At 41.5% G+C, this 144,179-nt stretch overlaps 2 protein-coding genes across 9 annotated transcripts; one reads left to right on the top strand and one right to left on the bottom strand.

The window, feature by feature from the left end:
- Positions 1 to 74,556: 74,556 nt before the first annotated feature.
- Positions 74,557 to 137,550, bottom strand: IFTAP (intraflagellar transport associated protein). 8 transcript variants are annotated; one of them, XM_077818553.1, is made up of 10 exons: positions 137,456 to 137,497; positions 131,987 to 132,052; positions 128,093 to 128,231; positions 121,229 to 121,382; positions 104,081 to 104,238; positions 102,997 to 103,068; positions 101,106 to 101,172; positions 88,883 to 89,013; positions 79,787 to 79,912; positions 74,557 to 76,954 (listed from the first exon to the last, which is right to left on the bottom strand). In XM_077818553.1, exons 4-10 carry the CDS (start codon positions 121,332 to 121,334, stop codon positions 76,865 to 76,867), a joined length of 750 nt encoding a protein of 249 aa, XP_077674679.1. In that variant the 5' UTR covers positions 121,335 to 121,382; positions 128,093 to 128,231; positions 131,987 to 132,052; positions 137,456 to 137,497; the 3' UTR covers positions 74,557 to 76,864. The 8 variants fall into 8 exon arrangements, with proteins under 8 accessions (XP_077674679.1, XP_077674678.1, XP_077674677.1 ...); XM_077818552.1 differs by having other exon boundaries at positions 131,987 to 132,057; positions 137,456 to 137,481; XM_077818551.1 differs by lacking the exon at positions 131,987 to 132,052 and having other exon boundaries at positions 137,456 to 137,550.
- Positions 137,551 to 139,016: 1,466 nt separating this feature from the next.
- RAG2 (recombination activating 2) lies at positions 139,017 to 140,618 on the top strand. The gene has a single exon (XM_077820190.1). It carries the CDS (start codon positions 139,017 to 139,019, stop codon positions 140,616 to 140,618), a length of 1,602 nt encoding a protein of 533 aa, XP_077676316.1.
- Positions 140,619 to 144,179: the final 3,561 nt, after the last annotated feature.

Raw genomic sequence — 144,179 nt, 5'->3', positions numbered from 1 at the left:
ACGGGCAGGGATTTAGCTGTGTGAATCCTATTACTGTTGTTAATGAGAACACATTACCACAGCCAAATGAATGCGTGCACCCTTTAATGTGTATTTGAATGCTCTCGGGCCCAGATCTTCAAAGGTATTTAGGTACCTAACTCTCATTGAAATCAATAGGAGTTAAGTGCCTAAATACTCCTGGGTATCTGGGCCACAATCTTCATCTATATCCTGGGTGTGATTCTGATTTATCCTACTGGTTTTACACTGATGTAATATCAGTGATGTCAGTGGAATTTTCCCTGAATTTCACTGGTGTGAGATCAGACTTATACCCTCTTCCCATCTTCCACAGATGCCACATGTGCCAAATCCTTCACCCATCATCTGCAATTGTCATGTCCATGTCCTAATGTCTTTTATTTAAAGGGACACTGCCAAGAAACTAGGGCCCAATTGTTAAAACAATAAATGAGACATTTGCAGAATGTACTGTGAAAAGAAATGTTTTCATGGCTTGTTATATAATGCAGTAAAACAAGGGATTTGTTTTCTTTTATTAAAAAAACACTCTTCCAGTAAATGAAACACAAATAAGTTAATAAATAAAATAAATGTTCAGTGTGTGAAAAGGAGAAGGTGACACAAACTATAAAGTGAAACTGACCACTTTAGTGTCATTGTCCATGCTGAGCAAATTGCAAAAAGCAAATGAATGACACAGATGCCAGTGAAAAGGAAATCAGATTTGTAAAGTGTTTGTAGTTATAATTTATGGCATTAGTAGTAAATAGCTAGTAGGAAAGATTTATTTGAACAGCTGATTTTTATGTTGACAATATTCCTCTTAAATGCTTCTAGATCTAATGCATTGAACTTTTACTTTGAGGTTGAGAAATACAAATTGGCCTAACTCTGCACCTGTTAGAGCCAATAAAAGCTTTACTATTGATTTCAGAAGACATAGAGTTAGGCCAGTGCTGAGTGCTTTTGAAAATCCCATGGATAGGCTCTCAACAGCAGTGGTTAATATAGATTGTAACAGGAGTGGGAGCTTACGTCACATCAACCAAGGGAGGAAGGGGTGCTCAGACTGAGAACTGTGCTCCAAAGCCTGGCAGCTTTCCCCTATGCTCTCCCTTACTTTAACACCTTATCAATGGCCTCATACCACCCCTGAAAGTGTGGGAGGTAGCATTATACCCATTCTGCAGAATGGGTAAGACAAAGAGAGAAAGAGAGGTTATATGAATCACAGAATGAGTCAGAATGAGATCCTGTGAGTTTAGATTCCTCCCCCCCACTTTTTTTTTAAACCATTAGCTATTATTGTTATTTACTATCTGAGCTGGTAGAAATTTTTAAAATTTTGATTTTTTTTCAGTGAAGAAAAAACAAAAAAGCTGATTTATTTTTGTGAATAATGTTTGTGGTTTTTGACCAGCTATAGGTAATATTTATTTGCATTTTGGTGGTGCTTATAAGTCCCAATCAAGCATCTGGGGCCCACTGTGCTATGCGCTGTACGCACATGTAACAAAAAGACAGTCTCTGCCCCAAAGAGCTTACAAAGTATAAGACAAGAGAGAACAAGTGAGTATGACAAACAAATGAGTGAGGCGGACCAGGTAACAGTAAGACAGTAATGGTTAGTGTAATAAGCAGCCACTGCAGCACAATAGCTCTTAACCACCACACTGCTGCACATAGGCAATGTTAAAAAATAGCTGGGAATGCAAGTACAAGTGAGACTAGCTCCCACGTGCCCTAACTTTAGGCAAAAGCACTTAATTGAGGTAGATAGGAATAATACTTATCTTCAAAGTGCTAATTAACTAATTAATTAGTCAATCACAAGATAACCCTCTAGTTGATACTTACAGAACATTGCAAGGACCACAGAGGGTTAGTTTTCACTCCAATGAACTGTTGTGAATGATTTCTGCAATTCATTAGGGACAGAAGGGTTTTCTTCCCATGCCAAGAGTGCTTTCAATTCCAACCCTTCTTTTGCAGGGACATTGTAAAAGGATATGCCATACAGCAATGAAAGGAAAAGTTTGCTTTCCAATTGTGTTGCCCACATCCCTCACTCATTACACCAAGGAACTGCTGGAGTTTTCTCTGACATTGAGGACATCTGTTTTTTACATCCAACCTTCAGCATCCAACACTAAAACAGCTATTGAGACCACTTAATTACCTTCTGCATTGGAGGGTCTCCTGCAAAGAGTAAAAATAGTGCATATATAATGGCTCAATTCCTGCTTACCTTACTCACATGAACATTTCCATTGACTTCAATGAGACCACTGGTGTGAGTAAGCTAGCAGGGTTGGGCCCAGTCAACCAGGATACATGCCAGTAAAAGACAGATATATTACACTGTATATTTCAAGTATTTATACTTCTCACTTAGAACAGAGAAGACAAAAATGACTAATATATGTGTTTTCCATGTTGTTGTAGCCATGTCGGTCCCCAGATATAAGACAGCCATGGTGGGTGAGGTAAAATCTTTTACTGGACCCAAGTCCTTTGGTTATATGTATATGAAATGGACAGCCCTGTAGGTGGCCATGCCTGTTTAACTATGTCAGTATATATGTCAGATTAACCAGGTAGTCCAGCAATCTTCTTGTGTTCACAGATGTTAGCTCCCAAATTCAGCTATGCATCATAGGAAATGAGGGATGTTCTTTTCAAGACGCTTAATTGTTTCTGCAAGCGTGTTTGCCACAGCGGAGAAATTCAGTAAGAAAGTACAACTTCTCTCACTCCCGCCCCTCCTCTCCCACCCCACCACCCTTCAAGTTGACTGCTTATGAGATAAATAATCAGGAGACATTTATTGCTTAAGGGACCTATTTGCCAGAGATAAACAGTTGATTGTATTATTCTAAAGAAATGATACATAGTATCTCAAAATAATTCCAACTTGTTGCTCTCAACTCACTTAATGCATTAGACTAGCACCAATCTGACAGTCCATTTTTCATTGACACTTTTTTCATTTACTCCAAAAAAGGGGAATTTGGGTTATTTTTTATTAAATAGGTTGGAAGTGTTGTTTTCTTATACAACATCTTTTTTAAAATTAAATTAATTTATTTTACTTCAATTTGTCTTATTAAATTTCAACACATAACAGTCATTCTGAGCATTTCATTTTCCTAGGCTAGCCTATGCATAACACAGCAGTTTCTGTGTTATAGTAAAAGAGGATACGCTAGATTTTTTTTTTTTTGAGCTGTCAGATTTAATCATACCTATTGATGCACTTATATGGAACCATGATTGCATTCTTTGAATACCTCCCGGGTTTTTATAGATTTGTTCTCCTACCGCCCCGTGAGGTAAGGAACATATTATCTCCATCTTATAACTGCAGAAACAAAGACATAGAGAGATGTAAGTGATTTATCCAAGGTCACAAAGGAAGTCTGGGGAAGGAGCTCTTGAGTCACAGACTAGTGCCTTAACAAGGACATCCTTCCGCCATTTCATACCATGCCAAATTAATTCATATCAGAGTAAATCCAAAGTAACTCTATTTACTTCAGGTTTCAGAGTAGCAGCCGTGTTAGTCTGTATCCGCAAAAAGAAAAGGAGTACTTGTGGCACCTTAGAGACTAACCAATTTATTTGAGTATAAGCTTTCGTGAGCTACAGCTCACTTCATCGCATGCATGCTGTGGAAAATACAGGAGGGAGATTTATATACACAGAGACCATGAAACAATGGGTGTTACCATACAGACTGTAACAAGAGTGATCAGGTAAGGTGAGCTATTACCAGCAGGAGAGCATGGGTAGGGGGGTAAACTATTTCCCCATGTTTATTCCCCCTCCCCCCTTTCCTCACTTGTTTTTGTCAACTGCAGGAAACGGCCCACCTTGATTATCACTATAAAAGGTTTTCCCCGCCCCCCTCTCCCCCCCACCCCCTCACCCCGCTCTCCTGCTGGTAATAGCTCACCTTACCTGATCTGTGTATATAAATCTCCCCACTGTATTTTCCACTGCATGCATCCGATGAAGTGAGTTCTATTTACTTCAGTGAAGTTACTCAGGTCTACATTAATGTAACTGAAAGCAAAATTACAGCCTTACTGAATCTGAGCTCTGTGTGATCAGATTTATGAAACAACAAAGTCACAAGAGCACTAAGACATTAGACTTTGGAGTGGGGGAGGCTGATATGTAAAGCATGTTGACTCATTGTTTCCTTTAAGACTCTATCCTATATAGCATGACTTGGATATCACATAAGTGTCAACTGCTAATATTATTATCTAGTATTAACACTCTATGATAAATTGTTGGATTAGATCTATTTTGACATTATAATGGCTTTAGCATGGAAGGGCAAATGCATGCAGAGTGAGGCAATGAAAATTACTTGTGATCATGATGGTAAACCTTATCCTCAACACACAACACATTTAATATGGAGTTTGTCTTTTTTCTTTTCTTTTCTTTTCTTTTCTTTTCTTTTCTTTTCTAGAAATCTACCATCTGCCCAAAGCAGTTTTTTGGAAAAGAGTGAAAATTAAAATAACAGAAATCTGATCTGAAACTTTCATGGATAATAAGCACAGCCAGTTCCCAGAGGAAGCAGTTAATTTTAATAACCCTACACAGCTCATTTTGAATGATAGTTCAATCCAATGAAGTGAGCTGTAGCCCACGAAAGCTTATGCTCTAATAAATTTGTTAGTCTCTAAGGTGCCACAGGTACTCCTTTTCTTTTTACTTATTACACATATCTAAATGGTATTGTATTGCTTTTAATGTTATTAAGACATTTGAACTCTTTTGTACCCTGAAACATTATCCTTTGAGAAGAAAAAAATAAATAAACTTGCTACTGACATGCCCCCTAGGTGCTTAAGGCCTTATCCTGTGAGGTGCTGAGCATTGTCAATCTCCTTGACTTTGCTGGGAGGTAGCTCAGCACCTTCCAGATGACATTCAGCACCTTATAGAATCAGGCCCTTATTCCCTTGAAACATAATGGATTTTCTCCCATTATTTCTAGTGATAGAAGCACTCACTGACTCCTGCCCAGCCCTGCCAACTCAGAAAAGAACCACCATTAACTTGAACAGAAAATATCACTGACATTGTGTGTGTGTGTGTGTGTGTGTGTGTGTGTGTGTGTGTGTGTGTGTGTGTTACTGGGGTGTTGGAATGGAAGGATGAAACTTTCATTCCTTTTCTTATGGGGCTCTGCACCCAACATCTCAACAATCCTAAAGCACTTGTTAAAGTACTGGATGAGAGAGAAAACCCAAACAGCTTGACTGCTTTAGGATCATTTCCAATCCCATGATACTTTTTACAAGGACTGAAGGTGTTAACCCCAGGGACCTGAGCAAGCTCCATCGCTGCCAAAACTGAAGGACAGGTCATTGAATTTCAAATGAGTTCCCAATAGTAAGAAAATTTTCTAGAAAATCTCCTACCATTTCTAACACCAGTTCACCCCAAGGGCGTTAGCAAAGCTGGCAGTCCTAGTAAGGATGGGCCGCCTGCTGTTCTCACCATTTTATGCTTCATGTAAACTAGACTTGTTTGGAGCAGGGTTAAATGATATGGTGCTTAGATGATCAGTAGGAACCAGAACCCTGTCTGCTCGCAGGGGAAGTTTTTAAAAATGATGTAATGTTGCTAACCCCAGTTCATTTCCATTGATCTAAACATGTCTAGGGGGCCTAGAGTAGATAGGCCACTGGCTACCATCAGTGGCTTAAGCACAGTGTTGATTAAACATGGGAAGAGCAGGTTTCTAGGATATGATGGTAAAAATGCCATGTCCTGTCTACACTAGGGCTCCTATCATCACCTCCCTTTGCTAGCACCAGTGGGACTGCTCAGGTGGTAGCACTGTTGTGGGAAATTTCCCCAAAATAACCACTGTACGCAAGGTCAGAAAGAATAATCAGAGCGGGAAAAAGAAGGATACAGAGACAGACAGCAGCTGCTACTGGCACATAGGTGTATTTTAGTAGAAATCCTTATGTGCTTGTGTAACTGTTTGTTGTTGCTTTTGCTATCTTTATACATGGTGAATAAGAAATTACATACATATAGTTTGTGATCTAGACTAGGAGGAATATCTTGAATCTCAGCATCATTCATTGCTCTCCCGTGGACAAATCAACCCACTTCAGAAGTCTCAGAGCCAGACCGTCATTTGGTGTAAATTCTCATAGCTCCACTGACTTCAATGGAGATATGACAATTTACACAAGCTGAGGATCTGCCTCCCTCCCCAGTCCCTCACCCCACCCCACCCCCGGCTCTACTCTGACTGCTCAGAAAATGGGAAAGCATTAAGTTTTTTAACTCCTGCAGGATCTGTTGGGGTGAAAGCTGCACACTATACATTCAAGATATTTAATTATATGAGTTTATAAAATGAAGACTGTTTGCTGGAAAGCCTATTTATTTATCAACCCTGAAGAGAGAGAGCGTTTCTGTCCACTCGTATGTGCATTTCAAACGCTGAGTGCCAGATCCTCACTTGGTGTAAATCAGAATAGCTCTAGTACTCTGACAGTGGGAATTGCCATGGCGGCCTTCAAATGAAGGCAGCAGCTCAGCAGTGGTGGGGGTGATGCACAGTTAAACATTTTGCTGTAAACTGGTACCAGTGCTACTCAGAATCTTTTAATAACCTTGTCAACTTGGACAAGCCAGTTTGCCCTACAGCAAGATTGCATTCCCAGCCTTATTGCTCTCCCTGGTGTTCCTGCCGGGCTCAAGAGACTAAGAAGCTAAGTTGCTTATATTTTTTAATCTCACTGAAACCAAGTGGGAATGTTTATTTTCTCACTTGCTTCAGCCATGTTCTCTGATGGGATTATATAGTTATTCTGTTTGTGAAGCAGACACTTCTCCAATTGTTGACAAGGGATACAGCACAGCTATTGCTTTCCTTCTTAGCTTTTGACCATTCCCATTCGGTGCATTCTCTCTCTCTCTCTGTGTATATATATATCAATCACTGGTTCTCAAACTGGGGTCGGGACCCCTCAGGGGGTCACCAGGTTATTATATGGGGGGTCGCGAGCTGTCAGCCTCCACCCCAAACCCTGCTTTGCCTCCAGCATTTATAATGGCGTTAAATATATTTTAAAGTGTTTTTAATTTATAAGGGGGGTCACACTCAGAGGCTTGCTATGTGAAAGGGGTCACCTGTACAGAAATTTGAGAACTCCTGTTATATATGAAGCCAGGAATCTTCACAATTGCAGGAGAAGGGGAAAAAATCAACAATCTCCTCTCTCTTTGGTTTGAAGAAATTATTTAAAATTGATTAAGTTCTAGGCCACTATTCATCATTCATTAATTTTTTCCATCAGTAAAAAAAAAAAAAAAAAACCATGAACACTCATCTACTGCATAAATGAAGTCATTTAGTACTGACTAGTAGGATGATCTGTACTACACAGCCCCAGGGATAATACATGGCCTGTGGGTGCCTCCATCTTCTGAGGCACCCACAGGCCATGTATCATCCCAGGCTTTTCTGAACAAAGTTATTTTGGGCATCTCATTAATTAATGCCTGGATTTCAGATAGCCTATTGTGGGAACAATGTTTTATTAAAAATTCTTAATGCACAGAGTGAAGAAGTCTAATTAAGTGGCATATATGGAGATTTATAGCTGCATTGAGATGGACGCAGATTTTATTACTACTCCCCAGTTCCAGGTACATAAGAATGGCCATACTGGGTGAGACCATCTAGCCCAGCATTCTGCCTTCCAACAATGGCCAACACCAGATGCTACAAAGAGAATGAACAGAATAGGGCAACTGTCAAGTGATCTATCCCCTGACTTCCAATCCCAGGTTCTAGCGGTCAGAGGCTTAGGGACAGCCAGAGCATGGGGTTGTATCCCTGATCATGTTGGCTAATAGCCATGGATGGACCTATTCTCCATGAACTTATCTAATTCTTTTTTTAACCCAGTTATAACCATCATACCATCCCCTGGCAATGAGTTTGATAGGTTGACTATGCACTGTGTGAAGAAGTACTTTTTTTGTTTATTTTAAACCTGCTGCCTATTAATTTCATCAGGTGACTACTGGTTATTATGTTATGTGAAGGGATAAACACTTCCTTATTCACTTTCTCCACACCATTCATGATTTTGTAGACCTCTATCATATTCCCATTTAGTCATCTCTTTTCCAAACTGCACACAGTATTCAAGGTGTGGATGTACCATGGATTTATATAGCGGCATTATGATATTTACTGTCTTATTATCTATCCCTTTGCTAATGGTTCTTAACATTCTGTTAGCTTTTTTGACTGCCATTGCACATTGAGCAGATTGTTTCAGAGAACTATCCACGATGACTCAAAGATATCTCTTTCAAGTGGTAACAGCTAATTTAGACCCCATCATTTTGTATGTATAGTTGGTATTATGTTTTCAAATATGCATTATTGTGCATTTATTGGCATTGAATTTCATCAGCCATTTTGTTGCCGAGTCACCCAGTTCTGTGAGACCCCTTTGTAACTCTTTGCCGTCAGCTTTGGAATGGTGTGCTGAGCAAGCAGCACGTCTGTTGCCCTAGAAGGAGAAAGTGCCTTGCATCTTTGTATAGCTCTCCCTCTAGCTGATTAAGGATCAAAATTGATAGGCTCCAGAGGTCCTCTCCAGAACTTCTGATCTAGTAAGGTAGCACTCACAACACAGGATATTCAGAAAGGACATGGAGAATCCCTAGGGAGATTAGGATTGGGAGACAGGTTGCAAATCTTAACAAGAAAATAGTGCGCTGATTATGTAATAGCAACATACATACCTTGTGGGTTCCATATGTCAGCGGAGCAACTTGCGATGTTCAAATTATTGATGATAACCTAATTAATAGTATTGTTCTAATCCCTTTAGTAAAGCCATTGACCAAACACTTTACTGGGTTTTGTCCATGTAAATCATACTGTACCACCATGTACGATCTGTTCAATATTACAGAGCACTAAGAAAATCCATAATTATATCTACAGAGCTATCGTGAATTCAGTTTAGCTTTTCAAAATCAGCTTCAGCTATTGGAGTAATTATTGACCCACAGTTCTCAAGTCTGCCCTGGGCTACCAACTTGAGTGAACAGATCTTTTTTACAAATAGAAAGCATTCATCTTTTAGATTTCAGAGTAATAGTGACTAGCTGTCACCTTCAGCCCCCAACTAAAACCCCTCCAACGCATTGTTAAGGATCTACAACCTATCCTGAAGGATGACCCAACACTCTCACAAATCTTGGGAGACAGGCCAGTCCTTGCCTACAGACAGCCCCCCAATCTGAAGCAAATACTCACCAGCAACCACATACCATACAACAGAACCACTAACCCAGGAACCTATCCTTGCAACAAAGCCCATTGCCAGCTGTGCCCACATATCTATTCAGAGGACACCATCACAGGGCCTAATAACATCAGCCACACTATCAGAGGCTCATTCACCTGCACATCCACCAATGTGATATATGCCATCATGTGCCAGCAATGCCCCTCTGCCATGTACATTGGTCAAACTGGACAGTCTCTACGTAAAAGAATAAATGGACACAAATCAGATGTCAAGAATTATAACATTCATAAACCAGTCGGAGAACACTTCAATCTCTCTGGTCACGTGATTACAGACATGAAAGTTGTGATATTACAAGAGAAAAACTTCAAATCCAGACTCCAGCGAGAGACTGTTGAATTGGAATTCATTTGCAAATTGGTTACAATTAACTTAGGCTTAAATAGAGACTGGAAGTGGCTAAGTCATTATGCAAGGTAACCTATTTCCCCTTGTTTTTTCCTACTCCCCCTCCCCCCCAGACGTTCTTGTTAAACCCTGGATTTGTGCTGGAAATGGCCCACCTTGATTATCATACACATTGTAAGGAGAGTGAGCACTTTAGATAAGCTATTACCAACAGGAGAGTGGGTTTGTGGGGGTGTGGGGCGGAAGAAAACCTGGATTTGTGCTGGAAATGGCCCAACTTGATTATCATACACATTGTAAGGAGAGTGATCACTTTAGATAAGCTATTACCAGCAGGAGAGTGGGGTGGCGGGAGAGAAAACCTTTAGTAGTGGTAAACACCAATTTTTTCATGGTTTGTGTATATAAAAAGATCTTCTGTAATTTCCACAGTATGCATCCGATGAAGTGAGCTGTAGCTCACGAAAGCTTATGCTCAAATAAATTGGTTAGTCTCTAAGGTGCCACAAGTACTCCTTTGCTTTTTGCATTCATCTTTTAGGGATTGTCGGCTTAGTCCTTTCAAATTATTAATACTCCAGCTGTTATCTTGAGCATTTTGACACATCTGCAATAGCACACGTTTAGCAAATATTTCCTTCTCTATCTCCCATGTTTAAACACAAGACAGAGAGAAAGAGTCGAGGAAAGCTAGCTCACTAGTATAATTAGGCTGTGTTCTGAAGCCTAGTCCTCTGGAATATTATGTTATCTCATGAAAGAGGTGAAAAAATGGAAGATTTCCATCTTCATAACATTGCCAACTTAGCCCAGAGAGTGTGAGACCTCATAAACAAATATTGCAACTACAGGAGGATTTCAGGTTTGGTTTGGCAGATTACAAGTTGTTGTCCAATTAGAGTCGGACTGTATATTTTCCTCTTGTTCTCTGTTTTATACTACATTTATAAAAGAGACAGTGGGCCAAAAACATCCTTGGGATAATTCCGCTTGAAGTTTGGCAACGAAGAAAATTATCTGGCTATTAGCAGGCACTACTAACACACACAAAGAGAAAACAAAACTTTGTAGTACATTTTAGAATATAAGCAGGTATGCTGTCTAATGCCTACAGGAGAAGAAGACTGAGAGTTAGAACTCCTGCGTTCTATTCCAGGGTGTGTCACTGACTCACTTAGTGACCACGAGCAGGTCATTTAACCTGTGTTTCTATTTCCCCACCTGTAAAATGTGTATAATGCACCTTGTTTGTTTTTCTCTACCTTTTGTCTCATGTCACAATTGTAAGCTCTTCAGGGCAGGTACTGTCTTTTTATGACATGTGTGTGCAGTGCCCATCACAATGAGGCCATAGTCTCCAGTCTGAGACTTGTCAGAGCTATTGCAATACAAACAAATAGTTTTCAGAGTAGTGAGCTGTAGCTCACGAAAGCTTATGCTCAAATAAATTTGTTAGTCTCTAAGGTGCCACAAGTATTCCTAAACAAATAGTTGTTATTAAAATAATAATTTGTTATTGTTATCTGAGTAATCAACAAAGGAAGTGGATAAGTTTGGGCTAAGTGTATCGGGCCAGAGTCTCTTCTGACAGCTGGTCCTTTTATGCCATACAGCTGATGTAAAGTGGCCAAACTCTAGCCACAGATCACTGGCAGAGAATTTCCCCTATCAAGGGGAACTCCTTGCTTTTTTATCTGTGCTGGATTTGGGCCCTGCACCTCTATATACCTGTTTACAGTGTAGGGACCATATCATGGGTGAAAGGTTAGGGGAAGGATGTGTGGCACTGCTATGTGATATCTATCCTCTATTGGCATAGGGTCTGGCCCTACATAAGTGAAGTAACTTAGACCTACTCTGCAGCAACTCCAAGCATTGTGGGAGCCTACACTTGAGAGTCACGGAGATTTAACCAGCTCACCCATGTGTGTAGGCTTGAGCAGCATGGGAACTCCACCAGCAAAATGAATATAATTATAATAATAATACTTAGACTTTATTAATTAATGCTGCAAAAAAGGTTCTGAAATTCTTGAATGAAAGGCAGTGAATAATTGCAAAATGTTATTACTAATCATGCTACTCAAAAAAATATTGTTATTATAAAAGCCAAAAATATTCCTCTCATTGCTCTCTCATGAGTAAGTGTAAAGCAGAATATAAAGTGATGCCTTATCTTGATCTAATGCTTGACAGAAGCATCATTCCTGTGAATAAAGGGGCATTCACGTGTGACTGTTATTCATTAATGACTCAAGTAATCTTATTTTGTGTAGGCACAAAGATTCCAAGATCTTAGCGTGGATCTGAGTACTGCCTTAGGATGCTCTGCGAGACAAGGTGGGTGAGTAATATCCTTTATTGGACCAACTTTCACCAATGGAAGTGCTTCCAATAAAAGATATTACCTCACCCACCTTGTCTCTTTAATTTCCTGGGACAAGCATGGCAACAAAAACACTACAAACAATTTAGGATGCTCTGTCATTCCATTGTATTGACAGAGTTGATTGATGAAGTTCCTGCCAGAGGATTTAAGCATTTTCATGCATGATAATCTCAGTTTGGATTCTTTTTCAAAGCCAGGCATGTAATATACTCAATTAGCATTATACTGTAGCATTTCCATTTTGATGGGTATTAGAAAGGAAGGTACTTCTAGGTACCCAGCATTCATCAGCTGTACCCAGATTTTTTTGTTAGCACTGCAGCCAAGTGTAATGTGCAATTATGCATTTCTACATATACTCAGTAAGGAGAGAAAAGTTTATAAAATAGACTCTGTAATAACAACAACATCATGTTTAAATTATAGTGACATGAATTACTTTGTAATACTTTAGACCCCTATAAGCCAGCAAGAGCTGAAAGGTCTATTATAGTTAATGAGGCTGGTAGATGTGGTATTATTACAGGAACAAATGAATAGATGTATGAATCACCAAAACAGAGTGCAATTTTAATAATTTTTTCTAATCTAAACCAAGACATTACCTATGTACTGAACATTTGTCTACATGAAACATGAAGTGCTACTTCAGGTATTAAATTATAGTGGTTAAGGACAAAAGTTGGACACAACAGGTATTGAAGGAAAGAATAAATAGATGGAATCCTCTGAGTGCAGTCTCAAACAGCTGCCACTCCTTGAAAAGATGCCAATAAAGCTGTTAATAATGACTTTCCTTCTGACTTCATTCTCACATGTGTCAGTTAAAAACCAACATCATTTCCACCCCTCTTAGTTTGGTAGGAGAAATGCAGAAAACAAAGACCACTTTGTGGCTGAAATCCATTTGACCCTACAGCTTTCACCTTACAATGCTCTGAAACCCGCTGTGCTGTACCCAGCACATCACCAAAGAAGATGTTCCATTTTGCCTTCACCTGGTGGAGATAATTTCAGTCAACCAGGGGTGGTTATCCCTCTTGTTCTCAAGAGAGTATCATTCACCACCTAAAGCATGATTCCTCTCTTCTTCCCATGATAAACCCGGCCTACACTGGAAAAGCAATCATGTTTGACACCTAAGCCAACAACCACTTCCCACTGCTCCTTTTGGTGGCTGGTGAACTAGACTGTGCTAAGCAAATGATGCAATTACAAAAAAGTGATCAGCCCTATTGAATGAGAGGTCATGCATGATTTTTTCAAAGAGCTATTTAATTTCTTCATATTTCTTTTCTCTTTTGTAATATTAAGCCAAAAATGAAAATATTATATTATTCTCTTCTGTTTCTTGTCCTCTTTAATTTAATGCTGGTGAAAGGTCTTGGAAATAAAGCACAGCCAGCAGCACCGTGATCTTTCCTCATGTTGGCCTGCCGTTGTGAACCAACCCTGCTACTTACAGTGGCGAGAGGATAGTTCAGTATTTGTTATCCATTCTGTCTGCTGTTTGTCTTCTGGGACTGCCAGCAAGGGGGTATGATGCTGTGTATAGGAAAGATGACCATTTATATCATTAATATTACCACAGTTATACTTTGTACAAGATTTGTTGCAATTGTATGTCATGTAAGGTGTCGATGGAAAAGTTACAATCTATCAAATATGATTATCCAGGTTGAATCCATGTATCATCTCTGTGTCTAAAGTAATGAATATTGGCCATGAGCTTGTATCTTATACCAGTGGTATTCCTGGGTAACACCCACCAGATAAGATTTACATCAAGGCTAGACAGCTATGTGTTGATGGCCCATTAAGGACACTTCACTCTAACAGTGGGCCATAGAAGAAACTCATTGCGCCTAATAAACCTCCTTGTAGGTGCCTCAGCAGGTATATGGGCAATGGCTACCCCCTGTGAGTTATCAAGCTATGTAAGAACATGTGATATGCTCATGTGACCGTGGAATCCATCCTGAGCCAGTAACTTTCCACAAATGGGGCTGTGAGCTTTGTTTGAGACAATATATGTCCAGGCACATGGCAGAGGATATTTAAAAAACAACAACAACAACAACAATCCTGAGATATCTCTATTTTGCCTCTTTCCTGCCCTGATTCTCTGGACTATGGATTTACAACTAAAAGGAGCATTTTGAACTACAGACTGAGGACTTTCCAATCTTTTGAAAGTTACCACAGAGACTTTGCAAGACAGCAATCTATTCCATCACTGCTACAAACCTGGTATAAGAACTTTGCAATTATTTGTATGTATATAATCTATTAACCATTATTAACTCTGTTCTTCTTTTCTTTTATTATTCAACCTTTAGTTTTTATTTACTAAAGTATTGGCATCAGCATGATTATTGGGTAAGATCTGGGTTATATATTGACCTGGCTAAGTGACTGATCTCTTGGGATTAGAAAGACCCTATATTTGGCCTATAATTGGTTTTCATTGGTCACTCATCATAAAGTCTAGTGCAGTGATGGGGTGCCGCTTGTTCAGGGAAAGCCCCTGGTGGGCCAGGCCAGTTTGTTTACAGTTTGCTGCGTCCACAGTTTGGTCGATCACAGCTCCAAGTGGCTGCAGTTCGCTGTTCTCAGCCAATGGGAGCTGCAGGAAGCAGCACAGGCCGAGGGATGTGCTGGCCGCCGCTTCCCGCAGCCCCCATTGGCCTGGAGCGGCAAACTGCTGGTCTTGTGTCTGGGTGCTTAGATAAGGGCTGGAATGACTAAAGAAACTGCATTTTTGGCTTCTTGTTAACCAATGTGGTGAGACAGAAGTTTACTTTTGTTACTGGCTTTGTATAGCCTAATGATAGAATAGCCATCAATTTGGAGCAAGTCTGCCCTAATTCTCAGCAGTCTGTCCTGAATTTGGCATTCTCAGCCAAATGACCCATGGAGGCACGGTGACGGGGTGTCAATTAGTCCCAGTTGGATTTGTAGTCTTTGAGATAAGGACCCTTCTCCGGAACTGGACTGAGGCCACCAAATCCTTTCCTTTTATTTTCTATACAAATGTTCATAGAATAACTTCTTATAGACTGTCCAGTTTCCAATCTGGATTCAGCACAACAAGCAATGAAAGCATGCCTCTTCCCTGCTCTTTGTGCAATCAAGAAAAAGAGGGCAGCAGATGGCACATATATATTCACATATGCCTGGGACGTTATATGCAGTTCTAACCTCCAACTTTAAAAAATGATATTGAAAACCAGAGAAAATACAAAGACGGGCAACAAGAGGATACTATAGAAAGATTATAGGCTAAGAGCTAGGAGGGTAAGAGAAAGAGAAAACAAAATTAATATGTGCTGTAAAAAAGGAAGACTCAGAGGGAACATGACCAAGGTCTATAAATATTTCCAAGAAGATCATATAAATTAAGGAAGGGGATTACTATCGTTATCACAAGAGGGTAGGATAAGGAGCAGTGGCCTAAAACTGGAGAGAGAAAGTCAGTAAATAAATATATACCTATAATAAGGGATAGGCAGACTTCACGGGTTTGCAAACCATTCCAATGATATCTTGGGTTCACAGGACTCATAAAACTAGTTTGAATTTATGAATATCCCTCCCCTTCTCTGTAATTTAAGCCAATGCCTTTGCCAAGGGAGATCTAGCTTAAAAGTTGTTTCTCTAACTAAAGGGAAGCCTGTGGCTTGTCCTAAGACTAGTACAATCCCCCAAAGCTAGGCTGACACAGCAGGTCCCCAACAACAGGACTAACCGCTATAGTTAGGGCAGCCCAAGTGTTAATGCTGCAAGACTGATCTTCTCCTGTCCCTCCTCTGGATCTGGTTAGGTACACAAGAAAGGAACTCATCTACTGCACAGCTTTTTGTCTAGTAGAGCACTGCTCTGCTCAAAACATCAGATTGGAGCTATTCATGTTCCAGTAAATCAGTGGTTCCCAAACTGTGTTCTGCAGACCACTGTTGGACAGTGGAAAGCTGGCTGGTCACATGATGCTGACTCCTTTTCCTTACTTACAGATATTACATCAGAACATTTCCCCCCATTTCTCAATCAGCTCAAATACACATAAACCGATGAGAAGGGAAGAGAGAAACATTCTTTTACAGCTTTTTTGAAGATGCTACACAGTATCTATTCCCATCTCCTTTAGAAAGGAGGTTCTAGTCCTGGAATCTTTCTCTCAAATCTGTTTACAATGATCTAGTGCCAATTTTGTACTCACCATCCTGAATCAGTCATCACTTCCTCCCAGGCTGACCAGTGAAACTGCCTATTAAGCATGCAGCATCAGTGTCGTGACATTTAATTTTATAGCAATACTTTTATGGTCATTAAATAAGTCAATCAGAGCAGATCTAACTCTGTATTGAAGTGGAAAGACTCCCACTCACTTCTCTGGAAGTTGTAGTCAGTAAGCGGCCTTGACGCAGAGTCCAAGGGTTTTTATCTGCAGTCCTATCTGGGATCTAATGATAATTTCATATAAAGAATAAGGAAAAGTTGAAGGGATGGGGATTTCAATGCTTTGTGAACAGTGGGTTAGATATGAGAGAGAAACACATTACAACTTTAAGTATATACTACAATGGAGTCAATTTTCAAGATATTGTATGGAGTGACTTTTCAATTAGATCATTGATTTAAAAAGAACCTAAAAACCTTTCTTCCTGAAGAAAACCGCATTTGGTGTGGTGCTTTTTGACATGTGTAAGATCTTTCAGGGAATGACTGGCTTTGGGTATTTTCATTTATTCTTTAATATGGTAGCCAGAGAAGTTCTGGCTCCCCACATGTTGTTACCACTGGCTCAGTGAAATTGGAATTAAGTTCTGTAGTGTCTATTTTAGTCTAGTCTATATAACTTCTTATACTTAATATTGCCACTGTACCCAAAGAGTAAAATGATAGTCCTTTGCTTCTTTATTCCTTAGCCTCACTGCTGAGACTTCCCTATTGTAATGGTTTTCTCCTGTCCACTGGAAACTGACCCACAAATGCTAAATCATATGACTAGGTAGTAATGAATTTTAGCTCTTATGGACCTGTTTCATTTGAACCAATGGACTGCAATTTGAACCATGTTAACTAACTATCTCTGTAGCTTATTCCCAATCCTTTGAGCCACCAAGTCCTCCCCTCAATATGTCATGATGAGAGGAACTGGAGCAAAGATCAGACTTAAGGATGGACTTACACTGGTGAAGGATCAGAGGCTCAGAAATGCAAGCAATGGGCTGGTTGCTAATGGGTAAACATCAGTACCTCCACATGCAGCATGTTTAATGAAGCTCTTTTTCTTATAACTCTGCTTGCTTGAGCCATTATTTAGTGCTGATGAAACAGAGAAGAGTCTCTTCCTTCAAGTCCTCTTTGTCAGCTATGTTTCATTTTAGAATTCCATCCCTTCATATCACCCAGACATAGACCTTCTGCTGTTCTCAGTTAGACAGGGTCCTGCTACCACTGTTGTCCTTTGAAGGCAACATATCAGAAATTAATTTTTAGACTCTCCATGGTTCTAAAAAAAGGTAAAATTCTCAAAAACCTGTAAGTGACTTAGGAGGTCACATCCCATATTAAAAGTGACTTAGGCTCCTAAATGCATAAGTCCCATTGACTTTCAGTAAGACTTTAGCTCTTCAATGTCTAACTCACTTCAGAAAAAGGGAATTAAGCTTCTCTCTAAGGGTACATCTACACTGGCAGAGTTACAGTGCTGGCAGTTAACAGTGCCACTCAGAGAGTGCTGAAGGGAAACCGCTGTTGTGTGGTCACACTGTCAGCTGCCTGTGCAGTGGCACGTTCACACTTGAGGCACTTGCATCGGTATTTGGAGCGGTGCACTCTGGGCAGCCATCCCACAGAGCATCTCTTCCTCTTCTGCCGCTAAGAGTTGTGGGAAGGCAGAGAGGGGTCATGGGGCATCCTGGGTCCTATCCCAATGCCCCATGATGCATTGCTTCCATCTGCATTTGGCACCATCTTTCAACTGTTTGTGTACTGGGTGCTCTGCTCTGCCTCTTTGGTCTGCAGGAATGGATCCCGCACTGTTGACCAATATCCTGCTTGCTCTCACTAACACGTCACAAGTGGCAGTGGAGTTAGTCCTTAAACTACAAAGGCAAGAGCAGTTTGATCTTGCCACACGTAGTAGCTACAACACGAGATGGCTGATGGCATTCATGAAGCTACTGACTACAGTGGAACGCTGCTTCTGGGCTCAGGAATCAAGCACTGAGTGGTGGGATCACATTGTCATGCACGTCTGGGATGATGAGCAGTGGCTGCAGAACTTTCGGATGAGGAAAGCCACATTCCTGGGAGTTTGTGACGAGCTCGCCCCAGCCCTACAATGCAAGAACTTGAGAATGAGAGCTGCCCTGTCGCTGGAGAAGTGCGTGGCGATTGCACTGCTACTGGCTACTCCAGACTGCTTCCGATTGGTTGCTAACGAGTTCAGAACCAGTTCAGAAAGTCAACCACTGGACTCATGTTGACGGATGTGTGCAGGGCCATTAATCACATCCTGCTCCGAAAGACTGTGACTCTGGGTAATGTGCGTGACATTGTGGATGGCTTTGCACAAATGGGCTTCCCTAACTGCGGAGGGGTGATAGATGGCATGAATATACCAATTCTGGCACCAGATTACCTATCCACCGAGTACATTAATCAGAAAGGGTATTTCTCAATGGTTTTGGATCACTGTGGGCATTTCATGGACATTAACACTGGCTGGTCCAGAAAGGTGAATGACGCATGCATCTTTCGGAACACTGGCCTGTTCAGGAAGCTGCAAGCAGGGACTTTCTTCCCAGACCAGAAGATCACCATCGGGGAAGTCAAAATGCCCATTGTGATCCTGGGACACTCTGCCTACCCCTTAATGCCATGGCTTATGAAGCCACACACGGGGCACCTTGACAGCAGCAAGGAGCGGTTCAACAACAGGCTGAGCAAGTGCAGAATGACTGTTGAGTGTGCTTTTGGTCGTTTACTGGCCCGCTGGCACTACTGATATGGGAGGCTGGACCTGGCCAATGACAATATTCCTGTGCGTATAGCCATGTGCTGTACGCTCCATAATATTTGTGAAGGGAAGGGTGAAAGCTTCACTCAGGGCTGGACTACTGAGGCTCAGTGCCTGGAGGCTGAATTTGATCAGCCAGAGACCAGGTCTATTAGAGGGGTGCAGTGTGGAACCCTAAGGATCAGGGATGCCTTGAGGCAGCAATTTGAAGCTGAAAGCCACTAATATTTATTGGTATGCTCAGGATTTCATTGCTTGTAATGCTAGGAGATTATTGTGATTGGTGCACACGACGCACTATGAAGGTTTAAGAAAATCGCCTGTTGCTTTGCAGAGCTCTGTTGGCTTTCAATTCATGGAATAAAGATTGCTTTTGAACCAAAACAATTATTTCATTAAAAAACAACAACCGGAGGAGAGAGACAAACAAAAAAATACATCAGCACTGTCGGGGATGGGAGAAGGGAGGGTCCCAGGAGGAGGTGGGGTCCTGGGATGGTTAAAGATTTATGTATGTGCAGGTATCCTATCCAACCAACTCCTTTGGAGTACAGTGCAGCGGGTACTGTACTTCAGCAGGGCTAAACTGAAGAGGGACGGGTGTTGAGTGCAGTGGGTACTGGGAGTCCGCAAGGCTGGACTGTGACGGGGCAGGAATGGAATGCAGCGAGTACAGACTGGAGCCAGGAGGTTGATAACAGTGTGTTGGTGGGGTCTGGGGGGCGCATGGGAAAGAGTTTTGTGACAGCTGCTGCAGGGGAGGGCGGGTGCGGAGCTGCTCATTTTGCAGTGGTAGTAGTGCCTCGAGTGTGTCCACTTGGCGCGCCATAATGTTTAAGAGCCGCTCCATGGCTTCATTCTGGCGTGCCGCGTTCTCCTTTCAGTCCCTCTTCTTGCTGTCCCGCCACTCCTTCAATTCCTGTTTTTCGGCTGCAGAGTGCATCATGACCTCACGCAAAAAGTCCTCTTTATTTCTTCATGGTTGTTTTCTAATTCTGCATAGCCGTTCAGCCAGCGATAACAAAGAGGGAGGCTGGGCTTCCAAGGTCATATCTGTGAAGCCAAAATGCAACATTTTACAGAAGCAGTATTGTTTTGCAACACACAGACCACTGATTTAAAACACAGCCACTATTCACATACTTGTCAGTGACTGGCTGACCCCCAGGGAAGTACACACGAGCCACAAGACCCCCAAAATGGTGAGTAACCACAGGGGCAGGGGAAATGAGTGTTCCAGGACCATACTGTCCACTGAGCATGTGGGTCTTGGCAAGAGCCAGCGCAGTAGCGAGGTGGCCTTATAATCATTCCTGTCCACACGTGTTCTACAGGCTGTGTTCATTATGGAAGATATCTCATTGCTGAGGGTGAGCAGGGAATCAAGGGAGGGTCTTCTTCAAGACTGCGGCTTCTGCCCTGGCCCTTATGTGGCTCACATGTGTGCAGCTATGGTTCTCCCCCTCCCCCTGCCCACCCCGTGATGGCAGAGTGGCATGGGAAAGTTACCTGTAATGGGACAAGAAACAAAGCAGCTCTGTCAAAGAACCTGCAGTAGTGAATTCCCCAGTGTCTCCATGAGAGTTTTGTGGAGATCTCTGAGGCAGATTCCCGTGAAGTGAGGGAGTCAATCAACACCCTGTTCCGCCACTCAGACTAGGCATGTAGTGGTACACGCATCATACAGACACAAGCCTTCTTTCTGCAACCCTCCTGCCCCCAACAACTCGCTTCAGCGATTCCCAATATCAAAGCCACTTACCAGGGACCTCCTCTCCTGTTTGCGCTTCACCAAGCTCCAACAGCTATGACTGGTTAGCCTCCTCCGGGGTAGAAAAGAGCTCCTGGCTGCATGCATCTCTGACCTCTGAGTCATCCTCTGCCTCTGGGTCCCCATCCCTCTCCACATCCTCGTCCAAGATTTCCTCCTCCTGGCTCGGTCCACTCTCGACTGGTATGTGTGCCACCCAAGTATCCACAGTGGCCGTTGCAGTGGAGGTGGGGTCACCACCGAATATCACATCCAGCTCTTTGTAGAACCAGCAGCTTGTGGGCGCAGCACCGGGGTGGGGGTTTGCCTCCCACACCTTGTGGTAGGCGTTCCGCAGTTCCTTCACTTTGACCCTGCACTGCAGTCTGTCCCGGTCATGGCCTGTCATAAATATAAAGGAAAGGGTAAACACCTTTAAGATCCCTCCTGGCCAGAGGAAAAACCCTTTCACCTGTAAAGGGTTAAGAAGCTAGGATAACCTCGCTGGCACCTGACCAAAATGACCAATGAGGAGACAAGATACTTTAAAAAGCTGGAGGGAGGGAGAGACAAAGAGTCTGTCTGTGTGATGCTTTTGCCGGGGACAGAACAGGAACGGAGTCTTAGAATTTAGTAAGTAATCTAGATAGATATGCATTAGATTATGATTTCTTTAAATGACTGAGAAATTAAGCTGTGCTGAATGGAATGGATATTCCTGTCTGTGTGTCTTTTTGTAACCTAAGGTTTTGCCTAGAGGGATTCTCTATGTTTTGAATCTAATTACCCTGTAAGGTATTTACCATCCTGATTTTACAGAGGTGATTCTTTTTTACTTTTTACTTCTATTAAAATCCTTCTTTTCAGAAACTGAATGCTTTTTCATTTTTCTTAAGATCCAAGGGTTTGGGTCTGTGTTCACCTATGCAAATTGGTGAGGATTTTTACCAAACCTTCCCCAGGAAGTGGGGTGCAAGGGTTGGGAGGATTTTGGGGGGAAAGAAGTTTCCAAACAACGCTTTCCTAATAAATAAACCCAGATAAATGTTTGGTGGTGGCAGTGGAAGTCCAAGGGCAAAGGGTAAAATAGTTTGTACCTTGGGGAAGTTTTAACCTAAGCTGGTAAAAGTAAGCTTAGGAGGTTTTCATGCGGGGCCCCACATCTGTACCCTAGAGTTCAGAGTGGGGAAGGAACCTTGACATGGCCTTTCTGTCATACATCAAGAAATCTGTCCATAGGTATCATAATTCCTATGGCTGGAGCACAGCTGGGACTGGACAGCTTCCTCTCCCGAAATGCTGATGAGGTCCAGCAGCTCGGCATTGCTCCAAGCGGGGGATTGCTTGGTGCATGGAGCAGGCAGGGTCACCTGGAAAGATGCGCTGATGCCACTGCATGCATCACTGAGAAAACAGGAAGGGGACTTTCAAAATTCCCAAGGAATTTAAGGGGTGGGGCTCATGGTTGGTCACATGAGGGCAGAGTAGTAGAGTTCAAATCAAGGACCAGAGAGGCGAGAACAGGCATTGTGGGATACCTCCCAGAGGCCAGTCGCAGCACTGTGATTGATCAGGGTGTCTACACTGGCACTGCGGCACTGTACCCCCAGTGCAGAAAACTATACGCCTCTCGTTGGGGTGGGTGTTTTTATAGCACTGCAACTGAGCATTTCTGCGCACTAAGTGTCTTGGCAGTGTGTACACCTCGGAAGTTACAATGTAGAAAGCTGCTTTACTATGCAGAAACTTGCCAGTATAGACAAGGCCTGATGTACTCCAGAACTACAGGCTGAAAACTTTCAGCACAAAAGATTCAAGAAGGCTCAAACTGAAAAGCCGCCTTACAGTATACAGACATTTTAGCAACAGCCAAAGAGGACTATTTCTACCAGTTGCCTGGAGCACAAGTGCATGCATCTCAGAATGTATGTTTTCATTTTTAATTGGAATTGTTATTCAATAAGTGTTTGTCTTAAAATAACAAAATAATTACAGGTATTTGAGAAGTGAAAGAAAAACTCCTCTATACACACAGCAAGCCTGTGGTGTAGCACTTTCTGTACTAAGATGGATTTCAAGTTGTACATTGTGATTTTTCTATTTTTATAATCAGTCTTGACTGTCAGAATAGCTAACTGTCCCAGCTCCGGGACACATGTTTCTCCTCACAATAAAATGAGAAACAAATAGTACAAAGAGCAAAGAAGAAACTTTATTTATTTTTTCCCCCATGCACTGGAAGCTTGGTCCCTGGAATTTTGTTGCTTTCTTTCTATGATGTGCCTTCACTGTACTTTGGGGAATGAAAATACTCACTGTCTCTATTTCTTTTAAATTAAATCTTTTAAAGAATGTCTTACATCCCCCTCACACACACAATAATAATAGCATCTTCATCAGTAATCATGTTGAAGGAGGAAAGGTTGCCAAAGGCAGAAGTTTAAAAATAGCAATATTATTGAGAGACATTTTTAAGTAGCATTTCTCTGATCCCAAGTTACTGTCTTTGCTTTCTGTCTATTTCACACCACTTACATAAATAAACAAGTTGATGTTTTATTGCTAGGAAGCATGGATCATGTGAAAAAATGGGTATTATTAATAGCATCAACTTATTGAACAAGAAATGTATTAAAGATATGATTAAATAATAATACCTTACCTTAATGAAATGCCTTCCATTCTGAAGGATCCCAAAGCTCTGTATAAACCTATCTATCTGCTATATAGGGAAAACATTATAGTGTGCTATTGTATGAAGGGTTTATTGGTATTTGTCTGAGATGGCTGTAACCCAAATGAGTTGCAATAAAACCATCATCCATGAGGTGGGAGGGTCCCAGAGCTCAGGCTTCAGCTTGAGCACAAATGTCTACACCACAATTAAACAGTCCTGTAGCCTTAGCCCCACAAGCCCAAGTCCGCTGACACAGGCCAGCTGTGGGAGTTTAATTGCAGTGTAAATATACCCTTTGGGTCCAACTTCAGAGGGCTCAACAGAAGTCATAAATTCCAAGGCCAGAAGGGACCATTGTCATCATCTGGTCTGACCTCCTGTATAGCACAGGCCACAGAACTTCTCCAAAATAATTCCTAGAGTATGGTGGGCTTTTTGTTTTTTTTGTGGGGTTTTTTTTTGGGGGGGAGGAGATTCAAAGTGATCTAAATTGGATCCTTGTAAAATCCTTTTAAAATAACCAAATAGCTTTCTATGCATAGCAGTGCCATGACTTTAAATCTGTTATTTCAGGCTCTTCCAGGGCTAGAAGCAAGGGCCAGAGGAGCTGGGAGTCTTCCCGTTCAAACTGAATAATGCTCCCACTTCTAGCCGTGCAGGGCCGTGAGATAATGGGCTTCAGATTTTGCCATTTTTACATGGACGAATCTTGACCACCTCAGGGTAATGTTGAGGGAAAATATCCCTTTGACTGAAGAAAAAGGAAACATTTCTCCAGCCAATTGATTTTAAAAGAAATGTTAAGTGTTTGGAGCTTCTCAGGGGATTAGAATTATTGCTTCATTCCCAGGATGGTGGACTAGTGTGCAGAGCATCAGTGTAGCATAATAATATACTTGAGCACGGTAAAAATACATAAAAGGAGCAATCATTTCACCCATCACTGAATTACAACCACGTGATCTGAGGTGGATTTGCTAATTATTTAACAGTGACAACCAGACTACATTACAGTTTAGACAGAGCAAGAAGTGAAGAATGGTATATCCAACTGAAACTAGAGAGGGAGAATTTAGGCCCTAATTCTGCAAAGCACTTAGCCTGTGCTTAAAATTAAGCACGTGAATAAGTCCCATTGACTTCAAGTAAAATTAAGCACATATTTTCATACTTTGCTGAATCAGGGATTCGCCTGGGTGGAAAGTAATTGCCAAGTTAGATTTTGTTCAGGCCTAGGGGTTAATATCCCTATTCTTAGAAAAATGTCATGTGATCTGTAATGATCATTAGCACTCAGGGATTCCTTGTGACATTTGCTCGGAAATACAGTAGGATATCTTCAGCAACACCACACATCGGCTTCTATGATGACTGAGCACTTAAATTCTCAGAGTATCTCTACAGAGTCACCTACACCACTCCCTGTAGCAATTAAATGTTCAGAGGCAGGGGGCTCCCTTCCAATTACTGGCCCAGCTGAACCCTTTTTAGACTCAGCATCATGCAACAGCTTTAGATCTGTCTGTTTGCAACTGAGATATTTAATATTCTGTAAGTGCTGTTTTGTGCATGGAAGTAATGCCCAGCCAGTGCACGGTTTCCCTCCAGTTCACTGATAATAATGTACTCTTCAGGCAGTGAATTTCTGTGGCAGTTGATTACTGCACATCTGAGGTGCTCAGTAAAGGTAATCAGACTTCCTGCTTTTCCTGTATAGTACCATCCAAGGCATGCAATAACCATTCAGAAACGGACTACCTGCTGAGCCTTATTGCTTAATTAAGTATTGTTTGAGTGTTAAATATTAAACAGCGTGTAATATTTAAGAGCTTTATTCATGTTCTAATGCTCACCATTCATAAAAACACAGAAAGTTAGCCATATAGCAGTGCACAGGACAATGATCAGCCATATCCAAGAAGCCATATGGTGACTTGGAATTTCCCAAGTAAGACACTTTGTAAAAGGGTGGCCGCTGCAAAAGGCTCAGACCCAAGAGATGCCTGATTTCCAAACTCTGGGAGCATAAATTAAATACTGTGAGTTAATTAAGAAAAACACCATTTAGAAGTCCAATCAAAAGGCCTGTAGAGCTATTAAAAACCTATATATTCCATGATCAGTATTTAAAGCCCATTTCCATAGGCGTATTTACACATAGCATCCCACAGAATGCTCCCAGTTGTGGCATTCTATAGCTGTAAGCTGTATTTATGTGCAGTTCTACTAATCCCTGGTCCCAGAGCTGCCTGCAGTCTGTAGAAACACTTTGTCTCTGTAGACAAGTCCTTGTAAATCTCTTCTTGTCGAAGGATTTAGTTCACTGATTGTCAGCCATGAGATACTTCATAAAACAACTCACAGAGGAATATAGCCTTCTGCTTTTGCCTTTTACTGGCTAGGTTGTTACACTAGATAACCTTTTAATGACTGTATTCCATTTTAACTTGACTCCAGAGAGAGAATAAAAAGAAAGGAAAGCTCCTTCCTTATTGCTATGCATTTTTCATATTGCATCTAGAGCAGCAGATTAGTAAAGATTGATCAGGGTGATTTTTTACTCTGAAATGCCAGTATCCTATATCATGGAAAGTGGCATGGTACTCCCAGAAGGGGTTTGGGGGATGTAGGAACTGTCAGGCACATCGCTCTAGTAGTTAGCGTTCTCTGTTTCTCCAAACACCTTCACTCCTTTAACTTGGGCACATCCATGCCTGGGAAAAGAATGTGTGTCAGGAAAATTAAATTTCCAATGCCAAGACTGTAATTTAGCATTTTCTTTAAAATAAATTAGAGATAGGCCTTGTAACAGTAGCTATCAAAAGCATGCAGAGCAGCAGCATCAACCAGGTTTCCCCTTATTTGGTGGGTGTCAATAAGGTGTGGCTCTCATCAGAACATCTTTGTACAGATAAACCTTCCCACAAGCTGGACCACCCATTGCTGTGTCCCTATCAAATCTAATGACAGATCAACCTAGTCACCTTTTGAGCTACACCTGCCTCAATCCCTCAGAATCCATCCTATTTTCCAGTTTCATTATTAAAACCATACACAGAAACCCCTACCCTCATTTGTGATCAATCACCTCCTCCACCAGTACGTCTGTGAAACCTTGAAGAGTACATCATCCATACTAGATTCCAAAATTAGGCGAGGCAAATTCTGGTACCTAATAGACTGGGAAGGATATGGCCCATAAAAGCATACATGGGAGCTTATAAAAACATTCACAGCCCTGCTCTGCTGAAGGTGTTCCACAAAAGCACCCTGAGAAACCTGGTCTGGCACTGCCCCAAAGACACCCCAAGGGGAGGGAATATGGCCATGACCCCACGGGTCTCAGATATGGGTTCCCCATTGTCTAATGCTTCCCTGCTCTCACCCAGTGACTCACTACCAACCAGCTGGGTGGAGAAGCCATAAAACCTGAAGCTACATCAGGGAAGCTCCCTTTGGTCCCTGTATGGAGGAACACAAGGACCTATTTAAACCCAAAGAAAGGCACAGGAAGTTGTCCGCACAACTGGCACTACCTGACTGCTGCTTGGACCCCTTGCCTGGCTGGCACTACAGACTCTGAGCTGCCTTGGTATCCTGACTTTGGCCTGAATCCTGGTGACCAAAATAGTGCCTGACCCCAGACGGTTTAGTCTGACTGGCTCCTGTCTGATTCCAGTATCCTGACCTTGACCTGACTTCATAGAATTGTAGGACTGGAAGGGACCTTGAGAGGTCATCTAGTCCAGTCCCCTGCATTCATGGCAGGACTAAGTATTATCTAGACCATCCCTGGCAGGTGTTTGTCTAACCTGCTCTTAAAAGTCTCCAAGGAGATTCCACAACCTCTTAGGCAATTTATTCCAGTGCTTAACCACCCTGACAGTTAGGAAGTTTTTCCTAATGTCCAACCTAAACCTCCCTTGCTGCAATTTAAGCTCATTGCTTCTTGTCCTAACCTCAGAGGTTAAGAACAATTTTTCTCCTTCCTTCTTGTAACAGCCTTTTATGTATTTGAAAACTGTTATCATGTCCCCTCTCAGTCTTCTCTTTTCCAGACTAACAAACGCAGTTTTTTCAATCTTCCCTCATAGGTCATGTTTTCTAGACCTTTAATCATTTTTGCGTCTAGTGGTCCGATAGCACCCGATCCCATTTGGATTAGTTTTACTGGCTCCTGCCTGATTCCCAATAACCTGAACATGACTCTTTTGAACTAGGTTGCTAACCACTCAAGCTGGCCACCTACATCCCAGTCCATACACTTGAGACCTGCTAGACACCCCTTATCCTTGTTTGCACTGCAAACCGGCATGGATACAAGCTAACATATGTACTTAACCACCCAGGCATGCTAGCTTCCTTACCCTCTGTACACCTTGTGATGTGTGCTTCAGGGATCTAAGTGTGGACAATATGGGGGTTATGAGACAAACCTACTCAAGGACACATGTCTAGTTGCTAATGGAGACGTACCCTTGGAAAACTCAAACACATTTCTGTGTCAATGGCTGTCCCTTGTGGTTAGCCATAAGAGCTGGAAGCTTAATATTCTTTTAAATGAAAGCTTCAGGTCTTCAGTAACTGGTGGCCAGCGCAGCGGGGGGGATCATCAAGAGGCTGCAGTAACATGTTGAGGGCCACAGGTGGCTGACAGGCCATGAGCTATGTATCATAGAGTTAGGCTGTCATTCAGGGTCTGCTTTTGCATGTTTTATTTATGGCAGCTGGTATCTTTGTGTATAGCAACTGCAGATGGGACTTGTAAAGAGTGATTTTGTCCTACTCAACAACTGAAAATGACATTATTAATGCAAAGATTGCATTATTATATTTTGTATAATGCTTCAGCTTTATTTGACTATTGGTAATATATTCTGATGAGGGCAGAACTAACAACGGTGGAGTTAAAAGGATGCTGGGCTCAGCCAAATCATCTCAACTTATACTAGCCAGCAAATGTTTTGTACTTTACAAGTCACTAAAAATGTACATGAAAAAAAGTTTCTCTATAAATCTACCACTCATGGTTGAAAATAGACTTTATTCTTGCTATGTGTATCTAATATTGAGAGACACGGTGGGTGAGGTAATATCTGTTATTGGATCAACTTCCGTTGGTGAAAGGGAGAAAATTCTAGCTAACGCAGAGCTCTTCTTCAGGTCTGGAGAAGGTAACCAGAGTTTCACAGATAAATACAAGTTGGAACAGGTTGCTAAGCATAAATAGTTAATGCATGTTGTAGGAGACGACTTAAGATGAAATGGGCACGTAATACCTCTGCAGTCATAAGTCAATGGAGAGTTAGTAGGAGTAGGGTTTGTTACAAATTGTTGTAGTGATTTATAAAACTACTCTAAGGGCAAGTCTATGCTACAAAATTAAGTTGACCTATGTTACGTGGACGTACAGCCACAGCAGTAATTAAATTGCTTTTGCATGTCCACACGCTCCTTGTGTTGGCAGTGCGCATCCTCACCAAGGGCACTTGCACCGATTTAACTGTCAGTGTGGTATATTGTGGGACGGCTTCTGAAAGGCGGAAACAGTCAACGTAAGCAATGAAGTGTCTACACTGACACGGCATCAACCTAAGTGCTACACCTCTCATGGAGGTGGAGTTATTATGTTGTGTAGGGGGTGAGTTACATCGGTGGGAGCTACATTGTAGACGCTTACATAATTAGGTTAATGTAAGCAGCCTTATGTCAACCTAACTCTGTAGTGTAGACCAGGCCCGAGCCCATGTTTTTTGGTGTCTAGCAGAGTTATGAATTTAAGTTCCCACGCATGTCTTTTGAAGGTGCTGTGCAGGTTTGCTTTGCATATTATAATATATATTATATATAATATTGACTATTCCTTATAATATTGTTGTTTGTTTTCTCCCCAGAACATTAGCTAGGAGCACAGCAATTGTTCCCCATAAGAAAGAGAGCTGGGTAGACAGAAGAAAAAAAGGATCTGTGACAATTTTTGTGAATAACACCCACTTTAGTGATATTCATGACCTCTTTCTTCATCTATCCATGAGCATTCAGGTAAGCAAGTTTTTGTATGCAAGAATGTTTGTGGATATTAATATCACAAGTACTAGTGTGTATAAAATATTCATCAGATTATTTGCATTAGAAATGCTCTCTCAGCCACTTTGAATATAACGTTTTATTATTCACACAGTGGTTTTACTGAACAACTACAGATATTCACGGGTAATTTGTGAACAAAAAGAAAGGACTCCTGTTTATAAAGTTTATGTCATCCAATCAGGGAATAAAACGAATATCATGTGACTTAGATGACTCACCAGATGGTGTGAATAACTAGAAAATGCTCATAGTGACCAAACAACTGTCCTGTCACAAGAAACCAAAGAATGAATTTGTTTTGTTGATTGATCTCTTGTTGTTTCCTGTCTCCATATAACGATCCTGATCAAACAACTGGGCAAAATAACAGGCTTGGAGTGGTATATATGTGATTATCACAACTTTGATGAATTAAAAAGAGTAGGCCTCTGGCTTTTTGTATCAGGTTTCTAGGACAGGAGTGATAAAATCTCATATTATACAAAATCCTTATAATAACAAAAAATATGTTTCTGCCTTGTAAAGACAGACTGTCAAGCAGAAGTTGTAATTGAACCAAGATGATTTACATATATATTAATCCATATTAGACCATATGAATCATTCGGCTCAGTTAAGAGAATGATCATCATCCAATTACTCTGCTCACTTAATCCAAGTAAGTTTATAACTTCAATTGTGGTGTATGTTCCATATATATCCATCTTGAGCGGACCAGGTTTGAAATAATTAGATAGAGACTACAGTAACTGGGTCTTTTGTTTTAATTTTGTTGCAGGTGGGCCCAAGAAGCAAAGTCTAGATCTTCAGTTAAATTCTCACCGAAGTTCATGGATGGAGAAAGTGATATTTGAATCTGAGGTTTTGCTTCAGACCTGTAGTAGGGGTCTAACACACAGGAGTGACGGGGAAAGGCTGGACTTTGTTTGCTGGCTCCAGTTATAGGATATGGGTCAAGGTGGAAGAGGTGACTACCCCTGTCACATGACAATAATCAGTCTCCACCAAGTCCAGTGGCTTCTGTTACAAGGCGTGTCACTAATTTATACTAAAGATATTGCTAAAATAGAACCATAGATGATCTTTTCAGTACCATTCCTCTTGTTCAAGGACACGCTGCTGGTGAGCTAGGTTGATCTGCTTTGGTTCAATAAGCTGGTCATCCATCAATAGACCTGGACAGGGTTGTTGAGGGGACCCCATTTTTTCCTCTCTTCATTTTCACAATCAGTCACCAGTTTGGATAGCAAGGTTGATAAAAGCACTCTGGCCTGCAGGATTCTCTACCCAGGCTAACTTATCCTTAACTTTCCTCCCGCAGACCCCATTGGAACTGGTATCACTGCACTGCCTCACTCCATTCAGTGTCCATGACAAGCCGTGGAAGTGCACTGCGTAAGACGCAATGATGCCTGTCCCTGCTGAAGCTTCTTTAAAGTGCTTTCTGCCAAGTGGGCACAATGAGGGTTATCATTAACTGACAGTATTTCCTGAAGAAAAGTGTCCCAGTTTATCAGCACTTGTCTGTGGCTCTTCAGCAAGGGGAAAGGCCCAATCCAAAGCTTCCCCAGACAGTAAACTAGATTCAGGTGTACTTTGTGCTGTTCTAGAGGCATAGGCCTGATGACAGAGTAAGAACTGGAGGCAGCACTGATTCATAAAATCCTGGAACCACTGAAGATTAAAATCAAATTGTTCCAGCAGGAGTTTCGAGGTACTCTGCTCAGGTCATGCCCACAGCATTGTATTCTCATTGCAGAGTTGGCTTACCTGCTTTTGCAACAGTCTCAGTGGTCAATTGTGCAACTCAAGCCTGTAGTGGTTGATTGTCTGCCTGGAGACAGGTGGCCCACTCAGGCAAGCCCGGTTCTTCTTGAAGCTGAGGTTGACCAATTGGCTCCATTCTCATTCTTTTGCTGGGCCCATCTCTTGTGGTTGCAGTCCAAACAAATTGTCAGGATCAGGATGTAGGCAGCTGGGTCTAGTGATCAGCGACTTCATTCAGCAGAGTCATGTTCATGTTACCAGTAATCAGGCAGTAGTCAAACTAATCCAGATGGGGACAGGTTCTTTTTGGGTTACCAAAAGTCAGGCCAAGGTCAGGATATTGGAAATTCAGCATGTCAGAGTCCGTAGCATCTGGCAAGGGACCTGAGCAGCAGCTAGGTAGTGACTGTGCCTCTCTTTGGGTTTAAACAGGAAGCCCTGACCAATCAGAGGCCGCAGTGTTCCTCCAGTCCAGGCCCAAGGGAAGCCTCCCTGATGTAGCTTCAGGTTTCATGGTCTCTCCACCCTTGGTTGCTTGATAGCGAGCTGCTGGGTGAGAGCAGGATGACATCAGTTAACTTGGAACCCTCAGGTTCAAGACCCACAGGGTCATGACACTGAGTTTCAGTAGTCCTCCACACCCATTCCCACAATGCCCTAAACCCTTTCCTTCCTGACCTTCACAAAGTCTAAGGTGCCTGAAATGGGGAAAGTAGTACAGTTGTGTTTTATTGACTTCCAAAAAGGATTTGACAGAATCTACCACTACAAATTGCTCAATATATTAAGATCTATAGGGATTGATGGATATGAACTCTGAGTAATAAAACAATTATATTGGAATCAGCAGGTGATTATAATGGGAGTTGAAAATGAAAATCTAATAGAGATCAAGACAGAAGTGAGACAAGGTTGTATAATGTCACCAACTTCATTCAACATTTATAGCAAGTGTTTGATTAAATTAATCAAAGAAAGAGAAGAAGGTATTAAGATAAATGAAAAATGGGTGAATAACATTTGCTATGCAGATTCCAGTGCTGCTGGCAGATTCAGAATAAAGTCTAATGAAGTTAGTAGAGATTATATATGAATATGGTCTAGCGCTGAATGTGGAACAGACAAAAACTATGGTGGTATGCGATGATGCTGGGAAAACATGCTAGATTCCAATGAATGACACAGCCATACAGCAAGTGAGAAATTATTGTTGCTTAGGAAGCATCATTACAGAAGATGGAAGATCAGATACTGAAGCCAGCACCAGAATAACAAGAGAAGAAAACGTTCTGAAAGAATAAACATCTGGTGAGAAAGAACATAATTCTGAAGACTTAATTCCAACCCTGAAAAACTTAAATTTGGTCTCTGTTAAATTATGGCTGTGAAACATGGACATTCAAATAATCAAAAATGGGGGAGCCACAAACACCTGAACCATGGCCCCACCCCTCATGCCACCCCTTTTTCCCCGAGTCCCCACCCTCACACTGCCCATCCCTCCCAAGACTCACCCCCATGCCACCCCTTCCGTGAGGCCACGTCCCCACACCACATCTTCCCCCGAGACCCCACCCCCCACGTGCTCCTCTCCGCTCCATCCCCCTCATCGTTTGCCCTTACACCAGTAAAAAGTGATGGGATCATGGCACCCGCCCCACCATTCCGACACCCCTGTATTGCAGGTAGTAGCATGCTGCACAGACCACATCAGAATAGCTTTCCACTGCATTCTTTACAGATCGCTACAGGTGACAATGGATCCAGGTCCACAAGCAGCCACTTGGCCTGCCGAGAATACCTGAGGTACTAGTCACTGTCTGAGTGGAGTGCAGCACCCTCCATGATTCTGGCCAGAGTGGCAGACACTTTAACCTGTAAAGGCAAATTTCATGGAGGCTAGGGTAGACTCGCATTCACTGCATTGCACAACACTTGAGTTTCCTGTTCAGGAAGGCCAAGGACTCAGATAGTTCCAGGGGTGCTCACTGTAGAAGCCCCTTCCCTAAGGAGCTTGAACAGGTGCTGTCAAGGCCCCCAGTATTGAGCCTAAAACGTGGCTCATGATTCCCTCCTCAACTCAGCCAGTCTCATTGTCTGACAAGTCAGTGATGAGGGCCAGACTGAGGAGGCAGCAGGGACTGTGGAGGCCCCCCCAAAAAACCTGGAGGGTGAGGAGGGGGTTATTCTGCAGCTTTATCCAGTGCTTTATCAGTGCTACCTGAAGCCACTCCACTGTGATGCCCCATACCCACACCAAACTCCTCCAACTTTCTTAGCCCCTGCTCTGTTCCACCCCAAAATGGCCATCACCTGAGACAGAGGGTATATCTATATGGCAAAGCAAACAAACAAAAAGCATGGCAGCAAGTCTCAGAGCCTGGGTCTACAGACTCATGTTACAGCTTGAAAAATAGCAGTGTAGATATTCTGGCTCAGGCTGGAGCTGGTGTTCTGAAACCCATCATCTCCCTGGGTTTCAGACCCCAGCCAGAATGTCTACACATCTACTTTTAGTACCATCGGGAAAGCCCAGATCAATAGATCCAAGTCTGAGAATCACTGCTGTGGGAGTTTTTTGTTTGGTTGGTTTTTGGGGGTAGGTGGTTCTACCTAGACATACCCTGGGTTACAAATCAATGATTTTATTGATTTTTGAGAAACTACAGTTACAAAGTCTGTGCGTGGGATTCTTATGCAATTTTTTAAAACGTTTGCAAAGTAAAAATCAGTCTGCCCCCATGTCTGTCTATTTCTCCGTCCCCTGTCAGGCAGTGATGGTTCTAGGGCCACACAACCTAGAGGGTGGGGGCGGAGAGTGGCTAAAAAGGTCATTCTTGTGGAAGCGGGAACACTTATCAAGAGAATTTACAGTTCTCTCAGGAAAGGGTAGTTACAACATTGCTTTCTTCCTGTCCCTGTGAAGTTTGCAAAGTTAAAGTGTCTGTCACTGCTCTTTTCCCTCTCCCCACATAAGCTGGGCTGAGTAAGGGAGACAAGTGTCTTGTCCAATGGTCATAGCAAAACCAGTGTGGTTTCCTTTTCCTGTTGTCTGAGGTGAAGGCTTGCGGTGCTGAGCTGTGTCCCTTCTGTCTGCACTCTCCCCACAAGGAGTCATGCTGCTTAAGCCAGGTGGTGCAGTGGGGGATAAGTGTCCAGTCAGGTAATCAGAAAAAAAGCAATTTAGTGTCCCTTTCTGGTTGAGACAGACTCCTAGTGCTGACCTGGATTTTCAGGAAAATGAATAAAGATGTATTCTATGTCTCTCATTCCCTGTCCATTTCACCATTCTCATGTCGGCATAGGGGCAGGATGTTTTGCTGCAGCTGGGATGGAGGAGCAGGTTGTGGTTCAGAGTTACCTCTGCATGAAATCTTCATATTCTAGGTCAGAATGTAGTTGATTTCCATTCTGATTCCCTCCGCCTCCTGTAAGCATATCTCAGCAACTTTATCTTGCAGCAGAAACCTCATTCTTGAGGTTCACCAGCAATGCAGATCTGCTTGAACCACCTTCAGAGTTGACCAACATACTCCATTCAGCAATCTATAGAGTGACCATTAGCAGAAACATGTCTCTGGCATAGATTGATGGAATCCTTCCACAGCACCCTCCATGATTCTGGCCAGAGTGGCAGAAACTTTAACCGGTAAAGGCAAATTTCATGGAGGCACCTTAGAGACTAACAAATTTATTTGGGCATAACCTTTCGTGGGCTAAAACCCACTTCATCAGATGCATACAGTGGAAAATACAGTAGGAAGATATATATATACACAGAGAACATGAAAAAATGGGTGTTGCCATACCAACTGTAATGAGACCAACTAATTAAGGTGGGCTATTATCAGCAGGAGAAAAATACCTTTTGTAGTGATAATCAGGATGGCCCATTTCAAACAGTTGACAAGAAGGTGTGAGTAACAGTGTGTGTGGGGGGGGGAGAAATTAGTATGGGGAAATAGTTTTTACTTTGTGTAATGACCCATCCATTCCCAGTCTTCATTCAAGCCTAATTTAATCATATCCCGTTTGCAAATTAATTCCATTTAAATTAGGAATGGAATGCAGTGGCTAAAAGGGCTGGTGTCTGACAGAGTGCAGCCATTGAAGAGTAGGCGGTCCTCTCGGTTGTCATCTCTACATTTTAAAAAAGATATTGTAGTACTTTCAAAATATGTCATTTAAAATATTTCAAAGAAAATTTCACTTTTGAAACAGTTTCAATAGTTTATTAGTTGCATATCTTGCCTTAATTGTTCTTTTCACATTTCTCTAGAAAATATGCCTTCTATCTCAGAGTTTCAATAAATTTTATAATTTATTTAATTGTGTGTGTCAAGGTTCCTCCCCCACTCTGAACTCTAGGGTACAGATGTGGGGACCTGCATGAAAAACCTCCTAAGCTTATCTTTACCAGCTTAGGTCAAAACTTCCCCAAGGTACAACATATTCCACCCGTTGTCCTTGGACTGGCCGCTACCACCACCAAACTAATACTGGTTACTGGGGAAGAGCTGTTTGGACGCGTCCTTCCCCCCAAAATACTTCCCAAAACCTTACACCCCACTTCCTGGACAAGGTTTGGTAAAAAGCCTCACCAATTTGCCTAGGTGACTACAGACCCAGACCCTTGGATCTTAAGAACAATGAACAATCCTCCCAACACTTGCACCCCCCCTTTCCTGGGAAATGTTGGATAAAAAGCCTCACCAATTTGCATAGGTGACCACAGACGCAAACCCTTGGATCTGAGAACAATGAAGAAGCATTCAGTTTCTTACAAGAAGACTTTTAATAAAAATAGAAGTAAATAGAAATGAAGAAATCCCCCCTGTAAAATCAGATATCTTACAGGGTAATTAGATTCAAAAACATAGAGAACCCCTCTAGGCAAAACCTTAAGTTACAAAAAAGATACACAGACAGAAATAGTTATTCTATTCAGCACAATTCTTTTCTCAGACATTTAAAGAAATCATAATCTAACACATACCTAGCTAGATTACTTACTAAAAGTTCTAAGACTCCATTCCTGGTCTATCCCCGACAAAGACCAGCATACAGACAGACACAGACCCTTTGTTTCTCTCCCTCCTCCCAGCTTTTGAAAGTATCTTGTCTCCTCATTGGTCATTTTGGTCAGGTGCCAGCGAGGTTACCTTTAGCTTCTTAACCCTTTACAGGTGAGAGGAGCTTTCCCCTGGCCAGGAGGGATTTCAAAGGGGTTTACCCTTCCCTTTATATTTATGACAGTGTGTCTTCTCCTTCCTGGGTGTGGCAAACTTAAGATGGGGGGTGGGGGGGTTGTTTTCAGTTCGTGAATGAGCCCTAAGTCTTGTGAGTAATGTAATGGTATCATGTGTAATGTTTTGGTGCCATTACAGTGTAAATTTTGAGTCTTCCCTCTAGGTTCACAAATATCTGAAGTCCTAGGGATACACAGGAGGAATGGGGAAAGTGGAGTGTATGTTTTCTCTGCTATAAAAAGCCTCTACTAATTCTCACCACAGCAGATGTCTTATACATAGGTACTAAGGGTGGCTTGATGTCTTTCTTAATGACTTTATCGAACATGTTGAAATTCAAAAAGAGAGAGAAAAAACCATACTTGCAATTACACAGCATCTGTCAGTACCCTATACTGAAATCACCACCTTCCCTCAAACCTTAAGCAGACCTTGGATTAAGGCCAGGGTATATAACAACTGTGAATTGTACTTAGCACTGGTGACCATTCTTAATCCATAAATTAACACAATGGCCATATTTCTCCATTGAGGTGGCATTAGCTGGGGTCCTGGGTGCATTTGCACCCACAGAAATCAGGCCAGGTCAGGTCAAATCCGAGTGGCACTGCAACTTGGCATTCAGGGTTGCAACACCACGCACTCAAATTTGGCTTGGCTGCCCCTCTTCATGGAGGCTGGGCCAGCAATTTGAATGAGTGCCATCACAACCTGGTGCATGAGGTGGTAGCATCACTCAGGTTTAGTGTCTGTCATTGATAGTAACTCCCTGACCCCAGCAAGGCCCAGGCCTCACTGTCAACTATTTACACGAAACAATCTGTTCAAACCTTGTATTTAGCAGTGACACTTTGAGTTAGTTTCCCAGACTTGAAGAAGAGCTCTGTGTAGCTCAAAAGCTTGTCTCTCTCACCAACAGAAGTTGATCCAATAAAAGATATTGCCTCACCTACCTTTTCTCTGTAACTGCCACTTAATGTCATTGTGCCAGGCCCGAGGCAACCCATCTGATCAAGAGCCCAGATATAGGAGCAAGCTTCCACCAGCAAAGGGACTGGAGTTCATTGAGAGGTGGGACCAGAAGTGGCCACCTGGCTGCATGCAGGCCAGAGCCCACACCGCCACCCTTCCCCTTCTCCCTCCCCACACAGGGAGAGCAGAAATCCCACAGGCCTGGGCCCTCTCTGTCCCCACACCCATGGAATCTGGAGACTATATCTGCCCCTGCCACCAACAGCAATCAACACCACCTTAGGAAAGTTTAAATACTCACAAATAGCAGGGATTTTAAAAGAGATGTGAAGTATGGCAAGCACTTGAGGCATTGAAAAGTTATTCAGGCACACAATGACAGCATTTGTCTCCATCACTAGGAAAATCCCACACCTTCAACAGCTTCAACAGCTCGAAAGGCTGAAATTAGGGGTTGCATTTATCAGTGAAATGTTTTATTGATTAAAGCATTTGGAAACCCAGTATTTCACAAAAAGAAGTGCAAATGGGTCCTTCATTTTTCCAAGCAGAAGCCACTGTGTGAACTGGGTTAAGTGAGGCTCCTTATACAGCTGTACATGCAGTTAGGAAGAGGAGAAACAAAACAAAAAAGTCATATGGACGAAACAGTCGCCATCTTCAGACCTACACCATTTGTTTTTTACAATGAACCACAAGTGAGGAACTGGCTTACTTTCAGGCATCAATAGTGAGAAGAACAAATATATTGAACAGTGAGTGCATAACAACACAGCCAACATCCTCAACAGCAGAAACCCAGACCCGTACTCTTAACACAATGTAGGTGCCCTGTAATAATTGTATTTGTAAATGTTTGCAATGTAACATGCAGGAGTGGATAACAAAATTCAGCAACAGCACATAAAGTGGAAACAAAACCCTTAAAAAGATATATAACCCCATAAGACATAGGTATGTTCCCTGATGTAAAGTGGCTTCACAGAAAGATGGGAAGGTGTCCTTTGCCACAGGTACAAGGCAAATGTCATCCTCTACCTCCCTGCTGTGCCAGGATGTGTGCACATATAGTGTCCTTAATTTCCCTTTCCCTCTGGGACCCAGGACCAATATGTATGTGTATGGATTCTGGCTGCCAGTACAGAGTTTGCATACTGAATGTGGCCTCAGCCCACCTAGGATGAAAATACTCTTCCTTACCCTCTCAGATACTGTGCAGCACAGCACCCGATGATCATATGAACCACTCTGGCATCCAGATGGATCTGTAAGCAGTGCCAATGAGCCTTGAGCCTACCAAATGTGCATTTCACAACCATTCTGCAGTTACTTAGCTTGAAATTAAGGTCCCTTTTTCCTGGGCCATTTACATCAGGGTATGGTTTCATGACCCAAGGCAAGGAGCTGGTATGCAGGTTCCCTCAATTGATACACCATACAGACTCAGATACACCATACAGACCAATCTCCATTATGGGGAATAAAGTCCCTTCTTCCTGCATCAAGTAAAATCCTGATCTCCTCAGTATCCTGGCATCATGAACCTTTCTAGCATCCCCCACATTAGTATTTATAGTCTGCCTCTGCCATAAAGATAAAGGGAAGGGTAACCACCTTTCTCTATACAGTGCTATAAAATCCCTCCTGGCTAGAGGCAAAACCCTTTCACCTGTAAAGGGTTAAGAAGCTAAGATAACCTTGCTGGCACCTGACCCAAAATGACCAATGAGAGGACAAGATACTTTCAAAGCTGGAGGGGGGAGGGAACAAAGGGTTGGTCTGTCTGTGTGATGCTTTTGCCGGGAACAGATCAGGAATGCAGCCTTACAACTCCTGTTAAGTTAGTAAGTAATCTAGCTAGAAATGCGTTAGATTTCCTTTTGTTTAATGGCTGGTAAAATAAGCTGTGCTGGATGGAATGTATATTCCTGGTTTTGTGTCTTTTTGTAACTTAAGGTTTTGCCTAGAGGGATCCTCTATGTTTTGAATCTGATTACTCTGTAAGTATTTACCATCCTGATTTTACAGAGGTGATTCTTTTACCTTTTCTTTAATTAAAATTCTTCTTTTAAGAACCTGATTGCTTTTTCATTGTTCTTAAGATCCAAGGGTTTGGGTCTGTGTTCACCTGTACAATTTGGTGAGGATTCTTATCAAGCCTTCCCCAGGAAAGGGGGTGTAGGGCTTGAGGGGATATTTTGGGGGAAGACGTCTCCAAGTGGGCTCTTTCCCTGTTCTTTGTTTAAAATGCTTGGTGGTGGCAGCCTAGGGTTCAAGGACAAGGCAAACTTTGTACCTTGGGGAAGTTTTTAACCTAAACTGGTAAGAATAAGCTTAGGGGGTCTTTCATGCAGGTCCCCACATCTGGACCCTAGAGTTCAGAGTGGGGAAGGAACCTTAACAGCCTCCATGTCCACTATGCCTTGCAGAATGATGAATAGTAGCCATTTTGGATCACATACTCACTCGCTTCTTGTAGTGGGCAAACTGTTGGGATATGAGGTTTTTGATGGCCCTGGCACAGTTTGGCAATTGCAGCCTCTGAAAACCAGCTATTATTTCTGGAACGTTTCTTATCGCAACCCCTGTGAGTAAACCACAGTGCTAATTACCTCACAAATCTGCATAACCATGACCCCAACAGTGAAATTTCCAACCCCAAAGCTGTTTGCAATGACCATATAGCTGGTCTGGGGTCTATTCCATAGGCAATAGCAACCTGCTTCTGAACTGATTCAGGATTCCAGTGTCGGAGAGTTGATTTGAGCTCCTTACACAGCTCCTCACATGACTCCATGAAGGTCTGTGTCCTCATGCAGACGTTCTGCAGCCACTACTGGTCATCCCTGCTTTGTAAGACTATGATTCCACTACACCATGAAGCAACAGTGAACTGAAAAGTATATTGTGGCAATAACAGCAATCAATATATTGGTCATCTATAACATTACTGAATTTTCATTGACCTCAAGGCCTGACATCTTTGATGAGTCAGAAATTGCTGCTGAAAAGGCATCTGGCATCTACCAGGGCACATTCCTACACTGCATAAAGATTTTTCCCACAATGAGGGAGCAGAGGCAGAACGTCATCAACCAGTTGATCCATGAGTTCTACATAGTTTTTCAGGGAAACAAGTGAAGGACTACGTGATCCAGAAGTGCCATTGGCACATGTGTGAAGGCAGGGAAAGGTACCAAAAACATATGATAAAGCAGTTCCTAGAGTATCTTCCTGTGCCAAAAAGGACCCTGGGATACAACCTCTGAAATGATAGCAGTAACCCCACATACTGGAGTGGCAATGCGGATTCAGATACACAGCATTATACCTGTGTCCAGCACAGCATATGTGGATTCTCAGGTATGAGGAGCATGCACAAACATGGACACAATCCAGTACTCAGGTATGCATTCCAGTGTAGACATATCCTAAGAAAGCTGTATTTCTCACAGGACAATATTCATTACCCAATGGCTTATTCTAGGCACAATGGCCTTGCAGCCTACCATCCAAGAGAGGATAAGGATGGTCCTGGGGTTAATGTTCTAAACTGTGTCTCAGGAAAAATGGGATCAATTATCAGCTCTGCCCTAGATTCCCTAGGTGACTTGATCTCTCTGTGCCTGATTTCCCGCTCTGTAAAATGGGATAATAAGACTTCCTTTCTCACACTCTGTCTTTTCTATTTAGACTGTAAACTCTTTGGGGCAAGAACTGTATTTTACTATGTGTTTACACAGTGCCCAGCACAATGAGGCCTCAATCTCGTCTTGGCTGGAGCCTCTCCCAGCTATAATAATAATAATAATCCTGTAGTACCTGCTCTCTTAATTTATATAAATTTATTGGATTGTGAATAGCAAAGCAGCATGGTTAACAGCCTCATTGGTGTTTCAGCATGGCTCTCTCCCATCCCTCATTCAAACCTCTACAGGATAGAACACTACCTGTGATGTCTCACTACCATCAAGTTGCAGTGCATCACTTGGCACTGCCCAAGATATATACCACCGGTCTGATCACTCTGACTACAACATTACATTCATGCTGCAATACACCTGTTCCAGGAATTATCCACAGAGTCCCCATTGCTGGAATTCAAAAGGTAAAAATATGACATTTTCTTAGATGCCAAAGGTTTTTCACTACCCTTACTACTATTAGACACTTAACCCCGGAGGTTTTTACTCATAAATTGGAGGATAAATTGATCACCCAACTTGGAGGAGTAAGAATTTTCCCCAAAGACACATTGATGGTAATCTTAGAGATTTTTCATCTTCCCCTTCAGTGATGAGCACAGAATAGCCATTTGGTTCAGATGTGTGTTGAGATACAATTCCTGTGATTAGAGGGGTTGGCACTGCAAGACGAGACCTCCAGTCATCTCATCTCTATGTCCCCATAGCGGTCACATTTTGAATCACCTTTGCTCACTCTTCTTAATGCTAAGAGCTGGCACTAAAATAATTTGGTTGAACATTTTTTAATGCAAGAAGTGTAGAATAGATTCTTAAATAGCCCTATTTCTAAGAGCTGGGGACAAGGCTTCAGAGCTTCCCAGTTCCTCATTACATACTCTTCTTTTCTTCTCTTAATAGGAAAGATTGAGACAGGTTTATTGACAAGTCAGAGTTCACATGTTAGTACAGGTGTTGGCTACAATCAAACTAGTGGGTCTATAATGCCAATTTATACAAGTCTTAAGCAATGATAAAATGTTACTTGTGCCAAGAAATGTCCCATATTAAATTTGATTAGTTGCAGAGGTGTCTCTATGGATTAATTACTGGAATTTCTTGTGCAGAATCTAGCACAGATCCAGTGTCTGACTAGAATAGCCAAAAAGTCAATCTCATCAAATAGCTTAACATCTTAAAGCAATGCAATTTCTCCCCTCTCCCTTCTCAGTTACTTTCTGAAAGTTGTTGGCCTCATAAAATCATTCTTTGTATGTTACAGATGGCTGGTCTTTGCTCTTGCCAAGCCAGTACATGAAGTCTAGAGGGGAAAGGAAGAAATCACTTTTATATGTTTCAACTTCTGCTTTCTGCCCCTCTGCGAAATAAACCCCACATGTTAATTAATAATTGTGGATTTAAATGTTTTGGGTCCAGTCCTGCAATCTATATTCAGGGAATATGCTCATGGAAGTCAGTGAGGTTAGTGTGTGATGGAGGGCTACTCATCTGACGTTGTTGCAAAACTAGGCCCTTTATATTTCGGCCTCTACACAGACTTTTTTTCTCTCCCTGTAAAACAGTCCATGCAAAAATAAACAGATCTTTCATGAAGCTTGCTACATGCCTATGTGATGCTGACATACTGGTGTTAAGTTGCCATCCATTCTTATTTTTCCCCTATACTGCACATTTCTGGTTTTAAGGCCATGAAATACAGCTCCTGAATGAGTCTGCTGCAGTGCAGTTAATATTGCTCTTTTCTGACATTTAATTTAATGCTGCCAACTCCTTCCCATTTCCTCACATTCCCCCATCTCTCTCTTAGACGTTGGTCTTTTATAGCTTTTGAAAAACACACCGTCAAGTGAATAGTACTGTATTGTGGGATTTGCTCCTTGAAATTTTTCCCTAAAGACTGGAAATTAAATTCTCCGTTTTATGGCAACCAGAAGGTTTGGTGGAACTTCCAAGTATTTCCTAGTCTCAATTTTTTCCCCCTTAAAATCTCAGTACCATGTTTGGATTATCATTAGTCTCACTGAGAAATCAAGCCATGATAAGTTCAAAAGGCCTTACATTAACGAATGAGACACAGTACATAAATAATGTAGGCTACGTGTAGCAGCTATAAAGACCAGTGACACTACTGTAAACTACTTGCTATAACAGAAATGTCATAAAATGAGGCAGAAGCAAAGAAAATTATTTCATGCTTAGCATCTGATTAAACTGACTGATAGCAAGAAAGACAAATACCAAAAATATAATAACTCTATAATTTTGTTATACGGTGTGTCAAGAGAGTGCTGTGACAATTGCAGGTCAGGCCAAAAAGCCTACATTTCCCAAAGTGACTAGACATTTTGGGTATTTCAGTTATTTGGTACCCATTTTGAAACACCTGAAACAGGCTGTTTTCACAAAATATTGATCATCAACCCTCTGAAAGCCAGAATTTTTTAAGGGAACGCAAAAAGGGAGGTACCCAAAGTCATTAGTCACTCTGGAAAATTTAGGCCAACATTTTCAAAAATGCCCATTAATTTGGGATGCTTCATTTTTTGGGAACTCATCTGACACCTTGAGCCTGCTTTTCAGAAGTACTGCGCTCCTACAGCTTTTCAACAGGAGCTGTGGTGCTCAGCACTTCTGAAAAAATCAGATCCCAGGTGCTTCTATGAAGTGTCAGAAGCATTCTAGAAGGTATGTAGCAGGCCATCAATTCTCCACATTCCCCAGAAACCACCACCAGGTCTCAAGCTGACTGTAAAAAACTGGCCTAATACAATATACTTTGGGTGAAGGAACATAACATTGATTTCTTCCAAGCTATCTGAGCTATTTTAAAGAAATAGTCCCAAGGAGTTTAATTTTCTGAACTGTGCAACCAATATTATTACATTTACTTTGGAAAGGAAAGGAGCAAAGTTAAGAATTAATGTGAAGACACAAATGTTACTTGGAAAGGAAATGTGTTAAGTAAATATTATCGTGAAGCTGAGCGATTTGTTATCATCCTGTTCCTTTCTGATCAGCTCAGCAACGTTCATCTAGTATGTTACATCCTATATAAAGGATTTCAGTGAAGAAGCCAGAGAGTGAGGAAAGCATATGCACTGGATCAGGTTGGGGATAGTCAGGCCAAAGTAGGCATGGATTTCTAAAGGTTCTGTCAACCAAACCACAGGTAGGAGTAAAGAAGAAAGGTTCGTGTTCCAGAATGGAAGAAGACAGAAGTGGTAGTCATATTCCACAGGCATACATGATACCCATTTGACATAGAAGATGGTCTTCAAAGAAAGCAGCTATTGGAGGAAGCTGCCAGCTGGAATAAAATATTCCTAGAGAAGCTAGGAACTGCTGAGGCCACACACTGGTGGAAAAAGTGAAAGAAAGGACACTACATACCAAAGACTGTGCATCTTTTAAATATCTGAGGCCTAAGTCTCATCTCAGTTATGATGGTTTACACTGATGAAACTCCACTGACTTCAGTGGATTTATACTAGTGTGAGAAAGATGAGAACCAGGCCCCTAAAATAGGGGTAGATAAGGAGAAGATAGGTAAACAAACAGTTAAAGAAATGGAAGAACAGACTACAGCAAGCCTTATTACAGATCCAGCCAAATGATGGTTCTAATATATAAGGTAATACAATCAGATTATAAAAAACACAAGTGGAAGAGCAGCTATCAAGTGACGGAGAGGATGTATGAGAGGTGGAGGTGGGAGGTTTGATGGAAGGATGAGTAGTCCTCTTGGAGAGGGAGATCTTGCTAATGTGGTAGTTAGGGTGAACTTTTCAGCAGGAATCTGAAACAGAGGGGTCAGTTGGGAGAAGAGCAGAGCTCTGGAGTGGAAGACAGCATCAGACAAATGGTGCAAAGACTGGCATATGGGATAACTGGACATCCGAGTGTTCTGTGGGTTAGTAAGAACTGCAGTGTTGCCAACTCAAATAATTACAAAATCATGAGTCAGGGCCCTCCAAAAGCATGAAAATGACATTAAAATCATGACTTGTTAATATATAAATAAATACATTTACTTCATTTAGGTTTTGGAGCCTCTCTAGGGTTTTTCTTTGGATTAGAACATTAATTTTTTAAAAGAAAATGAAAGCTGGGTTTCTCATGTAATCACATGACTCCAGGAGTTGGGCTTTAAAAAACTTCTTTAATCATCACAAGATTTGTGATAAAATCATGAGAGTTGGCAATACTGGCGACTGATTGATCAGTTGTCTGGCTCTGCTACTGCAAATCAGAGCACAGTACTTCCCATCTAGGAGAGGATGCCAGGAGTCAGCACTGTGTATTCTAAGCAGCATATAGGGATGTCTCACAGATGGTATTAGCATGCACACTGAGTAACAGCAGTAATACTTATAGTTTGATCTGAAAGTGAATGGGAACTAAGGACACTCCATATTCTGTACCGAACAGGACTGAGCCTATAATAAGCAGGGTCCTACCTGGAAGATTCCAGGATCAGAACTCTACACTCAACAGCATGGATAAACAGAAATTAAATTCTGCTTTAATAGTTTAAATGATATAGTCTAAGGGTTTTGCCAAAGCGGCCCGGCTATTTTTCATAGTCATCATCAGTGTATGCGCAATGTGCCCAGCCATTTAATGGAGTCATCATCAGCCAGGCAGAGAACCGGTAGCCCTGTTGTTAGAATAAGTCAGTGGGCACTCAACGATGATATGTAACATAGTCTGAAGTTGACCACAGCTGCATTGCAGGTCATTAGAAAAACCCCATTTAAAGAGATTGGTCACACAGTTGCTTGGGTCAGTGAGGAGAGAGTGATTAATGACTGGGGGGCAATGGATCAGTATTCACATCACGGTCCCCATCAGTACCTAGGCCAGAGAAAATCCAACCAGAGGACCAAATTCGGTGATGAATCCTGGTCACATGCCATCTGACTGCAACCCCCATGTACCACCACCCTTTGACTTTTTTCATCGTGGTGTTGGGGGTTTTTTACTATGTATATTGTGATGGACCCAGGCCAGTTGGGTACAGCAGAGTAGCAGAAGGCAGATATACTGGCCACTGGATTAACAGTTTTCTGTTCCCTGACTAACCAGAGCAGGGGCTGCTCCAGGCTAATGAGAACACCTGACTCCAATTAACCTGCAAAGAGTCAGGTGAGGCCATTAAGCTAATGTGACCACCTGACTCTAATTAAAGCCCCTCTGATCATATAAAAGGGATCACTCCAGTCAGGCAGAGAGGAGCGGAAGTGTGGCTGAAGGGCTGGTTAATGAAGACACCCTCAAGTCTTTGGTAAGGGAGCCCTAAGGTAAGGGTGAAGAAGGGAGAAGCAGGAGAGCTGTGGGGAAGTGGCCCAGGGAAATGTAGCAACTCTGGCAGTAAAAGGTTGGCTGCCAACAGCTGCTACCATTAGGGTCCCTGGGCCGAAACCCAGAGTAGAGGGTGGGCCCGGGTTCCCCCCAACCCACCACTACAGAAACACCTCCTGGGAGGGGAAAACAGACCCCTGTCAGGACAGGAGGCTAAACTGTTTTGGCATGAGGCTGTAAGAGCAACAGAGACTGTGGGAGTTCTCTCACCAACCTCCATTGCTGGCTTATGATGAAAAGGGCTCTGTAGACTGTATCCCTGGCCCCAGGGAGAGAAGGGCTATGTGGAGGGTTGCAGGACTGCCCAACCCCCTGGGTACATACTCAAGTGGCTAACCCAGAGGCACTCTGATATTTATAAGCACTAGCTTGAGCAGAGCTGTGCAAGCTGGGAATCACGCCTCCCTGCTCAAATGTAGATGTACCCTTAGAGAGAAGAGTGGCACCTATACCTTCAGCAATAACATTTCCTTCAGGTCGTTGGAGAGCTCCCATCCAATCACTGACCAGGTTTGACCCCACTTAGTTTGTAGTTATTTGCTTATGATTAACTAGCTAATGTTTGTAGAGCAGCTGAGGATATAAAGCTCTGTTTCACTGCTATGCTTCTTTATTGTTATGAGGGTCTGTCAAGATCGCTGCTTAATGACTAGGTTAAAGATGCTGGCCTAGGTCCCCAAGTCCAGCTGAGCTATGTTCCATGCAACACTTGAAGAAGGAAGAAAAAAGTGAGTTGACATCATCTTTCTACCACTACCACACCATCCCCTTCTGGAGCTGGCTAGAGGCCAATCTGAACTCTGGTATAACTGCTCTAATTTAGTTCATTGAAAATGTTCTGTCACAAAGTTTTTCCAACAGAAAATGGCTCTTTTGTCTTAATGGACATTTCTGTGGGAAATGTCCATTTTCAAAGAAAAGTTTTCAGATTTTTCTCGACCAAAAAAACCCATAAAAAACTGAAAAATTTTGGCAGAAAATTATAAAATTTGGGGAAAGGGTTGATTTTTATTTCAACAAAGCCATCCAAAAAAAATCTAAGAAAAATGTTTTTTCTTTGAAAGTTTTTCATGGGGAAGAAAAATTCCGACAAGCTCTGGGCAGCAAATTGGGCTGTAATCATTTCATCTGCTCAGAATGCCCCTTTTCACCTCTCCTAATATGCCTCCTATGTCAGGTCGGAAGCAGGTAGTGTAGCGCTGTATTAAGCCATCTCTTTCAGAGGGATCTCCAGGCGCTTCATGAGCCGCTTGACTGGCTGGATCTTGCTCACATGCTCAGGGTCTAGCTAATCACCTTATATGGGGTCAGGAAAGAATTTTCCATCAGGTCAGATTGGCAGTGACCTTGGGGTTTTTCTCCTCCTTTCTTTGTAGCTTGTGAGCATAGACCTGTTGCCAGGATTATCTTTGTATATCTCATTCAATCAGTTCCCTGCTATTGCAGGGGCTTCAGACACTGGTGCACCTCAGTCTCTGCTATTAGCAGACTGTGGCATATAATAGTCTAGTCTCCTGTAGGTTGGTCTCATTTCTGTTACTTGGTTTAGAGTGCAGGTGTTTCGTGGTGTTGGTGGCCTGTGATATACAGGAGTCAGACTAAATGATCTAGTGGTCCCTTTTGGCTTCTTTGCATTGCCTGAGCAGTGCAAAGTAGCCAGATGGAGGATGACGGATCTGGCCCTAGATGTTAACAAGGCAGTTCACAGAGCTGTTTCATATAAATGTGATTTGCTTTTGCAGTATGACGGAGCTCCTAGGAATTGATGTTGCTCCTGTAAACACTGTATAACAATTTGCTTTATCTGCTTAATAATGTATCTAGATTTAACCTCTCCTTTGCAACAAACAAAATTAAACAGAGTAAATCTGCCTTGGGCTATGAGTCTGTTATTAATATGGATCTGCTTACTGTATGCTAAAATACTATTGCATTCCCTAACATGCTCAGTTCCATTTGCATTATGGAGAGTTAGTTCATCAGATTGGAAATAAAAATGCATGGCCTCCCGAAATGAATGTCCTGGGTGAATGAATCCTGCTGGTGCCACACGCAGCCCCAGTGTGTTGCTTGTATGCTCTTGTTTTTCGCAAGGGTGAACAATGGAAACAGTCCCAGGTTCAGCAGCTTGTTTTGCATATAACTTACACACAGTAATAATCCAATACCAAATTTACCTTTTTAAAGAAACCTTAAGCAGAAACCCAGTGTGTTATCTTTGCATTGCTCTCCTTCTCTTAAGGTAGCATAAAGGGTTCTATTTGTAACATGCCATCATTGGTTTGCTACAAAATATGGCAGATCTCAGCCAACTTCTTTAAATACGATTGTCTATGCTTCACGAGCTGTGCTTTCAATCTACAGAACATTTTAAAATATTTCAACAGCTCTGTTCCAAGCTGTGATTATCCAGGAAACTAAAAATGAAGCACATTTACGGTCTAATGTTCACTGCATCTCATCTTTTCAGATTCACTACTTCACTGCCTGTTAGGTTCTTATGTGTCTACATGTGCCCTTGAGAGCCTATGAATGAATCCAAAACATTAACTCAGCAGGGTATATTGATGTGAAAGCTACAGAAAGGGCATTAATGCCTTGTATGTATAGCCATGTGAAAATTTCAAGCTGACCTAAACAACTCATTTGAAATCTCCAGGTAGTATGCTATGAGGAGGATGAATAAAAGACTACGCATTTCTTTGGCTGATGCCTGGTAAGGGCACCTTCCCAATTAATGTCTCAGATATTGTTCCCATTGCTCTTCTAGCCTAACTCTGACTGTTGTTTTCTTTCCTGTTTGCTCTTCCTAACAGCCCTTTTTAATTCAATTCCATTTTTTCAGAATAATAGGATCTAGCAAGTAAACTGAGTCACATATAATATTTATCAAAAATAGAGATCTCTCTCACATTCTCCATACCTACATAGAAACGAATTTTTCTCTTATAAAGAACAGCCATGTTACCAGAGCCTAAGGTACCTTCTGATCACAGTTGTGATGGGGTTTGTAACTGTACAGTTATGTTACAAACATGGCTGGAAATGATTTCATGTCTTAGGGCCAAATATATCTCTGGAGTCACTTCACTGACTCCAGTCTCTATTGCTTTCAGTGCTCAGTCAGCTCATCACCATATTTTAAAGCGTGCTTCCTTGGAGCTGAGTGTGGTAAGAATGGGGTGGAGGAGAGGAAGCAACTACTAGTCTCCACCCATCCTCTTTCATCAATATTACCACCCAGCAGCACCACCTTCTTGTTGCATCAGCATGACCCCCTCCACAAGCACCTTCCATTCACCATGCCCTCCCTCCGAATCTTCAGTATCTCCCCACCTAAGTACCAGCATGCCCATGACCAGTCCACTCCCAGTGTAACCCCCTGTGATGAAAGTGGATTCCATTTCAGCTGTCCAGACCATCTAAATATCTTAGGTACCCATTTCATCCAAAACACAAGCCTTCTGAGCTTCCATTTTTGAAAGCGTGATCCTCTATTCTGGGCCATTAGAGATGGATGGAGTGGGGTAATGACTTGAATCATGGTTGACAGATCCTTCTATATTTTTACCCAAATTGTCTAGATTTTAATACATTCAAAAAAGTACTGACAGAAAGCTAGTGTGGTTTCTAAACACCAGTATCTTTGGTAATAGTCTGTTATATTTGCTGTATAATTTGAGAAATAAACCGTTTCCAAAAAATAAAATCCTGAGCTTCTATCCAACTGTGAGTAATAAATAAGACTGTATGTGGTCTATAATTATTTTTCCAATTCCAAATGGTAAACTCCAACTCTCCAACTTCATATTCATTTCCCACATGAAATGACACTTACTATGGATTTTAAGTGGGGTACTGAATATGCAGCTTTCAGTGTAGGCCTCTACCACTTGAGCTAAAGGAAAAAATCCATTAACTGGTAGCAATATTAAACTGTTATCCTCTATACATTGACCAGCCAGTAGGGGAGGCCATAATCATACACACTTAACCATTGTATTACAAATACAATTGAGGGCTTCCTTTCTGAGAATTCTGGCAAGATTACAAGGGCTGTATATGGATATTCAAAGGTCACCCAATAATGTCCAACAAAAGTTCATATTAGAGATGGATCAGTGAAGCAGTAATCAGATCTGAATCTAGAGAGATCCATCATAAATTTAGGCTAGGGTTGAGCCAGACATATCAGAGAGAGAGGGCAAAGAGAGAGACAAGAGAGAGAGAAAGTAAGAAATGTCTAACTTGTAGGCTGTGTAAATACATAATTTTAGTGATTTCCATTTCTGTTCATGATTTATACATCCACACAGTACACCAATTAGACCATCACACTACACGTATGAAATGAGAAATGTTGAAAGTCACTGAACATAGTTATTTAGTGAGGGTGTTTCTGTACCTGTGATACACTGAGAAAAAAATCACAGTATTTAATGGACATCACATAAAGACTTCTTTTGTGCTCTAACAGTAAAGTACGCTAGACTGTAATATACTGTAAAACACGTAAGAACACCAGCTGGCCTGACATCTGCTTGGAACAAGATTTGCTTTCTTTCTTATTCTTATATTTAACTGACTCTCTCTCTCTCTCTTTTTTTTCTTTTTACATTAAACATATTTGAGGGGGAAATATAATGAAGTGAAGAGCTAAATAAAACAGTGAAATCTATTTCACCCTTTCAGCTGTACCTGATCCTGTAATTGCTCTGCATGTGGAATTCCCGTTGAAATCAACAGAGCCCTCCTCTATGCAGTCTTCTTCAGCCTACTTTCTATTTGCCCTTTCCATAAGGTGGACGACTGAACTAGTGGCAGATGTGGGCTCACCCGCACCAGTGCCCTACTGCACAGGGAACCCCATACCGTACGATTGTGTACCTATGTACCCCCATCCACCCATTTGCGTAGCAGAACCACATTAGTTCCATCACCAGGAGAGACTCCGAGCTGAGGATTTTTCTCAGATGTCCCAGTTTTTCATTCTGAAAGTGGAAGAGCATGGGGGACGGGAAAGGGCACCCATTTTCTTTTCTACTTCCCTACTCACCTCCATTATCATCCACTGACACAGCCTCCCTTATCTCCAACCACAGTTTTTCTCTTTGAAACTAAGATCTACCTGCAGCAGAAGGAAGGATGTTAGGAGTGGAGGAGGGGAACAGGCTGCCTGCAGTGCCTTCATTTATTCTGAGCACCATCCTGCATTTTGCTATTTGACTATATTGAACAAGGGCTAGACATCAATGGACTTTTGGACAAACAGTGTTTGCGTGGGAACTCTCTAGGACAGTGTTTCCCAAACTTGGGACGCCGCTTGTTCAGGAAAAGCCGCTGGCAGGCCGGGCCCAATGGGGGCTGCTGGAAGCGGCAGCCGGTACGTCCCTCAGCCCGCGCCGCTTCCCGCAGCCCCCATTGGCCTGCAATGGACGAACCTGCGGACGCAGCAGGTAAACAAACCAGCCCGACCCATCAGGGCCTTTCCCTGAACAAGCGGTGTCCCAAGTTTGGGAAACACTGCTCTAGGAGGATGTGGATGTAAATTCTCACTTCCAAAAGCAAAAACCCAGTCTTTTGAAGCTATGCCCTGAGGAGGGGACCATTGTCTACTGATTACCTGTTCCAGGAATCTGAAGATCAAAGGCCTACGCTGTTTAAAGGAAAGACTAACCAAACGGATGTGCTTGTTCCGAGCGGAGGCTGTTATGAATTTGTAACCACAGAAAATAACCCTTTATGGGGTTTGAAGGACTGCTCCTGTCAGAGTCTCTGCTGGAGCTGGGGGTGCAATCTCTGGTAAGCTTATTAGCATGTGTGTAGATTCTTTAGTTGTTTTTGATCTATTTTCTCTGTAATGCTTTCATTTTAAGAATAAATGTGCTTGCTTAGAAAGAGCTGTGTGGTAACTCATAACTGTGTGCTGTTTATAGCCTCTGGAGACAGAGCAAAGAGCATATGCTGTCCTGTTTAGGCAGTCTGACTTGGGAATAACACAGTGTAGGCAGAGAACTCTGCAGCCTGGAAAATCCCCATTCAGGAGGGAGAAAGATTTGGGTCTCTATCCCAGAGAGGTGATGACTGAGGAGGCGGGAACCTGCAATGGGTGTTCTTGCTGGATTATGGAGAGGGAAGACAGGTGCAGTTGCCCTTAACTGTGACAAATATTAGAGAGGAAAAAAAAATAAAAGGGATAATAAGAGGAAAAGTCTTACATAAAAATTCCCTTTTATGGGGATGATGATTTATAGTCTATTTGAAACCCTTCAAAATCAATTCCAGAACTATTCAGAACAATAAAGGAACATGACTCAATTTCTGGCTATAAGATAAATGACAAGAGAACAGCAGCTATGAAGCTAAACAACAGGTAAACAGATAATACTGGAATTATGGGTATAGTTAAGTAGAACCGAAGGTGACTGAAATACATAGGAAGCATAAATAAAGCTAGCTCTCAATGATTCATTTAAAGAACATTACAGTAAATTATTCCAAGGAATAAAAGATTATTTAAATAGATGGGATCATCTGCCCTTATCTTTACTAGATCTAATAGACATAATCAAAGCGACTAGGAATACTGGGTTTCTTCCAATATTTTCTACTAACAATACATCAGAGACAGAATTAATTGATAAGCACATAGAAAGATTCATATGAACCAGAAATTATGGAAGAGTATCTGGGTCAAATGTATGATTATGCTATTGTGTATCTCACTTCAAATTTATGGTAGACTCAATCAAAGATGAAGAGATCAAAATGGTTACCAGATTGGAAAAGAAGAGACACAATTAATAACATTGAAACAGGTATGTATTGATCAACTAAATCAGAAACAAACACAAAATCTCAGGAAATAATTTGTGGATTTCCAGTGTGCAGAAAATGTAAAAGGTGATCAAAAGCACTAGCATTTTCTTATAATGTCCCATATGATTGATATTTAATTTCACCAGAGATATAAGGGAAAAATGGACACAGAATGATTAGAATATACAAGACTCGGACCCTGCCACACTTAAATAGGGGCTGATCCTTAGCCTATTGACATCAATGGAAAGACTGTCATCGATTCCAATGGACTTTGGATCAAATTCATTTTGTAGTACCTCACTCAATAAGTAGATATATTGAACTAGATTCTCGTTTACACTAAGGTCCCTTTATGCCAGTCTGGCAGCATAAAGGGGTTTTATTGCAGGACTCAATTATGTTGCATGGGGAGTACTAAGGGGGTTTAGTGTAAATGGCAATCTCTCCCATTAAAACCAGTGATAAATGGTGACAGAATCCAGCCCATGTAAATCAGGAGTAACTCCACTGAAGTCAATGGACATTTTCTGGGGTAAAATCAAAACCATACCCATTATTTACAAAATCATAAGACCTGGAGTCAGTTTAAATCAGATTTATCCTCAGTAGAGAACTATGTGCAGAAATTAGAAGATAATAAGGTCTCTAGTGAAAAATAAAAATAAAAATAGGTACATTGTTTTCACATTTCTCTACAGAACTATAAGGCCATATTGATATTGTGCAGGTAGGTTGGTGGAAGGAAATGAACCAACAAATCTCTCTGGGGTATTGGAAGAATATAATGCATAGCACTATGATCCATCATGGAGTGAATCAGTAGAAAATTTTCATTAGATATTGTCGCACAACAGTCTTACAAAAGAAAATAGACATGGAATTCACAGCAAAATGCTGGAAGGAACCTGATGGTTTGGGGAAGCCAATCCATGTATTTCATAGCTACAGGCCAGAATGTGGGCCTTGCTGCATGCATAAGAGGGAGTCAGACCTTGGATCCAGGTATGCAGAGGTAAGTGGGCACTGTGTACCCACTTTTCTCTGAGCAGGTGAGTGGGGAATATGCAGAACCTGGGCTCTGCCCCTCCAACACACCAGCCAGTGCAACTGAGCCAGTACATGTTGGAATAGGAATATACTGGTGGTCCGTACCAGTAGCATTTTACTATCCCCTTGGAGCAAGGGGACAGCAGGGGAGGCACAGTTCTTTCCATATGTTGCTTCTAAAGTAGTACTCACCACCCTTTAATCTTCGCTGGAAGCAAAGGGACAATCTTGCTGCTGGGCTTCAAATAACTAATACCTACTATAGCGGGGATCGACAACCTTTGGCACGCGGCCCGTCAGGGAAATCCACTGGCGGGCCGGGACGGTTTGTTTGCATGCAGCATCTGCAGGTTCGGCTGATCGCAGCTCCCGCTGGCCGCACTTCGCCGTTCCAGGCCAATGGGGGCTGCGGGAAGTGGTGGCCAGCACATCCCTCAGCCCATGCTGCTTCCCGCAGCCTCCACTGGCCTGGAACGGCGAACCGTGGCCAGTGGGAGCTGTGATCAGCCGAACCTGTGGACGCTGCAGGTAAACAAACTGGCCCGGCCCACCAGCGGATTTCCCTGACAGGCCACGTGCCAAAGGTTGCCAATCCCTGTACTATAGAAATGTGGTAGTCAAGAATAAAAGAATTAAACAAAATGGAATGGCTTCATTTTCTTATTAGAACTATTGGAGAAAACAGTGGCCCAAGATAGAAGAGCTGATTAAAAAATAAACCAATTACATTTTTTTTTGCTTGGCAAATACTAAATAATAATTAACAACTTTTCTAAAAGCAGGCATGCTTACTATAACCCATATAGATTTCAGAGTAACAGCCGTGTTAGTCTGTATTCGCAAAAAGAAAAGGAGTCCTTGTGGCACCTTAGAGACTAACCAATTTATTTGAGCATGAGCTTTCGTGAGCTACAGCTCACTTCATCAGATGCATCTGATGAAGTGAGCTGTAGCTCACGAAAGCTCACGCTCAAATAAATTGGTTAGTCTCTAAGGTGCCACAAGGACTCCTTTTCTTTTTTCCATATAGATTTAACTCTACAGTATGCCCTTACATCTACAGCCACACATTGGCTGCTTATTTAGAACATAGCTTTTACTATCAACAATTCTGTTTTATGTTCCATACAAAATTGTTAATTAAATAGATAGTATTTGATTTCTTCAGTATCATTTTAAGAAATCACACATACCAAAGTTTAAAACTGTGTTTTTTTAAAACATATGGTCAATTACTGTGTGGAGTGTTTACTTAGTGATGTGCATATTTGAGTTAACAATACCTTAATATTATTATGGCAAATTGGTGGTGGTCTGCCTACATAAAGGATCTTAGAAAAAAATATTATAAAAAAACGCAAGATATATGTAAATGGAGCAGGATGAGATTTTTCCTTAAATGGAAAACCGCAAATAAAATTGTAAACAGAGACAAAATGTCATGTGGGGAAACATTATGATTTCTGAGGAACATGAACCCCATTAGAAGGAGAAGAGTTAGTCTAGCAAGAGTGTATGTGTTATGTTTTTCCATGTCCCAAAAGGTAATCACGTATGGGTGATTTATTTTAGATTATTGTAAACAGCAAAACAAGAAAAAATAAAAAGTCTTCATAATGAAGCAGTGTGTGTCTCTCTGTAACATGCTGCATCTGTTCTACCTCACAAAATGGCAGCCAGTTCTATACACAGCAGGATCCCATAAATGTAATGGAGCCATCGGCAGAAAACAGGATCATTACAGTTATTTAGCTAAATATATCAATGTGAGAACCTTGGCATGGTTTCTCTGCTGCATTATTCCTCTATGTGGGGGTGGCACTTAGCCCAGGGATCCTCAGGAAATTCCTTTCCCTCTGACAACATGGCTAGCTCCAGTGCCAGGCTACTTTAGGCCATCTTCATAGGCAGTTAATACTGAAATGTGGGAGTTAAAACATTTCTGACCAATATTGTCATTCAGGGCAATTTACTATGAGCTTTAGAAAACCATGCCAAATAGAGTGCTGCTCCCCAGCTTCTCCTCCCCTTTGAAGAGGAGAGCATCAGCCAGCATCATCACCCCCATCCTCCAGTCCCCCTTCTTTCCTATACTATCATATAGAAAGGAGAGCACTGGGTCTTTTGTTGTGGTAAGACACTGAAGTGTAGTCTGGTCTCTCCTGTAGCACAACCCATCTATAATACCTGAAATCAAAAAGTATTGGAGAAAATTAGGCTAACTGGCCTCACACCATAGAAAAAATATGAGGGATATTGAGTCAGGAATTTTTCCCTTGATGGTAGCGTTCCCCGGTAGCTGTAGTCTTGATTAAGCCTAAGCATCACTATCTCCTATTACCAGAAAAGGTTACAATCGCAGTGTGTCATTCCATGCCAAGTATAGGCACAAAATAGCCCACACAAACCATCTTTCTGATATCTACAAAATAGTTTAGGAATTTTTGCATGGCAAATTCCATCAGTGTAAAGAAAAGTGTCATGCAAATAACATCCATGTGTAATCCACACACACCTCCTGGGTGTGGTGCTCTGTCCCATCTAGTGGTACTGAGACCACTTACACAGAGATTAATGAGTCTGCTCTACAGCTTTATCTAAGAGCCATGTGGCTTTTAGCTCATGCAGTAGAGGCTCATGCATGCAGCTCCAGATGTCCCAGGTTCAATTCTGCCTGCCGCGGACTGGGAACTTTCGGTGTTACGCATGTATTAGAGGGTACCCCAGACACCTGAAGATGTTGGGATTGGCTTCAATTCTGAGCTCAGATGTGCAATCTGCACCCGTCTGCATGAGAAGATGAGCAGCTCTTTCAATATGAAGTAATTTACCAGAGATGTTCAGATCTGGAGACATTCAGATGTGGCCCAGCCTTTTAAATTTACCTGCATTGTAGAATGGGAGCTGGTGGCATGAGACATGGGTATTTGCTTGACAATGTTGCACAACAGTGCATCAGTAACTGGAGGTGTGATGTCATGTTGCCATGGCACAACATTTTAAAAGACCTAGCTCCAAACCTCCAGCATTAGAGTTGTGTTTGTCAGAGTCGGATGCAGTTGGCTCATCCCGGACCATATGTCCTTTCCTGCTCATGATACATGTCTGCATACTTGAGGTCACAGATGAGCCCTTATGTCATACACGTCCCCATGTTAGGTTATATATTCTACATAAAATATTCTGTCAATGTTTTTTTCTCCCCCAGTTGCATTCATTTCCAGTTTTCATTAAGCTTGCTTTCCAGATAGTTGGTTAAGTTAATATATTTGCACTTGGCTCCTGCATTAATCTCTGCAAACTCTGTGACATTTTTGCATATTATACACCTATTCACAAATTATTATTAAATTCATAATATGTTATGTATCACTCTGTAAGTCTAGCCATTCTAAATATAGGTAAAGCAAGACTTTGGCTATTAGCAACTCACAAAATAAAGCCAGCTGAAGGCAGCTTTATTCACAAATAAAGAAGCAATGCAGATTTTTTTTTTCAATTTTCAATCTAATGAGCATTAGGGAAAAATAATTTAAAGTTCAGTAAGTAGTTTTGAATTTTAATATACACATTTACGAGCACAATTCTTAGATGTGGTCTAGAATTCTAATCAGGATGGGAAAATGTCAGTGCGCTGTGAGGTAAGGAATCATTTAATCTCCTCTGTCTTATCCCTTCCTCTATTCAATTTTCTTTTATTAACAAGAGAACATCGTCAGGTTTCTTCAGACCCTGCCATATTATTATTTGTTTCCCATCTCTAAAATGCAGTTCAGTAGTAAAAAAAACCCAACTGGCTGGAGTTCACCAAAGTCCATCACTCCATATTACTGGGTAGAATGGATTGAAGCAGGAGGGGGAGCTCTCACCAGCACACCATGAAAGAGGAGTGCATGCTCTCCCTATGGATACATCTACAATGCAGCTGGGGGCATGTTTCCCAGAGTGGTAGATGGACATATACTATCTCTGCTTGAGCTAGTGTGCTAAAAATAGCAGCACAGCTGGGGTAGCATGGGTGTCTGCTCAGGCTAGCCCAAACAGGTTTGCACTCAGGCAGCTAGCCCAATCTATGCTACCCATGGCTACACTGCTATTTTCAGCATGCTAGCTCAAACAGAGCTAGCATGTGTCTATCTACCTACACTGAGGAACACACTCACAACTGCAATGTAGATATGCCCTATACCAGCGGTGGGCAACCTGCGGCCTGTCAGGGTAGTCTGCTGGCGGGCCACGAGACAGTGTTTAAATTGACCGCCCGCGCCACTTCTCGCAGCTCCTATTGGCTGGGAACGGCAAACTGCGGCCACTGGGAGCTGCAGGCGGCCATGCCTGCGGATGATCAATGTAAATAGTGGATTACCGTGATGGGCCACTTGTGGCCCACCGGCCACAGGTTGCCCACCGGCCACAGGTTGCCCACCACTGCCCTATACTCTAAGCAGAGAAGGATCTGTGCTCCCCCCCAACAAAATCACACTTACTTGACTCCTGTTCTGAATACATTACAAAAACCTTACAACTCCTTCTCTTCTGTAGGGTGAATTTCATTGAATAACATTGAGTTCCTCTAAAAAAAACATATACAAAAATTTGCATTCCTGAAGGCCAGGATTAATTTTAAGGCCTTTTGTTACTAAGCAGTTAGAAAATCTACCCACTTCTACAGTGGCTGGGGAAAGGTACACTGCGTAGTAGTTGAAAAGTGGCAGGGGAAGACTTCTAGTTAGGACACTAGGGAAAACCTCTAGTCTTACAAAAACTGCCGCAGTATCTTAAATATCCAAGCGGAGCAGACGGAGTACTATTTTTAAGGACTCACCCTTCCCTGTCCCCCCCACCCCCCCTCCCCCAAAATACCACCTAGAGTAAACTGCACTCTATTTATCTGCTTTGGAAGGTTTTGAAGCTGTAATTCTAGGGATTTTAGCTGTTTCAGAGAAGCTGTTTAAATGACTAAGCCATTAACATTTAACAGCTTATCTACTGCACTTATACTGTTGTCTGGGTGGATGCTGATGCTGGTATTTTCCACCATGCTGGATTCCCATGAAAACACTTTGCATGAATACAACTCATGCAAAATTCTGCAGCTGTCAAGCTCCCTTGTATTTGAATGGTTCTGGGACATATGATTATTTCTGGTGTAGAGAGTGACTGATTAACCATGTTTGTATCTTGAATTTTACTATTAATTAATGATAGTGACTCATAGTAGTGGTTAGAGCAAAGGCACAGCATGCAGCACCTGCCTGTACAATTTCAGGCTCAAGTTTGGCAATGTTGCACAGTCCCTACCTATGGTGACTGCTTTTGGACTTTTTCTGAACAAAGACTGCCAGCCACGCAGCAGTGCAGCCAACTGTGAGGTGGATTTATGAGAAAGACAAATTTCCAAAGTGGAATGGACTGTTATCACTAAGCTTAAGTCCTGAGCAGCAAAAGGCTGAGTCAAAAATGACTCATAAGAGTAATTTCGTGCCTCCTGAATACAGCAGTCTTATTGCTTATTTTGACAACACTACCCTATCAAGCCCAGTTCCTGGATTTCTTTGATGACTTGATCATTCTATGTTTACTTACATTCTCCATACTGTGTAGTGATATTAGACCCCTCTGTCTCCTGGTTTAACAACTCGGGGTGCCATTTTTTGTCACTGATTACCTTTATTCATGGTATTAGAGGCCTATTTCTTCCTTTTCCTACCCTATAGCTGGATAAAATCCAGGCTTTATTTTATTACAGGGCTTTTCCCATATGAATTCTTTGATTTTTAGAAGCCAATTACACTAGTTAATCGTAAAGCATCTGAAGACTTCATGTGATATAAGTGAGGGGCAATAAATAAATGTGAACTCTTGCTGCTGTAGGCTAGACAGAAATACTCCTTATGTAATGATGAGTTAGAAACTGAAAAGGACAGAGTATTTCTCGGCCAAAGTTTACTAGCAGCATTAGTGCCTTTATCCCTGAAATCCAGGCAGCATAAAAGTTAAAACCAGTGTAGTGACATTTTGTTAATTTTTTTTTCAAACATCCTCATTCGTCTCAAGGGATAACATTTAAATTAAACAAAAGTTGGGCATTGAGGATAGTTTTTTCTTTCCATTTCTCTCCTACAAATGTCTAGAACAGCAAAAAAATCCTTGGTAGCAGTACCACCATGCATCCTTCATAGAAACGAAAATAACAGGCATTCCATCCTGGGAGGGGCATATCCCAGAATGTTCTCTGTTAAGATGCCACATGACACATGAAAGGAGCGGGACAGGGCTGTAACCTGTAGTGTATTTCTGTTGCACTTGCTCTGTCAAACAAATCAAAAATCTCCCTTTCATTTGGACAAATAGTTAAAACTTTCAGGCATTTGGTCAAAAGGGTGAAAGGAAACATAGGCATTTTACCTAGTGTTGAAATCTGTCCACAGAATTAAACAACCCAAGATATATGAGGGAAAGGCAGAGAGTACAGTTCTTATGATATGACAGCACTGATGCCAGCACTGGACTCTGGTGTCATTGTGATGTAGCACATGCCCGGGCTCACTTCTAGGTGCACATGTGCACCAGGGTTAGCAGCATTGTCATCTTCACATGCCTCTTTTTCGTATTATATCTTCTGGAAAGGCCAGGCTAACATAGTACAGGTGGCAGAGCTTGCTGCAGTAGAACCTTCTTTAGGGAGGTGGTGAATTTACTCCTAACATTGCTTCAAATGGGGCCATGACACCTAATTCAAGCAAAGGATCCCTTTGTTTCCCCAGTTATACCCCTATACCTCCCACCTGCTGCTTCTGAAACCACCTGATGACATGAGATGGCTTTTCCCATCCTGGGGGGTGAGGAGAAGGGCTAACCAAAAGTGACAAGGAAACGGTGTCCTGAAAGCAGGACACTGATCAACTGATGAGAATTGTTCCAGTGGTGCAATGCATCAGTTATCACTTATTAACCCGTTCATCATTATGTTCTTTGTTCTCCTGCCCCGATATAGGACTCAGGAAATACCATGAGGTTCCCCTCACTGAATTTCCATCTGATCATTGTATCAGGAAAGGACGCTTTCCACTTGCAGAATGGGGGGATGGAGGTGGGAATCTAACCACCCCAAATGTGCAGGTCTATGGGAGGCCAGGACTGTCCACACATCCAATTCCAGCCTTCTTCCGCTCCCTCTGAGCATGATTCCAATGGAGCCATGCTGACAGGGCTTCCAATGCAGATAGCTGCCTCCAGTACCCTCTTAGTGCAGAATGGAGGAGCACAAAAGTTAATACAGCCTCAGCTGGTATTAACTTCAAAGTGGATGGCCTAGTGGTTTCAGGACATTGAGGGTAGGGGGAAGGAGGAGAAGGATAATCCATATGGCACCATCATATCTCCACCAGCTCTTTCCCTCCTTCCCCCATCCCTTCCTAGTCTGGATCCGCTTAATGTATGGAAGCAAAGGGGATTATGTTGGTGCAGAGTAGATGACTCTATTTCTTTTCCCCACAACTGGGAATTTACTAGGTTTTCATCCCCTCTATCTGCTGAGAAGGAATTTGGCCCTAAGCTTCAAAAATCATTTGTGTGACTCCCTGGAAAATCAAGTTCTCAAACCCAAGCAATGCATCCCTGTGCAAGCTTAATAGTCTTTGCTTCCATAAAAACAAGATGATAGATCCAGAAGACTCTAGTAAGCTTCACACTCTTTTCTGGGTAATAGTCTCAAAAAGAAAAATCACACAAAACAAAGACTGTTTTTTCAAACAACATCCAAGAAAAACAGTACCACTGTGGGAAGGGAGGCTACCTCAGATGTGAAATAATGGTCAGGACCAGACTCAACAATCTCAGTAATTGTCTATCCCTCAGGCATTGCTTTTACAGAACCAGCCCTCAAAGCCAGGCTATCTGTAACTACTGTATTTCTCTACAGTATATTTTACATCCTGAAGTATTTCCAGCTACACAGTGGAAATAAATCTGCACGCTAAGAAATCCTTGCAAGGGATTCTGGGGACTTGTTGTCTAACATTACTCACACCGTCTTTTAAGCAAGATGGGCAGAGACCACTGCAGAGGATCATCATGCCATTAATATAAAGCCCTAAGGGCACAATTCGTTTTCTTAATCAATATCAAAGCTACTTTTCTTAGTGCTTGTTTGAGACTACAGAACTACTATCTTTTACCAATTCCTTTTTGGGGGGGAGAGAGACAGTCCAAAGCCTTTTTTTAAAAAAGGAGGAGGAGGAGAAGAAGAAGTGGAAGTAGTAAGGAATGAATCTTAATGTCCCTTTTAAAGATAAAAATATTAGGTCTCATATCTATGCTGTAGATCACAGATAGTAATTTTTACAAAAGGATAATTATTTTCTTAATAATGGGGATAAGTGTGTTCCATCTTATTTTCAATTCAAGTGTACTTTATTTAAAAAAAAAAAGAAAAAAGAAGAGGAAGCATGTAAGTCAAATTGTTTGGAAATACAGAAGTTGTATATTTCCTTGCCTCGCGCCTGTCCAGACGAGGGTCAACAGCACATAATGAAAATCCTGCTCATTTGTAATCCTCACAAGACCAAAAGAACAGTCTGAGAGGCGATAGATGTTGAAAATTGCACGGTATCATGCAATTGAAAGGTAGTATTTAAGGAGATGTAACGCAGATGGGAATTTGGAAGAGGGTGAATAGGGGAAATAAAAGAAAAAATACCTTTGATTAAGAGACTGTAAGAGGTATTTGTTTTTTGAAAAGAGCTGAGAAGGTAAGTTTCAAAGAACAAGAAAACAGTTGGGCCGGGTACAAAGGTAGTAACCACTATCAATCAACCCTGGTAAACAGCGCCATCTGAAGGCTATTTGTGGGCCTATGTGAAAAGAAAAGGAGTGCTTGTGGCACCTTAGAGACTAACCAATTTATCTGAGCATAAGCTTTAGTGATCCGATGAAGTGAGCTGTAGCTCATGAAAGCTTATGCTCAAATAAGTTGGTTAGTCTCTAAGGTGCCACAAATACTCCTTTTCTTTTTGCGAATACAGACTAACACGGCTGCTACTCTGAAACCTGTGAAATGAATGTGATGGTCTCTGTCCAATTTCTTCTAGTCATACCTCTCAAGTACAGTTCATTTCAGGGAATGTTACTCATTTTAGTCCCGAAGTTACCACCATGCCACACAAATTTGGCTTCTCACTTCTCTTGTTCAAAGTTATTGATGTCAGAAATAAAGAATCCTAAAACTCAGGTTACATAGATTGGTATCTACACCAATCTACATGACATTTTAAGTTTCCTGCATGAAGAATATTTTTTGGAGTTGGTAAATTCAGAGATATATTTCTAGTTTTCTTTTTCAGAACTGAGACCAATGACTATAGATACTGAACTCCTGATTAGCAAAGTGGCCTCTCCATCTAAAATTTGAGGCAGTGATAAATGAGGAACATTGCCCTGTTACTGCTAATGCTTTGCTTGTTCTGTAGATAAAGAGAGAATTTAAGAGTTCTAGGACTGCAAGTCTTCACCTTAAACAGGCATAGGCAAAGTACCTTTTACATTATTTTTATAAACCAATTGGTCCAAAGTCATCCCTGGTGTAAGTCATCCCTGAATTCAGGATTTGAATTCACTTCTATAGAGGTGAAGGGCTATTGCAGTAACCCAAGGCTGGTAGGCTCTCCCCTAGAGCCTACCCAGCCTTAAAAAACGCCCCCTTAAAACGTTAATTTAGTGGTGATGGAAGATATCAGTTTATTTGACATCTAAGCAGGGCATGGAGCTACAGGAAAAGCAATGGCCTCCTCTTTGCAAGAGGGGAGGGGCCACAAAGACATAGAGGTCAGCTAATATGGGAGATAACCAAACAAGGGACAGGCACAGGTGTAAAGTCAGAGGTACAATAACAGAGCAGGACATCATGAAAGGTGTTAGATTGACAGTCCTGGAAACTGAAATCCTCTATACAGCACTGGCCATGGCAGTGCGAGCTTCTCCCATGCTGGGCACGGTGGGGGGTGGCTCTGGGCCCCCAGAAGGGGCAGGGCCTCAGGCAGAAGGGGTGGGGCTGGAGCCAGACTCCCTCAGTCAGCCTTTCAGTGCTGCCTGGCCTGCGCCACATGGGGCTCCAGCGGCGACTTAAAGGGCCCAGGGCTCTGGCCGCTGCCAGGAGCCCCAGACCCTTTTAAATCGCCAGGACCTGGGGCAGCTGCCCCTTTCCTCTCCTACCCCCCAATCAGCAGCCCTCCTGGTATGGTGCTTAAAGCGCTGTCACAGCAGCGTGTACCAGCCAATACCAGCCCATACTGATGGCCACTTTCTTACCGGTATGCCGTACCAACCCGCACCAGCTTACTTTCGCCTCTGGCGTCGGCTTTGGCTTTGGAGGAACCTCCTGCAGGGCTGAGAGTGTAGTGAAGATCCATGGCCCATCAACTCTTTGGCTGCTATTCTGAGTTTGTCAAACAAGGATGGTCAATTATAATACCAAGGGTGGTAGGTTTAGTGACATGGACACTTACGTGCTGGCAATTGGACCAGCAAACTCATGCTAACCTCCCTCTTGAAGCTTTTCCTGTTGAGCTGTGTGAAACATTTTGCAGTGGCACCATTTTTTCAAAGACTTTTTTGGGTATTCAAGTTAAGGGGGAAGTTTATATTTAGAAGAGAGAGCTTTCTGACAGAGAGAGAGAGAGAGAAAGAGAGAGTGTTCATGGTAAGCACATCAGAGCATTAAATCTTTCTTCTGAGAGGTAAAAGTACTCTGCCTTGTAACATTGGTGCGATGCGGCTACTGGTTTCGTTGTGTGCTTGGTGGGTGGTTTGTTTTATTACATTAAATGTGCCTCTCAGGCAGGTACTGTTGGTCTGATGGAATAAAAATAATTAGTCAGATCTTTTTTGCAAAACTGGGTATGTTATTACTGCGGAATTCAAGCTGTATCTGTGTTTATTATGCATTTGAATTATACAAGTGTTATAAAAAGACAAAAATGTATTTTTCCCATACCATACTCTATATTTTAATAGAAAACATAGTCTGTGCTACCAAGCACAAGTATAATGTTCCCTGGTTAAAGCATCTGTACTCTACTGCATCTCCCTATTTATTGCTTAGTAAATTAATATTGGTTGTGTAAGTACTCTGAACTACTGTATAGTCAGAAATGGTGCAACATTGCCACCCTGAGTTTTCAAATGAGATTTTTTTTTTGAGATGCCAATGTTATTTTCCTGTTTTCCATCTTATGTAGTTTAAAAAAACTCAGTGCTTCCAAAGGATGTATTTTTTCCATTACAACTTAGATGTTTATTTTGAACTTCGAAGCAGGAAATCAGGGCACAGAACTATCAAAATAGTGTCCTAGGACTGCGAAATGATGCCAATCAAAGGAGCCCAATATTAATTTTGTAATCAAGTTTTCCACACTCAAACTCACATTTTAGCTGTCATTCATCTAATCTTTCTTCCTCCACAGACAATAGCTTCCCAGTTAGTAGCCATTGTGCAACCCTCTCTTAATCAACCTTCCCTGAAAGCCTGTCCATCATTCTTTAACCTCTTATGGAAGTTCAACAACACTAGAATAACACTTCATATTATCTTTCTGGTTTCCTCTATTCTCAGGACACAATTTGAGTTATTAATTAATGATCCCTGAGCTGGGTGGGAAACTCATAAACCAAAATATACTACATCCGTAATTCCCAAAACAAACAAACAAATAAAAGGACACTGCCTATAATATAGTTGCTGAAACTCTAACCCAAATTCATCTCTAGTGTAACTCTATTGAGATTACATTTGAGTTACCGCAGGAATGAATTTGGCCCTGTGTGACTGTGTTAGGGACCAAAGGTAAGGCCTTTGCAGTCACGGTTCTTCAGCTCTAGAGTTCATTCCTGCCAAAGATTCACCTTGAGAGCATGCTGTAAGAAACCTTTCTCTCTGCAGGATTTTTCCCTAGCTATGAATATTAGCTTCCCTTTCAACTCTCATCTGGTTTGCTCATCTCTAAGAAAGCAGAAATGGTTGATAATAGTGGGCTACAGTCAGAGTATTGTTCCCTAACTGTGAACTATTTTATTTTTCCAGCTAGATTATACAAAAGGTGCCTGCTCTGGGATATTAGACTGGCTGAGATATTGAGTTCTCCTAGCTTTGACTTCTGTGGACAATTTCATAAAACCGAGAAATGTTCTTGTGGGGAATCTGCCTCTCCAAACATTTAATCCCACTAGTTGGTTCTCAGAATATTTAATCCCACAGTACAGCAGGAAAGCCCCCACAGCTGCACTTTGAGATTGTGCAGATGATTATAGCACCAATTCATAAGAACCGGAAAGTGAAACTGACCAGTCTAGTTTTACTGCCCTACCTGAACAAAGTGTGAAAACAAACAAACAGTGGAGATAAGTAAAGGAGATTCTTTACATTCTTTTTGTTTTAATAATCTGCTATGATATTAATAATACAAGGACATATTTTTGTAAATACTGCATTTTACTCTTGGCATTGTCTCTACATGTAAGTCACGTTTTGAGCACAAGGAATTGACAGTACGTAAATCTTTCAAATTATTAACACCGTGGGTTGGAGACCATACTTTCTGTTGTGTTTGGAAAGTACCTACAATATTGTGTATGCCACCAGAAACTAATAAAATAATAATAGTATTAAGCCTATTATAAAAATAATAATTGTGCAATTATTTGGGGGATTTTTTCTTATGTAGTGATAGGACAAATTTAGAAACCAATTTTACTTCTCACTTGAACCATGTTCAGCCACTGACCAGGCGAAATAAGAATTTAGATCCAAACCTGAACGTTTCCAAAACTCCCGTGTGTTTGAATCTGAGGTTCTGGTTCAGCATGTGCAAGCCAGCTGTGAAGTTCAAATGCAAACTTCTCTAAAATTCAGAGGTTCTCTGAACCAGGGAGATTTGTTTCAATCTTATTTCAACTATGTAGGCAATTTGTTTACTACTTCTACCTTTCTGAATATAACACAGTAATCATTTTTGTTTTAACATACATGGTAATCAACAGCTAGATGTGCAAACTCAGCAAAAAGTGAGACTGACTGAGTGAGCAATATTTATTTTCTACAGGAGACAAATATCAGTGAAGGCTAATTTAATCATTCCATGATACAATTTAGCACCACGATAGCATGTATCAAATTAATTAACAGACTTCCCTTCCTGACAAAGGTATAATCAAGGCAATTTGCTTCCAAGCATAATCAAGAAACTATGTAAGGTGAGCTTAGCCACCATATAAGGCATTTTTTCATGCAGAAAGTTAATTGAATTTCTAACATATTTTTTCCTGTGGCATTCAAATGAATCTTTATAAAAGTTGTGGTGCTTTTACGTGTAATCAGTCCTCTTGAGCTCCCACTCAGAGTAACTTAGAGGTTACTTCAAATTAGACCGTCAATCTACTTTTTTCTTCCCATCTTGTGGCAGATTGCATCAACCATCATAAAAAATGTGACTCAGAGGCCACTGAAATCTCGAGTGCACTCAACACTTAATATTTAAAACAGAAAAACCTTAACATGAGGTAGCAATCAGCACCCCCCTTTTACTGAATTCTTCAGCAAACGTCTTTCAGAGTGCTAATAAGATGGTGATGGTTTGAAAGACCCACAGTTTTTTGTTTCCTCTGTGCTTGTGGGTTATGTAAATTCCATGTAGGAACAAAAGGTTAGGAAAGGTGATCTGCAAAGCAAAACTGAAAACTGAGCTAAAAGTAGGTGCATATGCTGAATGAGCTGGCTAAAGTATTTGGGATATGCCCATTACCATAGCAATGGTGGGCACTTTCTAACCATGCTTTTCTTTTTAGGGGGTGGAGATAGAGGTGTATAGTTAGCATGGAAATCAGATTCACCTTTTAAAAAGTCTTTTCCCTCTGTGAAATTCTCTTGGTACATCACTTAAGATATTCCAGAATGTTTCATTATATGAGATCATAAATACCATGGATTGAAATTAGACTTCTTTGATTTCATGTGCTGGTTCTGGGGCACCTTCAGTGAAGCAGGAAGGGCAGGAGGATTTCATAAGGGATTAGGGAAATAATTTTTAAAAGGTTAATTGAATTTATTTCTGTACTGATCTCCCATTATCATTACCATCACCACAGCCTGGTTGGATCAACCATTCAGCAGAAAATGGGCTGAACCAGTTTTAATTAGATTTTCATTTTCTTAATTTACAGTCCACCTTTAACTTCTCTTGGTGAAAAAGGAACGCACGGGAGGGAAAGGACGTCCAACTAAGAGACATGTTTATTGTTTCCCTTGGAAATTATTTCTTGCTGAATCCATTTCTGGAAAGGGTAGTGATGCCATCTCCTGACACTGTGAGCCTATGGTGATAGGTGTCCAATATATACCTATGATAGCTACACTGACAAGTGGATGCTGAAATAAACAACAAAAGAAGCTAATTTCTAAATCTAAAGCTGATTCACACCAGTAATTTATGAATTCTGGAGCAAGTCTAGTTTGAGGTGTCCCAAAGTCAGGCTAATCATTAATTAAACTCAAGACAAAGCTGAATCACAAAGGTCAGTTGGGTTTGGATCCAGTACTCCTATTCAGATCTTGCTACGTGCCTGAGCCATGAAGTTCATGTCTGGATCCAGTTCCAGATGTGAGCTTTCCAAAAATTCTGAGTGGGTCTGATCTAACATTTTAATTCAGGCCCACCTGTAAATTAAGCACTACAGTAGTTGTAAAAATGAAGCCTTCCCTCGTGTCTTAGGTGGTTATTGTAACATTCCAGGTCTGTTCAAATTACTGATCATTCAAATACATTATTCAAATAGCTCAACAGTGTGATGTCTTTTTTGGTGTAGTGGGAGCAATGTTTTATGTCACAGAATGTCCAATCTATGTACAAATCAGCAGCTAGCAAACAATTCCTTTGGGTTTGTGAGCAGAAAAAAAAATTAAAATCTCCAAACTGAGCACACCACTTGAATTGAAATCTCCTGGTGATGAAAATCTAAACAAATAAAATCTCATATTTAAAACCATTCAGACTCTCATAGTATTGTAAATTAGAGATGGAAAAGCAGTGTCAGGTTATTCAGTCCATTTTCTGGCTAGAGTAAAGCATTAATCTCTATAGTATATTCCAGTGTTTTATCCAGGCTAGCTTTAATAACACCAGCAAGTCAGCTTCTATTTCTTCCCTTGGGAGACTTCCAGCATCAACACAGATCTCTGTTTAATTCAGGAAATGTTTTTGATGTTCATTATAAATTTAACTTTGCTTAATTTCATCCATTACTTCTGTTCAAACCACCTGAAATTATTCAGTTTATGTGGCCATTTGATCTGATCCTTGTTGGACTATGCCAAACATCTACTAATGAAAAAGTAATGGCCTGGTAGATATCTACCTTGTTGCTGTGGCTTAGGAGAAGGGAGCATATGGGATGGGTTGCAAAGCACAATACTGACTGAGTTGCAAATGTGACTTGTAGAAGTTTGATGTCCAGTTTTTGATCCTTTAAAATATCAGTATCAGAGTCCTGGGTGTCAATACAGCTGCATGAGTAATGAAAAAACAGGTGACTGAATATATCAGCAAGCAATTCAATTTGCAGCTATTTATGGGGGTCCTTCATTATGGGCCCCATTCTACAAGGCGCTCTCATTAAAGACAATGGAAGTTGAGGGTATTCGACATCTTGTAGGATTAGGCCTTGTTTGTGAATATTCATATCATTGTAAGTATTCACGGTGGTGTTAGTGACAGCAAAATTTCCACAAATTTACACCAGAGATGCATTATTCACTATTTGCATCTCATTTCCATTATTATCCGCTTGTTATCCACTATCCCTCATTCATATTCTCCTGATTAAAGCGTTTCAGTCATCCAATGACTCAGAGAGTGAAAAATATGCCATGTGACAAATCACATGCCACAAACAGCAAACAGGAAAAGTAAATCTTTCTGCCTCCAGTCCTTAAACAAGCCCAAGGCAGGAAATTATTCGTCCAGTCTATCTGATGAAAGCTTATGAGTGAGACATCTGCAGAATTCAGGAACTGTTTGCAAGTGTTACATAAACAAAACAAAAAGTCTTTAAATTGGTAAAATTTTTGATTCAGTGAATACTATTCAGCCAGTGCTAGCTGCCAGTGTTTTGACAGCCTGGATTTTGAACTAGACTAGTTAACAGAACTTTCGGTGAGATGGGAAACTAAGTCTAAGCATCTGACTTAAACAAAGGACAATCCTGCATTAAATTTTCATTCAATAAGCAGTCTGACCATAATTTGTACTTTCCTGATTCTTTGTTTTTGAAAGCTTTGTGAATATTAAGCTTATGCATAAAAGTACTAACGCAGCATCGATGGTGCCTGGGGCAGACACTAGCCTTCCATCTTCTTTTACTGTAAAAATGTATCCAGCAGGAAAGTAGCTCAACCGACAAATGTATTGTCTTATCATGTTTAGGTAAGCTGGTTGTAAATCTGACACCAACCAAAAAAATGCATCTCAGCTTCCATCTTTTAAAGAAAAGGAGTACTTGTGGCACCTTAGAGACTAACCAATTTATTTGAGCATAAGCTTTCGTGAGCTACAGCTCACTTCATCGAGCTTATGCTCAAATAAATTGGTTAGTCTCTAAGGTGCCACAAGGACTCCTTTTCTTTTTGCGAATACAGACTAACACGGCTGTTACTCTGAAACCTATCTTTTAAAGAGTGAATGTGCAATTTGCAGCGCATCTAAATGGCAGTGTCAACACTACTAAGTAATGGGTGGAATTGTCCTCTAGTTGATTTATTCTGAGAAACAGGAGTAATATGATGGATGACACTTGAATCTTTCTGAAAGTTATGCATATTAGATATTCTAAGGTTTTATTCCTAGGAACAGAATAGCAGATGTGTTCTACAATACCTATGAATCTTGAGGTTTATGTACTGCTAGGGCCTGTCTGCATTACAAAAACAACCATGTCTGAAGGCCCAGTTACAACATAGTTCAAAGATAGGTTTCAGAGTAACAGCCGTGTTAGTCTGTATTCACAAAAAGAAAAGGAGTACTTGTGGCACCTTAGAGACTAACCAATTTATTTGAGCATAAGCTTTCGTGAGCTACAGCTCACTTCATCAGATGCATACTGTGGAAACTGCAGAAGACATTATATACACAGAGACCATGAACCAATACCTCCTCCCACCCCACTCTCCTGCTGGTAATAGCTTATCTAAAGTGATCACTCTCCTTACAATGTGTATGATAATGAAGTTGGGCCATTTCCAGCACAAATCCAGGTTTTCTCACCCTCCGCCCCCCCCCACACACAAACTCACTCTCCTGCTGGTAATAGCCCATCCAAAGTAACCACTCTCTTTACAATGTGTATGATAATCAAGGTGGGCCATTTCCAGCACAAATCCAGTTTTTCTCACCCCCCCCCGCCCAAAACACACACACAGAAACTCACTCTCCTGCTGGTAATAGCTTATCCAAAGTGACCACTCTCCTTACAATGTGTATGAAAATCAAGGTGGGCCATTTCCAGCACAAATCCAGTTTTTCTCACCCCCCCGCCCAAAACACACACACAGAAACTCACTCTCCTGCTGGTAATAGCTTATCCAAAGTGACCACTCTCCCTACAATGTGCATGATAATCAAGGTGGGCCATTTCCAGCACAAATCCAGGTTTTCTCACCCCCCCCACCTCCATACACACACAAATTCACTCTCCTGCTGGTAATAGCTCATCCAAAGTGACCACTCTCCCTACAATGTGCATGATAATCAAGGTGGACCATTTCCAGCACAAATCCAGGTTTTCTCACACACCCCCCACCACACACACACACAAACTCACTCTCCTGCTGGTAATAGCTCATCCAAACTGACCACTCTCCTTACAATGTGTATGATAATCAAGGTGGGCCATTTCCAGCATAAATCCAAGTTTAACCAGAACGTCTGGGGGGGGGGGGTAGGAAAAAACAAGGGGAAATAGGCTACCTTACATAATGACTTAGCCACTCCCAGTCTCTATTTAAGCCTAAATTAATAGTATCCAATTTGCAAATGAATTCCAATTCAGCAGTTTCTCGCTGGAGTCTGGATTTGAAGTTTTTTTGTTGTAAGATAGCGACCTTCATGTCTGTAATTGCGTGACCAGAGAGATTGAAGTGTTCTCCGACTGGTTTATGAATGTTATAATTCTTGACATCTGATTTGTGTCCATTTATTCTTTTGCGTAGAGACTGTCCAGTTTGACCAATGTACATGGCAGAGGGGCATTGCTGACACATGATGGCATATATCACATTGGTGGATGTGCAGGTGAACGAGCCTCTGATAGTGTGGCTGATGTGATTAGGCCCTGTGATGGTGTCTCCTGAATAGATATGTGGGCACAGTTGGCAACGGGCTTTGTTGCAAGGATAGGTTCCTGGGTTAGTGGTTCTGTTGTGTGGTATGTGGTTGTTGGTGAGTATTTGCTTCAGGTTGGGGGGCTGTCTGTAGGCAAGGACTGGCCTGTCTCCCAAGATTTGTGAGGGGGGGGGGAGAAAACCTGGATTTGTGCTGGAAATGGCCCACCTTGATTATCATGCACATTGTAGGGAGAGTGGTCACTTTGGATGAGCTATTACCAGCAGGAGAGTGAGTTTGTGTGTGTATGGGGGGGGGGGTGAGAAAACCTGGATTTGTGCTGGAAATGGCCCACCTTGATTATCATGCACATTGTAGGGAGAGTGGTCACTTTGGATAAGCTATTACCAGCAGGAGAGTGAGTTTCTGTGTGTGTGTTTTGGGGTGGGGTGGGGTGAGAAAACCTGGATTTATGCTGGAAATGGCCCACCTTGATTTTCATACACATTGTAAGGAGAGTGGTCACTTTGGATAAGCTATTACCAGCAGGAGAGTGAGTTTGTGTGTGTGTGTTTTGGGCGGGGGGTGAGAAAAACTGGATTTGTGCTGGAAATGGCCCACCTTGATTATCATACACATTGTAAGGAGAATGATCACTTTAGATAAGCTATTACCAGCAGGAGAGTGCGGTGGGAGGAGGTATTGTTTCATGGTCTCTGTGTATATAATGTCTTCTGCAGTTTCCACAGTATGCATCCGATGAAGTGAGCTGTAACTCATGAAAGCTTATGCTCAAATAAATTGGTTAGTCTCTAAGGTGCCACAAGTGCTCCTTTTCTTTTTATAGTTCAAAGAGAATGTTGTGCTGATGGGATCTTACCCTGTTGTAACCATTGCATGCAATCAAGAAAAAGCCTTGGACTTTAGCCTGGTTATGAAACACAATTAAGTCCTGCCTACAAATTTTAACCTTATTGTAATGGGGTCAAAGGACAGATGTGTTGTAATCATCTTCATGACAAAATCATAAACTTCCCATAGGTTTTTCACCATTATATAAAATTATCTTTTCTATAAGTTGAATCACCCTATAAAAATTCTATAGCATGGATATGATTCGCTAGTTAATTTTCCATGTAATTTCTATGTTTTCACAATCATATCTATAGAACACTATTACATTTCTATAGAACCCAATTGTTTTCATTATTATTAAATTCCATGGGACTTTTCTACACAGGCAGGTCCCCTTACACCATTATTTTTGTAGTACAGATGGGCCCTTAGAAACAGCACTAAGAAACATTTGGATACAGGTCCAAGTTTGAACTTCCCCAAAGTTTGGGGTGTTCAGACCCAGGAGTGTGATTTGGCCCTTAATATAGTGAGTAGGGTTAGCCCCTGCAGCTCAGCTTGAAACCAGACCCGGGTTTGGTTTACATCCATGCTACTTGCTATTTTGAAACATGATTATGTGAATAGTTGTTCTGAAGAGGATACCCAATAGCCTGTGTAAGATCACAATTGATTGCTCTGGGGAATTTTCATTGCCATTGTCTTTTTCAGAGATTCTGTAAATAAGACAACCATTTTGCATTCTCATAATTTATTACAATTGAGTTCCATTTAGCTGCGAGTCCATGTGATTGCAGATAAATTAGCTTGACTATAAGAATGACAGTACATCTTAACCCTTGCTTTTCTTCTTGCAAACATTTCATAAACAAGTGGTAAAGCTAAAATATCTCCACTTTGCTTCCTTAGTATCTGACAGTATCATAAACATGTGATATGGCTGTACAATACTCTTGCCAACAAGATGTCACCTCAAGATGTCTCCTCAAATGGCTTTACCAAACTCATAATCATTTGAAGAGTTTAGAACTTAATTAAAGCCCTTTAAGAGAAAACGACCTTTTTGTTTTCAGAAAGGACAGGCAGACATTTAACACCTGGCAGAATTTCAGATGTCAGGGATTGGCCAAAGCAACCAACCAATCCGTGAAAAGGATACATTCCCTTCAAGAGAACCCCCAAGGTACATTTGGCACCTCACGCCCACCTGTGCTAACTGCCAGTTCACCACAAGAAAGTTCATAGCGGTGGGAATGCCCTTACTTATCACAAGTGCTCATCTCTGTGGTGCAGGGAACTCATCTTGTGAGGCTGTCAAGAATCATTATCAAGGGTTTCCTCATCTTTCATGTGTCACTTGAACTATTGTGAGCTGAATTTTTGCGGTTTGTGAAGCCAACATTTTCAAGTCCTCTCGTCAGCACTCAGCCTCAGTAAATGAACTATGTGCTGATGAGGTCTGCTGGGATCAGAGCAAATGAATCTTTGCCCCAGCCTTTTCAGTTGCCACTCTGCATCCAATACGACAGCTTCAGGGCTGCAGTAGCACCCACAGCTGCTCCACCACAATTCTTTACGCAGGGAGTTTTGACCAGCAGATGTGCATACCTGCACGCAACTGAACTAGCGTTTAGGATCCTTCATGGTGCAGTCTGAAGAGGCTGCAGGCCCCTGGTGAAGTAAAATTGAACAGGTACCATGCTCTGCTTGGCCTTTCCTGCCCTCAGTTGGACTGCAGAATCTGGGCCAAAGTAAAAATCAGGCTATCACTGAGTACTACTAAAATTGAGTGGTAAAAACCATAGTGGGCATTTTTCATCCTACAAGCCAAGTGGATATTTTGACATCCAAGTTGTTGGTTAGTCAAACTGTGCAATACATGGGGTTGTTGGATTTGTGCCATACATGGAATTTGGTTCCATGTTGATTTCTATACCACAAAGGTTTGGCTCTGAGCCCAAAAATCTGAACCTCTTCAACAACCTGTCACTATTTCTGAGTAATGTAGGGACTTCTAAAAAAAATTCCAAAGTGTACATAAGGCCCAATGTTGCCCTAGGTTTTCCCAATCCTCATATAGATAGGTTAGATTAAAAGACTTTAAAAGAAATGGGAATTATTTGTGTGTGTGTGTGTTAGCACCACTTGCAAGCAAGTTATCCTCTTAAAAAAGTATTAATCTATATTATAATTAACACTAACTTGACTTGGGAAAATAACTGCTCTAAACATGATTTGAAAGTGCATTAGATTTCTTTGTTCTGAAGTGTCTGCAGTTAGAGAAGGAGTGCAAGAGGACTTCGTGTTGAAACTAACAAATGAACGATTTAAGCTCCGTTTTCTACATTTTCCCCCTATAGTTTCTGCATTCTGATGAATCCTCCAAGATCTGTGAGATTTGCATTTCAAAATCCTGGTCATTTTGGGAGGGGGGGCATACCCCACCCTCAAGGAACAATCCAGAGAAAAAATCCTCAAGGGGGAACCTTGAACTGTTTCTTGTGTGGATTTTTGCCATGTACAGGAGAACTGATTTTGGAGGAGAGGAAAATTAATTTAGTACAATTGGCTGCAAATAAAAAGTGTGTGTGTGTGTGTGTTTGCACGCGTTGGGTCATTCTCTCCCCTTCTCCCCCCAGGCCAAATTCTAAATACTGGGTGGGGAGGAAGGAATCTATCAGTCAGGCCCCAAAGTCTTATTATGCTGACAATTAAACAATACCAGATATATATCTATATATGTATCAATATCAACTGAAGAAAGACTTGATGAATAATTACAGGATAGGAAATATGGTTTCCCAGCAGCAGACAAGCAATGAAATGGTACATTAACAACTGAGTCACATCTAAGCAGGTCAATAAAATGAACTGACCAGCAAGTCTAACTTACTGTGCCTGTTCTCCATTATGATATTTATCTCTATAAGCAAAGGGAAAAAGGAAAATTCACGAGAGGCCTAAGTGAAGTATCCCACCTCTCTGCACAAGATGAATGTTGCACCAGAGTTTAACAACTGTTCAGCATTAACCAAAGAGATGTATTTCTTTATCCCAAACTGAACCATGTAATGATCAGTCTGAATGACAGTGTATAGAACATACCTACCTGAGCAGTAGGTAAGAGAAGTGTATCTATCTGAAAGAAAGGGAAGGGAGTCGTTAACTTCATCCCTAGTGTAGAAGACACAAGTGTTAATGGGGTCAATAGTAGATGTGCTTACATTTACCAGGGCTAGATTTGGCTACTGAGTCATTATGTCAAGCTTCAGAGGGGTAGCCATGTTTGCTGCTTTTACAGATCCAGACTAAGAGTCCTGTGGCACCTTATAGACTAACAGATGTATTGGAGCGTGAGCTTTCGTGGGTGAATACCCACTTCGTCAGATGAATGTAGTGGAAATTTCCAGAAAATGTATACCTGCCTCTGGAAATTTCCACTACATGCATCCGACGAAGTGGGTATTCACCCACGAAAGCTCATGCTCTAATACGTCTGTCAGTCTATAAGGTGCCACAGGACTCTTTGCCGCTGAGTCATTATGCAACTTTGACCAAGTTTTGTCACTGACCTCAATGGAAATAGAATTGACCCTTAACTTCGCTGTGCCTGAGTTTACCCTTCTGGAAAATAGGGCAACGAATGCAATGAAACCCGGCCTAAACAAATCACCCCATGGACCTGCAAAACTCTGTTTCCTAATAGTGTTGGTTCTTCAGCTGGGGGTTGAACAAAGTCTGGAGACTATGGGGATGTTTTACAGTGGTCTCTTAAACAGAGAGTTGCCTACTGAGGTCATTCAGCTTCACTGAACTTACATCACAGGGATGCAGTGAGCCATAGTTAATGTTTTTTAAGGGAGGCCTGGATGTCTTAATACACTGGATCTCAACCTTTTCTATAACAATGCCCTTCCAGGTCCCCCTTCTCATCCAGCTGAAATCTAGCCATGGCTCCCCCCGCTCCCATTTTATACACAGGGCTCTGTACCTGGTGAAACAAAATGAATTAAGGAGTGTTTTCAGTCCGTTTTTACCACAACTTTAGCATAGCTTTAAAGACAGTTTTTTAAAATGTTCTCATGTTCTCCCACCACGTTGGGTCTATACCTTTTACCTTCTCTACCTAGCCTATCTTAGGGTTTTATACAACTGCCTATATGCATAGTATCTGAGCACTCTCTTCTTCCTTTCCCCTGTTTATTAACCCTACCTCAAATGATGTCGTCTAATCAATCAAAACAAAAAATATCCTGCTGTCAGTGGTGCCTGTTTATAATTTGCCATATAATTGAAACAGATCATTTCCTTTGGAACGAGGATGTCATTTTTTGACTCATGGAAACTGTTGGCTTTGGAGCAGCCATCCAGCCTTATGGATTTCATTCAAAGTGTTTAAACAGCATGTTGTTCAAACCCAAAGCTATCTACCCAGGCATTCTTACCACACCCATCGCTGTAATCTTATATCGCAAAGTTAATGGTATTATGCCAAAGATGAATTGTTGGTCCACAAACTAAAGTTAATGGAGTTATGCCCGGATGTACCTGACCCATTATGGACCAGGTGTTGGTACTTTTGCTCATGCAAATGGCCCCAATGGCTGAAGGAAAGCAAGAAGGATTGAGTCCTACATATCTCATGACTCTCCATGTAAGAGCAAGCATTTTCCCCAGGGCCTTTGGCCACATGTTCTCCTTCCCTCACATGCTATGCAGCATGTTGTATGCACTTTCACTCTCCACCCCACAGGCTGCTGCATTTCAGTGATGCTGAATGTATATCATATGATGAAAAACCTTGGGACCATTTCCTATATAAATGTATGAAATTTCCATATTTACAGACTAAATTTTATTCGTCAAGTTAGGTAATGGGTGAAATCACTGCTTTTCTGCTTCTCCTGCCCTGAAGACTTTTTTGTGACCAAAAAAAAGAGACATTACTGTGATTTTTCAGGAATTATACCCACTTAATTCAAACTCAGGTTAGGAAAAAACACTGAAAAAATAGGAATATTACTAGTCTGAAGAACTGAAATCACACAGAAGGTCTCAAAATTCTTCCTGGGTTGGATCATTGGTCTACAGTTCTGTATCTTTACACTTTATAATGCTAGAAAAAGAGACTAAAGGCTGAATGCTCAGTTGCCACAAGCTCGTGTTTACACTCCTGAGGGAGCCAGGCAAAAACGGCTCTGAGACAGCACTGGGCTGGTTGGGAGCTGAAGCCAGCACAAAATGTAGTTGGAGCAGCCATAGAGCTGCTCTAATTTACACCAGCTTATACTGACCCGCTAAGGAGTCATTATTCTAGCACTGTGAGCATTATATGCTACTCAAGGATTTTTCTTCACCACAGGAATTCCTAGCTGCCTTTTAAGGCACCATTCCTGTTGCTTTGTGCTGCCAGAGAACAACAAAGCAAGTGGAACTGGGGCTGAGAACCAGGGCTTAAGTCTTTCAAAACCCACTGATCTATGTAGGAATTGTATGCATATAGGAACAAATCCAGATCAGAGCATCCAGTATGAGTACCTAGGAAAGTGGTTCTAGGGATATGTAAAGGGGGCAGAGAGAGAGGAATCTACCCTCCAGGCTGTGGAGCTGCTATGCTTAGACTGTAGGCTCTTTGGAGCAAGGACCATCTGTTTGTTCTGTGTTTGAACAGCACCTAGTACAATGGGGTCCTGATCTATGATTAGGGCTCCTAAGCACTACAGTAATACAAATAATGAATAATAATACTACGTAGAGGCTACTTCAGCCCCATGCTGCACAGGGTATATGAACATCCCACAGGTTCTATGACAGGCCCACACTGGCTCTATTGCAAAAGAGCCCTCTATGATGGTAGAAGAAGGAGCTGAATTTTCCCCTTAAAAATATTTTTCCAGCTGAATAACAGAATGCCCAGCAAGGTACGTCAGCTTCAGTCTTCACATCCTGGTGACTTGAGGCCAAGCCTTACTTTTTTCTGTACAGACAAGTTTATAATGGCTTTCATCTCAGCCTCAGAGAACTTGGGGGTCAATGCCACACTGTCATAGTCAAATTCTTCATCAAGGGAGAACAGCTGAACTTCATCCCCACATAGCTGCAACAGGGAAAAATATAGAAATATAAATAAAACAGCAGCAAGTAACGATAAAGAAGCTCAAAACATAAACACCTGGTTAATATTTAATCAAACTATTTTTAGACTCCAGCACTCTCAGCTGATTAAGCTGTTTTTAAGTAAAAGAATAAATTCAATTATTCAATTTGACCTAATTTAAGCCATTTAATGTGCCCCATTTGTACCATACTGTATTGGAACGAATATCATTAACTAATTTTTGCTGAAGGCAAGGAATCAAAAAACCTCCCTTGCATACAACTATTACATTTCCACCACTTGTACCAGCAGGGTTGTGAGGATATGGAAAAAATATGTAGAGCTATATGTTAAGTTGCAAGGATAGGTCCCACAACTTTAAGATTTTGGCTAGTTTTATGTGCTGTTTACTCAACTGATACTACATTTTGTAGCAATGGGAATGCCTATAAGGAGCAAAGAAGCATAATCAATTTTCAGTTATTAAAACACTGCAAGGCCTGTTTCCTTTAACCAAAGAAGTTGCTTGCAGAGGTGTGCAGTGGGTTATTTTGGTTGATGGGAAGTACAGTATTGCAGAATTAGTCAATATTGGCTCAGCTGACATATGTTGCACTGAATATTTTAAATTATAAATGTGTTTTGAAAAGACTTTAGTTGGCACAATTTATAAATAGGATAAGTAAATAAATCATAATATTTTAAAGGCTACATATTAATAAGGACAAGCAGAGGGACCATAGCATAAAATGTTTTCAATAAGACATTAAATAAATTAATCCTAGAAATTACAGATGGGAACATCTTGTTAGCACATCTTTTACATCCTCCCTGTTCTCCAACAGTACAGGACTGGTCCCTGTGCTTTGCCCAATTTAGCATAATATTTCTATGGGTAGGTCTACATTGCACTCTAAACCTGGGTGTGCTGGACCTAGGTTTATGGGCTTGTTGTTTCCAACCCCATGCTTGAGTGTCCACACTGCTTTGTAAACCTGGGTTTATAGTTGCTGGACCTGGGTCTCACAGTTATGCTAATATGTCCATACTGTGCTACACAGACCTTCTGACTCGAGTCTGTGGTTCAAGCTGCATCCACACTGCTAAATGACAGGGCTTGGACCCAAGTCACAGTGGGACTCAGGCTCTGATCCACCCAACTAGCAGGGCCCTAGGACTCAGGACCTGAGTGCTTGCTGACCCAAATCAGACTGATTTATGTGTGGACAGAAGTGGGGCTTGGGCTCCAACCTGAGTCAGAGCCCAGCTTCAGTACACAGTGTAGACACACCCTATGGGGCTTCAATAATCATAGACAATTCATTATTAGGAAGATGTTTTTTCTTGGCAGCAAGAAATCTATGCTACAAAGTGCTGAAAACTCCAGCCCCACGCCAGCAAAGCATTTAAGCACATGAATAGCCTCATTGACTTCAGTGGGATTAACCACATGCTTGACATTAAGCATGTTTAAAGTTAAGCACATGCTTAGGTGCTGTGCTGGATAAGATCATTTTGCAAGATTGAGCCCCAAATGCTTTGCATGTGATGGGACACTTCAGAATTCACAAAAATCAGCATGTTACACCCACTTGAGTGCAAAACAGAGAAAAGTTGTGTGCATTAATCTCCTGAGCACCTTCGAAAATCTCCGCCTAGACTTGTTTTGCTCTGTTTTCCACTTGAGTTTGTGTAACATGCAGCTTTGTGCCAGATTCTCAACATCTTACTATTTACACACTGGGGTTGAGATTTTTTCATCAATTAGTAAAACCTTGGATTGTTCAAGGGAGGGGAGGCCAGATGGTGTAACGAGGGGCAATGCGACAAAATTAATGGGAAAATGTGAGTGGAGTATCAGGAACAATTTCCTGAGCATGAGCTGTTATACTGCCCACTATTCTCCAATGAGGACTGCCCCATCTCTTGAGTCAGTTTAAATAAGACCAGACAACGCACTGGAGAACAATTTTGTACTGGCAGGAGGGTGGACCAGATGACCCCACTGTCATAGATCTTTCCTATTTCTAATTCCTGTGATACTATTATTAACTTTTGTCACTGGCACTTTCATGACAGAAACTCTGGTCTCAACAATGACCTTGGCAGAAGTAGTAAAATGTAACTTGAAGCAGGCACACATAGGTTTTCTATTATAATCCACCTATTTCTCCTCAAACAAGTTCATTAAATTGTAGTCTATGGAAGGAAATGTCTAGCCTTTACTTTAGATCTCTTACGGTACAGAATCCTGGTGCAGAAGTGTTCTCCCCACCTCTCCCCCCCCCATATTCCCTTGAAGTTTTCAGGACCATCTAAATTGATGACCTTTTGAATCTGTTTTCTGCCTTCTGGGATGAAAATTGATTTTGATTATTGTGGCATTTAAAGATCTTACATCAATGTCTTTGCAGGATGAGCAGCTTTTCAAGCTGCAGAAGTGAAAGCAGGCATGGAAGCTGGTGTGAGAAAACTGTGCTAAGAATTCCATGTCATAGCATGTATTCCAATCTCAGCTTTTTTTTTGTTTCTTGCCTACAGGTGAAAGCTATAAAATCCTCAAGGTCTTATTAGGAATTGCCATCTATTTGGAAATTCCTGTTCAGAATACTCCTGCTTCCCATTAATTCTAGTTGGCAACAAAGTTTTGAAATACAGTAACAGGTCTACTGGACTCCTAGATGCAATGCAAACTTGTAATTTACCTGAAATCCAGAGTCCAGCAGAATTCAATCAAGACCTATTGAAGGGTTCTAATGGAGCTAACCGGAATTTCAAATCAGGACTGTACAATGGAACAGGCTTGTGCATCAAGGGAAAGTGACATTTAGATCATAGAACAATGACAAAGTAGTGCGTCAAAATGTAATTGGGTCATAGTTCAACAATATTTAGGAGTCTCTGAAGTTTATTTTGAGACTCACAAACATCCATCAGTGATGTAGGATTGAGAGCATAGGATCACTCCATTACTTTTGGGTTAATCCTGGAAAAGAGAGACTTCCTCAAAAGAAGAGGAAATCACTCCAGCCCATATTTAAAATTCACACTTGTGTTCATTAGCTTCTCAACTTAGGAGTCACATTATCCCATGGGATTTCTGCTGAGATTATGCAAGAGGTCATATTGCCACAATTAATCTCACATAATACATCATAGACATTAGAGTTAGATATAGAAAAGATCTGTAAGATCACCAGAGTCACCTCCTGCAAGAGTAGGTTTTGATCATACAGTAGATATTACACTGACCATACTCTACACTTGATTTTAGTCACAAGGCTAAGAAGCAATCATGATGATTTTAATGAGGTTTTTTTGATCGTGCAGAGCTAACAATGCAGCAATGTGTGTCCCCTCATTATCTTGAAGCATGACTGTTTTTTTCTTTTGTTTTGTTTTGGTGGAGGGGATGGCTTACAATCAAAAATATTTACCCTCCAGTTTGCAAAATCTGCAGGAAAAAAACCAAAGGAAATGCACATTAAATATGTGGGAGTAGAATCTTCCAGGTCTCAATGAGTCTGACTAGCATTAAACTTAGATGTAAGTCTCTTTGGAAGAATTAGAATGCTTTCCCTTCTCTTTTTGGATGCACTTTCAGAAGTTCAATTTCTATATTTCTGTTCTATGCAAATGGCTTAAATTTCATCAACCTTCTGGTGCTGAACAGACTTAGAGTTAGGAAATAAGAGTCTGATCCTGCACGTGAGTCATCCCACTGACTTCAGTAAAGAATACTCACATGAGTAAGGGTCTGCAGGATCCGATTTCAGATCTGCAGCAGGTCAGTAACTGTGGCTCCGCTGCAAGAATTAGTGTTGCCGCCAAAAAGCTTGTTCTCTGCAGAAGCTAAAACTACTGACTCTAGATATGAACGGACCGCACGAATGGTAGTTATATGTCTTTATTTGTTTAATTTCCATTCATCAGTTGTACCTGTCTACTTCCTGAAACTCTTTCTATTGATTTAAGTGTGCTTTGGGTCAAACCTTAGGTGCAGAATGGTATACCCATGGTTTTTTATAAATAACATTCAAATAAAGTTCAGCTGAGTCAATATCCACAAACAAGCTCTCTTGACCCACCAAAACTAAAGTTCTAGTCCCTCAACCCACTCAGTACCCATTCCATGAATTCTCCCAGGAGAAGCCTGTTAAAATACCATGCCGTGGAGGAGGCCCTTGAGATCTAACAGTGATCCATCTTAATTTTCTAAGTGTTCAGTTAAGAGAAAAATCCAAAACCAAACCCCATAAAGTATTATTTAATCTCAAAGTGTTTTCCATTTGCTGTAGCTGCCATAGCGGCTGATACCATGATTACAAGTAATTAAATTAAGAAAACTTCAGATTGCAGTGAACCTTTGTAGCAATTCTACAAAATCAAATCTGTCACCTCTGTACCAACGCTATTAGAGTATTGAGAAAACATATTCAGCCACTACGACCTTGTCATGATTTGCATTTAACTAAACCATTTCATGAACATGCAGATGTGTAATGGAAAAGTGTTTGTAAAAAAGAAAAATGTACATGTAATTCCAAATGAAATTGGATGTAAGAGTAGAACACACCAGACTTCACTCTGTTATCTCCTCATTGCAAGTTTCAAAAAGTCTAATTCAGCTGTATGTCTATTTGTGTGCTTCATCTCTCAGGCAAGCATTGAAAGCAGTGGGTTTGGTTTGGTTTTTATCTTCTCCCAAGTATTAGTTCATTTCAGCCTTGTATGAAGGAAATCAGTCCAAAGGCCTTTAGATTACAAACTGAAATTCTGATTTATTTCAAAAGGAAGAAATTCTGCTACGGAACACTGAATCCCTCACAGTTGAACAAAAACAACAGTGAATCAAGTTATTATCTTGTTATTTTTGCCTAAGGAGCCGAGAGAAATATGCGTATGTCTAATTTAACATTTAATTGAAATCTTTTCTGGAAGCTCTCTGGGAATAGAATTTGTGCTCTGTTAGAGAACTGCCAGTTTTCTTAAGATTACCCATGTGATTTACTCGAACAGACACACCTCTGAAGGAAGAATCGTTTTCGTTCACAGCTACCACAAATCCAAATTAAAGAGGAAGGAATGTAATGTTCAGATTAATAACTGGAGCATTTTGCTGGAGGCCACTTTGCGAAGTAATGTTGTAAATAAAACACCCTAAATTGAGAGTTTCAAAAGTCTATTAATAGTTGGCAATTCAGTTTCTTTTTATTTAATTTCTGTGCAGATACATTGAACTAAAAGCCTTGATTCTGTCCTTTCTAACCTCTATTTTTGCATAACTCAGGGCAATCTACAGTTCTCTTGTTTAAATTATGTAAAGGGTTGTCCCCACAGACAAACACTGCTGAATGTATTGTATGTTCAAGGGAAAACTGATCAGCTCAATACCCATGTGGAAAAGGTAGAAAAAACATGTGTAGGCAGAGTACACACTCAGATTATGATGAGCTAAGACACTTTGAGAAAGGAAGGATTGTCTGGCGGTTAAGGCACTGAGGTGAGCAACACAAAACTTAGTTTCAATTCACACTTTTGCCACAGATTTCCTGTGTGACACTGGACAAGTTACTTAACCGATAGGTACGTCTACACTGCAAAAAAACCAAACCCATGGCAGCGATCTCAGAGCCCATCTTAACAGATCTGGGCTTATGTGGCTCACACTATGGGGCTAAACATAGCAGTGTAGATATTCCCACTCAGTCTGGAGCCTGGGCTCTGAAACCCAGAGAGAGGGGTGGATTTCAGAAGCCAAGCTCCAGCTCAAGCGGGAACGTTTGCACTGCTATTTTTAGCACTGTAGCATGAGCCACGCAAGCTTGAGTCAGTTGACCCGGGCTGAGACTTGGTGCCGCAGGGGTTTTTTGCAGCATAGACATACGGCATTTTCTTCTCTCACCCTTTGTCTGTCTTGTCTTCAGACTGGAGGTTCTTTGAGGCAAGCCCTTGCTCTTACTATGGGTATGTACAGCACTTAACACAATGGGACCTGATCTTGGTAAGAGACTATAGGTAAAATTGTGACCCTATAGAAATCAATGGGAGTTTTGCCACTGACTTCACTGGGGCCAGGATTTTATCTTGCAGGTACTACCGTAATACAAATAATAATAATAATAATGACACAGTGAGTGGCACTATGTAAATACTTTAACTGGACAGAGATAGGTGATGAGGGAAGGAAGCATAAATGTATCGTTGGATGGAAAGTTTATGCTCATCTAGAGAGCACGTAGGGGGAAGAGAGCAAGGAAGGAGGGGATTGGGCAAGCAGAAATGAATACACAGGGTGGAGAAAAAGGATGGCGGGTTGAAAGAAAGGCATGAGTAGGAGTTGAGAAAGGGATGACTGTCTGGGCTAGGGATACAAGTATTTTCAGGTAATGGACTCAAATCCTTCAGTGACACTGTCACAAGCTTCAGTTTATGACAGCGTTCATACAGCACATGGTACTTTTACTCTAAGGGGATGCGCACATGCCTAAAACCATTGAAGAAAGCGGAAGTCACGTTGCTAGCCAAAATGAACAAGTTACTGGGTCACTCATCCTTGTTCTCATTGCATTTAAGAGAGGGATAATTTTCAGGAAGATGAGAGTCTCTTTAACAACTAGGCACATTTGCATGTAATTTCCCCTCAGTTAAACACATTAACTGTGGCCATTTGATGAAAACTACACATTCTCCCAAGTCCCTCACACGGAATGTCAGGGACATGGACTCACGTCAGCATCCTGTAGCATGCTAGTGGTTTGGGGATGGGGAATGGAAAAGCCAAATCCTAGTAACACAGCATAGATAGCCATATTTTATTGCCCTCCTCCAACAGCCAGTTTGATGGGCCGGGACATGTTTGGGTTGAAAGAAGGGATGGAAATGATTGTACTCTTTCGAGCCTCTGGAAATAATTTTCTCCCACATCCCATGGCAGGTTCCCTGCCCTGAAGAGCTTAGGACTTGTTTATCAAGGTACTGAGCACTCGCAGCACCCATTGACTTCAAGTGGAATTGTGGGAGCTCAGCAACTATGAAAATTAGGCTGTAACTATATTGTCTAAGTGGATGGACATAAACACGTGTATAATTTAAGGTAGGAACTAGCTTCATTTTGTGTCTGGTAAAGCATTGAGCATGTTGGCACACCTTCACATCCTTCCATTGTCCCCTATAACACTCAGTTTATTTTATGTACAGTAGAACCTCAGAGTTAGAACACCTTGGGAATGGAGGTTGTTTGTAACTCTGAACAAAACGTTATGGTTCTTTCAAAGTTTACAACTGAACATTGTCTTAATACAGCTTTGAAACTTTACTATGCAGAATAAAAATGCTGCTTTCCCTTTTTTTTTAATAGTTTACTTTTAACACAATACTGTACTGTATCAGTTTGGGGGTGGGGAGTTGTCTCTGCTGCTGCCTGATTGTGTACTTCCGGTTCCGAATGAGGTGTGTGGTTGACTGGTCAGTTTGTAACTCTGGTGTTCATAACTCTGAGGTTCTATTGTATGACCAAACTGTTCCTCTAATAGAAATAAATGCTGCAGCGAATGGGATTTTCCATCTACCTCTCATAAGTTGTACCCTCCATTGTCATGTGCATTCATTTATTAACACTTGAGATTTTTGCAACCCCCTTCTTCTTTATGTCCCCATACATTAATATCCTGGGCTATGCATTTCAATATGTCATAGTATTTTTGTGTAAAAATGTATATTTCTAAAGGTATAAAGATGGAGGTTAACTACCATGTTATCGGTCATTCAGAGGCTTTTATTTTAATCACCGAACCATATGGGTTAGAACTGGAAAAGACCTATTAGAGCATCTAGTCCATCTCCCTGCCAATGCAGAATTGGTCTTAACAGTATATTTTCTAGGGTTGATTTAAAAGAATCAAATACATTTGAGCTCAGCAGGCAAAACTGCATATGCAATGCAGTAGCATCAATCCTTCATTGGTCACACATCTTTACCATCTTGATTTAAGCCTCACAGGACATCAATAACCAAATGACACTAGCAAAGCTGCCTCATTTTAGCCAGAAGCAACCTTAACATTTCAACGTCTATTATAATGATTAACCAAAAAAACCCAAAACAAAACAAAAAACCAACAACACCACCACCACACCACCTCTGCAACAGAAAAATTCCTTATTCTAAAGTTAATGTTCACACTGGCTGATTTGTCGGGAGGTTTAAAGACTTGAAATAAGCCTGCACGCATTCTAGACCTACATTTCTGATGTGAGTGGGGCTGAAATTCTGAGAGGAAGGGGCAATTTAAATTAAAACATATATTGATTGTTGATGATTGCTGACATGTCATGGTGCGGTCCTTTTCACTTCACCTGGTAGCCTGTGCTAATACTGAATTGCATCTCAATGACAATAATTTCCAAAAGATAAACTCCAACTCTGTGGTCAAGATATGTTCTAGGGAGGGATTCTTTTTTGTTTTGTTTTGTTGTTTTTAATGTGGCATTAAAGGAACTGTTTCCTAGCTGCAATTTGGGACATGGATTTCTGCACTCACCCCAGCAAGAGTTTAAGTGTAGTGTAATACTGCCAAAGCATCAGGAAATTAACTGGTCCCTCATTCTATGTAACCTAATGTTTTGTTAAAAGGTCAGGAGCTGCAAAGGTTTGTTTGAATAGCCTGTGAGCTTTACCAATTATAAAAAATGTACTGGCTAAAATTACAGGTAAGCAAAAAAGTGATATATTTCACCGGCTCATTTATTATACAGCAGCAGTGTGCATCACTAATCAGGAGCTGTTCCATCAAAGAGCATAATTACTTAACTTGTTAATTTTTTTTAATATATTTAAAAATGAATTGCTAACTCCGTTCAAGTCAGTTCCACAAAGCTCCCTCTACAGCCCTCTGTTCCTGTATGGAAATAGCATTAAAATTCACTCTGGAAAAAGAAAACTATGTTTAAATAAATCTGATCTCATACCTCTTGTGTTTTGCTGATTGATGGTTGTGTAATTGGCAAGGTCCCGAACTCCAGATTAGTAGGCTGATCAAAGAAAGGTGTATAGTAAGTCGCTGTCTGTTCCACCTCTCCTGGAAGCACTAATGACCCTGCTGAATACAAAACACTTGACTCAATCCTTCCACTCAATGTATAATTTAGCAAAATCATACTCTAAAACCTTGCAGAGCTCAGAAGCTCGGTAGCACTTGTGTTATACTTTTCTTGTTCTACAAAATATAATACAGGTACTTATCTTTAGAGCAGATGCAGTCCTGAACCAAAAGCCAGATCAAAAAAATGCCTATACTTTGGGGAAGTAAAATTGGATTTGAACTTGATGGCTGGCCCCAATTTCTCAAATAAGTTAAATCAAAACCATATATCGTGGAGACCCCCAAACTCTCAGGAAGTTTGGGTCTGGATGCCCCTCTATTCAAAAGAGGAGGCAAGGGCCAGTGCAGAAGTCAGTGGCCTGGGAGCCCGAGAACGTGGGTTCCATCCCCAGCTCTGACCCGCTGGGTGACCTTTGGCAAATCACTTCACTTCAGTTTCCCCATCTGTAAACTAGATAGGATGGAGCCTGTCTCAGTGGATCCTGGAGACAAAGACTTCTTCTCCCCCCTGGGGTGACTTGTGGGTTTGGGGGGGCACCTGGGAGGTGCAATGCTCCAGTCACACCTCTTCACTTCCCAGTTTAAATTCAGGAGATGAATTTATGTAGTCCTATTGTCCCGTTTAGGTGATGGATGTCCCAGGGAGGCCTAGCTTCATCTGAAGATTGTTTATTGTGTCAAAGTCAGCAGGATTATACACAGTGGCTTTGTAAAAGGGACTCTTCTTTATTAAAGAGTTGAAGCTCATCCCCCTTGGGATCTCAAATTAGATTCAAATCATGAGCCAGAAGATGAAAGTCCAGGAATAAAAGTTTTTACCTTTCAGCCTTATTTCTTTGTAGTTTGCTCCATAAATCTTTGTATCTTAGGGGTTTGTATTGGCTCTCATTTCCATAATATTTAAGCATCTTCTAGGTCAATTAGATTGAAAAAGCCTTTTGAAAGGCAGAAAGAACCTGGATAAGGTTGCTAATAGGTGTGTGCTAAGCCTTGACATGTTCAACCACTCATAGACTTTAAGGCCACAAAACCATCATGATGATCTAGTTTGACCTCCTGCACATTGCAGGCTACAGAACCTCACCCACCCATTGCTATAACAGACTTCTAACCTCTGGCTGAGTTACTGAATTCATAGAATCATAGAATATCAGGGTTGGAAGGGACCTCAGGAGGTCATCTAGTCCAACCCCCTGCTCAAAGCAGAACCAATCCCCAATTTTTGCCCCAGATCCCTAAATGGCCCCCTCAAGGATTGAACTCACAACCCTGGGTTTAGCAGGCCAATGCTCAAACCACTGAGCTATCCCTCCCCCCAATTCCTCAAATCATGATTCAAAGATTTCAAGTTACAGAGACTCCACCATTTACATTAGTTTAAATCTGCAAGTGACCCTTGCCCCATGCTGCAGAGGAAGCTCCTTCCATTATTCATCAATTCCAAGGCCAGAAGGGTCCACTGTGATAATCTAGTCTACCCTCCTGCTCCACACAGGCCATGGAACTTCCCAGAGCATATCATTTAGGAAATGATCCAACCTGAACTTTAAAATGGTCAGTAATGGAGAAGCCACTACGACCCTTAGTAAATTGTTTCAGTGGTTAATTACTGTCACTTTTTAAAAAGCATGCTTTATTCCCAGTCTGAATTTATCTAACTTCAACTTTGAGCCACTGGATCATGTTTTATCTCTGTCTGCTACATTGAAGAGCCAGTTATTAAATGTTTGTTCCCCATATAGGTGTAATAGATATGGCAATTTCCTGTGGGATCTTTGGGAGATCTTACTATATTATGTTTATGTATCATTCTGAGCCAGGGATTGTATATAATTCCATGATGGAGGGTGACCACAGTCCTTCAGGAATTAAGAACAGTGGTGGGATGTGGGACTGGTCAGACCAATTTATTCATGTTGTAACACCTGCAGAGAGGTACCACCACCTGGAGTGGCTCACGTATATTCGATCAAATTGGATTCTCCAGAGACCAACAGACAAAGAAAGGACTTTTGGATAAACAACCTGAGTTTACACTGTGTCAGGGTCTTCGTCCTGATCCAGCAAACAGACAGAACCTTCTCTCTGGGGGAGGGGAGCAATCCTTAGGGAAGGGTAGGGAGGACTAACATCTGCCAGAGCTCTTATTGGAGTTGGGAGGGATCAGCAACCTTTGGCACGTGGCCCGTCAGGGAAACTTGCCGGCGGGCTGGGACAGTTTGTTTACCTGCAGTGTCTGCAGGTTCAGCCGATCGCAGCTCCCATTGGCCACAGTTCACTGTACAAGGCTAATGGGGGCTGCGGGAAGCAGCGCGGGCCGCAGGCTAAAGGTTGCCCATCCCTGGAGTTGGGGATGATCTCAGGTAAGCTTATTAGCATACATGTAGGTACTTTTATTGTTTTTAATGTTTTCTCTGCAATGCTTTTATATTAAGAATAACTGTGTTTGATTATATAGGGTTGTGTGGCCTCTGAAGATAAAACAACGTGCAGCACTGGTCTGTCTAGGCAGGGAATTCACAGTGTAGGCAGGGAACCATGCAGCCTAGAAAAACCCTAGTCAGGAGGGAGACAGACATGGCCTCCACCCAAGAGACGTGATACCTGTGAGCTGGAAATCTAAAAGTTGGTGCCCTTGCTGGATCATAGAGGGGAGATACAGTTAAAGTTGTTCTGAACCGTGAAAATAGGTACTTATAGACTGTAATCAAGTCAACCTTTGACCTTCTCTTTGTTAAGCTAAATAGACTAAGCTCCTTGAATCTATTACTATAAGACTTGTTTTATAATTCTTTAATCATTCTCATGACTCTTCTCTGAAATCTCTCCAATTTAGCAACATCCTTGAATTGTGGACACCAGAACCGGACATAGTATTCAGCAGGAAATACAGTGGGACTAGTAACCTTTAGTGCCAAATACAGAGGTAAAATAACCTCTCAACTCCTGCTTCAGCTTCCTAGGATTCCTAGGATCCAAGGATTGCATGAGCCCTTTTGACCACAGCATCACACTGGGAGCTCATGTGCAGCTGATTGGGGGGCCTGGTGGCAAAATCTTTTTTAGAGTCACTGCTTCTCAAGATACAATCCCTCCACACCCGTCCTGTAAGAGTGGCATACTTTCTTTGTTCCTAGATGTATACATTTACATTTAGCTATATTTTTGTGTTATCTGCAAACTTTATCAGAAATGATTTTATATTTTCTTATTCATTAAAGGTCATTAAAAAAACTTAAATAGTGTAGGACCAAGAACCAATCCCTGCAGGACCTCACTAGAAACACACCCATTCGTTTATGATTCATAGGGATCAAAACTGTTCCTTTGCTACAGAAGGAAGAAGTGGGCCAACATCTAAATATGGTGGGATCTCCCCCAACTTGTTTCAAATTCACTTGCTCAATGTACTTATTGCAGGAGGCAGGCCTGAGCATTCCCTCCTGATGTATATCGTTGATCATTTCTGTATAAAGAACAAATATACCACTGTTTATTCCCAATAGACCAATTTATGGAGAGAGAAGGGGAGGGAAACCCCCATAATGAAACCATCTGGCAAAATCTCCAAAAGACAACACTTACAAATTAGGACAACAGAAGGAAATTTATTTTTGCTTTCAGCAAGAAGTGCTTTGTCATACTCAGGATGTCAGTCCTAATTTTTTAAAGCTTGTTAGTAATGCAAACAATGTTTCAGATTTCTTTCAATTATCACCATAAGAATGTGGTAAACAACCTTTGTTTGCCAGTAGACATGTCAGAAATGAGCATTTTCTCTGTACCCTGGCTGTGCAACAGCAAATGAGAGCCTAATCAGTAAATGCTGCTTTCTTTGGTAATGTTTAATCAAGAAACTCCTTCAGAGAGAAAAATTAGGGAGTCTTGACAGCCTTCCTTCCTAGTGGGAGGTTCCACAGGAACTGTAGGATTCTGTAAGATCTAGCCAGTACCTCACAGCTGGCTTAGCCCAATGCTACAGCACTAGTGGAAGATCATGATCCTAATTAAGCTACTAATTACATTGTCACTGGAGGTGATTAATTAGCAACAGGACTGCCTTGGACGCTGCCAATGACATCATATAGATAGAGGTAACTGAGGAGGTACTGATATCAGAAAAGCAAGAAGGATTTGGAATGCACCTTGCTTAATACTGTGGAGAATCACCTTCCTGGATGATGTGGTTGTGAAATCCTGGGATTCTAGTAACATACAACACAGCACAGCAGGGCAGATTCGGAAACTGAACAATTCTCTTATCTTTAGTCTTCGGTGTTATGATGGATCAGCAGCAAGTGGTTGCTAAATCAGTGAACACTGTTAAATGAGCCAGTTTCTTAGGTAGTTATGTAGCATTGACATTTTAATTAAACTTAAAAAAAACAAAAGCTAATGTTATGGATCTGGTTTGAACTCACAAGTGTGAAGAAATTGAAAGTCTTGACTGTTTATCTTCATTATAGCCCGCCATGTTTAACTATAGATGGGCCCAAGTAGGTTACCACTTTCAGAACTCACCTGAAAAAAATATTTTGCTAAGGGGTGTCAGGAGGTTTGGTAAATAAATAGGGAAACTGAGCTTTTAAGCTTTCTACCTCCTCTGATTCTCATGTGTCGGGCTGTCAGCCCTAGAGAGCTGCATCATGTGAAACTGTCTTGAAGCGGTGCTAAAACTGCAGAGGCTGGGAACAACAAGCTATTCGTGGATTTTTTTCCCCCATGTATTAAAAAAACCTCACAGTACTTACTCTGAATCTGGTTCCCCAAGCTGTTTTATTGCATGTAAATATCAGTTCAAAATGGAAACAAGGAAGCATGGATTCTGTAAAATAATGGGTAATGATCCGTTTCACCCACAGAAAAACTTAAAGTGGTTGTTAACTGATGATATCTGGCCTGATTTTTCAGAGGTACTAAGCACCTACTGCCCTCATTGTCTTCAGCTGGAGTTGTGGGTACTCAGCACCTTTGAAAATCAGGTTTATATGTCCTGTGGTCCTAAACCAGCTCAGTGCTAGGTTGTGATACCTTTACCCATGTGGAATAGTTTGTTACTCTTCAATTACATTGATTCCAATGGGACTATTTGCGGAGGAAGATGCTACTCAATATGAGTGTATTGCAATTAGACCTTTAGGTCCCATTCTGTAAATGCTTACATACATCCCTATTCAGCAAATTCCTTACTTAAGCACAAACTTAGGGCTTGTCTACATTACCCGCTGGATCGACAGGCAGCAACCGATCCAGCGGGGGTCGATTTATCACATCTAGTCTAGATGCAATAAATTGACCGCTGAGCGCTCTCCCGTCAACGGTACTCCAAAGAGCAAGAGGCGCAGGCGGAGTCGATGGGGGAGCATCAGCTGTCGACTTACCACAGCGAAGACACCACGGTAGGTAGATCTAAGTATGTCGACTTCAGCTACGTTATTCACGTAGCTGAAGTTGCGTAACTTAGACCGATTCCCCCCCTCCCCCGCCTCAGTGTAGACTAGGCCTTAGGTGATTTGCTGAATGGGGATGTGCTGAATTGGGGCCTTAGAAAATTACTCCCTTCTGCATTCCAGTATTTACCCTGCAGTTTCAACAGGATACTGTATTATTCTTCGCTGCCGGTCCTAAGGCCCAATATTGCAAACCCTTATTCACACAAGTAGCCCATTGACAGGCCTCTCATACTGGTATCATTGTATTTAAGGCCTGGTCTTGCTCTCAATTAAGTCAATGATAAAATTCCCATTTACTTCAATGGGGTAAGATCAGGCTCTAGATGAGTCACACACTAGATTCCCCATCCCAGTACGTGGAACATTCTCCCCAGTAAATTGAAATGAGGCTTCAGAGCCATTATAATCTGCACTGCCAAGAATTATTTGAAGCAGTGTTAGCTCATGCATCATAACCTGGGAGTGGCCCTTAGCAATAAAAAAATAATATTTCCATATATGTGCCCTGATTCACTTATTACAAGGAAATCTGTTTTTTCTGGTCACTAATTTTCCATAGAGATTTTAAAAGACGGTGAGCCCTGGGGAGGGGGAATCACATCATGCAATAAAATCTCTTTAAACCCAAATCTTATCTATCAATAGCCAGATAGCTCTTTTATTATCTCTTGGAATTATTTGAATATGTCTCTGTGTGTACGCACCATTTTACTTTAGTTCTCTTGCACATCACCTTTAAAAGAAGTTTTGGAAGTGACAGTGACTGTCTTTTACAGAATGCCAAGTTCCAGTGAGCTCGTATTTGGAGGGCATTTTTACCATGAAGTTATGAACCCCTAAAAATCAGGAGGTTATATATAGAAAGCTTAAGCTTAACTGGGAGAGGGTGTGGTCCATGAAAAGGCCCTAAAACTAGAAGTCGGGAGGGTTCTCCTAGTGACTTTGGACAAATCACTTAAGCCCCTCTTTGTGCTTCTATTTCCCCATCAGTAATATGGGGATAATGATTAAGCATTTGAGATCTACAGATGAAAAGTGCAATATAAGTGCTAAGTGGTATTATTTCTGATGCTGTTCCGCTCATACAGCACTCAGAATCATTTTGCTTGTGTCCTTAAGATTTTTATCGATGCTATGCGTACAGGATTTTTTTTTAATTTTACATTTTACTGAGAGAAGACCCAGTAATTGAGCCATTCTTGAAGCAGTGCAGAAAATGATTTGTCAACACTCCTGAAAAAGGTTAGATGTAAAATGAATTATGCTGCCACAGTGTGGAAACCAGGTATTTCTCAATGTCCCATGAGAATTCCTGATCCTTTGTATTGTTGCTTTAAGCTACTTACAGTCAGAGATTAAATTTAATGAGAAAGAGAGAGATTAAATGGCCCACCATGCATGTGCTGTCTGTACACTGTGGGTTAAAGCTATGGTTTGGGGAATGAGATTTGCATGGCTAACCAGAGTTATGTCGAATTCCCACAATTCAAAGCACTAGTTCCAGGCTTTCAGTTGCAAGACTGCTGTCTAACTAAACTATAATTTTTTTATACATTGGCCAGCTGATTTATAGAGGCCATTGTATTTCTATGAATTCTTTTTGTTCATAAGCAGCAGCTACATCCGGCCCTGGAAGGACAGGTTAGTTGGACACAGAATTTAAAAAAGGAAAGAAAAAGAGTGTGATTTCTTCCAGGATAAACCCAAAAAAAGTATTGGTTGAACTGGGACATTTTAACACCTGCGATCAATTATGCTTTTTGCACTGTCTTGTGTTGATTAACAATTTTTTTAAGATTTACACTATTTACAGGTGTGTATTCTACAGTAGAGGGGACAGTACCTTCATTCTCATTAGGCTTATTATGATGGTTTTACCATACAAGATACAAACCAGTCAGTGAGGTCTAGCAGTCAGAGCACTGGATCGGGAGCCCAGAACTCCTGAATTCTATCTCAGCTTTGCAACTGTCTCCACTGTTGCCATAGGTAATATACAGCTAACTCCTGTGCCTCAGTTTCCCCACCTGTAACTTTACTTTGCTATTTACCTTATTCACAGAAGAATTATGAGGAATTAGTTCATATCTGTGCAGAGCTTTTAAGGCTATAATACACTATATAAAGCCTTAGTGTTGTTATGTACACTGTAGATTGTTGAGTGTTGATAAGGATTACTCCTGCATTAAAGGGTATTGTGCAATGAAGGTTTTCTCGTGGGACAAGCTGAGGAGAGCAGCTACTGCAAACCAAATCAAGTGTCACATAAAAGGATAACTGTTAGCCCAGTGATAAATCTGCAGTAATGAAGGTAGAACGGTACCATTATTTTATAATCACCCTTAAAAGCAGCAGTTGCCAAATTAACCCAATATGGTTTGTATTCCTACCATAAATCTATTTTTAGGCAGGGCAAGCAGATGATCATTTTTGTAGTTTTCAACCTCTTTAAATGCAATCTGTTTAACTCTGTGTTTTTAAATGTATGTGATTAATATTAATGCTCACAAAAATGACTGATAGTGCATGATACAGCTAGGCAAGTGTGGGAAGCTGCAGTGCAAGCTATTATACACCTTTGCCAGTGCTCTTCACTCCTGACCATCATCTGTGCTATTCTAGTGCTGGATCTGCCATGAGTGAGAAGTGCCAATTAATCGTGTGATTAATTGCACTGTTAAGCAATAATGGAATACCATTTATTTAAATATTTTTGGATGTTTTCTACATTTTCAAATGTATTGATTTCGATTACAACACAGAATACAAAGTGTACAGTGCTCACTTTATATTTATTTTTATTACAAATATTTGCACTGTAAAAAAAAACAGTATTTTTCAATTCACCTAATACAAGTACTGTAGTACAATCTCGTTATCATGAAAGTTGAACTTACAAATGTAGAATTATGTACAAAAAAATAACTGCATTAAAAAATAAAACAATGTAAAACTTTAGAGCATACAAGTCCACCCATTCCTACTTCATTCAATCACTCAGACAAACAAGTTTGGTTAAAATTTGCAGGAGATAAAGCTGCCCGCTTCTTGTTTACAATATCACCTGAAAGTGAGAAGAGGTATTCACATGACACTGTTGTAGCCAGCGTCGCAAGGTATTTACATGCCAGATGCACTAAAGATTCATATATCCCTTCATGCTTCAACCACCATTCCAGAGGACGTGTCCATGCTGATGATGGGTTCTGCTCGATAACGATCTGAAGCAGAGCAGACCGACACATGGTCATTTTCATCATCTGAGTCAGATGCCACCAGCAGAAGGTTGATTTTCTTTTTTGGTGGTTTGAGTTCTGTAGTTTCCACATCTGAGTGTTGCTCTTTTAAGACTTCTGAAAGCATGCTCCTCACCCCGTCCCTCTCAGATTTTGGACGGCACTTCAGATTCTTAAATCTTGGTTCGACTGCTGTAGCATTTTTAGAAATCTCACATTGGTACCTTCTTTTATGTTTTGTCAATTCTGCAGTGAAAGTGTTTTTAAAACGAACATGTGCTGGGTCATCATACAAGACTGCTATAACATGAAATATATGGCAGAATGTGGGTAAAACAGAACAGGAGACATGCAATTCTCCCCCAAGGAGTTCAGTCACAAATTTAATTCACGCATTACTTTTTTAATGAGCATCATCAGCATGGAAGCATGTCCTCTGGAACGGTGGCCGAAGCATGAAGGGGCATACGAATGTTTAGCATATCTGGCATGTAAATACCTTGCAATGCTAGCTATAAAATTGCCATGCAAATACCTGTTCTCACTTTCAGATGACATTGTAAATAAGAAGCAGGCAGCAGTATCTCCCGTAAATGTAAATAAACATGTTTATCTTAGCGACTGGCTGAACAAGAAGTAGGACTGAGTGGACTTGTAGGCTCTAAATTTTTACATTGTTTTGTTTTTGAGTGCAGTTACGTAACAAAAAAATCTACATTTGTAAGTTACACTTTCACAATAAAAAGATTGCACTACAGTACTTGTGTGAGGTGAATTGAAAAATACTATTTCTTTTGTTTATCATATTTATAATGCAAATATTTGTAATAAAAAATAATATAAAGTGAGCACTGTACACTTTGTATTCTGTATTGTAATTGAAATCAATATATTTGAAAATGTAGAAAAACATCCCAAAATATTTAATAAATTTCAATTGGTATTCTATTGTTTAACAGTGCGATTAATTTTTTTGAGTTAATCGCATGAGTTAACTGCGATTAATCTACAGCCCTACTGCCAATTATTTCAGAGCTATCACCTTGTCACCTGTTCTGAAATAGATACAGGTGTTCACTATGGACTAGATTAAGTTGACTTAATTCATTTCACTAGTGATATAAACCAGATCTGAATTCAGGTTTCCAGTCAAAAGGCAGCCTAGAGAGTAAACTCACTGCAGTCATGGAACCCTTAATTCTTTAACAGATATACTTAGAATTTGAGAGAGTATTCAGACCTGAGTCCTAGAAATCTATAAAGGGAAAAATGAGGGAACTAAGGACCATCACATTGAATAGAAACCTTTGCCGTCCGGACCTAATGTAGGAGTGCAATATCAGAGCCTGTGTTCTGAAATGCCAGGGGTGAAGGAAGAAACATTAACTCTCTATTTGCTTTCTTCTGCGAATTAAAGCCAGACCTCATATTCTCCTGACTGACGGCCCAATCCTGCAGGCCCTCTGGCTTCAATGGAAGCTCTGTACACACAGAGAAGTGAAAGATAGTCAAGCAGTTAGAGCACTCACTGTGGATTCAAAACCCTCCATTCAATTCCATACTCTGCCATAGATTCTTTGTGTGATCTTAGGCAAGACACGTAAGGTACCCCTACGGTGGAATAAAAGTGCCATTGGACAGACTGGCTCACAGGGCTCAGGCTGCAGGGCTAAACAATTTTTGATGTTCGGCTTGGGATGGAGCCTGGGCTCTGGGACCCTCCCCCTCTTGTGGCCCCAGAACCCAGGTTCCAGCCCAAACCATAACAGCTATACACAGCAATTTTATAGCCCCATGAGCCTGAGTCAGCTGACCTGGGCCAGCCATGGGTGTTTAATTGCTGCATAGTCTATCTGTGCCTCACTTTCCTATCTCACAGGTGTGTTGTGAGGATAAATATGTTAAAGACTGTGTAAGGTGCTCTGAAGCACAGTGGTAATGGTGGGTGGTGGGGGACACACAAGTATCTAGGACAGACGCTAGCATAATTGAGCCTGTTGGATTTTTTTTGGGGGGAAGGGGGCTAAAATTACTATAGGTGTATGAAATATCTGCAATGAAATATTTGCAATCTTGTGGGGCATGTCCCTACAAATTCAACATGGGTCCAACTTTGTGAAATGTTAACACTATAATGAAATATTTATAGTGAACGTGGGTCCACATTTGAGTGAAATTGTTTTTACATAGTAAAAACATACAGAACTTCAGGATTCTGCATCTCTTGGTAGCCTTGTTGAGAAATTTTGCAAAAATCAAAATGATTTCTGGACAAAATAAGTGTGGACAAAAATTCAGGAACAGTTATCAAAAAATACCATTCATCAGTAGCCAGAATAATAAATCTTAGGCTGTTACTTGTGTAACTTTAACACCCTCGTGGCCAAGGTGGAGTCTGCTCTGCAGGCAGCTCTGGCCAAGAGAAGGTGTGCGCAGGAATGCAGCAGGAAAAATCCCTTCCACCCCAGGGGCACCTGTTCCAAATCCCCCAGAGTGCACACACACACATACACCGGAAAAGTACAAGGGATATAACAAAGGGAAATATTTATTTACAGAGGGATGAGAGGAGAAAAACAACAAGGGAATATGTAGGGGGAACAGTAGAACAGGGTTGCATCCAAACCAAGACCCCACAGGCCCAGTGGTTGCTCAGTGTCTGCCCTTTCAGACTGTGCTATATGTATGCATACAGAGTTCAGGAGTCCTGAGCAAAGTTCCAGTCCAGTGCTGAGTCTTTGGCGTTCCTGGTCGTCTTTGGCATCAGTGAACTTTCCCCAACAAACCCCTCCAGTGCCCTCTTCTGCCACTCTCTGCAAAGCCACAAAGCACGACCACCTCCCCACTTAAGTAGCTAGCAGCCTCCCTCCTTATTCCCAATGCAGAGTCACAAGCCCCAGTACTCACAGCCCCATGCAGCTCTGGGCAGCAGTGATACTGGGTCCAGCTCTGGCCTGTCCTTCTCAAGCGATTCCCCCCTGGCACAGTGCTCCTCCTGGCTCCTGTCCTGGTGTGTCCCCAATCGGCCGCCCTGTCCTTCCCGGGCTTCAGGCAGGTTCTCTCTCTTCACTTTGCGAGGGCCTGCTTGCTGCAGCCCTTCTCCCTCTCTCAAGCTCTAGAGCCCCACCTGGAGTTTCCCTCCTTTCTCTCACTGCTCCCTCTCCCCAGTTAGGAAAAAGATTTAAAGGGGCCATGCTTTCTAACCCCAAAGGGTTACACTTGTACTGAACTCCTCACAACCTTGGATAAAGAAATGACTTCAATATTTTCTTCCAGAGTGAAGGTGTGAGTTATTTCTTCCTAACCACAGCCTGATTCAGAATCTAAAGAGGAAGGAAAATTCATACATTCAGAGCTAGGGACAGAGAGCAATCACAAGAGCGAAGGAAAAGAAACATACCACTATATGTCCCTTGACCAAATTCATCATCTGTGTCAAAATCTTCCAAATCCAAGTAGTTGCCCACCTGTGAAAAGACCCAAAACCAAAAGATTGAACAAATAAAATGAAGTCTATTCTTTCCATTGTTCTCACTGCAACTTGGAGCAAAGCAAAAATTATGACTGTCAACATCAGTTTCTCCGTTCTCCTCTGTAGCTTTTACAGGAGTTTGAAAGTTTATTAAAATATTATTTGAAAGGAAGAAAGAAATGTTTGGTATCCTTTCTGTATTTTTAAAAGTAGTTAAAGAAACACTAACAAATAGTTTAGTATCAACGTTAGGTTTTCGGGAGGAGAAAAATATGTTTCATAAATTCTAGTATGCCTAATTTGAACAACAATGTTTTCATAACTTACAAGAATGTAAAACCATTTTTCTCTGTAAATGGAGTAAGAGCCAAATGTTACTCTGCAGTCTTGGAAATCTACTGCATGAGACCCAGAAAGTGAAACTGACTCTAAAGAAAAGAGAAACTGACCATTACAGTTTCAGTATTCAAACTGGCTGAAGTGAAAAAAGCAAAGAAACAACTTACATGAATTTTTTTCCGACTTAAATCAGGACTTTTTAAATTATTTTTTTAGCCTTAACAATGGCCATTTTAAAATGTCTTAGGCATATTTAAAGTGCTTTGTAAGAATATTGCTTTATCATTCAAATTCTCCATGGGTGCATAGTGGGAGGGGGCACAAAGATTCTCCCCACCCTCCAGTGTTGCCCACATAAGGGTCAGGCACAACTTTATAAATATTCAAATCTGAAAAAATTTCACTCATTAAGTTCACCCTCTGTGCTGAGAGGTGTAGAGGGCCAGAAAAAGTCCTCTGCCCCATTTGAAACCTTCTTAAGCATTCAAAATAGAATTCCCTCCTAAGCACCTATAAATGATAAAATGAGTTCACTGATTAAACATATAATATATACAAGAGACATGACAGGAAACTTTTCCTCCTTGGGCTTGGAACTTGCTTTTCTTAGATGGGAGATGTAGAAAACTATGCTAATAAACAATGTGCCTATCTGCAACTCTGAACATATGAACAGTCTAGTCTCTACATACACATTACAAAAAAAACTCAAAATGACTCAACCTCATGCTAAAAAACAGAGACCTTCCCCCCCCCCCCATTCCACTCAACCAAGCTCCTTAGAAAAAGCCTGGAAAAATGGATTGCCCTGGCAACATGGGATGAAGGTCAATGAATCTGAGCTCAGTAGGAGCAAAGTGGAGAGTAACTTTCACAGTAGAAACCATCCACTGGGAATGCCTTTCCCCCAACTCGCAGACAAACGTATTCAGGGATTGTCAGATAGAGCATCTCAACTGACCTCAAGTCTCAGGTTAAAAGAAGGGAAGAGACACAATCCAGAATGGGATTTGTAGGTCAAAATGAGCATCTTGAATTACACCTGGAAATGAACTGGAAACCAGAGCAAACACTGGAGCACATTCGTACTATGCTCCTTTGAAGTAGCATTGCTGAGTTGGAGAGTTGTCCCATACTGCACTGAGCTTACAGCACAGAACCACAGAGAAATTAGAGATGCAAAAGGTTTAATCATCTCATCCAGTTCAAGACCAATCCCTCCAACCAGCCCCTTACAATTTAAGCCCTTACAAAGAGCACACTCTTATATTAAACATATAAACTTGTTAACAGAAAAAAACTGGTTAGATGGTGCTGCTAGAGTTCTTCCTTCCCTCAGAATGATCGTGGAAGCAAACACTGCATTTCCAGACACTTTCCCCACCCCAAGTAAAATAATTTGTAAGTCAGTGCATTAAACAGAGATTACATGTGTTCTGCTTATAATTCCTACCTTGAAAAGCACTGAAGCAAATCTTACCTTCACTCTTCTTGCCAGACTGAGGTCACCTTGGTTAGAGCAGCCAACTTTCCAGCCTTTACCCATCATTATCTGCAGAGATATTTACGTGCATTAAAATGAAGCAAGAATACAGATCACATTCAAAGCTCCCACTGATTTACACTTGCAAAAAGACTGCATGTTCAGGTCCTTTAAAATGTATGTAGAATTAAAAAAAAGAGTGAATGAAATGGCTTCTGAACAGAGGATAGGGAACCTGTCATCTTAAATATATCCGAACTAGGTCGAATGGAGAAACACAATAAGCAATCAAACTAAGGACAACAGCAGTGTTTAGAACAGAAGCAATGTTTTCAATGGGAGTCTTTCTCTCTGTTCTTTTCCTGAAGGCAGGTGTAAAGGTTACAGCAGCCAATTCATTGCATTACGAATGCTCTGTGCTATTACTGTAGCAATGTTTCCAGTGCATCCAGTTATTACTGGATTTGTTTCTTAAACTACTAATGTGACAAAAACGTGTAATCATGCCTGAAACTTTTGTTCTATAGCAACAAAGATAAATATTAGGATGTTCTATTAACTAAGAGATAATGGAGGTCTCATCGCACTTTACAAGGCACAAAGCCAGTTCCCAAGTGGCTAAGACAAGAGACCAAAAGGCAGTTTATCCAAAGATGGAACCATATTCTTGATGAGAGAAACAGCACAAAGCTTCTGTTATCAGTAGTATTACGCAAGGGCCTGAAAGACTGTGATTCTTTTAAAACTCCTATCTGAGTTTCATTCACACAGGACTGTGGTCCCTGCAGGAGCCTGGACACCCCGGTATACTACAGCTGCTCTACAGATAGAGCAAATGGCTGGTGTGTTCCCCTCAAGTGCCTCTAAGGGCATCACACCTGACATAGGATTCTACAGAATCTGCTTCAGATCAGATATTGCTTTCAGTCACTACCACTCAGCCAGTGCATCTCCTCTGCTTCACTCTCTGAGGGCCTTCAGAGCCAGAGGAGAGCCTCTTCCTCTCTATGCATGAATATTTTTTGCCTATCTTCTCTTTAATTTAATGTTTGCCTCTGTGGACTGATGCCAGTCTCATTACCTGGTCTTCATCCAGAGTCTGTGATGAGAGAGACACTGCTGGCTCTTTGTTTCTTACAGGAGAGACATTCTGTTTATTTTGGTTTGACAACTCAAGCATCGAAAATGTATTTTCTATGGAATCCATTTCAGATACTTGGCTTTTCATTTTCACCTCTTCTGCAGGGAGAAATCATAGTGCATTAGAAAACATAATACACCCTCCAAGAAAAAAGAAAGATGCATAACAAATGCACATTGTATCTTGTTGGAACAAGCATTATTACTATAACTCCTTCCTTTGTCTATTCAATATCATTTTCCATTCATAATTGGAGCTTAAGATACATGCATGTGTGTTATGACATGTATTGTGTGGTCTTTTTCATAAAATTGAATAAACATTTTGTATATGTAAAACACAGTAACTCCCCTTTACCCTTGTTCTTCAAGTACTCACTACTGTTGTGCAGTCTCATATGTTGTTCAGAAAACTAGATAAAATAGCACAAATGAATGAAAAACAGAAAGACAAAAGCCCAGTTCCTAATGAAGGTTGCTACTTTGCTCTTCATTTAAACACTTTGGGGTACTTGTTCAGGGGTTGGCCACCATGTATATGCTGTGCAAAATGGCACACACTTGTGCACATGCCCTCACTTGGCAAGTAAACACCAGTGCAGACAGAACCAGAATCTTCTCTGATACCAGTCAAATCCGGAGTAACTGCATGGAATGCAACAGAGTTACATCAGATTTACACCAGTATAACTCAGACCAGAATGTGACTTCTGCTCCTCAACACCAGTACACACTCCAGCAATTATATGTCTACTTTCAATAATCTAATGCATATACATGCACAAGTGTGGAAGCTGCTTTCACAAAATTCCACTGGCCATTTCTCATGATGCTCCCTGCACCCAGAAGGCCATATCCCACCCAATGTACTAAGTAACTTCCCTCTCCTCCTTCATATCCCTATACTGTGGGAGCATCTTCTTGCCATACAAGATAGGAGTAGTTCTTGTACCTCCTATCTCCTCCTATAGAATGAAGGCCAGGTCAAGCTTCTACCCTTATGTATGTGGATATGGAGACCATTTGGGAGAATCCCACTGTGGCTAGAGAAGAAATACAGCTCTGAGGTTTCTTCATCAGAGTCATTGCTACTGTGGGTTTTTGAAGTCTCCCAGGACAACAGAATTGAGGAACTCAAGCACCTTTATGGACAATGTTTCTGTTAGCTCTGCCTGTCTCGGTCCTAGGACATACAGACTAGAGATTCTGGGCTTGTAGCCTATTGTCACACACAGTGCAACAGCTGGCAGGAAGGAGTCAGGAGGCAAATGTTATAACTGGATAACAGGAGGACAATGTGGAGGGGCCCCAGTGACACATCTCAGGGACTGAGATCTGGCCACAGCAATCTATAAGCCCTCTCATAAAGGAACAGACTAGAAAAGACACCACAGGTATTACGCTTGAGGAACCCCATGGGACAAGGTTAGCACTCTACCCTGTACTGGACACCTACCTAAAGGCTAATTTGGGAATTACTATGTTCACCCTTGTCTGTATGCGACTAAGCTATTGTACCTAGTTTATTTGCATCCTTTCCTTCTTGGCAGCCCTAGTAAAGAATCCTCTCATTTGAGCCATGTGTGAGTGCTTATTGGGATCCCTCCAAGATAGTTTACAGGGCAGAGTGCAGATCACCCTCTGTACTGGCACATTCCTGGTTTGGTTTTCCAAAGCATTCCTGAAACCCCACTGGATGGGGGAAATTACACTAGGAAACATTTGCTCTATAGTAGACAACCGTCAGCAGGATGCTAGTACTGGTCTTGTTCCTGCGTGCAAAGATTAAGGGGATGTATTCAAATGAAGCTGGTTCTCTTGGAGGACTTCTCTGGCACTGAAAGTTAGATTAGAATAGTATGGCTACTCTGACTTCTAGGTGGGATTTTCAAAAGTACACAGCACTAGCCTCACTCTGCCCCCAGTGAAGTCTTACCACTAATGGTGAAGATTTTCAAAGACACAGATGACTCATTTGACTTTCATTAGTAGATGGGTGACACCTAATGGCCCTTTGCACCTTTGAAAATTTCCTCAATTGCAACAGGAGCAGAGCTAGGACAACTGTGAGTGCTTCTGAAAATCCCAACACCTGTATCTGTGGTGCACCTGCTGAGATAGAACTTAGCTAGCAGTGTCACCTAACCAGATTTCAACAATGCTAGCTCAGTGTAGGCATTCCTGAGAGTTCAGGACCTGTTTAATAACCGGCTTATTGACTACTGACCGTGCATTGAACAATAGGAGGGTTTTCTTCCTGCAGCACTACAAAAATATTTTGGAGGCTGCCAAGAGGAAAATAGTAAAGTGTGACTTTGCTTTTTTCTATAAAAAAAATTACACTGTAAATTATTAAATGGCTTTAGAACAACAGGCACAAATGGATGTCTCACTTCATGCCAAGAGCACACCTACGCTCATAATGCATAATAAATGCACAAGTCTATCTGCCTTATTTTTCATTTGAAAATTACATTTTCTAATAACAACAAGAAGCAATCTGCAATGCATTTCTAAGGCACGATTACATACATGTCTCATGCATTTACAATCACTCATGCATTGTAACACCACTCAATGTGCAGTGTGGATGGAGCATTTTCCAAGAACTTAATGATGGCCTCAGGGTTAGTATACTCAGAAATCAACTCTCCCAGTTAATTATTAATCCCCAGGGGCACCTCTGTGCTCCAGTCATTACTGTATACAAATCGTGACAATACCATGGCCACAGCCCTGCAGTCCTCACTCATATAAGTAAAGGCTGCAGTAGTAGGCCAATATTACTAGGAATTAATGAAATAAGCTGCACTTTACACGTCAGAGTAAAATAACAGAAAGGTTTCTCTCTCCGCTAATGTATGGCTCAAGATTCTCTGAGTGTTTCCTACTGCCTATATATCCCGCTTGGACACTGGACTTTGCACTGCTTTTTTACAACTCCACCGGCTTCTTTTTTAAAAGACAAAATAAAAATGACACAAGGGCATTCGCCACTTATTCCCCTCACGACCATCCCTTTTTTCAAGCCAATGAAACAACTTTGTATCTCACTAGAAGACCTCTCCTAAATATCCTACAAATGAGATGGTTGGTTTCTATCTGAAGGCATCCTTCTTTTCCCCAAAATAACAGAAACAGAAAGCTGAGTAATTGGAAAAGCTTTACTTTTTTTTAAAAAAAGGATCAAAAGTTAAGCAGCCTGCTTTAAGGACTGAAAGAGAAAAGCTCCTTTTGAGAGCTATCGAGTCACAAAAGGATGTTGGTGAGCCCCAGAATAGTTTGGCCTGAAGCTCTGATTACTTAGTTAGCCAGATGCTTCCCAAGTCTATGCATTTGGCAACATAAATTTGATACATAAATGTCTGTCTCATCTCATTTTCATTTCTATTTCTCATCAGAGCTTTATGCCACTCTTACATCTCACCCCTAATATTTCTTGCTTTGCAAGAAGTGTCAGACATATGTTTTACAAAATCTAACTGAGTGTTTCATGTTACAAGAAGGCTCGACCAAAGAGAGCTTTTTTTGGGCATTTCTAAGTCACAATTTTAATACACATGAAACAAAAGTTTTTCCAAAGGTTTCTTAATGTTTCATTATTCTGCAGGAATGGTATCTTAATTTATTTTGATACCAGGCAAACTTCCAGCTGATCACTCTTACCGGGCCACCAGGACAACCAGTATCTTGTTTCAGAAATGCAACAAATGTAACACTGGAAAAGTAGGGGTCCAATCCAATTCTCAGTGCAGTCAATGAAGAAGAATCTCAGTGACGTCAATGGAAGAAGGATTAAGCCCATGCTATGTAAGGCTGACATTCTATGATCCTCCTGGTACAAATCCATATCAACGTATGAAACTGCAATGTGGCCTAGTGCATAGAGCACTGTGCTGTAACTCAGGAGACCTGGATTCTATTCCTGGCTCTGTCACTGGCCTCCTAGGTGACCCTGGGCAAGTCACTTCATCATTCTGTGCCTCTGTTTCCCCATCTGTAAAATGGGGATAATAATACTGACCTCCATTTGCAAAGCACTTTGAGATGTGCTGACTAAAAGCACTGTATGAGAGCTAGGTATTATTACTATACTGTAGTGCATAGCCACTCAGAACTTCATGGCAGCAATGAAGATAGAACTCAGTCTTCAGCTCTAAAACCTCAGCTAAAGGAATGTCTTCGTTAGCCTTATAGGGCCTATGATACATAGAAGAGCAGTTCCAATCCACAAAACATACACAGAAGCTCATTATACTATGTTGATTATATATTTTCTGGAGGCACAGTTATTCCCTTGATTTCAAAAGGAAAATCTATTCAGATCAAATGAACAAATAAGCAATCAAGTGTAATTTCAACAGATACAGGCCTTTCATCTCCACAGGTAGTATTCCCAACTCCAAATAACCAACCAGTAGCACTGTCCCTTTCCCCAAACCAAAGGTCAGGCACTCGGGTCATGTGAAGTACTGTCAGATACGTTTTTGTTGCCAAGGCCCTTCCATTCCATTTCATTTGATGAAATGTTCACAGAAGCAATGTGATGCTAGATTCACGACTGGAAAGGAAGCAAAAGTCACAGGGAAGAAAAAAATCCAAGCAACCCAGGGTAGCTGAAAATGCATGCTGCAAACAAAATACAAGATATGCTATTATGTCTGTAATGAGGCTAAACCATATAAATTGGGGATTGATTTTAACATTATGGTGGTAGCCTAGGGCACAGTCCCCCTGGGCTAGTGAGATTTACTCTTGATTTGTACATACTAGCTAGAGCAGTCCATAGCTTCCTTACCAGATTCATCTCAGTAACGGGCCTCCCCTGAAGCAGTTGCAGTAGAGATTATAAATAAGTAATTTAAAAACATTCCATCATAAACTGGACTAAACCTAAAGAAACTACATTTTGTAGACATGTTTTGGCTAAATGCTTTTGTCAGTGGTCTGAAAGCCAGCCATTTGTTTGTTCTTCCTTGTGAAGGAGATGGGGGAAGAAGGAGGGACCACATTCCAGCCAGTGGGAGGATCAGTCTGCCTTCCCCCTGGATAAGCAATAATTGACTCATTATTCACAGCCATATTTCTCTACCTTCCAAGACCCAAATATACCACACTGGCATTTATAACATGTCACAAAGGCCCAAAATAAAACACAATAAAAAGTAGCAAAGCAGGACGCCTGAAATAATGCGGGGATTCATGTATTTGACTTGCAGAAAGTCTTCCAAACTCGGTTTTACTTTTCATAATTTCCACTGCCAATATCTTAAAGCAATGAAACAACAAACAGGAATGGGTGAGTGGGAAAGCAAAATATGAACCTCTAAGGAAGTCTTGATAAGTCTATAGGGCGGAGGGAATAATGAGATTCCCTACAATAGCGTATGGCCCATCTACAACTGCTACTAGCAAATATCTCCAACAGCCAGAGCTGGGACACTAGATGCGGAGAGTTCTGAGCTACTACAGAGAATTCTTTCCCAAGTGTCTGGCTGTTGGGTCTTGCCTACATATGGCCATATTTGGGGTTGGGGTGTAATTTCCCCCAGGTCAGACAGGCAGAGATCCTGGGAATTTTGCCTTCCTCTGCAGCGTGAGGCACAGGTCACTTGCTAGTCTAACCCAGAGTAAAAGGTGGATTCTCTCTAACTTGAAGTCTTTAAATCAAGATTTGAGGACTTGCGTAACTCAGCCAGATGTTATGGGTCTAATTCAGGCGTGTGGGTGGGTGAGGTACTGTGGCCTGCAATGGTTAGGAGTCTGACTAGATGATCATGATGATCCCTTCTGGCCTTAAAGTATGTGAGGTACATAAATTATAATCAGGTATCTCTGAGAAGTAGGTGCCAGGCTTTATAAACACATTAGTATCAGAGAAGTGTATCCAACTTGATGTGCTCTCTCTGCCCATCTATCCAACCTTTGTATTGTTTAAAATAATTTGGACAGGTCATCCCATTTGGACAGGGTTCTCCTAGAGATGCCCACTGGTCACCCACCTATTTCAAAGAATAGTGAAATCAGTTATCACAAAGTCAGAGAAGAGTGGTATCAGGATTATCTGATAATTTTCTGACAGTGAAATCTATTAAATTAAATAGTAGCCAAAGAAGAATGACGAAAGCCCTATAGCTTGAAATATTTTAAAACAAGACTAGAGCCAACAATCAATATAATACTGTAGGGAATCTTTTCTGGGATCTTTCCTGACTAATCCCCTCTGTATCATATATTATATCTCCTCCTTCCATAACAAGGACATTTATGGGGCTGATTTGCCTCTCATTGATACCAGTTTTAAGACAGTGTACCTCTGCTGACTTCAATGGAGTTATTCCCAATTTATACTGGTGTAAATGAGAGGCGAATCAGGCCCTTCTAGACCTCTCCCTCATACTCCTTTGGTCTTACCCAGACTAGACCATAGGCAAACAGCAAAGATTACCTAGCTACAGATTTTCATTGAAAGTTCTACTGCAACCGATAAGGGTCTGATTCTCCTTTCACTTATGCCAGTTTTATTCTGGTGTGACTCCACTGTCCCAGACCCGTAGCTGGTGTAAATCAGTGCTCCATGAATCTGGCCAATTGATTGTGTTGGAATTACTTCTGAATGTCACTGGTATGAATAAAGAATCAAATCCTAAGTATTAGACGTTGACTGTTCTGTCCAAGTGCTATATGTTTAGTCCTTTCCTTTTGAGGTTCTTTGTCTTGTTTGTTTATCGTCCTTCAATAACAAATTGATTGCTGCTGGCAGGTACAATTCAACCACTACTGACATACCTACCTTATTTTAGTGTACCACACTACTTCCGTGTAACAAATGCAGCTCTAAATTTGCAGATGCCTAACTATTCTCTTACCATATCAATGTTTTTCCTTTTTCCTTATGTAACCTAAATACAATATCTAAAAAATAATTCCTTGTCTATGCTTTGCTTTGCATGTTGTCAGTGTTTGGACTTTGTAGAGGAAACATTTCCTGTTTGTGCCACTTTTTTGCTCATCTGACCATTTTTTAAAAAAATATATTTTTCTTCCACGGTTCAACAGTGATGTTGCTAAAAACTTTCCATATTTGAATATGCATCCACTCAGTTGAATCACAAGGCACATGTTCACCTGACCATTTCAGCTTCCTGAATGGGCAAGATCCTACCTTTTCCAACACAGAAACAAACGTCTGTGCCACAACAATGGCCAAAAACAATTCTGTAAAGGTTCAAAACATCCAAGACAAAAATATTCCGTCAGAACCTCAGCTGATGTAAATCGGTGTAGCTCCTCTATTAATGGAGCTACATCAACTTACATCAGCTGAGGATCTGGCCCAGGCAGGGTTAAAACAGTAGATCATATACGTAACTCTGGCTAAAAAAATAAAGTGAATGGTGAGTGACTATGTGGAAAAACCCAGGAGCAACTTCTTAAAGGTATATATTGTACAATTTGCATTGGACTTGAGAGTTTATATGCACATGTGGTTGGGATATAGACTCTCTCCAGAAGTTGGCTGGGAGAAATTAGCTTGCTCCCTCTGTCTACAGGGTGATCTTACCATTGCTTGACCAGACCGCAGGTGGGCCAGCTGTGGGGAAATAATTAATTCCCTCCAAAAAAAACACAGTAAGAGGGGGAAAACTTTCTTTAGGGAAAACTGGGCACAAATCTGTCAGGGAGCATCAAGAAAAAGGCTCTCAGAAGAAGATGAAGGACACCTAAGGGTAATTACCACTTCTTCTCTTAAACTTGACTGACAGAGCCACAGTTTAGATCTTTACTTTCACCTTGACTGCAGGAAGCCTGGTGTATTTGTCTTTGGTTCCTAAAGGCATTCATTAAATTAACTTTTCTGTTTTATAACAAAGCCTACCACAAGCTTTTAAGCTCTACTTGAGAAGTTAGAATCCTTCTTTGCTTCCCCAGCACAATTCCTAGCTGCTAAACATGTATATACACTGGGAACTGCCAAGGAAAGAGAGACAGTAGAACGGTTGAGTGATACGCTAACAATATTCAAATAAGAACAGAGACTGGCTTGAAAAGTTGTATGTAGATCTCATAAAGGTGGAATTCAATAAACTGGTAGATATCTCAGCTGTTTTCATTAAGCATTGCATGTATTGTCGAAATTGGATGAAATTTAAATGGCCCAATCACCTGACACTAATAGTTCCACACAATTTCTTTCTCCCATACCAATTACTATCATAGAAAATATGAGACAAGCAGGGAACAGGATAAAAAGAAGAAACAGACAAGATTTTCAAAAGTGATTAGTGATCTGGAGTTCATCAATTTTGAGGTGCCCAATTTGAGACACCTTGATTTAGTTTGGGAAATCTTGGCCAGTGTGTCTAGTGTCTACTGCACAAGACTGGGATTATGCTCCTGGTTTTCCCACAGATCCACAATATGACTTTGGGAAATTTTGTTTACCCTGTGCTTCTATTTGCCCATGTGTAAAAGGGAATGATAATATTTCCCTATCTCACCTGGTTGTTATGAGGCTTAGCTAATTGACATGTACAAAGCATTTTGGTATCATTGGTGGAAGAGAGCTCTGGCAGACCAAACTATTGTTACATACTATGTATTACTATTTCATAAATAGGCATACTACACAACCATACAATGTATAAAACAGTAGAAAGAGATTTATAGCAAAATATCCAAACCAGAAATGACTTAATCTGCTCTAAAACTTTCTTTCTGGAAATAGAAAAAAGTCAGTTATGCAACCAAGCTAGCAATGTTTTATCTTTTACAATTTAAAACAAAATAATAACTTTTTTAAAAAATTGTTTGATTATAATATGTAGAAATCCCACACAACAGCAAGAAACAATTGCTGACATGCACTTTTGAGAGGCAGTGTCATTCAATGGCCATTAGCATCTACCACACTAAATCTGCCCCGACCCACTTTGCAAACTTAGGCTAATAACTTTCCTACTCTTGGCCTCAGTTTCCCTGTCTGTAAAATGGAGATAATGCTATTTACCTTCCCTTGGTAAATATTTTTAGATCTAAGGATGAAAATCAGTCAGAGGACAGATAAGCTATTATTGTTGCAATATGAATCTATTACAGCCCATTGTATCCACATAGCTGTTTTTTAACTTCAGGACTCTGTATGATATTTGCTTTTACACCATGATGAAAGAGATTACATAGAGTTTGGGTAGTGAATTTATGATCAATAGAAAACTGCAACCCTTTTTTTCTCCCCACCAATTATTTTCCAATGATCCAGCAAAACTCATCAATAAAAAGCTCTGAATTGAGGCTGTTTCCCTATTTCATGCCCTGCTTAAATTCCCTGGGGATGACAGATTAATTTAATTAGTTTTATTGAACTGCCTAGTTGCTTTTATTGGCAAAACCACTCACACGAGGTCTACTACAAATTTCTCTTGGGGTTAATGGCATCCTATTGTTCCATTTTTTAAATTAAAGTAAATTTATTGCTGTCCCTTGTGTTATTTTCAGCCGTGCTTCATGCTGTTAAACTCACATGTGTAAAGGACCTTCATAGCCACTTATGCTGAAGTTTAAACTTGTTGTTTTTTTTAAACGTGGTTAACGAAAAAAAGGAAGCAGACAGATATTGCTAAATGGAGTGTGAACTAACTACACCACTCAACATCCACTGGGGAATTAAAGTAACCTGATCACAACAGCACAGAAAATGCCTCTTAAATGCCACCTGGAAGCACAAAAGTGGCCGGTCAGTTTCCAACTTCCTCTGCTAGCCAGCCTGCTGCTGGGTGCAAAAGTATCAAAACAACAGTGTTGAGGGTCAAGGTGGGTGAGGTAATATGTTTTATTGGACCAACTTGTGTTGGTGAGAGGAGAGACAAACGTCTCTCTCACCAACTGAAGTTGGTCCAATAAAAGATACTACCTCACCCACCTTGTCTCTCTAATACCCTGGGACCAACAAGGCTACAACAGCACTGCAGACAGCATTGGGGTGTCATTCTATTAGCACACAAAAAGGACTTAGTTTTCTTAATGCATCTGATCAAAAATCAAAGATCCAAACTAAACCCCTATACTTGGAATGTGAATTATAGAACATATAATAACTATAATGGACTGAAATATCGGGTTTCAGAGTGGTAGCCGTGTTAGTCTGTACCAGCAAAAATAACGATGAGTCCTTGTGACACCTTAGAGACTAACAAATTTATCTGGACATAAGCTTTCGTGGGTTAGAACCCACTTCATCAGATGCATGGAGTGAAAGTACAGGAGCAGGTATAAATACATGAACAACGCTTCCTCAGTTCTCATCCCCTTACACTCCTACTCTACTTGCACTACACTGATAACATCTTCATCATCTGGACCCATGGGAAGGAGGCCCTTGAGGAATTCTACCAAGATTTCAACGATTTCCACCCTACAATCAACCTCAGCCTGGACCAGTCCACAAAAGAGGTCCACTTCCTAGACACTACACTGCTAATAAGCGATGGCCACATAAACACCACTCTATATTGGAAACCTACTGACCACTATTCTTACCTACTTGCCTCCAGCTTTCATCGAGACCACATCACACAATCCATTGTCTACAGCCAAGCTCTAAGATACAACTGCAGTTTCCCTGATCCCTCAGACAGAGACAAACACCTACAGAATCTCTATCAAGCGTTCTTAAAACTGCAATACCCACCTGGTGAAGTGAAGAAACAGACTGACAGAGCCAGAAGGGTACCAAGAAGTCACCTACTACAAGACAGGCCCAACAAAGAAAGTAACAGAATGCCACTAGCCGTCACCTACAGTCCCCAACTAAAACCTTGCCAGTGCATCATCAAGGATCTACAACCTATCCTGAAGGACGATCCCTCACTCTCACAGATCTTGGGAGGCAGGCCAGTCCTCGCTTACAGACAGTTTCCCAACCTGAAGCAAATACTCACCAGCAACTACACACCACACAACACAAACACCAACCCAGGAACCAAACCCTGCTACACACCCCGTTGCCAACTCTGTCCACATAGCTATTCAAGGCACACCATCATAGGACCTAACCACATCAGCCACATCGTCAAGGGCTCATTCACCTGCACATCTACCAATGTGATATATGCCATCATATGCTAGCAATGCCCCTCTGCCATGTACATTGGCCAAACCGGACAGTCTCTATGCAAAAGAATAAATGGACACAAATCTGACATCAGGAATTGTAACATTCAAAAACCAGTCAGAGAACACTTCAATCTCTTTGGTCACTCGATTACAGACCTAGAAGTGGCAATTCTTCAACAAAAAAACTTCAATAACAGACTCCAATGTGAAGCTTCAGAACTGGAATTAATTTGCAAACTGGACACCATCAGATTAGGCCTGAATAAAGACTGGGAGTGGTTGGGTCATTACAAAACCTAAACCTAATTTCCCCAATACTAATTTCTCCCTTCTGTTACTCACACCTTCCTGTCAACTGTCTGTAATGGGCCACTCTTTTACCACTTCAAAAGTTATTTTTCCTCCCTTGGTATCCTGCTGTTAATTGATTTATCTCATTAGACTGACCTCACACTTGGTAAAGCAACCCCATCCTTTCATGTATTTATACCTGCTCCTGTATTTTCACTCCATGCATCTGGTGAAGTGGGTTCTAACCCACGAAAGCTTATGCCCAAATAAATTTGTTAGTCTCTAAGGTGTCACAAGGACTCCTTGTTCTTATAATGGACTAAACTTAAACACAGTATCCAAACATCCTCAAATTCAAATTCAGATCAGAATTTAACTACTGACAGCCTCTCTATATATAACAGGCTAATCCAGATGCTGGATCAAAACACCTCCACATTTTCAGAAGAGTGATTTAAAATCCAGATGCAAATTTTGCAGCTTGGACCATTTCTAATTTTTCTCCGTGTTTCTGTGGAAGGGAGGAAGAAGATATTTTCTGCTCTAGTGAACTTCCCATTCCACTCTGAAGTTAGAAAAACAAGCAGATGCTGTCTTATTATTTTGTACCAGCAGATTTCAAAACATGTTTTTAAAGCTGGAAAAGGCAGTTAAAATATGTGACTTTTTTTGCTCAAATTGAAAGAGATGTGGGGCATAAATCAGCTCTATTGAATGGTCAGTATTGAAAATATCACTCATCTTCCAACCTAAATAAAGCTGTGTCACCAGTTCTATTGTAAACCCGCTTTTCGCATGCTTCTAACTCAGGCCCTGATCCTGCAACTGGATCTCTGTACCCACGCAGAGCTCCACTGACATCAAGGGGATTTCGCCAAGCCACGAAAGTCCATCCAAATGGGTCCAATTGCACTATCAGAGTATTGTTGTTAATATTTGCTCTGCACTGAAACTTAAGATAGAAAGGTCCTACAGCCTGGAAGTAAATGTTAGTTTTTTATTTCTATTTCATCAATTACATATTAAAAATTTAAGTGCAAACGAATCAAAAGAAATGCATATACTAGCATGAGCACAACAGGTTACAATGAAACTCGGAAAAATATAAACAAATACGTTAAAAGAAATATTATCTATAAAAGAATGTTGCTTTCCACTGCCTTTATTATGGATTTACTCAAATCCCATTATATAAGCAGGCAGTTGTATTCTGCCCATGCTGAAGCTTCTGAGAGCCCTTCAAGGAGAACACAGGAGTTTCTTTTTACCAGAAACAAACTAACCACTAGACTATATTGCCTGTCTGAAGGTCCATCAATGCCCTAAACGTTACATGCCCCTTGTTAATGCTATCTTTAGGATGAAGGAGACACCTGGGACAGTAATTCACAGGAAAACCATAGGACTTACTGGAGCTGCAATTTAGCCTTCAAGTGTCTACCCACTATAGGGGTCAATAAAAATTATTACAATCTCTACCAATTAAGCATGGAGTGCTGCCATGTATTGTCAATTTTTTAAAAGATGATATATTAAAAAAAATCTAGGTCATCTTTTGTAGGAATGCTGACCTTTAAAATGCTGAGTTCACTCTTTTTTAAATGACATTTAACCATCTGCCGTTGTTATCTGATCTGGTAGAAGTGAGGTATGACACTTGGTTTCTTGAACCCTCACACTGCCACCAGTAGTATGCATGTAGTAATATCGATTCAAGCTAGCTCTGCTTAGGAATCCCAAAATTAAAAATTTTTAATTTCTTGTACTAAACACCTGGCTTTTTCCCCAAGCAAGTTAGCATGGCTTCATGGGCTACTTACAACAGACAGAGTTACCACTACATAAATCACACAAAACTGTGGAAACAGGCCAAGAATCTTAGCCTTCCACTCCAAAACTATAGACCTGGACCACTTGAGCTAAAGGAGAATTTCCTTAACTAGGAGTAGTAATAGATCCTCTACCCTTCCTGTAGAGCAGCCAATAGAGGGTAACATCACACATTCAGATATATATATATATATAGACAGTATTATAAAATATTAGTTTCCTTTTATTGGGATCATAGCCTTTATCATAGCCATAGAAAATAGGAAGTACCAAGGTCCATTAATACTCAGCTTTCTACAATTCCAAGAAACAGGTTTTGGAATACAAAACCAAGAGATGACCCCTACATGCATACAATGGGACACTCCTGGGTGACATACTTGCCGAAAGGCCCCTTCCTCTGGATCTCCCAGTGTATTTTGTCTTGCCTGTCTGTTTAGATCATGAATTCCCAGGGACAGAGATTATCCATTTTTCAGTGTTTTGTTGGAGCTACTGATGCTTAGCAAATAAGGACAAAATAATGTATTAATAATAGGCAGATAGTGCCTTACAGGATGCTTGAGTGATAAAATAAAAAACCTCTAGGAAAAATTTTCTCCTGACCCCAAATCAGGAAGGCAGTTTGACCCCATGCACATGAACAAGAATCAGCATGAGTAAGTATCTAAACACACAGACACCCTGAGATACCAATGGGACCCAAGTAACTCTCTGTGATTTGTTCCCCTAATTTCCCAGCAGTCTGACCACCAAAGAGCCATTAGATGGGGATCACTTGCAAGAAAAATTGTTTTTAAAAAGATGTCCATAGTCCACATTTTAAGAATGTGTGTATACCTAAGTATCTCAATTTGCACACACAAGGGCATATTTGAGTATGTAAATAGGTACTTAGAGGTCTAAAAATGTATATGTGAAATTACTGAGACTGCAGACTCAAACTAGGAATTTTCACATGTACATGCCTGGTTTGCAAAAGTATAATCACGTTTACAGTGCATGCAAATTTAATCATACAAATAAATGTGCAAAACATCAGCAGTCTTTTATTTTTACATCTGGCCGAACAAGGGACTTGAACTGGTGCTGACCTAGAAGCGAAAAGCTCTGAGCTTCATTGTCAGATATACCTTGAGCTACCCCAGTTGCCCTTTTCATTAAAATCCAAATGGCTCTTTTTCACGATTTTGATTTCCAAAGAAAGAAAATAGGAGTCAAATAGTTTAAAATGCATTTTTGCACTGTTCCAGCTCTTAAGGCTTTGTGCTTTAAGTGGAATTTTTGCAGGTCATTAGTTTATAATGTGAACCGGTGCCTCTGGGTATTCTGAAAGGGGGGGGAGGGAGCAACCCAAGTTATTTTGTTTAGAAATGCAGTTTCCTGGGCTGGTACAATCATTTATTTCAGCTAGAACTTCAGATACGTTTTATACACACATTTAGAGCCAGATGCTGTGTTGAGAACCAAGGTGAATGAAGTACATGCTGTGGCTTTCTGCAAGCGATATGCACCCTGTGTCTTGGATCTGAGCTCTCCCCAGTGTAACAGCTGTACATAAAGAAGTTTGTTTCAGACCAGACCCTAGTATTAACCCTCTTATCTGATACCGCCAGTGTCTCACCTTCTCGCTAGTCTTCTGGGAGTGGGAAGGCTGGCATGGAAGCACTGCTGAGACTGTTTCCACTCCCTGACTGATTTTTCTGCTCTAGTGCCTGTGAATGACACTCAGTTCTGCCTGACAGACAAGGACAGAGCAGGGTTCTGAGTGCCAATCAATGGAGCATGCCGCATGGTGTAATTGGAAAATACTCTGCTTCTGGAATAAGATGAAAATATCACTCTTAATAGAAAGCTGTGGCCAAGAGCAATGTAATTGGGGAATATTAAATTGACATACTCATTTTGTAAGGCTAATTTAAAGAACCCAGGGGTGCAGTTTTTACCAGTGACGAGCCTGAGCTATAGAGTTTGAATCCAGATCTGAACTTTGCTAGAGTTTGTGGGTGTTTGGATCTCGAAGACTGTTTCAGCTCTACCAACTATGCTTACTTCATTCAGAAAGCATGAATGTCTGAAGAAACACTTTAGCTTTTCATTCACTAGTCTTCCTTCACCATAAACAAATCCTTCCTTATCAATTGTCCATCTAAGTTATCCATATGACCAGCTCAGTGCATAACACAGATTGCAGAACACATGTAATCAGCATTAATAATGCCAATCAGAGTGTCTGAATAACACAACAATGAGTAAGGAAATTTTTAGTAAATTTCACAGCAGAGAGGAGGGGGGAAAAAAAACAGTTAGTCCCAGAAAGGTCACCAAACAATATAGTTTTTTTCTACAGCATACACAGGAATACAGTGCAGATAGTGAAAGGTGAGACCCAGAGGGTAAGGGATTGGAGAGAGAGCCCATCACACATTCACCCTGCAGCGGCAGCTCTTGTACCTTAGGGCTGGGCCCAGCTCCCCGCACCAGGCATTGTGACTTGTCTTACTGGGTCACGGCACCACTCAGGTTTGGCCCCACCCCCACCTCCAGCCCTCCTACATGGAGATGGAGTGGCAGATAGGCTGAACCTGCGCCCCTGTGCAGCAGTTCGCAACACCATTTGGTTTGGGGACCCAGCCAAATGTGTTTTTAGCAGCCATTTCCAAGATTTCACAAACTTTACAGTGGCCATGGAAAGCACGAATTTGAATAATTTCCATGCCAAAATCATAGCCCTAACCATGAGTCACAAGGCATCTTTTATTATTGTGTATCTTCCTTGGGTTCTTTATTTTTCGTGCATTCAAATTTTTGGTCCCCTCCTTATTAGTGATAAACTCAAGACAGGTATTGAATCACGCAACAAAATCTGACTAATGTGGTCAAAATTGATCAAAATAAAGGAACAAAGTTTTGCTATTTTTATTAACATTGTTCCTGAGGGGTTGATCAAATCAATCAGAAAGTCAAACCAACCGGCAATTGAATTCAGTGAAATGCACTATACTTTGTGGTCAAAATTTTCAAACATGGGAAAACTAAATCCATATTAAGAAAAGGAGGACTTGTGGCACCTGAGCATAAGTGAGCTGTAGCTCACGAAAGCTTATGCTCAAATAAATTTGTTAGTCTCTAAGGTGCCACAAGTCCTCCTTTTCTTTTTGCGGATACAGATTAACACGGCTGCTACTCTGAAATAAATCCATATTAGGGGACCTACATAACAATGATCTGATTTCAGAGGTGCTGAACGCCCACACCTTCCACTGATGTCGCCCAGGGTTGGAAAGTCTAGCCTGCACTCTTCCAAGCAGCCTGCAATCTTCTACCTTCCTAAACTCACTGAACTGCATGCCCAACAAAGATTCAGAACTTTTTACAATACACATCTAGCATTATGTCAAAACCAATAGCCTATAAAGCAAGTGACGTAAAGTTGTGGGTAGCAGTGTGGTTGTGAATTCCACCGGCACTGTATCTTAAAAACACAAAAAACCTAGCCAACCTATTATCATTCCACTAGTACCTGGAGACCCCAACCAAGACTGAGACCTCATCGTGCTAGGCACTGTACATACAGAGAGAGAAAGAGAGAGAGACAGTCCCTGCCCCCAAGAGGTTATAATCTAAATAGATACGGCAAACAAAAGGTGGCACTAACAAAACTAAGGCACAGAGAGTTGAAGTGACTTGCCCAAGGTCACACCGTAGGTCAGTGGCAGAACCAGTGGCAAAACCCAGGAAAGAACCCAGTAGAGCACCCTATCCACTAGATAACACTGCTTCTCTTTATGCTTACACTCTCTCTTCCTTTCTCAATATAATTTGTTATGGGAAACTCTAGAAGCTGACATACCTTTCCAAAGATAAGTGAACATGCTGAGAAATTCTTCATATGTCTGCTCCTGGCTATTAATAAACCGATAGAGGATACTGTTGTTTGACGGTTGCTTTTCCATCATCCACAACCATGACAGTCAAACAGGCATACCTGTTCTAAGCGGATTCTTCTGCAATGAAAAAAGGGAGAACTATATATAATAACAAAGCCTTTTTTATTCTGCAAGCAGAAAACAAATCAGAGGGTCTTTTAACTTCAGAGGGAGTTTCTCTAGTTAGCATAGAGCAGGTAAGCACTGGAATTCAGAGAATCAGCTATTTCTCTCCTTCTGTAGGCCGTGATTCCTTCACTGGGGTTCCTGGGAGGCACAGGGAAAGGCTTTTGTAGGATTAGAGCCATAGTTATTTCAGGCACATTTAGATGACAAGTAGTGGCCTATCTGAATCCTGGGAGAAAGAAAGTGTCTATCCATAGAACAGGTACTACATGGGAAGTGCAACAGTGCTTGTATCTCCCAGAATGTCCTACCAAAGTGCTTCCATCCTGTTCAGGAGGGACTATGTCTAAGTAGTTCAGTCATACTGCCTGTCCAACCCTTACTTTCTTTGCTGAGAGGGTGCCACTTAGCACTAGCTGTGGTGCTGGATTTTAATGATAGGGACACGTGTACACAGGGAACTTGGACTGAATCCACCAGCTCATTTCATAGGTGCATCTTGTACTATATTCTCAAAGCCACTAAACCAAGCTTTGGAAGAATGTGATATTACATTATTATTTATTTGTATTGAGGTAGAACACAAAGGCCCCAATCAGCACAAGGGACACATTGTGGAAGGCAAAGAATAAATGCCAAGGGACCTCCACGGACAATGCTCTGCCCGTCTCCAGGAATTTAACACTCTGGCTAGACAGCTGCAGCATTCCAACTGATCTTGACTCTTTCAACAGGGCATAGGAAAGTGACAGCCCCTGAGACAGTTGCATTTCAACTACATTGAAGTTAATGTTGTACAGTGCTATGTATTATTATTATGGAAATTCAGTACATATGGGATCCGATTACCTAAAGGAGGGAATCCAGGCTAGCGTGCACACATGCATACAGTAATTTCTACATTTTACGGCAGACCCACACTCAAGTGGCCATGTGGGAGCCTAGCTGTGCATGTGTAACTACCCAGTTTGTATACACAATTTTTATAGATGTGTATGCATATTAAGCGTGCAATTATGCACAATTTTTTTCACGCTGCCCATGCCTTCTTGCCTTTTGGAAATGTGGTTGTTAATTTTCAGGGGCGTTAAGAAATAACTTTAGAGGTGAAAACCTGCTCCACTGAAGTCAATGGCAATACTACCGTTCATCTCAATGGGGCTACGTTTATTTATCCCTTTATTTTGGATTTGCAGTTAAAGCAAACCCAGAACATCCAAACCACAGCATCAAAATAACCGTGAAATCTAACTCTGTCGTGCTGTTGATTGTCACAGGAGGTGATTGTTCTGAAGTTTAAAATAAACCGAAACACATAGAGCCCAAAACACAGAACTTTAAGTTTCACTAAAAACAAGCTAATATTAACCACTCTAGGCACTGACCGAGCAGATAATCATTTACCAGACGGACAACGTGGTTTATGCAAATACTAGTGGTTTTCAAGGGGAAGCAATGCTTTTTTTTTATTTTTTTCATCACTCTTCAGTTATTAGAGTCACTACTCTAAGTAAATATCACTGTGCAAAAGGCTAAAACTTGTAAGAACTTATGAAAGAACCTCATTTGTTAATCTAAGATCTAAATACTAATGACAATGCTTTGCCCTTCTGCAGCACCTGCTAGCTAAGTATCTCTACGTGCTTTTCAAACATGAATGAATTCAACTCACAACCCTCCTGGGTGGTAGGTGCCAAGAAATATTATCCCCCTTTTACAAACAGTGAGTTAAAGTGATTTGCCAGTGAGCTAGTGGTAAAGCTGGGAATACAGCCAATTTCTCCTAATGACCCTTTGCTCTATTATATGCTAGTATCTTAGACCAGTGGTTCCCAACTTTTGAACATAAGGTAAGAGCATAAGAATGGCCCTACTGGGTCAGACCAAAGGTCCATCTAGGTCAGTATTCCGTCTTCTGACAGTGGACAGTGCCCGGTGCCCCAGAGGGAATGAACAGAACAGGTAATCATCAAGCGATCCATCCCCTGTCGCTCATTCCCAGCTTCTGGCAAACAGAGGCTAGGGACACCATTCCTGCCCATCCTGACTAATAGCCATTGATGAACCTATCCTCCATGACTTTATCTAGTTCTTTTTTGAACCCTGTTATGGTCTTGGCCTTCACAACATCCTCTGACAAAGAGTTCCACAGGATTACTGTGCGTTGTGTGAAGAAATACTTCCTTTTATTTGTTTTAAACCTGCTGCCTATTCATTTCATTTGGTGACCGCTTGTTCTTGTGTTATGAGAAGTAGTAAACAACACTTCCTTATCTACACCAGTCATGATTTTATAGACCTCAATCATATCACCCCATAGCCGTCTCTTTCCGAGCTGAAAAGTCCCAGTCTTATTAATCTCTCCTCATACGGAAGCCATTCCATACCCCTCATCATTTTTGTTGCCCTTTTCTGAACCTTTTCCAATTCCAATATATCCTTTTTGAGATGGGGCGACCACATCTGCACACAGTATTCAGGATGTGAGTGTACCATGGATTTATATAGAGGCAACATGATATTTTCTGTCCTATTAGCTATCCCTTTCTTAATTATTCCCAGCATTCTGTTCGCTTTTTTGACTGCTGCTGCACACTGAGTGTATGTTTTCAGAGAACTATCCACATTGACTCCAAGATCTCTTTCTTGAGTGGTAACAGCTAATTTAGACCCCATCATTTTATATGTATAGTTGGGATTACGCTTTCCAATTTGCATTACTTTGCATTTATCATTATTAAATTTCATCTGCCATTTTGTTGCCCAGTCACTGTAACTCTTTACCAAACTAAGACACCAGCTGTGTTCATCAGTGACTTCCCCATCCCCAATGGGGGCTGCGGGAAGCAGCGCAGGCCGAGGGATGTGCTGGCCGCCACTTCCCAAAGCCCCTTTCGGCCTGGAGCAGCAAACCGCGGCCAGTGGGAGCTGCGATCAGCCGAACGTGCAGACACGGCAGGTAAACAAACTGGCCCGGCCCACCAGGGCCGTGGGCCAAAGGTTGCTGATCCCTGAACTAAAGATTAGGCCCAAGATGTAGTGTTTCAATCTGGATACAAACTTTCCCTAAATTTCCAGGGGTCTACTGCAGGCCTAGTAACATTAGGAGTTGGTGACTAGGAAGAATCAGGTGGATTCTTTATAGAAGCATAAGGTTCTATCAATCATAAAAAACCTCCAGTTTTCCAGATCATGAAATATGCAGATAGCTTTGCGTGTGGATTCTACACCCAAATGATCTGTTCATTCTAATTCTAGTCACTCTGGAGAAGTTTGGGGTTCTACGTTGCATGGGTCTGGATGATAAGGGTTGAGACTTGGACTATTACCATTCTTGAAATTGACAAGTTGTACATGACTGGAAATGTGTTAGGAAAACTGTCCCAACACTATCTACCTACGTTCTCATACTGGCATATTTTTACTCCATTGTGGCTTCCTGCTGCATCCCTTCTACACCAGTCCCATGTCTCTCTTAAATAAAGACCATCAGTTGTTTCAGACTGTGTCAGCCCTGTGCAGAAGTTTTGTGGTGCAAACAAGGGAAACCAGGCTGACCAGCAAACTCTCATTTTCATTTTTGAGCTAACCCATATCTGAACCCTTCTCTCCAAAAGCGAAAGGCTAGTGCATTCATACAATTCACAATATACAAGAGGCACCGAGCTGAACTCATATCAACAAAGCAACTGAGTTTCCCTTAGCTTAACATTCTGGATCTCCTGATGCTTGAGAATCCTTCAGGATTTCTACATTTGATGTGCCATATTTCTCGGGATGCAACTTTTTAAGGATTTGTTACGCTGTGGTACCTCCACCCAATCTAGAGGAAAAGAGACAACACAGAACCAGAAAGTTGGCAGGGACTGAAGTCAATTTTTTGTGTTGCAGAGGAGAGAATCACACTGAAGGAAGAATAGGGGCATACAGAGCCTTTCAAAGGAGGATGGCTGAGCAGTAAGATGCTCAATGACAGTCCTGAGAGACATGAGTGAGTCTTGCTCAATCTCACAGTGAAAGGCCACCACCAGTTCACCCAGCTGTAAAACAGATACCTGATCTATTGGGCTAGGGCAGTTGGACATGATGCTGGCTACATCACTCCCTTGTGTATTGTTAGCTATGACATGAATGTGCCTGAATCACACGAGCCTGATGACCCCTTGGCTTGGGGGAACTTTGACTGCTAGGTCACCAGTTCAAATCTAGCTCAGGTTGGTATCAGCCAAAAGGCACTGTTGCATGACAGCTGTTTGGCTGCCTATGTAAAATATGTTGGTGAATTAGTCCAATTCCTAGTGGAATGTTGCTGTTGCTGACAGTCTCAATAATGAGAACAAGGCCTGAATGGACCATGGTGACTGATATCATCCTTTTTCTCCCCAGAGGCGGTCCCTCCAATACATCAAAGGAGTTATGAAGTTGCTCCTTGGGGGAAGCAGATGTCAACGACTCCTGAATCCTTTCCACTTGTTAGAAGCTCTGTAGGGAAAGTATAACTGGGTTCAAAAAATAATTAGGTAATTTCATGGAGAATAGGTCCCTCAATGGCTATTAGCCAAGGTGATCAAGGATGCAACCCCATGCTCTGGTGTCCCTAAACTTCCAACTGCCAGAAGCTGGGACTGGATGACAGGGGATGGGTCACTTGATAATTGCCCTGTTCTGTTCATTCCCTCTGAAGTATCTACACTGGCTACTGTCAGAAGACAGGATACTGGGCTAGGTGGGCCATTGGCCATACTGACCCAGTATGGTTGTTTTTACATTCTTATGAATAGTAACAGAATAAGAGTTTCTGAAAATGATGAAGCAGAAACCAATTTTTTTCTTTTAGAAAAATTCCTTTCCTGCTCATCCATCCAAGTTACAGTAATGAGGTCACTTCAGGCTATCATTCATTAAGACTTGCTGATCATCAGCAGATTGTGCAGAATCAATTTTATTTCCCAAAATGTAGTCTTCCTCTCAGCTGTATAAACCAGACCAGAAATGTCTGCAGTGAATCCCAGAAGCAAGTTGGCTGAGTATTAGCATGATTTCAATTACACAGTTATTAATTCTACTAAACAATGAAAAATGTAGTAGCTATGAAACATGGATTTCTTGTTTTATACAGCATTTTTGAGTACTTCATTATGATTTTTAAAGCCATTATATTTTTTAAACCAGTGAAAGCAAAATGAACTTACAAATTTGTAAACTGAAAAAGCAGCAGTGCCCAACCACACATAGAAAAATCCTACATAATTCTACTGTTCAGAAATAAATATTCCACCACTGCATTATGTGGTATAGTCTCTTTGATTTTCATACAACAGGCAAAGTCACATTCCAATGCTGGGAATTTGGATCTATCAACAATCATTCTCAATCAAAACAAGTAATTAATTAGTATAGTTATTTATAGAGCACTATTTAGATGCATGGTGAGATACAGGAAGACAGAGTCACTGTCCTGAAGAGTTTATCATCTAAATCTGAATGTCTCAGGCTCCACAACTGTATTAGTTTAATGTCTGATGCTCTGTTTTCACTGTATAGTGCCTGATCCATTCCCCTACACAGTCACTCCACTACCTGTATCGGACTCAATCATTGTTTTCCAAAGCTCCTTGAGATACCCAGATTATAAAACCAAAATCTGTTCTCTTCCAGCCTAGATGACAGTGATAAGCCACATACATTTCTATAGCACCTTTCATCAGTAAAACTTACTAACTTTGCTCTTGCACCAGCAAAACTTCCATGCAAGGAACTTCCTTTGGGCTGAATTGTGGCCTGGCTAGGGTGGCACCATAGGGGCTAAAGGAAAGCAAGGCATGCAGCAGCGTAGGAGGGGAATCAGGCCAGGAAAGTCTGTTACTTCCATTCCTCATGCAGTTGGGCGGGACATGGTGGGGAATAGATGAAGCCTTGGCTACATAGCTACGCTGGCAAATTGGGAAACATACTCTGTAGCAGGTATAGACCTAATGCCGTTTACTCCCTCCCCAGAGCAGCAGGCTGACCAGAAGGGAGATCGTACCTCCCTGAGTAACACTGTCCCTCCCAGGCTCCTCTAGTGGCTGTGCAACAATATGCTGTCCCTTACACAGGGCAGACTGTAATGTCACAATTTACCCCTTTGACATGAATACCATAGAAATCCCATAGATTATCAGATAGATAGTTGGATATAGATATTGCTATGACCTCCTTAATGAGGATAATGTACCACTGTCCTCTGTTGCATAGAATCAGGACAGCTGAAGTGTGCCTCATGGACCCTATACTGTTAACACATACAGACATTTCTCATTTAGCCTATGCTTCTGAAGCAAGAGTGTCTGAGTTCTGTCCGCACTGTCACAATGATGATCAGCATGGAGGTCACCATGAAGTCTTAGGTGGCTATGGATTTGCTACAATATTATTATTATTATTGAAATAAACAATGAGTTAGCATCAGGTCTCTGTAGGGAAGAAGTAAATGTTAGTCTAAATTAAGCAAGTGTGCTTCATAACATGGTGCAATTGACAGATGGGTCATAAGTACCCTGCATTTCACAGTCCTATCCCTGCCTACTGGACAGCTCAAGAACCTCAGTGACAAACTCCTCGGAAAGCTGTGGTCCATCCACCTTGGCCAGAATGGCAGTCGCTGTAATATGTTTACTCACAGTAAATCATTCAGCCACTAGATGGTCCTATGTGCTGTATAGTTCCAAACAGGGTGTGGTCCCTGGTAAACAACAGAGACAACGCTGGAACTCAAGCTGAATGGAAGCCTGTTTGTCTGTAGTTGTAGCTTTTTTCTTCCTGTTGAAGAAGAGCTTAAATTGATTCCATATATCATAATAGTCACTACAGCATGGTACCTCAAGAGAACAGAGAATAAAAGAGATATAAGAGGGGTCATGCTTAGGGATCCCTAACTTTCTCAAGACAGGAGCAACAACTTTTTAAAAACTACATTCCTCTATAGCAGTTTCACATATTGGTTGGATTGCAACACTACAGTTGTACAGAAAAACTCCCGCCCCTCCTTGTGTTACAATCCTGCCCTACCTACCTCCTCCCCCCACCCCCAGCCACCTGCAACAAGACAGCAGCTCCTGGAATGAACTTTAAAGAAGACCCTAAGCAAGCCTCTGGTTATGAGCAGGTGCAGATCAACTGAACTATATGAACGAACTCAAAGCATGGATGTTTCAGTTATGAAGGAGAAAAACTTTCAAATGATTCTTGGATGTTTCTTGTTTCAGTTCAAACTATTTTCAAGAGCTAGGGGCCTGATCCCACTGAAGTCACTGGAAGCTTCTCACTGACTTTAGTGGGAGCAGGAGCAGGTCTTTAGATGCACATGTGTACAGCACCCATTTAATTGACTGGGATTTGCTTGTGCTTTAATAATACTTGGCCCTAAATCTCATCTTTGCACATGCCCTGCTATCTAAGATCTTTAACTGCAAGCAACCATATTGCTCTCATTTGATTGTGGAAATATTTGCCTGAGTTCAGTGCCTAATTAGTTGTTGTGCATTCCAAATGGCTCTAACAGTGCTGCCTACTTAAAAGATTATTTAGGGAAAGAAAAGAATTGGGCTGGCTACAAGAGTAAATTTCTTGTGCAGCAAACTTGTTTTTTTCTAAAACCAGCAGTCACAGTCCCATGAGGTGTGACCTTTTCAGATCTCAGAGACTAAGCATTGGTGGGTTTCATCAGCTCTGGTATGGGAGGCCTCCAAAGAAACCTCATTTGCTTCAAAAGGTAATGTTGGGAATGCAGTTGGGCACTCTTTCACATTGGGTACATCTACACAGTGAGCAACAGTACAGCAGCGAGTTCAGAGCTCGGGTCAATAGACGTGAGTTGATGGGGCTCCCACTACAGGGCTAAAAATAGCTGTGCAGACACTGAATCTTGGCCTGGAGCTTGGTCAACCCCCCTCCCTGGGCTTCAGAGCCTGAGCCCGAAAGTCTACACTGCTATTTTTAGTGTCATAGCGCCGGTGCCAGGAGCAGGAGTCTGTCTCTGAGACTCGCTGCTGCAGGCAGTCTAGACATAACCCATGTCAGTGCTGAAAGCCTAGCAGGGCCATCCCTAGGCAGGTGCAGGGCCCGGAGCAAAAGTGATGAATCTGTCACTTCCAGGACCGACCATGCCCGGCAATGGCCAGTTGCACCAGCGGCCCGCCGGGCCCCCCAAAGCCCGGGGCTCAGAGTGGTCGCCCCAATTTGCCATACCCAAGGGAGAGCTCTGATGCCCAGTAAGGTATAGTGTTAAAGGGCACTGTTCTGAGGTCATTAAGGACACCATGTTACTTTTCACCAGAGCCAGTGTCAGCTCTACAGCCCTCTGACAATTGAATAAGAGACATTCTTCACTCTCCATAGCAAACCGCTGTATATTACTGCAGTGCACGGTTAGCCAACTGATGAGTTCCACCTCACAGGTGACTGCATGTCATTGGCAGATGTTTTTTGAAATTTGTAAAGCAATTTGGAATCATTTGGAATGAAGGATCATGTATTAAATGTAAGAGACATATTTCAAATGAATTCCCGTAGAAGAAATAAACCAATTGAAACAATATGTCCAGGATATCAAGTAACCAGGGAAAAACCTGCTATCTAAATTCTTTTTATTAAAATACTGTTTTTAAAGGAATGGGTCTATTAAATGGATACAGTTTTTGTATGGTGCTATGCCTTTAACTGCCAAACAAATTCAGGAGGAGAATCCAACATTTTCATGTTAGGAATCTGAGTGTACTGAGCACACATAATTGTGTACAGGATTCTTCTGATTTCCCTTGTGGACAGGTGACTCTAAAACTACCTATTGCAGGATTTCATCCCCCTTCCTCTGAAGGAGCTGATCACTGGTGAAGAAAGGCAACTGGACTAAAAAGACCATTGTTCTCATCCAGTAAGGCAGTTCTTCTGATTAGCATTCTGTTGCAGGCAAAGTTTAACCTCCCTTTCCTCTGAGCCAAATTAATCATGTCAGAAAGACAAGCATTTTCTAAGGACAAGACATACTAACTGACACAAGGAGAGTAAAATGAATCTAAAATATGAGGCGAGGCACTAGAAAAAAATTGACATTTTCTTTTGACATCTGTGCACCACTTCTGCAGTCAGACCAACTTTTCCTCTGATCAGACAAACTAAAGAGGGTCAGGCTGGGTCAATACTTGGATGGAAAACTGACAGATCTCATCTAGGTGCTACTGGAATAGAAATGAACCTGATCTGAACAGCCCAGAATTTTGGGGAAGTTCGATTCTGGATCTCAACATTGTGGTTCAAGTCCATCTTTACTAATGTGATGGCCTCCGAGTGTCAGCACTGAAGCAATGTATCAACATGGATGTTAGAGGACACTGTGCTGCTGGAGGTGCCATATATCAGGTGAGACATAAAGCCACCCTTATGTCTGCATTATAATCATTAAAGGTTCCTGGCACTTTTTACAAAAGTGTATTCACCCTGATGTCCTGGCCAAATTCCAATTCAGGCTCTTTCCATTTAAATTCCCACTGCACTTTCAATTGGACATAGGGTGACCAGACAGCAAGTGTGAAAAATCGGGACAGTGGGAGGGGAGTAATAGGCACCTATATAAGACAAAGCCCTGAATATCGGGACTGTCTCTATAAAATCAGGACATCTGGTCACCCTAATTGGATACCAGATTGTTCTTAACTGTTGTGCGGAGTTGCTCTGTGATGTAAAACAGCTGCCGTGTCCCACCTTCAGAGGCTGCTGTATTTCAGTGGTAGCTGAAATGATCCCTTGCCAACCACAGAAGGGAGCTGGTGAGGCAGCTGTGAACACTGTTCCTGTGAACACTGAGTTGCTGAGTGATCATATAGGCAAGTCACTTACCTTCTCAGAGCCCCAGTTGCTCCATCTGTAAAAGGGATCTATTCTCAGGGGAGTAAGGAGGCTTAATTACGGTTTGTGTGAAAAGGATTCTGAGGAACTCTGATTAAAAGTGCCACAGAAGTGTGCAGAGTACTAATATTCTTTTAGAGCCTGATCCAGAGTCCTTTGAAGTCAATGGAAAAGTTTCTATTGACTTCAGAGGGCTTTGAAACAGAGTTTAAGCCTTCACTTACTGGGTTGCGCGCACTTACTACTTCTTTTACTCAGTTTCAATGTCATAATCTATTTATAGCCTGAGAATTCCAAGGAGAAAAAAATTATTCCAATCAAAGTGTTGAGGACTGTTTAAGTTTGTAGATATTAGAATTCCAAACGTTGTCTTTGAATTTAGCAGTGACTTTATAACATAGTAGTATCCAAAAGCTGCAACAAAAATCAGATCCCGTTGGATTGGTCACTGTACAAATATCAAATAAAAAACAGCATTTGCCCCCAATGAATTTACAATCTAAATAACAATGTCTACTGTCACTCTGAGCTGGCTAGGCATGAACAGGTTAAACTTCTAAAGGTGCAAGATGGATTTCTTTTTGCACCATCTGAAGAAAAAAAACGGTCACAGACAGTTAGCCACATTAGAGGAGTACTAAGGAGCACATCTGCAAGCTAAGCATACATACCTTCTGCCTGCCTGCTTGTCCATGCCACAGCCCCTCTTTGTGCAGTCACAGAAGATTCCACAAGTGCTGAGCTTTCGAATCCCCGTTACAAACAAAAGGTTTCAGGAGGAAGCAAAAACCCTCCATCAGCCAGGTAGGTCTAATACGTTTATTGTTTTACCCAAACAAACTCTGGGTGCCAAAGTTAGAGAAAGCTTTGAGAAATGTTATCTACATGCCTCAGTAGTTGGTTGGTTTAGACTAGAGCTGTCTGGGGGGTCCAGATAGGAATCCGATCCTAAAGAACTGAGGAGTTACATTTGCTTCTCAGCCTACAAGTCTTGGGTGTGTGCTGTGGGGTTAGACCAAGGTCCTTCAGAAGGCCCTAGGTTCATCTTTTTGAACAAAATGCTGCAATGGCAAAACCATCAGAGAGGAAAATAGATGTAATCTTGTGAAGTAGTTTTTAATCCCTGCACTAAGCACCTGTGTTCCTGCCAAGATGCCAGTGATTGCAGACTGAGGGGAGAATTCGAGAAAACAGCAGAGGGAGCATTTACCAATTAAGACTCTAGAGGGTCAGCAGGCTAACATGCTAATCAAAGCTGTTCAAACAGCATATAAAGTGCTTTGCAAATCTGTTTGTGACTAGAAGCTGAGTTGGTTCACTAGATTCATAGGGTCATATCATTCATTATTTGCAACTTAGTATCCAGACAGCTACCAGGTATTGGTGAAAACAGCTGTGAGTACTAAACTTTTTTTGAATTTTAGCCCAAATAATTATATATTTGAAAATTTATACTAAATAGCAATGCTTGTTATTCATTATTCTCCTGTTTAAATTGCTTCAGTCATCCAATTGGAGAGCAGAAACATTATCATGTGGCTTAGGTGACCAATCAAACAGCATTTATAATCAAAGAGGAGACAGTTAAGGAAAAAAAACAGTTATCTGAAAACTATACATCCCAAGCTTTTCAGTGGATATTTCTGAAAAAACAAAGACATTTTTGCTGGACATGTTGGTAACACAGGCTCCCCCCTAGGTTCTAATACAACCCCCACAACATGATTTTAAAGATGCAGATCTGTATCCACTAGGCACGACAGGGTGTTTCAAATCATTTCAGCCAACTCAGTTTTAAAAAGCACTTTTATTCTTTATCCTCATGTAGACAGACTCCTGTTTGAATCCCTCCATGTATTCTCCCTTCTCAACCACATCAAATTCAAGCTTCTTATTACCACTTTCTACACTTTACACAGTATTGCCAGTCCCAAGCATTCCAAAATCAAGACTCAAGCCCCAAAAAATCATAAGATTTTAAAAAGTAATATATTCAAGGTTCTTTTTATTTCTCTTCTGGCTTTTGAGCCTTTAGCGTGCACACGGATCACGCCCTCACGATTTTCTTCCAACTATGAGGGCTACAAACTTACTTTTTCTTTTAAAATGAAAACTGAGATTCTCATCAAACCACGTGACCTGAAGCTGGGGTTTAATAAAAATACTAGATAGCATAACAATCACAGTAAAATCACAAGATTTGGCAACACTGCCTACATAACTCTGCCCCCACCCCACTTATCTGCCCTTGTCTCTTATAGTTAAGGCTAAGATTTTGTCACGGATATTTTTCGTAAAAGTCACAGACAGGTCACGGGCAATAAAGAAAAATTCACAGAAGCCCATGACTTGTCCCTGACTTTTACTAAAAATAACCCTGACAAAATAGGGAGCCCAGCTGTGGGGTCCCACACCACCTGCAGGGGTTGGGCAGCTGTGGGGGCTGCTCCAAGCTCTGGGTGCCCATACCGCCTATGGGGGCTCGCAGCTCCAGAGTTTCCCACCTCGGAGCTCCAGGGTACCCACGCCACCTGTGGAGGCTGGGAGCTCTGAAGGACCCCGAGCACCATGACGGCTCAGAGCTGGGGAACCCCCACACCCTGCGGCGGCCGGAAGCTGCGGTGGCCCCACTGCAGCTAGGAGCTGTGGCCCTCTGCCTGTGTTGACTGGGAGCTCCAGGGTCCCTCGCTGCACGCAGAGTCCAGGAGCTGTGGCCCCACATCCACGGCAGCTAGGGGCTGCGGCCCCGCTGCCCATGGCAGCTGGAAACTCTGCGGGGCCCTCAGTACCCATAGCCACATGGAGCTGCAGGGTCTCCCCATTGCCCGCTGCAGCCAGGAGCTGTGACCCTGCTGCCTGTAGCAGCTGGGAACTCCGTGGAGCCCCGGCACCCGCGGCCACAGGGGCATGGGGACTCTGCAGCTTCCGGCTGACAAGGCTGAATTCACGGAGGTCGCTGGAAGTAACGGATTCCATGACTTCTGTGACCTCCATGAAAAAATCGTAGCTTTACCTACACCCATCTTCTGCTCCACCAATGGTGCCAGGACAAATACTCATTTGTCCATTTCCCCCCACAATCATCTTCCATCTTGCCCCCTACCCGTGGAACATATCCATGGAACACTCCTGAACCACCACCCTCTCTTCTTATACGAAACCTTTCTCTCCTTTACTCATTGAACCGCTCACTTATGCAGAATGCAGGTGTCTAATGTTGGACATGAGGGATGTGAGATCTCTGGAATTCAAGCTAGTAATTGCTGTTGGGAGATGACAAGGGGAAAGGAAAATTAAGTGGGTTTATTTAACAAAAAAACTTGTAACCAACAAGCTGTTTCTATCAAGGTTTGTGCCTGCCATCACCTCAATCAATCTACCTGTGTTCTCCATGTCCACTGAAGGTAGGATAAGAAGTAATGGGCTTAATCTGCAGCAAGGGAGATTTAGGTTAGATATTAAGAAAAACTTTTTATGTACAAGGGTAGCTAAGCTCTGGAATCGTCTTCCAAGGGAGTTTGTGGAATTCCCATCACTGGCAGTTTTTATGAACAGGTTACATAAACACCTGTCAGGGATGGTCTACATATACTTAATCCTGCTTCAGCTCAGGGGTCAGGCCTTGATGATTTCTAGAGGTCCCTTTTAGCCCTACATTTGTATGATTCGATGATTGAATGGCACAATCCTGTTATGACAAAAGGATGCTGCAAATAAATTGGTCAATCTTTTCCATCTCTAATTTCTCTGATCCCCAGAGGTGAATGGAAGAATGGACCCTTCAGTGTTATTTTCCAACATGCTTTGTAAATTTACACATTATTTTAAAGTGAGGATTTAGAATAAAGAAAGCAAATGCAAAACATTCCATTAGAACCTGTCTCAAAGAAGCAGGTAGTGAATGACAAAAGCAAATAACAAATACTAACAACAAAGAAATTGAGCACAATATGAAAACAAACAAAAAACAACTTGGGATTTTCAAACCAAACAGAAGGTGATTAGCTACTGAACACAGGCAGTTTGATACTGTGGGTCAAATTCCTCCCTGAACTACTATGACCTCCTCCTCTAGGACCTTCATAACACCCACATGGTGACATTAAGTCTAACATGAATTTGGCCCACACATTTAAATAAATTTTACCGTATTTTTGTTGTGATTTCTCAAATTTCTCAATGTTCAAATGGATTTTCACTGAAAAATATTACAGTACATCAGGTCTTTTGTGTGTATGGAGAATAGAGTCATTTTTGGACTGCCTGGACTTAAATGTTTCCTCACTCGCAGACTCCAGATTATATAATAGGGGGTTGTGAATTGTAATCCACAAGCAAGCATTTTATTTACTCTGCAACAAGTATCTTTCTGATGCCTGGATGAGCCACTATCATGTTTACGCCAAGCTCAGTCCATATTCTAAACCAGGGATCGGCAACCTTTGGCAAGCGGCCCATCAGGGAAATCTGCTGGTGGGCCGGGACAGTTTTACCTGCAGCATCCACAGGTTCGGCCAATCGCAGCTGCCACTGGCAGCGGTTCGCTGTTCCAGACCAATGGGGGCTGCGGGAAGCAGCGGCCTGCACATCCCTTGACCAGCGCCGTTTCCTGCGGCCCTCATTGGCCTGGAGCTGCTGATCCCTGGTTTAGCATATGGACTGAGTTTGGCGTAAACATGATATTGGCCCATCCAGGCATCAGAAAGATACCTGTGGCAGAGTAAATAAAATGCTTGCTTGCGGATTACAATTCACAGCCCCCTATTCAATAATCTGGAGTCAGCGAGTGAGGAAACATTTAAGTCCAGGCAGTCCAAAAATGACTCTGTTCTCCATACACACAAAAGACCTGATGTACTGTAATATTTTTCAGTGAAAATCCATTTGAAAATTGAGAAATTTGAGACTTCACAATAAATTGGCAACCTTTGGCAAGCGGCCCGTCAGGGAAATCTGCTGGTGGGCCGGGACAGTTTGTTTACCTGCAGGATCTGCAGGTTCGGCTGATCGCAGTTTCCACTGGCCGCAGTTCGCTGTTCCAAACCAATGGGGGCTGCGGGAAGCAGTGGCCAGCACATCCCTGGACCCGTGCCGCTTCCTGCAGCCCCCATTGGCCTGGAGCTGCGATCGGCCAAACCTGTGGATGCTGCAGATAGACAAACCATCCCAGCCCGCCAGCGGATTTCCCTGACACACAACATGCCAAAGGTTGCTGATCCCTGTTCTAAACAATATGACTAGGGCAAAAAAGGAAAAACCTACAAAACTGGATTTTCCCATCAGCATACTGGTGTTTAAGTTTTTGTAACCCAGACCAGGGCTTCCCATCCTTTTTCTTTCTGAGCCTCCCCCCCCCTCCCCTCGCCCCACATGCTATAAAAACTCCACAGCTACAACAACTATTTTTCTGCATATAAAAACCAGCGTCAGCGTTAGGGGGGTAACAAGCAGGGCAGTTGCCCGGGGCCCCGCGAAGCTAAGTTGCTCAGGCTTTGGCTTAAGCCGCAGGTGGCAGGACTTTGGCTTTCTGCCCTGGGCCCCAGTGAATCTCACACCAGCTCTGGCTGGCAGACCCCCTCAACCTGCTCGTGGCTCCCCAGGGGGCCCGGGACACTGGTTGAGAACTGCTGAACCAAACTATATGGAGGGTCTTTGTGCTCTGCCCCCTTTGTGCTCTGCCACGTGCACTGTGCAAAATAGGGCAAGGAAAATAAACCAGTCTCTGTGGCACCCGGAGTGTACTAGGAGTTTCAGGGAGAGAAATGGAGAGGAGATACACCCTCCGCCTGTCCACGGGTGCAGCCTGCAGTGTGATATCTTCACGTACACTACCCTGGGGAAACTAAGGCACAAAGGCAGCCCAGCCACTTGCCCCCAGTCCCAGGTCAGCATCCGAGCCAGAAACAGAGCCCAAAACAGACAGGACTGCCCTGCCTCCGGGACAATGCACGCTGCGATCTGAAGCTGGGAGGCGGTCGAGCAGCCGCCCCTGCCCCTGACATGATGTTGACAAACACCGGGAGGGATCCCCCCCGCCCCGTTTACCCACCCCCATGCCCTAGCGCGTCTCCCGAGCCCAGATCGGTCTGCAGCCTCCCTCCTCTCCCATCTCACGGCTTTCACCAGACCTCTGCTCTCACCTCACGAGCCTGCAGCTTAACCCTTCACACCCCGGCTCTGACAACCCCCTACCGGAAACCCACTCTGCGGAGGCCACGGCAAAGCGGCACCGTCCTCCGGCTCAGGCAGCTGCTGGGAAATGTAGTTCCCTCCGCCGGGTAGGTTCCTATTGGGAGATTGAAGCTAACGAGAGAGAAAGAACTACAGTTCCCAGAAGGGCTGTGACTCCAAGTGTCTCTTCAAAAGCAATCCCGGCTGGTAGCCAGCGTAGGTACAGAATGGTTCTGCTATAGGTCTATTGGGGTTGGGAATGTGAACAAGTAGGGGAAATATTCTTTATTAACATTTGAAGTTATCAGCAGTAATTAAATACAACAAAACCTGACCTCAGCAACCAACCAAGCAACAGGCTGAGATTAGTTACTTAGTAGAGATGGTGTCCATTTAAAGATCAAACTAACAGCCCAGGGCGGGCCTGGTTCTCCCACCTTTACCCACACAAGTGGTATTTGCTCAAGTGAGTAGTGCCAATCAATGGAGTAAATGTTACTTAACATATGCAAAAGTTATAGAGTCCAATCCAGAGTTATTATCCAAGCACCAAATTCAGCCTGTGAATACATTTTAAGGAAATATTTTGTTTATGCTCAGTCTTGTTCAATTATAGAATAATTTGAAACTACATCGTGGAGAAGCTGATGCAGTGAACCATGACGTGGTAGTTAGCACTAGGTACACAAAAAACAGGACACCTGGGATGATCCTGAGCCCACAAAACTGGACAGTTGGGAGTATGTACTGAGCACCCTTTCAGATTTCCAAGGGCTGCTATGTTAAAAAAAGGATGATCCTGGGACAATCTGGACAGGTGGCAACCCTAGTTAGAGTCTAGCAAATAAATTCATAACAAATTGATTTGCAGATGATTCAGGTGGAGAGGGGAGATTTCTGTAGATTGTGATTTACTCAGCTTAATTTGTTTTTCAAAATATTGCGCCAAATAATTTCTGTGACTAATTCTTGGTCTATAGCTCACCTATAAGTAGTGTTGATATTCAAAATGCAAACTTTTAATTGAACACATAAGTCACATGGTATGTTTCTGTTCTCCGACTGGGCATGACTCTGAGAACTGTTTCTGGTTCAGATAGTCATGATTACTAATTCAGAATTTGCCTTTCACGAACATTCTGCAATATTCACCCTTTCAGTGAACATTCTCTCCCCATTCCCTCTGTTATACTTGTTACCTAGTAAGTTCACAGAAAAGGGTCACAAATGCAGTCAAATATTCAGAGGGGTTAATTTTTTACAATATTCACCCAGTTCTGGCATAATTCCTTATTTAGATTTTAATAGCTCTTATATTGCGCTTTTCATTTGTAGATCTCAAAGCATTTTATAAAGCTGAGTAAATATCATTACTCCATTTTATAGGTGGGGATACTGAGGTACAGAATTGACATGGTTTGTCCAAGATCACAGTCAGTCAGGTACCGAGCTGATCACCTTGATATTGTTTAAAGTGTGCCTGATGTGGTTTTCTATATCTTTTTTTTTTTTTCAGATATTGACGGTACCATGATGCAATCACCAGACATAATGTCCCTGCAAATGATATCAGCCATTAATAATTCATCCTTGATTCAGCCAGGCTTTTCTCTGCTGAATTTTGATGGGCAAGTTTTCTTTTTTGGACAGAAAGGCTGGCCAAAGAGATCTTGCCCCACTGGAGTTTTTCTCCTTGACTTAAAAAAAAATGAGCTCAAATTGAAGCCTGCATTTTTCTCTAAGGATTCCTGCTATCTTCCCCCTCTCCGTTACCCTGCTGTATGCGCTGTCAGGGGCAGAACAGAGTCTGAGAAATGCCAGTATGTCATCCATGGTGGGAAAACGCCAAACAATGAACTATCTGATAAGATTTATGTTATGGGTATAGTATGCAAGCCTAGCAAGAAAATCACCTTTAAATGCACTGAGAAAGAGTTAGTTGGGGATGTTCCTGAAGCCAGATATGGTCATACCATTAACACAGTTCATAGCCGAGGTAAAAGCATGAGTGTTATATTTGGGGGAAGGTCATATATCCCTCTTGGACAGAGAACCACAGAAAAATGGAATAGTGTAGTAGACTGTATGCCCCATGTGTTTTTGGTTGATTTTGAGTTTGGATGCTGTACCTCATACATCCTTCCAGAGCTTCAGGATGGACTTTCTTTCCATGTCTCCATTGCCAGAAATGATACCATCTACATCCTAGGGGGTCATTCTCTTGAAAATAACATCAGACCCCCCAACTTATACAGACTAAAAATTGACCTGCCACTAGGCAGCCCAGCTGTGAGCTGCACCATCTTGCCTGGGGGGATCTCTGTCTCCAGTGCTCTTGTGACTCAGACTGGCGATAAAGAGTTTGTCATGGTTGGGGGCTACCAGTGTGACAACCAGAAGAGGATGTTTTGTAATACAATCACTTTAGAAGATAACAACATAGAGATTGTGGAAAGGGAGACCCCAGATTGGACACCAGATATTAAACACTGCAAGATATGGTTTGGTAGTGATATGGGTAATGGGGCCATATTGCTTGGTATACCGGGGGACAACAGGCAGCTAATTTCAGATGCAAACTACTTTTACATTTTGAGATGTGGAGGAGCAAGAGATGAGGAGGAGGAGGCTGCACAAACTTGCAGTCAGACATCTACAGAAGACCCAGGGGACTCCACTCCATTTGAAGATTCAGAGGAGTTCTGTTTTAGTGCCGAAGCCAATAGTTTTGATGATGATGATATTGACACCTATAATGAAGATGATGAAGAAGATGAATCAGAAACAGGCTACTGGATCACCTGCTCTGCCAACTGTGACATTGACATCAACACTTGGGTCCCTTTCTATTCGACTGAACTCAACAAGCCAGCTATGATCTACTGTTCCAATGGAGATGGCCATTGGGTCCATGCTCAGTGTATGGACCTATCTGAGGGCATGCTCATACGTCTTTCAGAGGCAAATATCAAGTACTTCTGCAATGAGCATGTTGATCTTGCTAGAGGGCTGCAAACCCCAAAGAAGGTTCTGCCTGTGAAAAAACAACCTATGAAACCATTGCGCAGAAAAACATCCATGAAGATAGCAACTCCAGTGAAAAAATCTTTTCTTCGGAGGTTATTTGAGTAGATTTGAGCTAATGATTAAGGTTCAGCTAGGATTAAATGAAGAAATCACAAACCAAAGATAGTTAATGATGGTTGCAACAGAATTTAATATTAGAGCTCCTAATGGTGTTTTATTTTATTAATTTTAATTATTAGATTATTTCAGTTTACTGTAGCTCACAAATCGATGTTTATTATGTGTATTGTGGTAGCATCCAGTTTTCCTAATCATGATTAGTGCCCCATTGTGTTGGGCACTATACAAACACATAGGATCATATTCAGATAGCCTTCCTCAAATAGAATAGTACATTACTTCATAAATATCCCCATTGACTTTAAAGAAAACATTTGAAGAGTAAGGCACTACCCTGTGTAAAAAATTATCTAGACTCTGGTCCAAAAGGAAGAACAGCGTTACCAATTTTGCTTTTGCAAATCAATCTATTCAATCAGTAGAACTAGAAATATAAGGTCTAATTCATGACTGCATTGCTCCAGTTTTACACTAATCTAACATCAGTTTAAGTCGTCTGATTTTAATTCATTAAATTGGAGTAATGCAGTGTTAGTTCAGGCCCATTGTATCAAAAATATGAAGGCATCAAGGGCCAGTTTTCTAAAGGGATCTCTAATTTGGGAAGCCTCTGTTTTGGGGCACCTAATTTTGGACCTAATTTTGATTTTGAAAGGTGCTGGGCAGCCACAGCTGAGCACCAGCTGGAATTGTGGAAGCTCAGCTCACCAGAAAATCAGGCCACTTATTTAGGTGCCTAAATATTTGTTTTGTTTTCATTTTTCAAGATGGGGCTCATGGACAAGCCCTCCCCATTTAAAAAAGATCAATTTGTTCAGCCTGCCATTTGTGTTTGTATTTTAAAATGTATAATGAACTAATAAAGTTTATAATAAAAATGACCTTTACATTTGTTTCCACCTATTATGTGGGTAGCTAAGTACTGTGACTCCCAGGTTGGAAATAGCTCTGTCTTCATTTGCAAACAATGACTATAATTGCTATTGTATATGTATCTGAGATGCCTATCTGAAGTCTGATAAAGAGCCTGATTCTGCAGCTGCTCCATGCCCAGAATTCCCATTGACTTCAAAAGAAGTTCCTCACATTGAACAGGACTTTTATGATTTCCTTTGGGTCCACTACTACTCTGCTATTTCTTTACCCTGCCCCCCACTCCCCGCCCTCACCCCCAGGATGACTCTGCAGTGTGTGAAAGTATTGAAATATAGACTGTAATTCATAGCAGTTCATTTTGCCAACAGGCCATTGTGAGGGGTGGAAACTAATACCGTTGTGTGCTCAAAGCAGAATGGGCAGATTGAATTCAGATTGCAAAAGTCACTGTCAAGGTTGACTGGCCCAATATTTTATTAACTTTTTGTGGTATCTTATATTACCTGTTTGTAAAGTCCCTATAAGTCTTAAATTTATTTTATTTTATTTTTGTTACTGTTCCAGTTCACTTTAAAAAAATATCAGTATCATCAGATCAACACTTGTGAGCCTACAATACTAGAGCTGTGTGTTCATAGTCCAATTCACATGTCTGGCCCTTTGATAAAAAGGAAAAACAACATGAGCAGACCAGCACTCTTGAGCAACCTGCGCAGCTCTGGCCACGTTCAACCCTTACAAACCAGTATATGTAGTCAAACATTCCTGAGCAACCCTATAGTCACCAGGGACACTCATGTCCAACCCAACAATAACATTCAGTATGCACATAAGCAATAGAGGAAAACAAAGATCTACAATAAACAAACGTCAGTTTCCAGCTTCTAAGTGCGTTAGGGGCTGCAGTGCAGAAAGGGTCATAACTCAGAAGTGAGTCAACCCGATTCTCCTCTCATACTAATTTTACACTAGTGTAACTCCATTGGCTTCAATGATATTACTCCTTTTTCATGCCAGCATAAATGAGAGCAGAATTAAGCTCAATATGTTGTTCCAAAGAACATGAAAAATATCCCTTAAAATTGGTAGAAATTTGGCTGGCCAACATCCATATTCTGTAGGTTAGACTCTACTCTGCTAAGGCCACACTGTTCTGGAGACATAAACGGCCAGAAACAATCTCCAGGGAATAACTCCCACACCGTGGTGGCATAGATGACTTTTGCCACACTGCCACCACCACATCCTGCAGCATGAGATCACGTCAGAGGAATGATTAATGGTAGGAGGGGTCATGGCCAAAGTTCTCTGTGCTCAGGCTATTCTGAACTACATAGCAGCCCACTGACAGACATGAAGAGGCTGCAATATCTTAAAATAGCCCCTAGGGTTGCTGAAATTTACACTGGAGTCTACATCAGTTTCCAGAGCACTGTATAATATGGAAGACTAGAATCTGCCAGGCACAAAAAATGGCTTACAGCCACCTTTTGTTTACTCACCGCCCTGTGCCCCTCCACTCCCGGGATGTGCATGCTGAGAAAAATAGCACAGAAGCTGGCCTTGTCTCTTGTTCAGCCAGTGACGCAGTCCATTGTACTAATAAATTGTATATTTGTGTGGTGCCTTTTTAAAATATGCATTTATTTCAAATAGAGAAGAAAATTGGTAAGTGAAACCATGAGTCCAGCTTTGATGTGAGAGGCAGCTTCACAGGTATCAAATCACAAATCAGAAAATACAAATACTGCAGGAAAAGGAAGTCATAAGCAGTATAAAATATAATATCCCAGATGGACTGAAATAAGAGATCAGTGGTCATTAGTCATGTTTGTGAAGATGCTTAACATAGCATTCAAGATTAGAGAACATAATTGATTTTGTGGTGTCTCCAATGCCACTGGAAAGCAGATGTGTGCTGAGAAAAAGTACTGATTCATTCCAAAAGATGGATAATCAATAGAAAATATTCCTTCTTCATATAGGGTTGGTTAAGAAGATAAAATACAGCAGATATTAATGTATAGGTAAGTAAACCTCTTTCACATCTGCATCTATCTGACCTCTGTGTTTTGTAACAAGTATGGGCAATATCATTTTGAGACATGATTTTGCTATTGGCTCTCAAAAGACTCATTCATGGATTTTAGTGCTTATGAAAGGGACCTGGAGTCTGACATGTCCTCTATCTATAGAACAGGTACAGCACAAACAGTGGTAGTGCAGGCTTCCAAGGCACATCTTTCTGCCAAGGTGCCTTAAATCTTCTGTAAAGAATCCATGTATTACAGACAAAACAATCAGGCATAATTTAAAAAAATAACTAGTGATTATGGGTACCTCCACTTTTGGGTACCTCACTTGAGACATTTATGTTGTAGTAGCCAGGCAAGGTACTAACAAACTTCAACAGGACTTTATTTTTTAAAGTGGAAACCTCTTTACCAAGTTGCTGTTGCAACCTCAGTAGCTCTCCCTCAGCCTCTTCAACTCCTCCCGCCTCCTTCCTGTTTCCTGTCCTTTCAGACTCCCAACAGCCAGTGCTCCCAATTCTAATAATTACAAGCAACATCTAAACACCACAATTTAAGAAAGATGTCGACAAATTGGAGAGGGGCCAGAGGGGAGCAACAAAAATGATAAAAGGGTTAGAAAACTTGATCTATGGGG

Source organism: Eretmochelys imbricata, chromosome 6 (assembly GCF_965152235.1).
Source record: "Eretmochelys imbricata isolate rEreImb1 chromosome 6, rEreImb1.hap1, whole genome shotgun sequence".
NCBI lineage: Eukaryota > Metazoa > Chordata > Testudines > Cheloniidae > Eretmochelys > Eretmochelys imbricata.
This window is presented reverse-complemented; position numbering and strand designations above follow the sequence as displayed.

Bases quoted from the DNA above. Each gene is read 5' to 3' on its own strand.
- IFTAP (XM_077818551.1), bottom strand. From the start codon at position 121,334: ATGATGGAAAAGCAACCGTCAAACAACAGTATCCTCTATCGGTTTATT. The intron at 101,173-102,996 runs GTAAGATTTGCT...GTCTTTTCACAG, and splicing joins GTCTGGCAAGAAGAGTGAAG to GTGGGCAACTACTTGGATTT. The intron at 89,014-101,105 runs GTATGTTTCTTT...TTTTGTATTCAG, and splicing joins TGGTCAAGGGACATATAGTG to CAGGGTCATTAGTGCTTCCA.
- RAG2 (XM_077820190.1), top strand. From the start codon at position 139,017: ATGATGCAATCACCAGACATAATGTCCCTGCAAATGATATCAGCCATT.